General features: G+C 38.5%; 7 protein-coding genes and 5 long non-coding RNA genes across 25 annotated transcripts; 5 read left to right on the top strand and 7 right to left on the bottom strand.

Moving 5' to 3' along the window:
* Positions 1-1553: 1553 nt before the first annotated feature.
* LOC108074244 (uncharacterized) lies at positions 1554-6718 on the bottom strand. Of its 6 annotated transcripts, none has more exons than XR_011445604.1 (15): positions 6612-6718; positions 6397-6550; positions 5659-6329; positions 5444-5597; positions 4470-5375; positions 4256-4409; positions 3295-4188; positions 3214-3228; positions 3073-3087; positions 2967-2978; positions 2755-2899; positions 2164-2695; positions 1936-2080; positions 1787-1872; positions 1554-1715 (listed from the first exon to the last, which is right to left on the bottom strand). XR_011445604.1 is itself a non-coding variant. In XM_017166193.2 (9 exons), exons 1-6 carry the CDS (start codon positions 3352-3354, stop codon positions 2625-2627), a joined length of 318 nt encoding a protein of 105 aa, XP_017021682.1. In that variant the 5' UTR covers positions 3355-3375; the 3' UTR covers positions 1554-1719; positions 1787-1872; positions 1936-2080; positions 2164-2624. The 6 variants fall into 6 exon arrangements, 1 of the variants encoding a protein (XP_017021682.1); XR_011445606.1 differs by having other exon boundaries at positions 1554-1704; XR_011445601.1 differs by having other exon boundaries at positions 1554-1719; positions 3295-4172.
* A 9036-nt stretch (positions 6719-15754) lies between these two features.
* On the bottom strand, positions 15755-16556 carry COX6CL (Cytochrome c oxidase subunit 6C-like). The gene is made up of 2 exons (XM_017166263.3): positions 16397-16556; positions 15755-16336 (listed from the first exon to the last, which is right to left on the bottom strand). The coding sequence occupies exons 1-2, from the start codon at positions 16406-16408 to the stop codon at positions 16067-16069; spliced, it is 282 nt and encodes a 93-aa protein (XP_017021752.1). The 5' UTR covers positions 16409-16556; the 3' UTR covers positions 15755-16066.
* A 9689-nt stretch (positions 16557-26245) lies between these two features.
* TrissinR (Trissin receptor) lies at positions 26246-59053 on the top strand. 5 transcript variants are annotated; one of them, XM_017166088.3, is made up of 11 exons: positions 26246-26382; positions 27463-27718; positions 45001-45753; positions 49003-49147; positions 51665-51824; positions 52367-52567; positions 52733-53140; positions 54443-54457; positions 54548-54813; positions 58390-58609; positions 58681-59053. In XM_017166088.3, the coding sequence occupies exons 3-11, from the start codon at positions 45021-45023 to the stop codon at positions 58729-58731; spliced, it is 2199 nt and encodes a 732-aa protein (XP_017021577.2). In that variant the 5' UTR covers positions 26246-26382; positions 27463-27718; positions 45001-45020; the 3' UTR covers positions 58732-59053. The 5 variants fall into 5 exon arrangements, with proteins under 5 accessions (XP_017021577.2, XP_070139348.1, XP_070139351.1 ...); XM_070283247.1 differs by having other exon boundaries at positions 27239-27718; XM_070283250.1 differs by having other exon boundaries at positions 27239-27718; positions 58660-59053.
* Positions 59054-63702: 4649 nt separating this feature from the next.
* On the bottom strand, positions 63703-83252 carry rau (RA domain-containing protein rau). Of its 2 annotated transcripts, none has more exons than XM_017166633.3 (4): positions 82707-83252; positions 65294-65476; positions 65122-65231; positions 63703-65059 (listed from the first exon to the last, which is right to left on the bottom strand). In XM_017166633.3, the coding sequence occupies exons 2-4, from the start codon at positions 65474-65476 to the stop codon at positions 64027-64029; spliced, it is 1326 nt and encodes a 441-aa protein (XP_017022122.1). In that variant the 5' UTR covers positions 82707-83252; the 3' UTR covers positions 63703-64026. The 2 variants fall into 2 exon arrangements, with proteins under 2 accessions (XP_017022122.1, XP_017022131.1); XM_017166642.3 differs by lacking the exon at positions 82707-83252 and adding an exon at positions 65595-66179.
* LOC138927947 (uncharacterized) lies at positions 66922-68723 on the top strand. The gene is made up of 4 exons (XR_011444395.1): positions 66922-67078; positions 67192-67305; positions 67466-67824; positions 67927-68723. It is a non-coding gene; the product is annotated as an uncharacterized lncRNA (long non-coding RNA).
* Positions 83253-85826: 2574 nt separating the features above from the next.
* LOC108074360 (uncharacterized) lies at positions 85827-88360 on the bottom strand. Its single transcript, XR_011444394.1, has 4 exons — positions 88223-88360; positions 86830-86967; positions 86379-86755; positions 85827-86215 (listed from the first exon to the last, which is right to left on the bottom strand). It is a non-coding gene; the product is annotated as an uncharacterized lncRNA (long non-coding RNA).
* A 53-nt stretch (positions 88361-88413) lies between these two features.
* On the top strand, positions 88414-88979 carry LOC138927946 (uncharacterized). Its single transcript, XR_011444393.1, has 2 exons — positions 88414-88564; positions 88619-88979. It is a non-coding gene; the product is annotated as an uncharacterized lncRNA (long non-coding RNA).
* Positions 88980-89799: 820 nt separating this feature from the next.
* Positions 89800-91694, top strand: LOC108074368 (uncharacterized). 2 transcript variants are annotated; one of them, XR_011444392.1, is made up of 4 exons: positions 89800-89936; positions 89992-90087; positions 90155-91442; positions 91519-91694. It is a non-coding gene; the product is annotated as an uncharacterized lncRNA (long non-coding RNA). The 2 variants fall into 2 exon arrangements; XR_011444391.1 differs by having other exon boundaries at positions 91498-91694.
* A 1327-nt stretch (positions 91695-93021) lies between these two features.
* LOC108074341 (uncharacterized) lies at positions 93022-93658 on the top strand. Its single transcript, XM_017166367.3, has 2 exons — positions 93022-93166; positions 93232-93658. Exons 1-2 carry the CDS (start codon positions 93133-93135, stop codon positions 93501-93503), a joined length of 306 nt encoding a protein of 101 aa, XP_017021856.1. The 5' UTR covers positions 93022-93132; the 3' UTR covers positions 93504-93658.
* Positions 93659-94783: 1125 nt separating this feature from the next.
* On the bottom strand, positions 94784-95158 carry LOC108074418 (uncharacterized). The gene is made up of 2 exons (XR_001770695.3): positions 94997-95158; positions 94784-94938 (listed from the first exon to the last, which is right to left on the bottom strand). It is a non-coding gene; the product is annotated as an uncharacterized lncRNA (long non-coding RNA).
* A 4651-nt stretch (positions 95159-99809) lies between these two features.
* Positions 99810-100369, bottom strand: Acp26Ab (Accessory gland protein 26Ab). The gene is made up of 2 exons (XM_017166378.2): positions 100215-100369; positions 99810-100147 (listed from the first exon to the last, which is right to left on the bottom strand). Exons 1-2 carry the CDS (start codon positions 100243-100245, stop codon positions 99921-99923), a joined length of 258 nt encoding a protein of 85 aa, XP_017021867.1. The 5' UTR covers positions 100246-100369; the 3' UTR covers positions 99810-99920.
* A 183-nt stretch (positions 100370-100552) lies between these two features.
* LOC108074328 (uncharacterized) lies at positions 100553-104109 on the bottom strand. 3 transcript variants are annotated; one of them, XR_011444461.1, is made up of 5 exons: positions 103973-104109; positions 103043-103910; positions 102094-102980; positions 101210-102032; positions 100553-101147 (listed from the first exon to the last, which is right to left on the bottom strand). XR_011444461.1 is itself a non-coding variant. In XM_017166340.2 (2 exons), exons 1-2 carry the CDS (start codon positions 101241-101243, stop codon positions 100639-100641), a joined length of 543 nt encoding a protein of 180 aa, XP_017021829.1. In that variant the 5' UTR covers positions 101244-101367; the 3' UTR covers positions 100553-100638. The 3 variants fall into 3 exon arrangements, 1 of the variants encoding a protein (XP_017021829.1); XR_011444457.1 differs by lacking the exon at positions 103973-104109 and having other exon boundaries at positions 103043-103185; XM_017166340.2 differs by lacking the exons at positions 102094-102980; positions 103043-103910; positions 103973-104109 and having other exon boundaries at positions 101210-101367.
* Between the last annotated feature and the right edge of the window lie 5917 nt (positions 104110-110026).

Below are 110026 nucleotides of genomic sequence, written 5' to 3'. Positions count from 1 at the left end.
GTCACAAATTTCAATTATCAACTGAATCAATGAATGGACTTTTCCGCGAAAATGCCAGAAGCCACTAAATTTGGGTTTTTGAAAATCAATTAGATATTTTTGTGTAAAGTTTAATTGCATTTTCCCAGGACTCCGATAAACCAAATTGTAATGGACAAGCACAGAGGGAGAGGGTGAGAAGGGAAGATTGTTTTCGACATGTTATTTGAACTTGGCAAATTAAAATTTATGACTTTGGTTTCAACGAGAAAGAGCATTATTCATGCGAGTCCAAAGAATGGGAAGCGAGGCGAGCAATTAGCCCTCGTTCCACAACTTGTGTGTGTGTGTGCTCCACGTCTCCTTTGCGCCTTTAAGTAGGCAACAATTAGGCCATAATTAAGGCAAATTGTGCAAAGCCAAAAGAGCATGGCACCGAGAGCTATTTTCAAATAAATGTCAAAGACTTGGTGAACTTGTTCATTAGTCACAGGGCTCTGCAGATCCAAAGTTAATCAGTTTTTGCAGAAAAATTTGAAAGAAATATCTAATTTGTGGGGTTACCAAGAGCTTTAATAGATTTTAATAATTTAATAATATTAAAATCGATATTGATGTGCTATGTAAAATGCAGGAAAAGAGAAAAAGAAAAGATTTTGTCTTAAATAATATAAAATACTAAGAAAGCAGTAGCTTTTAATCCCTACCATTCAATAAATATAAAGAAATAAATAATAAATATATTACGTTAAAATTTAATTACAAAATATAATCATATCTATTAAGTAATTCTCATTTAAACCTCACTTAAAATAAAGTTCATCTAAGAGTCGACTACTTTATATATTTGTTACCACAAACTATGCCGCATTTGGCAAATTAAATTAATGAAAATGCGACTCAGAGACGCGTTGGCCGCAAAAATGGCGAGCGGAAGGCGAACATTTTCGCGCCTCTAACGTCACCCTGAGTGTGTGTAGCTGATGTGTGTGTGTGTCTGTGTGCCTTGTGTGTATGCTGTGCGAGTGTCAGTTTATTTTAGAGGCGGCTCGACATTTTGCTCAACTTTGCGGCCTCCCGGGTGCCTTTTGTTTGGCAGCGTCAAGGCGGAAACGCTGCCGCTGAGATGGGGAAAGGTTGGAGAGGGGCTAAAACTATGCTGTAATTTTATTGTGTGGAAAATACTTCAGCATGTCGCATTCAGGCCGCACACATATGAATGTCTCGAGTGCACAAAAAAAACTTGTTGACCTTTATGACTTTTCCAAACAAAGTTTTTGCTTTCTATATATGTATATTTTCAGGGTTGAGTTCTTTGAATTAAATTTAATTACTGTAAGTGCGATGGGTTTGAGACCATTTTTTCTAAATATATTTCAAGACGATTTATACTTTAATGAATAAAATGTGGTCAAGATTTTTCATTACCTAAAAACATTTTCTTGCCAGCTTTTAGACACCTTTTTGTATAGATATTTAATCCCAAGAAGCTAATTAAACAACCAAAATTATTGTTTTTATCAACATTTTCAATTATATTAAAATTATTTACCCAAACGAGCTTACACTTTGCATTCAGGATATTTCAAATTTTGCTTTTTTTATTCAATTTAACAATCATGGGAAAGTAAAAGTTTTCTTGTGCCTTTGTGACTTCCGTTTCCGGTGTTAGAAAAAGCTCTGTAACTCAGCTTTGTGGTCAGGGGGAACTTTTGCGATGTCCACCTATAAATATCCTGGCTAAATAATATTAAATTGTTTTTATCCTTGGATAAAATGCTAAAATGATTTAAGTACAATCAAATACCTCTTGTAGACAGTCCTATTCCATTTGAACACCAATACATTTGTTTCTATTGCCAAGGCATGGTCCTTTGTTATTTAATTTGAATTCTTAAAAAAAGAAAATTAATTATTCAAAATTTCGATTAAAAATTGGAAATTACTCTTAATTACCTGGCCTACCGTGCTCAGTGGAAAAGCAATTAGCATTTTTCATATAGCACACATTTTTGAATTCAAATCTGCACGTTCCATTATTTCCACAAACAGGCTTATGGTTTAGTGCACAGTAGCTCAGACAGGTTTCAGTGCTGCTTACCTATAATTTTATTTAAATTTTATATTGCAAATATTTTAATTTGAATATTGCAGTTTAAAAATAAACGTATTTGTTAAAATTACCTCTTCAGATGACACACCAAAAATATACAAGCTAAGAAGCAGAAAAGCCAGGAGTTTCATTTTTATTGCTAAATTTACTTCAGACTAAGTTAGGTATTGATTTGCTTCGATATATATAGGTAGCTGATTATACCGGAAAATTGTTTTAGCCAGGGTTGAAGGCCCATTAACGCGAAAAATTTTATAATTATCTACACTTTACATTCAAGATAATCTACAATTTGCGTTGAATATCCAATTTAACAATCAAAGGAAACTAAAAGTCTTGTTGTGCCTTTGTGACTTCCGTTTCCGGTGTCAGAAAAAGCTCTGTAACTCAGCTTTGTGGTCAGTAGAAACTTTTGCGATTTTTATTTATAAACATCCTGTTTACATAAAATTCTGTGGCTTTTGAATTGCTTTTATCCTTGGTTAAATATGAAACCGATTCAAGTGCATTCAAATACCTATGGTAGACATTCCTATTTCAATTGATCATCAGTACATCTGTTTATCTTGTCCCAGCATTGTCCTTTGTTAATCAATTGGAATTCTTAAAAAAAAGTAATTATTAATAATTTCTAATAAAATTTTGAAATTACTCTTAATTACCTGGCCTATTGCGCCTACTGAAATAGCAATTTTTGTTTCTCATCCTGCACATATTGTGGAATTCATATGTGCAGATTCCATTATTTGCACAAACAGGGGTAAGGTATATTGAACAGAATCGATAACAGGTTTCAAGGAGGGTAAACTGTAAATTAATTTTTATGTTATATATATTTGAAATTATTTTAATTAGAATATTGCAGGTTAAATACCATTGGATCTCTCTGAAAAAAAGCAAAAAAATTGGTGAATTAATTATTTATATTAACGCATAGTTAAAATAAAATAAAAGAATTTCAAATATAGCAGTTTAAATACCGTTGTTGTCTTCATCTGTAAAAAAAAAATAAAAAATGTGGGAAATTAATTAATTATATTAAATTAACACAGATCATAATTTTTAAACTAACGCATAGTTAAAATTAAAAAAAAGAATTGTAAATATAGCAGTTTAACTACCGTTGTTGACTTTTTCTGTAAAGAATAAATATATTGAATTAATTAATCAACTTTTTTAAATAAACGTATAGTTCAAATTACCTCTTCAGTTGACACACCAAAAATGTACAAGCTAAGAAGCAGAAAAGCCAAGATTTTCATTTTTATAGCTAAATTCACATAAGACTAAGCTAAGTATTGATATGCTTCGATATTTATAGGTAGCTGATTATACCGGAAAATTGTTTTAATCAGGGTTGAAGGCCCATTAACGCGAAAAATATTATAATTATCTACACTTTACATTCAGGATATTCTACAATTTGAGTTGAATATCCAATTTGACCATCAAAGGAAAGTAAAAGTCTTGTTGTGACCTTGTGACTTCCTTTTCCGGTGTCAGAATAAGCTCTCCAACTCAGCTCTCTGGTCAATGGAAACTTTTGCGATTTCTACTTATAAATATCCTGTTTTCATAAAATCCTTTGCCAACATCCTTCCTTATCCGAACGCAGCTCGCTTTAAGACATTAACGGTTAAAGTGTCAATCAAAATGTGCCCCAGTTTCAGGCGGGCTAATAAAGGTTTATGGGGCGATATGAAGTGAGTCGAGGCGTTGAAGCTTTAAACCATATGGGGTTTTGGCCCAATAAAAGTTGGCTGACTGCGCACAGTGATTAGGGGCGGCCGCAGGAAGTTGTCCTTGGAACTCTAATTTGGCGGAAAGTTATCACTGTCTCATCCTAGTCTGCCTGTCTGTCTCAATTACCGTCTTGAAATGCGGGTCTCCCCACATAGGCTCGTCGGTTTCCTAAGATTGTATGTAAACATTTATGTCTGTGGCTGTTGAATTGCTTTTATTTTTGGTTAAAAAAGGAAACAGTTTTAAGTACAATCAGCCTCTGGAAGATGCGGGTGGTGGTGGCGTGACCGGGGGATTTAAACATCTTCTCAATGTCGGGTTAACGCATGGTCCTTTGCTAATAAATTTGAATACTTGAATAAAATTAAGAATTAATTATTTAAAATTTCTACTAAAAAATTCGAAATTACTCCAAATTACCTGGCAATTTGTGCTCTATGCAATGGCAATTTTTGTTACTCAGTACGCACATATTATAGAAATGAGAATAGCATATTCCATTATTTGCACAAACAGTGTTATTTGTTTTGTAACAGACTCTAAGACAGTAGTCAGTGTCTGGCTCAGGTTTATCCTGTAATGGATTAAATATATGATTAATTATATTAAAATTATATTAAATATGTATACCTACACACGCTTCACTCTTCACATAAAAGATATACAAGCTAAGAAGCAGAAAAGCCAGGAGCTTCATTTTTATTGCTAAATTTACTTCAGACTAAGATAGGTATTGATTTGCTTCGATATATATAGGGGGCTGATTATACCAGAAAATTGTTTTAGCCAGGGTTGAAGGCCCATTAACGCGAAAAATATTATAATTATCTACACTTTACATTCAGGATATTCTAAATTTTGCGTGGAATATCCAACTTGACAATCAAAGGAAAGTAAAAGTCTTGTTGTGACTTCCTTTTCCGGTGTCAGAATAAGCTCTCCAACTCAGCTCTCTGGTCAATGGAAACTTTGGCGATTTCTACTTATAAATATCCTGTTTTCATAAAATCCTTTGCCAACATCCTTTCTTATCCGAGTGCAGCTCGCTTTAAGACATTAACGGTTAAAGTGTCAATCAAAATGTGCCCCAGTTTCAGGCGGGCTAATAAAAGTTTATGGGGCGATATGAAGTGAGCCGAGGCGTTGAAGCTTTAAACCATATGGGGTTTGGCCCAATAAAAGTTGGCTGACTGCCCACAGTGATTAGGGGCGGCCGCAGGAAGTTGTCCTTGGAACTCTAATTTGGCGGAAAGTTATCACTGTCTCATACCAGTCTGCCTGTCTGTCTCAATTACCGTCTGGAAATGAGGGTCTCCCCACATAGGCTCGTCTGTTTCCTAAGATTGTATGTAAACATTTATGTCTGTGGCTGTTGAATTGCTTTAATTTTTGGTTAAAAAAAGAAACAGATTTAAGTACAATCACCCTCTGGAAGATTAGGGTGCCGGTGCCGTTTCCGGTGCTGGTGCCGGGGCCGGGGAATTTAAACATCTTCTCAATGTCGGGTTAACGCATGGTCCTTTGCTAATAAATTTGAATACTTGAATAAAATTAAGATTTAAATATTTAAAATTTCTACTAAGAAAATTCGAAATTACTCCAAATTACCTGGCCATTTTCTGGCTATGCTATAGCAATTTCTGTTATTCATCGTGCACCCATTTTTGAAATTAAAGTAGCATTTTCCATTATTTGCACAAATAGTGTCAGTGCGATTGAAACAGATTCTAAGACAGGGGTGACTGTCTGGGACATATTTATCCTGTAATGGATTAAATATATTGATTAAATAATTATGTTAAAATTATATTAAATATGGATACCTTTAGACACTCTTCACTCTTTACATAAAAGATATACAAGCTAAAAAGCAGAAATGCCAAGAGTTTCATTTTTATTGCTAAATTTACTTCAGACTAAGTTAGGTATTGATTTGCTGCGATATATATAGGGGGCTGATTATACCGGAAAATTGTTTAAGTCAGGGTTGAAGGCCCATTAACGCGAAAAATATTATAATTATCTACACTTTACATTCAAGATAATCTAAATTTTGCGTTTGAATATCAAATTTAACAATCAAAGGAAAGAGAAAGTAAAGTTGTGCCCTTGTGACTTGTGACTAAGCTCTGTAACGCAGCTCTCTGGTCAATGGAATTTTTTGCGATTTCTACTTATAAATATTCTGTTTTCAGGAAATACTTTTCCCACATCCTTCCTTATCCGAGTGCCCAGTTTCAGGAGGTGACATGAAGTGAGCCGAGGCGTTAGGCCCAATAAAAAAGTTGACTGACTGCGGTTTCCTAAGATTTTATGTAAACATTTATGTCTGTGGCTGTTGAATTGCTTTTATTTTTGGTAAAAAGAAGAAACAGATTTAAGTACAATCAGCCTCTGGAAGATGCGGCTGCCGGTGCCGTTTCCGGTGCCGGGGATTTAGTACATTTTTTCAATGTCGGGTTAACGCATAGTCCATTGCTAATAAATTTGAATACTTGAATAAAATAAAGAATTAATTATTTAAAATATCTACTAAAAAATTCGAAATTACTCTTAATTACCTGGCTTATTGTTCTCTACGCAATAGCAATTTCTGTTAGTCATCGTGCACCTATTTTTGAAATGGTAATAGCAAAGTCCATTATTTGCACAAACACGGTTAGTGTTATTGAAACAGTATCTCCGACAGTAGTCAGTGTCAGGGTCAGATTTATCCTGTAAAGAAATAAATATATTGATTAATTAATTATATTAAAATTATATTAAATTTGTCTACCTGTACACACTCTTCACTCTTTACATAAAAATAATACAAGCCAAGAAGCAGAAAAGCCAAGAGTTTCATTTTGTTAGCTACAGAAGACTAAGCTAAGTATTGATAGGCTCCGATATTGTATATATAGGGGTGATTATACCGGAAAATTATTTTAGTCAGGGTTGAAGGCTGAATAACGCGGAACCAACTAAACTTTAGCTTAATGTCCATGGGAACCATCAGAAAATTAACAGATAAATAATATAAAAATTGATATGACTAGTTTATTTTTAGGCAATAAAGTAAGGTATCTCATTTTAATCATATTAAGTGATTTTTTTATCACCAAAATATATATAAATAAATAAATTTCAGGTATAGATTCTTGTTTTGATTAGTATTGCCAAAATTCAATTCAAAGGTGCGACTTGTATTTATTTATTGTTACCTTAAAGTGTTCTTTATATTTATTTTAAAGATTTAATGTCTTACGTTTTCGTATTCGATTTATGTCACTTTTATTCACATTCTGTCATTCACATTTCACTTGAATTGGCTGAGGAGTCCAGGAAACTGAAAATACACACCATTTCTCCTTCACACTCACACTCCGAGGCTTGTCAAACTTTTGGCCAAGGCTGTCAGTTTTGGTCCATCGGGTCCTGTGGTCCTGCGGCGAATTTGCTGTCCTGTCTTGACCTGTATATGATTTTTGTGTTGGCCCTTTTCATTCGCTCTATATTTTTAGGTACTGCAGAGTAATCATTTTTATTGACATGTCGCCAGAAGTTCTAAGGTCTAGCGGGAATTAAAGTTTATCTTTATTTTTATATATACAAAATTTGAAACCTGAAATCCAGGATACTTGTGAAACTGCTGTACTATATTCCAATTATTTATTTCACTGGCTCTTTTCGTGTTATTTATTTATGCGCAGTCTGTTTGCTTTCAGCAAAAATTATGTTGCAGCTATATGAATATTGAATGGGGGGAATAACTTCTAGAAACAGTAAAAGTATACGAGTTAAAGTTAAAGTCAGCGATTCTTCTGGAATCCATCGGGGATTTCAAACAAAAGTTGGCAGCCAACAAGCAAAAGTATTTTTAACAATCGCCTCAATGAAAGTTTTTGCGGCAACAAATGCCTTGCAGGTAGGTCATTGTAACTGATTAATTCCCCAAAGGCTCTCGAAACTAACTTACTTTTGCAATTTCTTGGCCAAAAACTTAACAGAGCGCATAAATCTAGAAGACAACTTTAATGGTTGAGTTGTTTTACGCTTGAAATGGTTTGATTTTTGGTTAAGAATGACTATATAGTACCTATACTTTTTTATATTTTAAAAATATTTAAGCCAAGAAATCATAAGTTCCAGTTTCATTTATAAGAATTTTTGGGACAATCTGATCTCTGTTTCAGTTCAGTTTAAATCAAAAGAAAGTTCGTGGAGCTTAAGTAACCGATTTACTTTAAGTTAACTTAAGACTTTCAATTTATAATTTATATTTTACTAGTACAAATTAAGCGAAGTACTGAAGTGCAACCAAAATCGTTGCCAAAGCACCGTCAAAGTGGGCAATATAGCCAACTGAGGACGCATACACAACGAGGGGTGGCAGAGGAGAGCCCGATTTCCGTTGACCTCACATGGCTTTCGTCCTGTGTCAACAGTGGCATGCGGCATGCACCGTCGTCGTCGTCCTGCATTGCCAGGACTTTATGAGCCGCATGGCCTGTGGCCTGTGGCTTATTTCGGCCGCCTGCCTGCCTCATTTCTCCAGCATTTTGTCATATAGCTTGCTATTTTCCGCACGAAATTCAATAAAGAACTTAAAATTCCTGCTGCACTTCTGACCAAACATAACATTTTTCCGTTATTGGTCAGCTTCTTGCGCCAACGAAACGAAATGAAGTTTTTGCATCTAACGAAAAGTTTTTGTTGGCCAAAAGTTCCTCTGTTTGTCAACGGAAATTTATGATGTTTTAATTAAATGCTCCTCGCCAGCTTGCGGTGTGGACTCCCCCATGGTGTGTGGGCTTGGAAACATGGGCAATTATAATAATTGACTCCTTTCATGGTTTTTCGTTTTTTTATTTACCAGAACTCAACTCTGCTTGCTTTACAAACCGAACTTAAATTTCTGACCTCTACATGGGTTTTTCTATTTGTTTTCCAATCTTTTTCTTTCAGAACGTGTCTAAACTTCCAACTCTCATACGTAGGGTGAAAAATTTAGAATTCCATTATTTTGTAAAAGTTTTTCAGTCAAAAATTCAGGCACGTGCACTGTTTCGCCCAACGTCAAACAAGAACTTAAGTAATTAAATAATGCAGGCCAGAAATAGATAGCAGTGAAATAAAAACTTCAAAAAATAGGAGGAAAATGGTTGGGGAAAAGGTAGAGGAAAATAGAAAAAATAAGAAAATAGAAACAAAATAGAAAAATGTAATGTGACCACGAACGCGAACGCGTGAGCGTTGTTAACATAATTTATGAGCCACAAGCGCTGACTTTAAGTTTCTGCCAAAGCGAAAAATGTGCCGGAAAAATACTTGCTCGCAGAGAGAGAAAGAAAAACTGGGGGAAAGCCGTCCTCGTAATCAACAAAACAAGCTGAATATGTCGACACGCTGGGGGAATTTCAAATGGCAGGCGGCGGCAGAGCCTCGAAAAGAGCATGCCAAGTACAGAAATGCGACATAAATCTACTTTGCATATGAAGATGAATATGCTCGGCGATTTGAGTTATGTGCCGCACGTTACGCATACGCCATGTTGTCGGACAGATTGCTACAAAGTGGAAAAGTCCTTAGACCATACTCTCTCCCAATCGCTAACCCTTTAAAGGGGATATACACTAGAAAAGGCTCTGGCTTTAAGCCTGGCTTGCACTTGCGGTCTCACATGGCGTATACGTTATTTATTTGACCCACAAGCACCACGCACGCCGCACACATCAAAGCTTGGGAAGAGTTATAGAAATTTTCTACAAAAATAGCATTACCCAGGAAAAATAAATAATTTTCATTGATTTGAGTTCACGACTCTCCTCCGTTTTTACATAAATATTTATTTCTTTACGTGCATAAAAGGAAAATGAAATTGCGGGTAGAAGGGTTCATAAAAAAAAAACATCTTCAAAGTATCTTTTCGTGCCGCTTTCTCCCTGGGGGGTTTGCCTATGTGAAAAGGGTTTTTCTTTGGCCAATTTTTTGTTGAAAGCACAAAGGTATGGCATGGGTTTACATGTATACATACATAAGTATTAAATTATGAATTGACATTAAAGATGAAATTTTAATACTTTGTTAGGATATGTGAATGTGTTGGTTGTGTTGCTTACAGTTTTAGAGAATTTATTGTTTACTAAAAGAGTTTACTATTCATATCATATGACTCAATATAACTTTATTCTCTGGCCTTGGCTTCCTTCCTTCCTTTTTTGACCCTTTTGTCTTAACTTAAAGTAACTACTGCTAGGTTTATTTTTTGATTTAGCAAATATTTGTTTGGATTTTCAGTATTGTCGAATTGTTTATTAATTTATCTTAAAGGTTCTTCTTTAGAAAATGTAGCTGTTTAAATTTCTTTTACTCTTTTGTTCATTTTAAAGACAAGCATCTTATAATTTCTGCAACTTTTCCTTGTAATTTTGTAAATTGTATAACTTTTTTCTTTGTTTTCTTTGTTAAAGTCTTCATATGCAATTCTCCCCCTGCCTAAGGGGAAAACACGAAACAAATATGTTAAAAAAAAAACCTGTAAAATAGAGCTCCAGCTGCATTTCGCCACAAATCCCATAAATCCCTTTTGTTTCACTTTTGTTTTGCTTTTTTTCAGTCCTCAATGGGAAAAGCATTTTTTGGGTTTGGTTTTGGTTATTTTATTTTTTCATTTTTCGTTTATCGACTTGTTTTTCAATCTGTTAAATCGCATAAACACGGCTGAGAGAGCGTTTCGCTGGAATGTAAGGGGTGTATACGAGGCTGAATTGGAGGGTTCTGGGCATGGGATGGAATATGTTGCCATTGTTTTAAACTCTTGGAATAGGCACACTGAGAGGTTAAATTTTTATTAATATGTATTTTATACATTCTTTTGTTTATATAGATATAATCTTACTCCCTTATGTCTTCCCTTAGTAATAAGAATTCAATGTTTAAAACATAAAGAAAGCAAAGCGTCTTGACTTTTGCTTGTAGAAGATGAAAAGGTTTAAGAAAAACTTATTCCTAGTTATTTAACATTTTTAAAATGTAATTCCCTATTTTTAAATATATTTTTTTCTAACATTACATTTTTATTCCTTGTGCATGACCAACCTGTCCCATCAGCTATGCATCGCTGCAGTTGTTCACCTCGACGTGTGGCATTATTAACGCCCTCCCCTGAACAGCAACAATGGTTGACCAAAAGCAACAAAAATACAACAGTCATTTGTATTGCCACTACTGGACTGGGGTTAACCGAATTAAAGTCTCCCAGATTGTGCAGCAATTGCACGATAGTTGGTTTTTTTTTTTTAAATTAAGTTGTCACGGCTGCAATCACTTCCCAAAGGTCGACAGCAGCTGCGGCGACACTGAAAGGCAACTTGGCGCTACTGAAATTATCTGGCAGTTGCTCCTGATGTTGTTTTTGTCACTGCGGTGCTCCTGTCAGCGCGACCGTAATTAAAAAAAATAAAATAAAAACAAGAAAGGAAGCTAACTTCGGCACGCCGAAGTTTGTATACCCTTGCAGATATTATTTCATTACATTTCAACTATACTTATAATGTTTACAGTTTGACAGTTACAGTTTTACATTCACACCTTTACATTTTCTCTACATCTACCGATCGCTCCTATGGCCGCTATATGATATAGTTGTCCGATTTTCATGAAATTTATACCAAAATTCTACAATAATAAAATAAGCTTATATCTCAGAGTAGATGAAAATACGTTGAAAAACAACGAAGTTATAATTTGTTTCCTATTAATTTCCCGATCGTTTCTATGGCAGCTATAAGATATAGTCGTCCGATTTTCATAAAATTTTTACCAAAATTCAGAAATAATATAGAATGGCCATATCTAAAAAATGGTGCAAAAATGTTAAAAAACAGCAAAGTTATAATTTTTTTTCGAAAAATTTATCGAACATTTGTATGGCAGCTATATGATATAGTCGTCCGATCCGGCCCGTTCCGACATATATAGCAGTGAGAGTATATAGAAGACTATATGCAAAGTTTCATTCAGATAGCTTTAAAACTGAGGGACTAGTTTGCGTAGAAACAGACAGACGGACAGACGGACAGACGGACAGATGGACAGACGGACAGACGGACATGGCTATATCGACTCGGCTGTTGATGCTGATCAAGAATATATATACTTTATAGGGTCGGAAACGTCTCCTTCACTGCGTTGCAAACTTCTGACTGAAATTATAATACCCTGCAAGGGTATAATAAATATATAAAAAGGCATGAGGCTACATTGTATGGAATGTGTGGTCCTTTGGCCTACATTTAAACTGGTTTCTGTAAAGGCATTCGCAGATAGTATGAGGCTATTGTTCTCTTTTGAAATAAAACAGGAAAATTCCAAAGATTGGCAGACAGCTGCGATTTATGGTAGGGGGAAATCTACTGGCTTAAAGCCCAGATAATTGAGAGCTTAAAAATGCGGTTGAGATGTTACAAATGAGGTATTTTATCAAACATATTTTTTGTGATTTTAAAAAGTATTGTTTTCCCTTTTCTAGAACTTTTATTTAATTTACCTTTTCTGTAACCTCTCTGTATTTTCGATTTTAAAAATCCATCATAAGCACATTCAACTCTACTTCCTCCTAGAGGCTATAGAATTCTCCCTCCATAATGCAGCGACCGGGTCTGGTCCAATTTTCTGTGAATCCTTCAAGTGCAATTTCGCCTGCCTGCCTCTCAGCCCCTTTAGTAGCTCGTCAACCCACTTAAGACCTGACAAATGTGCCAGTAGTTGCATTGTGCAATATTCATCGTAATTCCACCTTTTTCCCCCATTGCAATGCTCAACTCAATCAGAAAGTTCAATTGTTCGATATCGAGGGGCTTCACTCATCAGCATTTTGCATGTTCATTTGTGAGCCTTGTTTGGGGGGGGCCAGTTTCTGCCTTAAAGGGACTTGCTCTAATAAACGATTTTCCGCAAATAAATCAATGCCTTCGGCATTTTGCCGCCTGCCTCATAAATATTTCCAGAGGATAATGCAAAATGTTGTCTGCTTTTTGGCGCCCAGCCTGGCTACGCTTTCGTGATGTGTAACTTGCGAGCTGCCAAACTGCAATTTGCCAAAACGACCCGAAAGGCCAACAGACCAACCTCCCACCGCAAGGCTCTGGTTCGATCCTTCGTGACGCCAACCGCCCATTAAATGCATCAAATCCAAGTCAGTGCACAAATCCTGTTTGCCAGCTTGATTTATCGAACCCTGCCGTCAGGGACTTGGTTGGTAGCTTGGGAGGCATCCAATTGGGGCCATCATTTGGTTGATTCCCGCCTTGCCTCCCGGCAATTTGTCAAACTTTGCATCCCGACCACAACAAGGGTTTAATGAGCTGTGTAAGTCGAAGACACGCTAAGTGCCAATTATGCAATTACTTCTGCCTCCAGGACCTCCAGGCTAAATGCAGGCTTTGGGATAGCTCCAGAGCAGAGCTCGTAAAAATGTATTTACTTTTACAAACACAACTATGTTTGGTCATAAAACATTCTCGGCCATGTTTTGGGGTTCAGCAAAAACACGTTTTCTATGCACAGAATGTAATTTTATGGACTGGCATAGATACCAGCGAAGCCTGGCAATCGGTTAAATCTAGAAGCCAGGAAAAAATGTATAAATTTTGGGCCAGAAAGATAAATAATAAAGATGCAATAGAGTCTTGGGGTAAATTTTAGCTTAAATTGTAAAACAGACTCTTTAATTTTTGTTACTTAAATAACAAAAAATAAATAAAAAATATCAGCTTTACATACATAAAACCCAACTTCTTTAGCCTCCAAAAAATAGGAAATATCTAAGCCAAACACGGCTCAAACTATGTGGCCTAGCCAAAGGGTCACCACTTAGAATGTCTTAAAAAAAAGATCTTGCCCAAGTTAAACACGTGTAAAAGGTGGAACCGAAAAAACGGTAGAATAATATAAAAGAAATGGCAAACAACACTTAACATGCCCATTTTTCTCCGACCCCGAGCAGCTATAAAAATATTGTCTTGCCTTTCCAAAAAGTAGGAGAAAAAAATCCCCGACAAGACGTGGCCCAAAAACATTTCTGTTTACGTGGGCAGGTGGCAGGAAAATGCAAAATAGCCGCAGCACTGGAACTGTGGGTCGATTGTGGCCACTAAAGCTCAGACAAATTTTTTTAAGTACTCCAAAAGCACCTTACAATTTCAAGGGTATTTTCGTTATCAAATAAATCTGGAATATTTTGAGGAGTACTTAATTTTATATACTTTGTTTGGGTAGATAATTCTGACTCAATTTTGGCTAGGTTGGGATTTTAAATTCTATTTTTGTTGCAAGAATAAAATTCTGAAAGATAATTCTGTAAATAAATCTCCCAAGGTTATCTTAGATAAGTTGAGAGGGTTTTGTTAAAAGCTTTTAATCTAATCTCTAAAGTAACATAATATATATAAATTTAAAGCGTACTCCTTTAGCGACTTTAAAATCTCTCCGCGTCCATTTGATGGCTGTTGTGGCTGCTGTCGAGAAACATTTTGCAGCACTTGCGGTCTGCTGTCTGAAGGTGTTCTATACGCCGGGCACGTCCTGGCATCCTGGGATCGAGTGGGCGAATCCTGTCCAGCAGGTCGGCAAGTGCAGCAGTAGCAGCAGCAGAAGCAGTCAAGAGGCCCAAGGAGCGAAGGACTTTTCAGCTCGGCTGATGTTTGCTAAAAAATTGCCGGCCAGCGAGGGTAAGCAGCTTAAGTTCAAAATGCTAAAAGTTCCCTCATGTTCTCTGAGAAGACAAGTTCGGATGAACAACATTTTCGGGGGGGGGCTTATTTTGAAAGTGGATAATTAGAGGCTTTGCTCAGTGCATAAATAGTCCGTGGCCTTGAGGAGCAGCTTGGTAAAGGCTCTTACCATTCTCCCAAAAAATACATTTCCTCTGTTTGCAGCCTGACAGTGTAAGATGTCGACACGGCCTGCAATAAATTTCTCCATTTCACTGACGCTGCATTTCCACCACAAGGATTCTCATACCAAGTTACTATGCAGAGGGAGAAATGGTTTTAAAAAGGATTTATTTATATTCATTTAATTTTAAAAATAAATAAGAACTTTGGTAGTTAGACTTAAAATGGTATTAAAGGAGTTCTGAGCATCTTATTATGTTTTAATAATATTTTATATAATATTATATCTCATAATTTCTTTCCGTGTCTTTAGAAACGCAACCGCGAAGCTCTTTTCGTTAACATGACAAAAGTTTATTGAAATTTTATGCATTTCTTGCATTATTTGAGACCCTTGTTGTTGTCTCCTGCCACGAAGAAAGTTTCATTTTCGATACTGTCTGCGAGTTTGTCGCAGCCTGTCAGCCACATCGGGTAACAGTGGCAGCCCTTCATCTGCCACCCAGGCTTGTGGCTTGATTTGAAAACTTTCAGCCAACATGTTTGGCGGTGTTTCCGCTTGCCATGTCCCCTTTCCATATACCATATGTATATCCTGTTGGGCTCTGGTTAACTGTGGCCAAATCGCCCAAAAAGTTCCTCGATGCGCTCGAGAGAGTATGCTACAAATTATTGACAAGTTTGCGAATTGCTGTGGATTAGAGAAAATTATAGGGAAGGAAATAATTCAGTTGAAAGATTTTTCATATGTTTTGTACAATCTAAGTTCTCTTACAATTGGTTTGTAATAAGTTTTATGTAAGGGTAATATATACTGAAGTCAGTCAGAAATCTTTAGGGTTTTTAATAAAGTTTAAAAGTATTTAATGAATTTTTTAGAAACCAAATTAAGTCTAAATTTTAACAATATTTAAGCCATTTTTAGGATTTTTAAAGACCCTTGTGATTTCTTAAACACTCCCGATAATTTATATGTTTGGCCTCTAATAATTTTAATTTTATATTTGTAAGTATCTACATATCTTATATAAAGATTATAATATAGTTTGCAATGCTCCAATTTATTTATATTTTTTGTTTATAGTTGTCACAGGGAAAGGTTTGTGCTTTTCGAATTTATATTCCTTATCGAAGTCCAAAAGTTCGAAAGTTGTGCAATTTAAAATGTTATTAAAGTGTGGGAAATGGATTCAGATAACTATATCTGCCCAGAATGTTTGCAATGCTCCAGGTAATCAATGTCGCTTGATTATTGTTTCGTATTGTCATTTCTTAGAACTCAAATTCGTGTTAGATCTCCTTCCCAGTCTTAATCGTATATGTGTTTTTGATTTTGGTTTTTAATTCCCCTTGTCTACTTCTTCTTTTTATCCTTCTTGTCCTTCTTAGCCTTGGGCCCACTGCCGGGTGGAAAAGAGTCTATATAGCCACCGTTCATCATCCGGTCAAAGGCATCGATGGGGTCATACGTCGAATAGAAGCTCCTGTACTTCCTTTGGTGCGGTGCATTGTACAATATGTACATAATAGTTGGAGCCAAAACGGAAAACAAGCAGGCATTTTTCACTATGCCCATGGTCTTGTTAAAGTGCACATTGTGCATAGGAAACTTGAATTGAGGTTTCTAAAATATTGAAAAGAAACAGAAAATATTTTCTTGAATATAAACAAACTTTATTCTTACCTTTTCGGACATTTTTGTGATTGTTGTTTGTAACTACAACTGGTTAGAAATGTTATGTAAAAGGTATTCTAATTGAAAATGGAGTTGAAAATAAACTAGAAGCCTACTATTTTACAAAAATAATATGTGTCAATAAAGTTTGACCAGAAAATTCCCTAAAAACTAACACAGCCTTGCAGAATTCTCCCCCAAACTGCTACAAAAAAAGATTTCCACAAAAGCCTCTTAGTTCATTCAAGGTCTTAATACAAGAAAATTCAATTAAGCGAAAAGAAATGAATTAATTTTATGGCTTTGCCATATGGCACAGTCAAGAGGCGTAGCCCAAAAGGGATTCTCTGCTATTTGTACCTTAAATAATTTACTGTTTTTAAAAGAAAATAAATCTCTTACTTATTAAGCTTTGTTTTCTGCATTTTTCGGTGGTTTTTGCAGTTTTTGTTGAACCCCCCAGAAAGAGGCGTCTCTGTGGCCTAAATCGTTGCCAATGTCCAGACAGCCAACAAACATTATTAAAGCCCACTCTGGCAAAGGTGGAAGAGAGGTGGCAGGAGGCAGTCAGGAGCCAGAAGCCAGGACGTGCCGGCGTTACGTCCTTGTAAGCTGTTTTTAAAGAGCTCTCGTCTGCCCGTTGCGATTTATTGACCACTATTCCGGCTCGAATATCAAAGACACTCTATCTCTCCTTTGGTAATTTTTTTATTTGTACGGTATACAAATGTTGAGAATTGATTTAGATTCGCTTTGATTGAAGGATTCTTGGGCTGATATGACTTCTTAAATGTGGTTAATAATGTGGCTTTATTATATTTCATTTTTAGAAATTTTCTGTGAACTTACATCTTAATCTCTCTTGTGGTTTCCCTCTTTTTTGACTTTAGCTTCATTTGCTTTTTCATGTTAATTTCTTTGCTTTCCAATTTCTTGGCCTGCCACAATGGTTATATCCATTTTTGTTCTGCCAATTTTTACCACATTGTTGTCATGTTTATTTCAGCTTTTTTATTTGGCTCAAAGATGTGCAGCCAAGTGCAAAACCCAAAAAGAGCCCTCAACTTGTTGCCAAGGCTAATCAGAACCGGCATCCGCCTCGAAACGAGTTTGCGTTTGTGGTTTCTTGTTTCCTCTTGTGTGGTTTTTAGGCGAAAAAGCCTTGGCCATATCGAGATTAGTTCATATGCGGGATATTGGGCTGCCCTTATAGGGGTGCTCGTAAAATCAATGCGGATAATTATGTGCAGTGCGACATGTGTAGGGGTCGTTATTGACAATCAGTTATTGACTGTGTCGCCCAAGCACCGCATGTTGTCCAATAATAATAATAATTACGAGAGCGAGACACGCTAATTGGCATAAAGTGACCAAGAAATGAGTGGGAAGTGTGTGAATTCGTGATGCCACAGTGGAAAACATATAATATATATGCTTAGAAGTAATGAAATATTGAATAAAAAAGGAAGTTTAAAGAATGAAAGAACTCTTCTAGGTATGTGGAGCTTATAAAAGGCAAACAGAAATCGGTTATTAATGAAGGCAGCAGTTGTTGCCCTAGAAAATAGCAGGATATTAGGGATATTAGGGTCGACAGCTAGTCTTATTTATCTATATCTTTAAAATGTATAGGAAAATATTATTCAAAATATAGAAAATTCTTTTAAATTGTAAGGCTCCCTTATTTATTCAAACACAATAAAAAAATAACTCATACGCCGTGTTGACCAAGAGTAATTTACTTATTAAAACTGCTTTAATGCTTTCACACTTCATTTAAAACTTAATATATTTTATATATTTAAACTACCTATCATTGATTTTTTCCCTTATATCAAAACTTATGTTTGAACTAAACAGATTGTTGATATATACCCATTTGTGTCAGGAAAATGTTCACAGAAAAAAAGGGACAGATTACATGAAGTTTTTCTGGAAATATTTCACACATTCCCAAGCCTTTCAAATAAAGAAACACTTCCCAGAATTCCTTAAAATACAATCACATACATCAGATGAACCTTTTTTTTTGGGGACGTGTCCCCTTTTCAAGTCACTAACGTGACAATAATTCGTTCGGTATGCAAATTGAAGGCATTTTTCTGGACTCTAGCCATCTTAAACGACCAAGATGGGGCCCTTGTTTAATTCGAGAGAGAACATGCCTTGCCGCCAGTCTGTCGCACCTGGAGCAGCGCCTAATTGGATGCTGTGAGTGCCACCTTGCCGTGTTTTTTATGATGGCGGGACTTAGGGGACTCGGACTCGAATTCGGATTCAGTTTTGGAATTTGCATTTGGCAATTAAATTACCAGCTAACCGCCTGGCAAAACATACACCACCCTGAGCATTGACTCTGAGCTGCTGCCGCTGACCATTCAACTTTGACCAGACCAAAAAACCAGACCAGTTTGGGTTTTAAAATCACGTTGCATAGGCGACATGGTGCATTGAACCGATGGGATGCTGATGCTGCTCCTGCCGCAGAGAGAGACAATTTCAATATGTTGTGCGCCCGATGGCGTTGAAGGCGATTATAAATATAAGCTGTGGCCCGTATCCTTCTCCACCTTCTAGGGCCTCCCTCTCCCCCTCTCTTTAAGCTTGACAAAAAGGACTTTTTGGGGGCGTCTTTTATATCCATATATCTCTCTCTTGGAATGCCGGCTTCGCAATCGCATGTCGGGAAACTCTGAAGTGGCTTTCGGGGCCAAGAAGAAGCTCTAATGAAATTTGAGTAGAATTTTGAACTTTTAATGCCTCTGCTTGGCCGTAGGAGTACACACTTGCCCAGCCCACCCACCATGCCTTTGGTTTCGATTTCCAAATGGTTAACGCGCATAAAAAACTTTTCGCTTCACTTGAATTTATTTTTATTGCCAACACAATTTTAACGAATGGTCAAAATGGCTAGCTAAACACCACACTTGAGTCGGTGAGGTGAGAGTAAGGGTTTTTGGATTCACTTAAGAGGTTTTGTGAGAACCTTTTTAGAGAGTTTTCAATTTTGGGAACTTTACTTAAAGGTACTTAAATTGTTTCAAGGTTTTATCTGGATTTAGATAACGATAAAAGAATGAAGAGTGCAGACTTTGGGTTTTATGAATTTGTATTTAAAAGAGAAGCAGAGGTTTCGGGAGATTTTAATATTTATTAAAAAATAATTATACACTGCTTTTAATTTCCAATTTCCCTTTTCATTTAGTTGACTTTATTCCATTTTATTTTTCCTTTTCCCTTCTTTTCACCAGCTTTTCCCTAAGCCCCTTGACCACTAGCTTTATGGCCACTTCAAGGAGCTTTAAGGAAAAGTAAAAAAAGTACGGCTTGCTATGAGTAATTAAACTAGAAAGGAAAGAAATTAATTAAAGTGATGCCCCCTGTAAAAATAAAACAAAAATAGTAGCAAAAGACCCATCAATGTGGCGTGTTTGCTAGAATATTTTTGTCTTCAATTTATTAAGTTTTTTGGCCAAGAATATTTTTAGCACTCCTTGATGAATATATACACGACGAGCATGGCATGCAGGGCTCAGTGAACCTGGCCATCCATCTCAAGGAGCAGGCGAACAGAAGGCCACTGAACCACAGTGCCATCAGCACTTGACGTTCTCCTGTCATTATTATCTATTAGTTATGGCCACGCCTCTTGGCTCCCACCCCAGCAATCAGCTACCAACTTTCACCTCCCCCCGGGGCTAATTGTAAGTTATTGACACGAAACGTGCCCTGGGCCAATGACAACGTTGATGATGATAATGGTGATGGGCGAAAGGGGTTTCCCCACCTGTAATTATAAACTTCCGCCGGCTATTGCCTATCCTAGAAGGATATCTTCCACTCACTGTTGTTAAAACATCAACATAATTGAATTATAAATGGTTTGCCAGAGTTAAATATTGGACGATTTCTGGGGGTGAAATTTCGAAAGAAATTCCTAGATCCTTAGGGCTACTTGGAATGCAAAGCTCATGTTTAAGTTGGCCGTTTCCTATGAAATTCAATTTTCTTTTTAGCTCATTAATTGGCAGTTTGTATGGAATAATAATTGTCTGGGGATTAGTGTCCTAGGACCCTTATCAAATGTGAGGGACAGAATCTGTTAAGCTTAAGCTACCACACAAGGCTGTACACTTTGTGGGTTTTTGTTGCTTAAATGATGTAAAAAATATACTTAAAAATTTAAGTAATGGGAGATGAAGAGCTTATTAATTCTTTATGGATTAGAAAATTTTGGAAAATTTATTTTTTCTATTTTTCAGCTGAATTTTAAAGGGAAGTTCTATATAAAACACAGAGCATGGTAAGGCTCTACAGTTTCTCCTTGGTTTCGCTAGTTTAATTGCTCCAACTTCAAATTTTCTTTAGAACAACATGGTATTCGCGCCTTTCTTTTTGAGCCAGTTGCCCTAGGCTTCGGTTCACGGTTTCATAAAGCTGAAATTTCATTTGCCAGGGCAGTTTTTTTTTTTTGCTCCCAACATCCGACACGATGGGGCAATTTACTCCTTGATGCCTGTGTAGGGGAACAAGCGCCACTTCCGTCACATGGATACAGTTTCAATTTCGCGATTTTTTTTCTGCACTTTCTCTTTACGTACATATACATTTATGCATGTGTGTAGATAGCCCAGGCCTTTGGGAAATTCTTAGAATTGACAAATTGCCCTTTTGGGAGAAAGTATTCCTTTCCTTTAAAGCAGGAATTTTGAATGATAATTTTCATATGAAAGAAATACAATTGCTGCAGTTTTCTAAGCATACTGGTATAGGTATTTGATACTTTGATATTTTAAAAAATAATATTTTTAATTTACAACTTATTTTTTTAAATATTTCAACCTATAAGGACTCTTTTGTATTTATTCCACTGTCTCTTTGTAAAACTGTTTTCTTAGAAACACATTAATGTGAGATATAGTACTAAACATATGCTAAACATTTATACTCTGCGAGTCCTCGAAAGACACGCCCAGCTCTGAGGATAATGTTGTTGTCAACCCGAGGATAAACAGTAAAACCATTTGAAAATTATACATAGTCCTTAAGTTGCTTTTGAGCCAGGTCCTTATGGTTGAAGAGTCAAGAAAACAGGCAATTGGTACTTAAAAAATATCTTAAAATATCTAAAGACTATTCTACACTCTGTACAAGAGAAAAGGTAGTAAATTAAATTTAAAAAGATTTAAATTTCAACAATATTCTTGTTTAGAAAATTATTAAACTTTTCTCAATCTTAAATTTAAATGGAAGAAATAAAGAAAATAAAAACTTTATTAATTTTACAACCAATAAACTACATAATAAACCCTTAAAGATTATAAGTTTACAGCTTTGTTTGTTAGTTTATCGCTAAGTACGATCATAAAAGACCTAATACCCAAGTTTCCGGGGAATTCGTTTTTCCAAGTGCAAAAGGGAAATCATTGAACCTTCCCCACACACACCCACGCATACCCACACACACCCGCCATGTGTTGTGCCGCCGAGATGGCCGGATGCAGATGCGAATATACATCTTGTGCGGAGACCTTGGACAAAGAAACTATTAAAAGCGTACATGGACGCTATCTATCTCAATGTGGGCTGTGTTCGCTTGTGCTTTATGTGCCTTTGCCTTAGCCAAAGGGTTCATTAGACTTTCCAGCCATACAACATCAAAGCCAATGAACGTATAAAATGCAGAGGGAAGAAGGTGGAAAGCGGAGCTGCAGCTGCGGAAAAATGGCACAAGAGCAAACAGTAAAGTGCCAAACAAAAGCTGGCCAGAATGGACGCAAACGTGACACACAGGACATTCGAACAAATTGCGTTGCGCCGTGCTCCGCAAAGTATGCAAAAGCAAAGCAGAGCCCAAGCCGGGTTCGGGCCAAGTCAATAGCCAGCCAAAAACAAAAAAAAAACCACCCACTGGCTCAAACTTTGGCGACCAGACCTGGAAAAAGTTTGGCCCAAAGAAAGAAATGGGCTCAAATCGCTTGTATAATTGTCGATGCCTGAGGATATTTCAGTGTTCTTTACTCTATCCGTGAACGAAACACTGTACAAAAATCGAGTGACTTTTGATAGCGAATATTTAAGAAATAATACTTAATACTTACTTAATACTACCTTTCTCATATGTACATTTCATATATATATTATTATATATATTTTTTAATTGAGAATTTTAGGGGTTTTAAGGTTAGCTAATTGACAACTTAAACAAATAAATTAAGTTAATTTGGGGAGCTCCAGAAAGCACTAGAGTTTTTAAATCCATTTAAAATGTAATGCATTTTTTGAAGTACCAATTTCACTGAAAATATATATTTGTTTATTTTTTACAATTTTTAAAGATTTTTAAAACTACAAATATGTATTGAGACAGAGAGTTAAGGTATCGTGAATCCCTTTAGTAAATTAAATGTATAATATTCCCTAGAATAATTTAAAAGAGAATTTATTTGTTTGACATCTTTAATTAATATAAATATGCTTTTAAATCTTCGACATTTTTATATACAAATATTTTTTATATATTTTTGTTTAATAGCTTTCATTATTTTTAATTTTTTTTTAATTAGGCTTAGATTTTCTCTCTGTGCACTTATCCAGCCTTCAAGGACGCGTTTGATTTGCACACGCATGCTAAGCGCAAAGTGCTGTCTGCCTTGCTGGTCCTTTCAGGACCTCTTACAATATGCCCCTCTGGGCCGTCATTATTCATTAGACGGCTCACCCGAGAAGGCGAGTGTGCCAAAACATTTGCCAACGTGCCAAAGTTTGACTTGGCAGGCCAACATTTGCTCATTCGCTGGCTGTTCTCGGCATGTCTTAATTAGTGGGGATATGGAAAGTTAGCGCCAGTTTCCTGCCTGCTGGTTTCTTGGCTGTTAAAGGAGGTTAAAATGGCTAAAACCATGAAACCAGTTGGTAATATTATTTAAAGGGTTATAACTGATATAATTAATAGTAATAATTTAATACAAACTAAAGCGAAAAAAGCTCTTTCTTTCTTGTAAAACTTAAAAAATTATATCAAGATTTTTACTACTTTAACCTCATAGAGTTTCTTGGCCTACACATGACAATGATGTGTTTATGAATAATGCGAGAAATTGTTTTCCGGAACAGAAACTATAAGCTTGATTTTTATAACGCCACGCCTAGTTGAGTCGTAAATGGTTAAGGCTCTTTCCTTTGACTTATTCTTAGGCCCAAAATCTCTTTCTTCCATCAGCTTTACGGCCTTGAGCTGCTTTACTTCCTTCAGTTTATAGATGAGGCATTTGATTAAATTTGTTCATATATCTTTTTGGTCATAAAATAAGTTATTTCGGGTTTCACAATGCCCAAGAAAGGGAAATGTTATATGTATATGTGCATTTTGGTATTTGAAGAAAACAAAAAGCTTACGAGAAATGCCATTCAAAAATAAATGATTATTAAAACGGGCTGGGGAATTTATGGCAGAAGATTTCAGAATGAATGCCTTGGTTTTGGTTGTAACCCCAATGTCAAGCATGCTATAAATTTAAGCTTTTTGTTTGATAATTCATCAAGCTGTCAATGGGAAGGTTGTTCATTTATGGCAATGCAATGTCAATTTATTTACCTTTTGTTGAAATTATATTCATAGGCAGAAAACTATTTAATAAAATGTATATATTTATACAACAAGGTAAACATATTTCCAACAGAAACTTAAGCTATCGACAACAATAATTGAGGTTGAAATTAATTGCCCTTGATGAGGAGGAGCTCCTTCTCTGGCTGCTTGGCTTGGCCAACCGCATTGACGTTTTATGTTTGCCCAACTGCTGGGTAAAATCAATTAAATTTCAATTGAATTGTGACTGAAAGGCAGTGGGGGGTGTAGTATTTGCCGGGCTCTTCAGCCGGAACTCCGGAGTTCGGGGACAATTGATTTAAATTCCATTGCATGCGCCATGCTGCGACTCAAAATTAAATTTGCATTCAAAGTCTTTGGAAACTTTATTTTTAATTCCGCCCATCCTGGGCATCTTCCCTAAGCCCAGAATACACGTACTTAAATTATTTACCAAAAGCTTGTCGGTCACAATTTAATGCCAAAGTACTGTGCGCATCCCGCGACTTGTGCTACTTTTCCACTTGAACTTGGCCATGAAACTAGGAGAAAGTCGAAGAAGTAAAACCTTTTACAATAAGAATTTTTTGTAGTAGTTGTTCCCTGGTTAGTTTTGCGGCTTATGCACCCGCAAACATTGGGAATCCCAACTTTAAACACATGCACTTGGCAGCTTTTGCCTAATGTCCTTACGAAGCGAGTGACATTGCGGCCAATCCGCTGGCACAGACGATTGATTTTTGTTTGTAAACTTTTATGCAAGCAAATCTTCTCAAACAGACGGCACACACACCCTCCTCAGCCAGCAGCACACACACGTTGCAAGTTTTCCCGCATTGTTCAATTTTTCAGTATCAAGTTCACGTTGCAACTGCCACTTGAGTCCGAGGATTGGTCGAACGCATCAAAACGACAGCCGGAAATCGATGGAAATAAATTTAAAAGTTGTTCGCAACAAGCTATTGTGTACTTTAAGGGATTCATCTTATAGACGTTGATATTTTTACATTTATTTTATTTAGATGAAAGGGAGGACCTTTAGTTATTCGGACAAAATTGAATAGGAGCTTAATAAAATGAATATTTATAGTTATATTATCATTTATTAATATCTTGTAATATTATCTATTATATTTTATTATTTATAGTAGTAGGTATGTATATATATTTAAGCTTTACTAAATTTTTTTCAATATATTTTTAAAAGGCTTTAATACGACTTCCTAAAAGATTACCTTTACCAATTGCTGTCTTTCCCCCTTGTGTTTCCACAGTTTGCCAATTTACTTACCTTTTATTTTATTTTTTTAAATATCATCACTTATAAAATTATATCTTGTTTCTCTAGAAATTTAAAAAACTTAATTTTCTTATTTATTTTGTAAGCCAAAAACTTTTAATTACATTTATTTATTATCATAACCAAAAAAGATGGATGTGTAAGAGAAACCCTAATGCATATGGTCAGTTGGAATTTAAAAAAAAAACATAAAAAACAATAATGAAATATGCATCGTTTACTTTCGGCTGCCACAGCTGCTCATCATCGTTGCAGCTGCTGCGCGAGATGCGAGTTGCGAGCACTTAGCTGACGGAACTTCCGCCGCACTGCCAACAACTTCCGCTGCAATAAAGTTGAACATTATGGCTGGTATCGTAGCTCAGCAAAACCCCTCATTCTATATTCCATTGGTAAAATTAAGTACTAAGTTGTCCCAGACGATAAACATTATTATCAGTTTAACGAGTGCAATGGATATTTGTATTTCCGCAGGGTTTTCTACTTAAAACCAGTCTATGTTGACGCCACCTTGGATACTTAGTCTGAATTGCCTGGTTTATAAAGTCCTAAGCATATTTTCTGTTCATTATTTTATGACTGTGCCAAAGAAAATCCAAAACTCAAATAAAAATATTTGGAAACATGGTCACCCCAATTAAGAGCGCCTGCGCAGTGTAAACTGGGCCGAGAGTGAGAATAAGCCAGGTCAGGAATAAACAGCCGGTAAAATGCGCGCCAATGTGGGAAAGGCAGCAACAACACATCAGCAGCAGCAGCAACAATTCGCCACTAGTTCAAGTTCAATGCAACAACAAAGGCCAGCAGCACGTGACGCAGATGTGGGGGAAGCCTGCCTGCCTGCCTGCCAGCCTGTTGGCCAACAGAGCTCTGTTATTAGACCCTGTTAGGTCCGTTAACTTGGCCAAAATCAGCGGACGATTGGCGTTGGTTCGGGCGGTCTTCGTCAGAATGTCGCGGCATCTCAAACGATTCGGACGCGAAATGCGAACTGTGAAAATAGAGCGTTCTCGGCCAAAGTGCAACCGAATGCTATTCGGATAATATTTCATCCGTTTTCGTACTGAAAAAAAAGAAGAAATATATATATACAACCATACGAATGTGAGTTCGCGAGTTCGATGTGAACGTGATTTCTGAAATATTTATGCAAATGTTTGTGCAAGTCAATAAATTCCGAAAAACTGCATGGAGATGTCAAAACATCGGAATAGAGCAATGTGATTTATGAACTGAACGTTTCAATGGATATTTACCACAATAGAGGAGGGTACAGAGGGACCTTCGAAATATATATATTTTGTAGAGATTTATTCAACAAAGTATCAATTACAGAAAGTTGAAAATATAAATCATGTGCAGTTTTGTTTTTGTTTTGAGGTTAAATATTGTTTTTCTTATATTTTTAAACGCTTTTGGGTACATTATTTCAATGTTTAATAATGGTTTTGAGTGAGATTTTTATGACAAACAAAATCTAGCACATTTATTTTGCTTTTTTGAGGAATATATAAAAATGGAAACTAATCCTCAAATATTTAATCAATTTAATTATAAATAAGGTAAAGTTGATTAACGAGACTAATTTTGAAATCTTTAAATGCTTAAGAGATTTCTAAAGTCTCATTTTAATTAAAATAAAAATACCATTGTCAAGAAGAGCCATTTTAAGTGCATAGGAAATGCAATGCGAGACTCCCTTTGATTTTCTATTGATGTTTATTTCTCGCATGATTGAACTGATTTCACATCATGAAATAGCAACCATCTCGCATTGCTTAGTTTAAAATGAATTGCATTTCCAGGAACAATTTCATAAAATTCTAAATGAGATATAGAACCATATTGAACAACCCGAAATATTAAATAGCAAGCAATTCTATTTATTCTTCGTATTACAATGTTGTTCAGAAATTATGTTTATTGTTTATTTAAGTATATATTTTTGTTATATTTATAGAAGATCCAGTAAATGAACGAAAAATACAAAGGCAAGGCGTACATAACGTATACGCAATATAACGTCTACGCCCCGTGTAAGCAAGTGAATTGTGCTGCAATTAGTGCAGAAAATGTGCTTCAAATAATACTCCCCACTTGCATAGTATAGAATTTTTTTTGTTCCTAATTCAACTTTAAACTAAAAGAAAATTTAACCTGATATGTACTCCAAAATGTCATCAGCTCTCACAGAAAGAAAAAATTGAGCATACATACATACATCAAGTGAAGCTCTTGTGAAATTGTGCTTTGCATGTTAAATCAAGTGAAAAACTAGAGTCTTCCCGGCCACTGGGAAAAGGACGACATTGAAATAATCTTGCCGAAAAGAAGCAATTGCCAAGACTCAGAGGAACAAAGCCAACATTATATCAAAAGCAGTAAACTGGAGGAGAAAAACAATAAAACAAATACAAATACTCACTATTTGCTCGGTCAGGTAAGAATGTTTTGTGGGGATTTTAAATATTTAATATAAATTTTGATCTAGGGCATAACTCAGCAGCAGCCTAGCTTCAATGAAGATTTCCAGATAATCATCGAGCACTTTGACTTTTTCGCACGTGTCACAAAAATACAAATAAAAGAAATTGTCAGCCTACACAGGACTTCCTTCCTTTTGCCAAATAGAACAAATAAACATGATGGCAACTTCTCGCAGGTGTGCCTTATTCCCTGCCATGCGGATTCCCTCTTTGTTTTTTGTATTACTTGTGATTTTGATTTGTGTGCGCGTGTCTCGATTAACAAATGAGAGATTCCTATTTACACTATTTGACCCACCTTTGCCACCACAATCCCACAGATGGCGGTTCATTAGGATACCTTTTGAAAAATGTGTGTTGACACGTGGCTATACGCATGTACACAAGTCCCAGATGGGCGAATTATCTAGAAACTGGAAGGAGTTGGTACTTCTAACGATTTCTAAAGTGATTTAATAATGAATTATTTATAAAGAATTATTTATTTCCCATATTAACCGATGTAATACTCTTTCCGAGGGCCTGAAGGTTCTAAGAATTTATTTAAAAACAAAATTTAGGAAGATAATAAAGTGTATCGGGATATAAATTTAGGATTTGGGTTCTATATAATTAATTAATTAGATAATACTTAATATATCTTCATTATAAAATCTTTAAAATTACCTCGCAAAGATTTTAAAACGTTCATTACACCTAGGAATACCTATCCCCTAAATATTACATTTTTTTCCAAATAAAACTCGTTGAAAACAAGTCTCTTGTGAATTCCAAATGACAATGTCTGTAACAACAGCTGTCATTTCTCAAGCTCATAAACACACACAACACACACTGTGCTCTTCATTATCGTTATCGGCTATAATAAATTATTATACGCTTCATGAGGCCTAGAGGCAAAAAATTCCTGGAAGCAGGGGAAACAAAAAGTTGTGCCAACTCCATTTTTTTGTGCCACTTACAAATCCGAAAAACGGGCTCCTGTCGTTTCCGGCAATTTCCGGCGACACCGAGTGGGGCGTGAAAATAAATACCCAGACTCGAGCTCCATTGCCAGATTAACCATCAAGGACTGATTTAGACGTCATCAGCCACAGCAGCCAGGCAACCGGCATTCAGAGGCGGCTTGTTCAATGGCCAAAACTAAATGAAGCGCAAATGACAAACACTGTCAACGGTGAAGGTGGTTTTTCCAATTTCCACGGCAGCAGCAAATTAATTTTAGCCATCGAATTTAAGGCTCTTAACTTGTTCAACATAATTGATTTAATTATTTCGTGAAATCCGGTTCAAGGAAATGGAGATAAGCTGAAGAAAACTCTTAAATCTTAGCTTAACTTCTGCTTTAGAAACTTTAATATAAATCTTAAGCAAACAGTTGGTAACCTTCTTAGAAAATGTTATTTAGCTCGGGGAAAGAAGCTATCCAACGTATCCTCTGGAAAGTGCAATCATCACAAAGTTTGCTGCTCTTCGTCTTGAAAAGCGTTGAGTGAGCTGGTTGGCCACATCCACAAAAAAACTCAGCACACATAATTTGATTTCCAAGCATGACAGGCACTTGTCGTGAGCCCCCCGACAGGATATTTGACTCAACAGCCCGAGACTGTTTCCCGGAAAGCCCATCAACGGCTGAAGAATTTTCAATATCACTTACTCATACCTCGCTGCATTATCTTTACCAGTTGAAAGTTTTGAGGGAAGAGAAAGAACTTCCTGAAGTGTTGTATATACATTTCAGATTATTTTATTATTTTTGGTGAGAAATATATTTTTAGAATACAATACAATTTTCAAATATTTATTTACGGTCTTTCGTAGGACTTTAGCTTGTGTGAATATGTTTTTCAAGTGTTTCCATTATTTTTTTTAAAACATAAATCACCAGCGATATCCTTATTTATATATTTTTCTCTGCAGATGAAATTAGTTCGGTGTAGTCCTGGATTTATGTTTTACTTTTTACGAGCTTCCTTCTCAGTTGTGAGTTTCCTTTACGACAAACAACACTCCAAATTCCGAGGTGATTTTCCTCCCCTTTTTTTCGTGTTACATTTTCGGGGAAATATGCAAAACTCCAAGACTCTATTAGTTTGATGCTGCTGTTTCTGCTGTTGCATATTTCAGTCGTAAAACACACCCCTGGGTCCCCCAAAACTCACTCCCCCTGCCTGGACACATATGCAAATGCAGGATAGGCGAAGGCAAAGCCCCTATAAATAGGCACTACAAAAGTTATTGCCAGGATTTGCATTGTTAATTCGGTGGAAAAAAGGGGTGGAAAGGCAACCAAGAGTGGGTACATTGCTCCCCAGCGCCGGTTCATTGTGATTTTTGCTCCCAAAGCTACCGACAAGCTCGAGAACCTGGCTAACCAACTTAAGGTATTATATGCATCATTTGGGGTTCAAAGACCAGCCATTTATCATATTTACTAGACCGGGGTCAATCTCCCCATACTCTGGTCGTGGTTGTAGTACTGGTCCTAGTCCTGGTCCTCGTCCTGCTCCTTGTCCATCCTGTCCTGTTTACATAATGACCCAAATAAACATGTTCGTTGTATGATATGTTCTCGGTGCCCCATGCCCTAAGCTCCTCCGCTCTCCTGCATATTAATGGGTGCCTCGTCTCACAGATATATGTGGGCCTACATACTCGGTATAAAGCTTAAACAAACAGGTGAGCCTGGACTTTAAATGCTTTCTCGTAGGTCAGATGGTTGATTAAGATTATTTTCGGTTTATTTACCCAGCAAGACTTAATTGTTATGCCTCGTCTGTCCCATATATATTCCGCTTGGACAACTTTTAGTTTAATTTCCGCTTGCTTGTTCTGAAACCATACAGTTTTTGATTGCCAACGAAATGGAATAATATTTGTGTTTACGTTTTTTACCTGATTTGATGTGGATAAAAAGGGATTGCTCAATCAAATCCAGCTTGTCCTATTCCCTGCAAAAAAGAAAATCGATTCAATCGAATTAATGTAGCGAATGGTACACGCTCATACAATCAATTTGTATTCACATGCATTCTCCATGTCAATTACATGCAAGCTATATGTAATTTTTAGTTGTTTTTGTTTCTTATTTTTTTAAATTGTTTATTTTTGTATTTAAGTGGAGGACTAGGTGGGTTTTTAATATGAAATAAAAGGAAAAAGGGTTGTGCTTAAGGGATTAACCGGTCCAGATTGCCACGTTTTTTTGCGATAATTAAAAAAAAAATAGAAGCAATGGAATCAAATGAATGAACTTTTTATATTTTTATAAGCATATATTAAGGAAACAGTAAAAATAGTTTAAGCTTAATAAAAAACAAGATAAACTACAGATACAGTTGTTAACTTGACCATATTTTGCCAGAAGAACTCCTAGCATTGCTGGAATAACCTGGTTATAAATCGCTTATTTTAAATAGCTATAGTTTCAAAAATATTTTTAAATGCGGACTAATTTAAGGCTTAAAAAATTCTTAGAAGTATACAAAATTTGTACAGATTACAAAAAATATATATAACACTTTCAATACATTAAACAATGACCTTAGCTGTCAAGCTAATACTTCCTCGTGACTGCCCTTTGAGCTCGTCCCACACGTCGGCTACGCAATAAAGTTCAAATATATCTGAAAATCGATTTGCAAAAGAATAATGCCCAAAGTGTAAATACACAAATAATTATTTAACCATTTATTATTTACAAAACAATCAACGGGCAGGGTCAAGTCGGTCGCAGTGACCTTCGGCCAAAGCCAAAGCCAAAGCGCAAAAATAAGCAATTCCGTGACACTCTGTGGAGCGTTTGAACTTTCAACTCGTCCAGGAGATACCGCCACCTCACCTCCCCCCCTTTGCCCTTCGATTGCTAGCCGACTTCTGAAGGCAGCGTCACGCAATCTTGTGGCTTCCACAGCGTAATTTGCGCAATGCATTCATTAAGCATTTTGCTCTTTCTCGGTCTTTTTTTTTCAGCTTTTCTTTATTTTGTATTTTTTGTGCACAATTTTAAACTCATTTGCATGGAAAGTTGACTCTTTGCCGGCTGCCGAGGATAATTAGGTTCAGGACTCTCTCGAATTTCGTGTGGTTCAGACAGCACAACACAACACAAATTTATGCTAACGAACTGAAATAACAGCTAAGCGACAGGACCGCAATCTCATTTAGAGTCGAGGGGAAAAAAAAACAAAAACTATGGTTACCATTAAAGGGTTGAGGTTCAGATCTGGGGCATAACTTCCTGTTGCTACTACCACCCGGGTGAGGACAGGGCTGAGATGGCGAATCAGTTGGGCTATAAACCACAACAAACGTCAAAACAATTTCCGGTCTCCCAAGTTGACGACATTGTGACGCAGTTTAGTCTGCTTTAATAATGCTGCCAGCCCGCCAAAGGGAAACGGCTGACCCAGAACCAGAATCAGTACCAGTACCATAACCATAACCAGAGCTCTGCAGAGGGAAAGTGGTAGCAAAGTTCCTCTATGCCAAAAGTTATTTTTGGTTAGCGGAAAGCACGGGACAGCGTCTCGAAAACTTTGCTCGCGAGGCCAAACTTTTGACGTTATAAATACCCGATTATGAGTTCCTAACAAAGCGTCACTTGCGGAATTACACGGAGGTGACTGGATTATCCTTTTTTTGTTGCTGGAAAACTATAGAGATTGATGAATGTAATTCAGGGGAATTTTGTCTGTTTTCCCTTTTTTTTTAATATTTGTTGTTCATGGAGAAAATAAAAACTAAAGGACAGGTTTACTTTATGAAACGAGCCTGTGAACTTTTCCAGAAAATTTTAGTTTTTAATAAGCAATGTAAAATAAGTAATTACAAGATGTGTGCCTAATTAAATGCTAAAATAATTATTTAATGTATTTGTTTACTGTATTTTAAATGTATAATTATTTAAGGTACAGGAATCCGTAAACATATGCATGTATATCAAAGCATTCAGGCATTAAGTAAAGGAAAACGCAGCTATTGGGACACGTTATTTCCTCCCCGCCCTATACTATATACAAATGCCAAATCGAAATAATTGTATCAGATCGTTCAGTCAACCGACGTACATTGTTTTGGGGGAATATCCATTCGATATGGTGACGTGCCGTCGAGCTGATACTCCCAATGGCCATGCAATTAATCAATTTACAACGCTCCGGCATTGCTGCTGGCAGCCCAATCGAGTTTATCTATTATTTCGCTCTTCATTTATGCCGACACAATAAAAGCAGGTTGAATGGAAGCCCTGGGAAAACCCGACTCCCACTCGTGTTCCCCCTTCTCAGGGTTGACAGCAAATCAAGCGGTTGGCAATTGGACAAAAAGCACAACAAGTAAAAGCCCATTTCAGAGGAGAGCACAGGAGCACTCTGTGATTTCCAATGTGTGGCCAGTGGGCGGAAAAAAACAAACAAAAAATTGGTTTACCTGAACGATGGTTAAAATGTTTTGGATTTTCTGTCAAAGTGCAATTGTTTCGATTACGGTGAGTCAGGGGGTAATTGAAGGGGCGGCATGGCAGAGAACTTAATTGAATATTTACACGTTCCGGATTTGTTTTTCAAAAAAGGAAGCAGCAAAAAAAGGGTTATCGATTTCGATATATATTATTGTGTTTAAATTTCCACATTTTCCAAAAGCCACCACAAGATGTAACCAAACATTGCTGAACAGGCGCTCGAGCTAAGGACTCTCCTTCGACTAAACAAACTTGGCCCGAAGCAGGCTCATGTCCCACCCTGTTTACTTGGCCATAAAAAGGCAATAAAAGTTCAGCACAATCACATCAAGAAAATCACACACAGCAGAGCAACCTCTTCGGTCTCATAAACCCACGGAAAAGTTTAAAATCTACCGCACACACAGGCGATTCAATTTTGTTATAAAAAGCTTCATTTGCGAAATTAAAAATGCATTCATTCAATGGGAGAAGCCAAGGGAAAAAGTGCCATAAAAATTAATTTCGCGAACGTCTTGCAAGATAAATAAAAATTAAAGAGCAGCCAAAGGAAAACCCAGACCCATGAAAAAGTGCCAAAAGATGTGTACACACGTGTTGGTGTGTGAGTTGCACTTAATGGCAGAGAACACACAGGATGGCAGCCGAAGTCCTGCTTGGAAAAGGAGACAGGGAGACAGAAAGGACAGGCTGGTAAATTTAAAAAGTACATTTTGGCAACAAAAGTGAGTTGTGGCAGGTGTGTGTGCTTGTGTGTCTCAAGACTTAAGAGACCCTGTAATGCGGTTAGGCTCCACTGAGATTGGCAACTTGAACAGTGGAAATAATTACAAAAGAAAATAGTTTAAATAAGTTTGTATTTATTTTCGAGTAATTACAAGGGAAAATATTTCGAATTTTCATAAGAATGTTTGGTTTTATTTTTGTTGTTATTAAAATAAATTATTTAATAAATATTTTTGATAGAAAATTACTTAAAATTACCTCTGGGAAAACTTTAGTTGTAAAAGAAACTCATTGAAATTATATTTTAATATTGTTGTATTTGTTAATAAATATTCCAATTATTATTAATATATATACTATAATTTTCATTAAAAAAAAGACATTTTAGTTATAATATTTCTAAATTTATATAAAAAGCAGAGCTAACATTTTGCCCCTGTTTTTTATCCTATAAAAGATTAATCCCAACAGGTCCGCTTTGAGATATTTCAGCTTCTAAAAATCTACTTCTTTTCCTTCTATTTTTTACTTTTTTTATCAACTTTACTCCCAAAAAGTCGTTCCACTTGACACCAGCAAAAAAGACAACAGATAAATAAACACCAAAAGCATTGGACCTTGGCAATTCCCAGTTGAACAATTTTCACACCGCAACAATCAAAAGAGCAGAAGCTCAGAAAGAAATTACTTGTGGACTCCGTGGCTTGGCTCAGTGGGGGACCCAGATCAAGATGATTTTTCCTAGTTGGTTTTCAGGTGGCAATTTAATTAAAATCATCGGTATCTGCAGAATTTAGTTAGGGAGCAACTTCTTTAAAGTGACAGAGTCCAAGGTCCCTGGTTGATTTTCCTCTTCCGCCTCCACCCCCTCCTAAGTGGCCATCTAATGCCTGGCTATCAATTTTGAGGCTCTTATGTAAGCTCATAAATTGCCGGCTGATGATGGGAGAAGCAAAAACCCAAAATACAGCGAGTAAACTCCGCGAGTAAATCACATTTTTTGGTTTGTGTGTTTGCATTTCGATGGCATAAATTAAATTTAACGTTCCAGCCAGCCAAAAATGCCAGAGGACAAAATCAATTTTCGCCTTTGCCTCGCCTTCGACTTGAACCTGCACTTTCAGCGAAATGCCATGAAAATGGCGCTTAACTGATAAACTTACGAGCAAACCCCTCGACCCAAGGGTGTACGTGCATGTAGCTGCTATCCGTGGGAGAGGTCCTGGTTAAAAGGCTCCTCAGCCACAAGGACAAATGATTATGAACGCCAGATAGCAGCGGCGGCAGAGGCATCTCAGAAAGATAAGGATGAGCTGCCTGGGGCGCTATCCACACCTCAGCCAGCCTTCAACCAGGTGCGTTCGCTGAGTGGGGCATATTTTGGCATCAACCCGCCGCCTGTCAGGTGGCAATATATATATTTTACAGATAAGCATCGACTTGTTAATACGCTGTTGAATGGGGTTTATAATAAAAACAATGAAGAAAGTAGTTTAAAAATAAAATAGAACAATGTATACAGAAAAGATGAGCTAGATTATGAATAAGAATATGGAAGGGGTAGAGGATTACCTTGATTTTGAACTTGAAATTGAAATTTTAAGCCGTTAAAACTTTGCTGAAGGGTTGTAAAAAGTGTAATACTTTTATAAACATTTTATTTAAATTATTTAAAATATAAGTTTATTTTATATTTAAAGTTTAGTGCTCTAATTTATATTATTTAATATTGCTTATTATTTTAACAAGCTTTTTATGTATATATAAACTGCTCTTTATCAGCTTACAAAATAAAAGAGGCTATTTTCTTTCCTAACTTTTTCAAATGTCATCAGAAACTAGCCTTATATACCCAGATTTCAGCAACATTCTACAAGATAGGAAGTATAATACCATTCTTGAATTTCAAATAAGCAAGCCACAAGTTGTGCAATTTTCCGGGAAAAGTTTTGCGTCTGCAGTCGGGGGTAATCCCCTATTAATTGAATCAAATGCCGAAAACTTAGCTTATCATCTCTAAACCCTGGCAGCAGCACAAAATGTCGTGTGAAAAACTTGTCAAATGCCGCAGACGTGATGTTGTTCGAGTGAGTGGGTGTGGGAGCGTGTGTGTGGGATTTCAGCAAGGGTTAAGGCAAGTTTCAGGGGCCAAATGTCACCTGATTTGGCATTTCAAAATCACAACGCATATTCCAGCAACGAGGCCCGACCAACTTTGCCCAACTCTAACAAACTTTACCATATTTATCTCGTTGTCTCGGCAATTGCGTGTGCAGCGTTCATTGTTCTTGGCCATTGATTGGCCAGGCGCCTGTTGTATTGGTAATTTGATTAGTGCCACATACACTGGAAGAATATATTGGTTGAGAGAATGGAAAAGAAGGGGAATTAAGCTTTTATTTATAAGATATTTATGTTTTATTATTATTTATTTATTTACTTATAAATATATTTTGCAAGGGTTTCTCTGTTTCCCGTTTTTTTGCCCTACATTTTCATTACTTTAATGAAAAATTTCTCTTAGTTTAATTTAATTTTCTGTATTTTTTATTCCTGTGCAAGCCAACGACTTTATTACACATTCCAATTCCCACAACTTTCATTGCATCGCATTGCCTCGTTGTTTGTATATATGTTTTGTCTTCGATTAGTTGGCCGGCAAAAGTTTCGGCTCAGCCAGCCAGACAGCATTCAAAATAATGAATGGCCAAGAGCTGTTTCTGTAGGACTCTTGTTTTTTTCAAGTGCTTGATTAATTTTCCAGCAAAAAGTTTTCCCCCCGCCCCACGTCTGGCCATCATAATTATAATGTAATATTTATGCGGCTGCCCGCCAACCGACACTTGAGTATGATGAATGGCCCCCAACATATTTTCAAGGTCCGCCCCCGGCCATTGTTTCAATTCGTATCTTTAGTTTGTGGTCCTGCCTAATTAATGAGGCCCAGGCTGTACGTACAGAGAGGAGAGCACTGTCTTGGGGAAAATCACAGGGCACTCGAGCGTGTCTATCCTATTTTCTGTGGCAACCAGTGCCTACAAGTGTCATAGCCTCGGGGAATTCAGGCGGATGAGCCTTCCTCCCAGGCTGTTGCCTCTGCCTGTCACATTAAGACTCGTTTAGAACCAAGTCAGGCGAATTTTGCGGAAATATTTCCCATAAAAAGGTGAGTGCCTATTACTCTTCAATATTAGATTGCGCAAGGTATTTCTTTCTTTTTTATGTTATTGAGTTTGCCTGGCAGACTCTTTTCCTGTTGCTTTTTACTGAGTAAATGTTGCTTAGCCAATAAATAATGCCATTAAAGTAATGGCATAACGCTTAGCATTACTTTCAAAGAAGTTTTCAAATTAACTCTATGGTTCATGAAGCTTGAATTGTGGCTTAAATATGTTTTGCTTAAAGAAAATTGTGTAATATGAACATTTAAGATACTTAGAATACAAATTTGTTGGGGAAAAGTATACTCAAATTATAAAAAGGAGAGTTTTTGTTTAAGATAAAATATAAAACTTATATAAAGGCAGATCTTTTCCCTAAAGAAAACGCTTTAAATTCTCTGAAAAGCCTAGTATCAGCTATTCTTAAAGAAAACTGAAAACTTAAAAGTGTTTTATTTCGTAGGCAGACCCTTTTGGCCACTATCCACTCAAATAAGGATTTATTGCCCCCTTAAAGGCTCAGTTCTGGTTTCCATTTCCGGTTAGCAGCGAGTCTATGGTGTATGGAAACGCATGTGCATGGAAATGCATTTCCAAATGAATTTGTAATTTATTTCTTTTGTGGTTCATTTGATAAGGAGGAGCAATGGAGGAGAAGCGTTAGAGAGGTGGTGGCCTGGGGTTGAGCCCTGTGACAGACCCGGGCACTCAACAGGCCAAGAAGGTGCAGCTTTGTTACCTCAAAATGGCCCAAAATGTACAATCTCCGCCTTACATAATCCCAGATAGCAGGCTGCATGGCCTTTTGCTTGGAAAATTGCAGTCTGTGGCCAATTTCTATTTTGCGGTTTTTTGTTGCCAACTTGCCATTTGCATTTTAATTTAATTGAAGCCTGGGACGGCTCCAAGTGTGTACCAATAGTCATTTGAGGCTGATTTTGGTTAGGAGATTAGGCCCAGTTTTTCGAGCACTTTTTGTATTGAAAGTTTTGTTCATAAAAATGCCACGTTATGGAAATATATTTTATGAATTTTAAAGTGACCTTTTGAGGGGCTAAGTCCCTCGTCCATATCGCTTTTATTTCTGTCCTTGGTTTTCCAATTTTCTCGCGCTTGTCACAATCTCTCCCATACCCACACATATGTATGTACTGGAAAGAAAAATTAGGGAAATAAAGGGTTTTTTATGTATCTTTTGGTTTTTTTTTTTAACAAATTTTGAAAATATTTTAAGCTCACCCTAATTTTCTTAAATTTCCTAATATTTTTTATTTTGTATAAATCCCCTCAAACCGAAAGTGACTCCAGTCAGGCGCGAAATTTCCAGTGGGCACTTTTCCGTGGGCAAAGTTGAAGCGAGTCCTGCGAATGCCGCGAACAGGCGCCGAAAACTTTGCATAATCTTCGACCAATCCCGCTGGCAGAGTTCTGACTCTATCCGTGCCATAAATTATTCGATGTCGATGCCGATGTCGGAAGCTCGAGGAACAAGTTAAATGCAAATTTAATGAAAATTGTCGCGCAAAGACGTTTTGCCTAAGCCATTTTGGCCGGCCACCCGAGCCACATAAATTGCCGCCCTGGCCCCCATAAATATGCAACCCGAGCTGCCTGGCTGCCTGGCTGCATTCGCATTGCTTATTTTTGGCAAACAATGCCGCGGCGAGTGAAGGAAGAAAGGGGGTGCAAAAGGTGGCCAAGGTCATGGGGCATGTATTCCGGCAGCCGGAGCGTGAAACCAAGTCGTGGGAACGCATTTTTTCAGCGCCACCTTGAGGAAGGTGTCGCCTTGCTTAGTGTATGGCTCTGCCCCAGAAACGGTGGCATGAATGTCCTTGCTTTTGTTTGTAACGAAAACCGGTATCAAAGGTGGAAAATGTAATTTAATCTGGCTTTAAAATTGGGGAAATTTATTTAGGTGACAGTTTAAAAAATTTGAACAAAAATCTCTTACGAAATAAACATTAATATTGTGAGACTTTAGTTGGATGAGATTTTTTATAACCTTGAACTATAATATCTATAATATCTATAAAGATGACTTTGTATTTCTTTAGAAGTTGTCTTTAGTAATTTAATTTTACTTAATTCAAATAATAATTGCAACTATAATAATTAATCCAACACTTAAAAGCCTTTCTTCTTAGTTTAGATTTTATTTAGTTGCCAAAAAAACATTTCAAAAGACAAGGTTTATAAGCGGTTTAAATTGGTAGTCCTATGCCAAATCCCTTTCTTTTACCGCACTATTATCTTAAAGATAATATATATATATAAAATAATACCCACATATTTTGACTTACAGATAGATTTTAAATGGTCCCTGCCAATCAGGTTGAAAGCAGCTTTGCCTGCCAAAAGCTGCATTCAATTTGGTAGCTTGGCTTGCCAAAAAAAAAATTGAAAAGTTCTGGAGGAAATAAATCATGGTTATCATGAGTGGCTCCTTCTCCACCCGTGCCAGTTCCCACTTCCAGCGCTTTTTTGGCCGCTGTTACTCACATGTCCTGCGATGTGGACAAGAGTGGGAAGGCATTTTTCACTTGGCTCTTGCCGGCACACTCAATTACCACTTAATGTCCTTACTTCAGCACAATTTACGCAAACATTGGGCCCCTTTGCCGGCAGATAGGATAGGAGATCCAGAGCTTGGTAGTACAAACTGCGAACCGAAATGCAACATGCATTTCACATTTTGCACAATTTTTGCCGCTGTTGCTTAACCAACAAAAAAGAGCAAAATATTATTCTTGTGCAATTTGTTCGCGTTCTGTGTGTGGGCCAAGTTGTAATGACTTTTTATTCTGGTTAGTTGGTAAAAAGGCCGCAAAAAGAAAATTACACAAGTTTTTTTTTTGGCAGTTGTATGTTAGCTTCTGTTTTTGTTTTCCAGCTGCAGCTGGCTGACTTTTCGCGTGATTTCTTCCCATTAAATTAAGCCCTGGGGCACTGAGCAGTAAGGCTTTAGTTTATTAAACTGAGCAAAAAGCCAAAACATTTGCATGAATAAATAGCATAGCAATAGAAATATGAGAAGTCTGGTCAGCCATAGCTTGGAAAATATTACTTTTTTGGGTGATATTTAACCATTGAAATGTTTTATATAGGTTTACTTAGGGTTTTTGGTTCAGTTATTCTGATAGATTTTAATAAAGACTGCCTTTTTCAGTATATTCATTAAATAAAACAATATTAAAGACAATTTAAATTGAAATCAAAGCCTTTCAAACTATTGTCACCAACTTATTTCCATTCAAGAAACCCTCGAGGGGAATCCAACACCAACCGAGGGGATGTCTTCATTGCACTTGCAGCCTGTTTTTAATTAAATCAGTATCTGGCAAATCAATTTAGACGCTTAAGCCCGGGCCCCAACGTCACTTTTCATTTGTCGCCGGCTCAGAGCTCCTTAGCTCCTTAGTGGCAGAGGCATCCACTGCCAGTCAACTTTGAGCCACTTGGCTCATTAAAGCGCCAAACAATTTCCGTTCCGGAAGTCGTCAACAGCGCGACAATCTGCTGCCTCTTCTCCGAGAATTTTCTCACTTCTTGGTGGGTACTTTAAAGGAAAGTGGGGTAGATTGGGGGGAGTTAAACGAATAGCCGAGCAGGTAAAGTGATTATATGTAAAGTGCCAGGGACTCTAACGTTGGGAATTTACGATGCAATTCCGTTGGCAGTTATTTAGCCCTCTCGCTGTCTTGGCTATTGTTCTCGAAGGAATTGCATTTGGAATTCGAGTAGCTATTTGGTAAAATAAATTTTAAAAGTTTTCATTTATTGGCTTAAATTCTATAGTTGAAGAGGATAAATAGAGTGAAATGTATGAATATTTGTGTATTTAGAAATAATTTAAATGCCGTAATTTAATGTTTTAAATTTGATCAAACTTGAGTTATAATTTTTACAAATTACAATTCCACTTAGATTTAAATCAAGGGTTAAACCCCACTTTAAAGGATAAAAAACATTAGCCAATTAGGTTTTTAAGTTTCAAAATGCTTTTTCGCTTGAGGAAGCCTAATAAAAATATTCATAAAAATAATAGTTAATATTTGCATGGTGGTTAGGGCAAACCATTAGACAAATATGCAATTCGCCATTCAAACTAATTGCAATGCACACACGGGGGAGATATAGAAATGCGCATATATGTATATATATCTATATAGTATGCAGACATCATGTAAATGCTAACCACACACAAGCGGGGAAGAATGCGAATGGCAAATGTCAACACTGCCAACAATCACGATGAAAAGCCAAACAAGAATATGAAAAGTGAACACTTGAAATTACGCGCAATAAAAAAGTAGTCAAGCGAATAAAAGAGAATATTAAATGTGCTATAAAAAACTAGAAAAAAATATCCATAAAGTTAAATATTCAGCTCTGATTTAAAAAAGTTACAATTAGATTTAAGTAGACACTTTGACACTCAATCGTTTTATGTCAGTTTCATTTATTAGCTATGAAAAATAAGGGGAACCCCTTTCACTTCCGTGATTGAAAGGCAATTTGAGGCGCAGTCTTGCTGAAAGAATCTATATGTATATCTGGCAAAAATATTTTTAAATTATTTTTCTGTGGCCATATGCAATTGACATGCAAAGAGACGAGTGTGTGTGAGTGTGTGTGTGCAGAGTGGGGTGTGGTGGGGCATAGATTTTGTTATTCGACGCGAAAATGTGGGTGGTTTCTGAATGCGTATCGTTAAATCCACTGGCATTTTGACCTTTGAATATTTTTCAAACACTTTTAAGGTTATAGTACTCAACTGAAATATTTCCTGACAAATTTTTTAGTTTTTAAGGTACGTTTAGTGCTTTGTCTTCAAGGAAATTTAATATTAAAGTGCCAGGAAATGGTTAAAAACTTTCATATTTCATATTCAATTTTCACGAAATTGTGAACAAACTTCTTTTAGGAAATTGAGCCAGCTTCTAAAAACTTTTTTAAAGTTTACTTATTAACCCTAGACGGTCATGCTTCGTCGATTCGACGACGCAAAATCACAAAAGTTCGAAAAATGAAAAAAAGGTCGTTTTTTATTCTTAGTTTTTAAGTATATTCTTAATATAAGAATTAATTATTATTTCTAATTTTGAACAGTTAAAATGATGAATTAAACGATGTTAAATTTTTTTTTACAATATTTGTTTGTTTTTTAACAATTATACTTATTTTAAAATTGGCGTCGTCGATTCGACGAAGCATAACCTTAACGTAGGAAAAATAAGCATGACCGTCTAGGGTTAAAAAAAAGCTTTTATTACTTTTAGAATATATTTTCCTAGCTAGATTTGGTCTTCTATAAATTTCATACAACTTGCAACAATATTTAAATGGCTTCTGCCTGCTCCCGACTGAAACCTTGAAGCAATTTCAAGAGGACTAAATTGATAACCAGGGTGGGTTCGAGCCTTGCTCTGCTTTCAATCGCTGGTACTGACACGGTCTCAAGGAGCATGTAATATCACTTAAACGCAAACTAATCCCGGTGTTGGGAGCCACCTCCGCATCAGCATTCTGCATCTGCATCTGAATCTGAATCCGCACATTTGCACATCCTGGTCCTGGGCCTGCAGAAAACGGTGGCAAACAAGATGGGACGACAAGCAATCGTTGGTGTCTCCTGGGGGCGGCAACAACAAATAGGTGTGTGTGTGTGTGTTAAGGTATGAGTTCAGGCGTAAATTCAGGTGTGTAAGTTCATGTGTTACCTGGCCTGGCTCAGACATCTGCATTTGACATCGGTGACAGTGGGTTGTTGTGGGCTTTGCACGATGACAAGGTTTGATTAAAGTAACTGCTGAGTTTAGGAGAAATGTCTATAAGGTTTAATATCTACCCAAGAGATAGTTTTCAAGAAAGGTTTAATGGTTAAAACACAGATAGATTTGTAATACAAGAATTTATAATTTATTTTTTTTAAGAGTTGCAATTTAATATCTCCTTTCTTCCTTCCCTTAATTGCTTGCAGTCCTGGGCTCAGTAAATCCTCTGTTTGTCAGGCTCATTAATAATAATTTACGGCTGCTAAGAGCTTCTGTAATAACGGCTCCTGCAGTTTGACCCACATTACAGAAACTTTTTCCTTGGCCATCCTGCCTTTGGCTTTGTGTTTTTGAAGGGTCGCACTTCGAGGTATTGTTCTGATTTCTGTTGAAATGTCGGCATTTCTCAAAGAGCAGTGTTTGTGTTGCTCAGATTATTGCCTTTAATAGAGCATTTCTCAATGAGAAACTTTGACTGACGATTATGAGCTTTTATTTGATTGCTCAAAGTGGGGGTCTTCTGAGTGTTGGTTCAGGGATTTCGGTTTGATAAATAAAAATGAAAATTTAGGTTTTATATTAGTGATTAGCTACTTTTTTTCTTTACTTTTTCATAGTTTTTTTAAAGACAATTATAGTATTATATTAAGTATTATGGCCCCAAGTGTATTCTTGGCAGATATTATCTTCCTGTAATCGTCAAAGTTATAAACTTCACAAGGCATTAAACTGAATTTATCTGTTTTCTCAACATTCCCAGTTGACAATTAAACTGTCAGACAAAGTTTTCCCATTGATGGCCGCCGGACATTTAAATGCCAACAACAGTTGTCATTCTCCGAAGAAGTCTTCCCCCCACTCATTACAGTGGGCACTGTTTATATTTGTATATAGTGTGCATGATACACATGTCTCATTGCGGCAAGTTTATAATATCTCTGGCCGATGCGATTCAGCCGTGTTAATTACTTGACAGACATTTTGTTGGCGTATGTTTTTGGCGCAGTGTGTGTGTGTTTGCATGCGAGTCTCTCTATTAATTAGAGCACGTACACAAGCACCGAGAGCAATAATCAAAGCGACTGCGACGGCGAATGCACTAGCGTAATTAGCAACAAAGCGTAGTGCATATTAAAACAAGAAAAGAAGGATATAGTAGAGGGTCTAGACACATATTCACTGCTTAAAAATAAATACAAAAAACATTTTATTATTTTAGAAATTTAAAATCAACAAATAAAAAGTCACCACAATTGTACCTAATGAAAATGAATTTTATTAAGTACTCCTTCTTCTCCCTTTTACCTCATTTTGTGTCTACCTAATATACCCTATTGCTGGGTACCATGCCTAGCTAGACAGGCTAGGAAGGCTGAGGAAACAGGGGAACCCCGCGCGTGGCAAATTGCAAATCATAATTTCTTTTTTTTGGGGCACACGATGCCAGCGTTCATGTTCGCATTGGCAGACAAATGTTTTAATTATGCTCATTATTAAAGGCATCTTAATTAAAAAGTCCACTTGAGGCTCGAGCAAACACAGGCAGGAGCCTGTGGAGTCGTGGACTTGGTCGGGAGCAGAATGTCACCAGGTCCAGGACAAGTTTAATTGCCAAGCCTTAAAGTGAGCACGTGGAACGTGACTTTGCAGTTAATGAATTGAAGCTGGGTCTCTGAGTAAAAGAGAGACATTATTGATAGGAAAAATCGTTAATTGCAGTATTATGTAGAGTGGAAAATAAAGAAAAGATAATATAATAGTAAGATGCATAACGGCCTTACACTTTTATCTGAGATTAAGAGAGAGAGAAAGAAAGAGAGCGAGAGAATAAGACTAAAATAGCTCTTAACTCTGCTGAAAAAATGCAAAATCCGTATGGTGATATACATCTTTTAAGTATAGTCTTTTTTCTTAGCGTTGTTGGTTTAAGATAGAGAGCAATTGATTAGTATAGTAAATGTGAAGACACTTTATGGCTTGTAAATATTAAAAAAAAACCCTTTAAGTGTATATCAAGTCGAATTTATTATGAATTGTCTTTTTCCTTAGCATCCTTATAACTCTTCCACCAAACTAATTCCCTTGGACTCTCTGCCTTGTACTTCTTGCAGCTGCACCCATTTTTAGTGGGATGAGGAGCCGAGGGCACACACCATCACCAACAACAACGACGCCGACGATGATGATGATGATGACAACATCGCTATCCTGGCCACAGGAAGCGGAAGCGGTGGAGCAGAGGCAGCAGCGGCACCGGCCAGAACAACATAAAAAACGAAAGCAGAATGACAGGCCAAACATATCAGCGGCTTACGACGATAACAACGATAACCACGTTAATGACGATGCCAACCACGGGGAAGCGCATAATCAAAACAACGCCAGCCGGAGCAGTCCTTCGAATTTTAGCACTTCCGCATTACGACAGCGGGTGGCCCCGCAGCCACGCCCACTTCCAGTACCACCTTCCGGAAAATGGGGAGCCACTATAGGACCTAACTCCTCCCCCTGGCTAGTTGTGGTTCTGTTGCTCCTGACTGCCGCACTGACGGCTTCTGCCACCGACTCAACCACCAGCAGCAGCAGCAGCAGCAGCAGCCCCACATCGAGTCCGTCCATCAATGGCAGTGGCACCGATTATGCATTACTCTACGGCGACTCCACCACCACCACCACGGCCCAGGTTCCAGCCCAGACCACAGGACTCTCGGGTATTGGCACCGATGCCAAAGCCAATGCCGGAATGGAGGTAGAAGTCGAGGATGAGGAGGATGCCGATGCTAGCGAATATATCTTTGATCGCCTTGAAGTGCGCATCGTGTTTATAACGCTCTATACCATAGTCTTTTGCTGCTGCTTCTTTGGTGAGTACAACTATTGATTTTCATTGTGAATTTTTAATTATATAAAAAACAGAAGAACTTTTTAAAAACATAGGGGAATTATTTGACATTTACTTATTTAATGTTATATTCGGTATTAATATATAGTCTTAAAACTTGGAGATATTATTGATCTTTTAAGCTATTAAAGAGCACGAAGACTAAACTCTGAAAAAGGTATAGACAATATTATTATTCCATTTAATATAAATTAACATCGAAAACTCAATTAAAATTTGTTGTAATAACCCAAAGTTAAGCCCACAAATAGTGTATTTAACCCAAGCTCTTTTTAAGCAACTTTCATTCTTCACTCACCAAGCTCTTTTGCCAGAGCCTTTTTCCGAGTCCTTTTACGCACTTTTCATATTCATTAATCAGAGCTGGGCCTTGGAATCGTGTTTGATTGTGCGGCTTGTAGTGAGAGTTTCGAAAGAGGAAGGAGTGGGCCACAAAGGCCAGGAGAAAAACACGCATGAGAGCTGGGTAAAGTGACTGCCACAGGCCGTTTGCGGTGTCCCATGGACACAGCATCCTGGCTCGACCCGGGCGCGTGCTAATGTCCGTCGAGTCTCCTTTATCAGGACCTCCACAGAATTTACTGCTGACTTGCCAATTACTCAATGCCCTGCTGTTTGGTTTATACTGTCTTTTTTTCTGTTGTTGTCCTGTCTGTGTGGAGCCATATTAAAGACCTAGAAAGGTTTTGCGGCTTCTTTGAGGGATTTTGTGGTGATTTTTGATAGCTTATAGTTGATTTAGTGTACAGTTTACGGTTTAAATATAATAAAATTAATATTTAAAATTAAATAATCTGTTATCAGTTAGTTTCTCATTAAAAATTGTTAACAAATCTCCCAGCAATTGCCCCGCAATGACCTTCACATCTCAGCATTGCTCATACGCCCTGTGTGTCTCGTACAAGCATTTAATTGATACCAATCATTTGGTAATTAACCACTTGTTTTAGCAAAGCTTAAGTGCAGACACATAAATATGGAATGTCCCCTCATCTTGTCAGAATCAATTATGTCCTTCGATCGAACACTTGGATGTTGCTGGAAAGGGAATGCCTTTTGTTTGGTAGTCGTCAGTTGTAGGCTTTATTAGCCGCACTCTACAGAGGACAGAGGAACATGTGTATTCGCCATACCAAATGGCGACAAATGGGCGCCCATTAGACACAGACACAGAGAGGGGGGCGTGGTCGCAGGGCGTTTTGCGCAGACAATTGCAAAATGTAAGCAAGTTATTTGCCAGGACAGTTAGGAAACTGTGGGCGGAATGGTAGATTTGTCCACATTCGCCAATAAAATTTGCATGTTGCAGTCACGTCCAGAACTTCTGTTTGCCATTAGGGAACAACAGACTGTATTGTTGTCCTTTTTGTAGACTGGCATTAACATTGGCATTAGCGCTTGTACCTAGGGTCCTTTTGCGATAATTGCGAGATAAATCTGCTGTTTCTTGCTTTAAAGTTATTTTTAAAGGGGGGAAAGTCTAGGAAAATGTATTTTTTATTTGAAAATTAGGTTACTTATAATATAAACTGAAATATAAAACTTTATACCAACACATGTACATCCGTATACTCTCTCAATATATATATATATAAATATATTTCTTTTTGTGTGTATTTTTTTAAAACAAGCGGACTTTTGGCCTTCCGCTCTCTATACTTTTGTATTTTGAAATCCTGCTGCAGTGCTCTCTCCCTCCTTAATATCCGATTTCAGAGCACGCCTTGAAGTTTCGCATGTTCTGGGTAGTTTTTGGCAGCTCTCGGCTCGGCTTTTGTTTCCCTTTCGCTGTTTTTTCTTACCATTTTCCCCCCGTTACTCTGCCTATCGGGTGTAATTAAAAAAGTTTTTCCCGACATTTGCTTGCCATGTGAGAGAGAATGTATATGCATTGCATTGTTAAAAACTTGAATTGCAATACAAATTACAGGACACTCGCTGCCTGCAAAATTATGGTGGTGCATATTGGAAATTGGATTTTATTATTTGCTGGGCAATTTACCAATGACAACGATTTACAATTCAATATGTAAAATTTGTTTTTTTTTTACATTTAAATTACAAATTCTGGTACTGTTATTTATTTAAATTCACAGCATAGCTGATTTATATTATAAAAAACTGCATAAGTTGTTAATATATATGCAGGATAATAACAAAAGCTATTTAAATAAATTACAAAATAAATGTTATTACATTTAATAATATTATTCATGGTGAGAAATAAGTTATCACTTGTGAAATTTAGTTAAAGCCTTTAAAATGTAAAATCCATTTAATGTAATTCCCTTTTTGTAAAGTTGTACATTATGTGAAATTATTCCATTTGTTGTGCTTAAATTTTCAAATTATTTAATTAATTTGGCTTAACTTTGTTAAATCCCAAAATTGTCAAGCCATGCACTTTCCTTTTATGCATGCAAATTATATTAGAGCTCTGAAGCCCAGCTATTTGAGCTTTAAAGTGCATCTTTGGCCGCAAAGGCCATTTATGGCTTTAGCCCACCAAAGGAGGCTTCCAATCAGGCCACAACCTTTGGTCAAGCGCGTTGGCAAATGTAATACATGTATTTGCTACCGATTGCAATTCATTGTGGTTTCTAAGTTCGGGGTAATCGAGGTTTGCTCTGAGCTTCTAGTTGCTGTGAAATTTAATTTGAAGCTGAATTAGTATAGCAATCGGTAAAGTCTTAAAGTATATCATTGACATATTAGATTAGGAATTAATTAAGAATCCAGAGGTTCTTCTTATAGAATAATAAAAAATATTATAAATAAATCATATCAAACCTAAGTAACTTTGTTATTTAAATAAAGGTTAATCATCTGCTATTCCAATCCATAAATACATACATTTTTAACTCCTTAAATATATAATTCTTTAAAAGCCAAATATTTTTAAAATTTTAAATATTTTATTGAAAGCTATAAACTCTACCTCAGTGTTCAGTTACAAGACAAATGAATACAATAAATGGTCGACAGAATGCCACAAAAGTTAGTAAAGTCTGTGAAAAGTTTAGGCCGCACAAGTACAAGCATGGAGAGCCTTCCCTTTCCCTCAGAATGTTTGCCAACTGCCAAGTCAGTGGTCCGAATATTTTGTTAACATTTTTAATATTTCCCAAAATAAAATGCCCATAATTTGGGCTACATCTCTTCCAGCATCTGTCATCTTTTGTAACTCTCTCCGCTCTGTTTTTATTTACAGGCAACCTACTTGTCATTTTGGTGGTCACCTTGTCCCGACGACTGCGCTCCATCACCAACTTTTTCCTGGCCAATCTAGCCTTCGCGGACTTTTGCGTTGGACTCTTCTGTGTGATGCAGAACCTGTCCATCTATCTCATAGATAGGTGAGTTGAGGAAGATGGAGACCTAGTTGTTGTTTTGCTTAATTAATGGTACATTATGCACGAGTGGAGGTGAACAATAAGATAAAAAGTAAATGGTAAAGAGTCTTTTGAGTTTTTTGTTAAGTTTCAATATAATCTTTAACAGTTAAAAATATCTTAAAATTAACTGCTAATGTGTAAGCTTTTGAAAGTGTTTTTTTTAATGAATTAAAATCCATAATTGACCCTTAAGAAATCAAATATAGATAAGACAAATTATTTAAAAATAAATTAAATATTAAAGGGCGGTCACACAACTTTTCTATTCTTTTTCTTAAATTCAAAATCTTGTATTCTTAGTTATTATCACCCCTTCACATAGGGTATTATCTTGTCCGACCCAAAGAAGATTAATTTTTCGGCTGTCATTTATTATTCAAAAGCTGACATTCTCGTGTCAGGCTCTCAGGGTGCAACCAAAAGAATGCAGCACAAAAGTTTCAACTTTCAACTCGGCAACATTAACGGTAGGACAGCCGCAGAAAGGAGGGGAATATGCTCTCTGCCCCACAGGCGACACTTTCACGTGTGCATTTTCCGCTTTTCCGCTCGCCCCGTCCTTACCTTCTCCCCCAGTTCACACCTGGCCGCCGTGTTTATTTGCATTGCCTTTTCTACCTTCCCTAGAAACACGTTGTGCGACGTGCACAAATAAAAAGCGCAATGAATGAACCTGAGGCAAACAGCAGCGGAAAAAGTTGAAGAGCAAAGCATGGAAATTCCGACAATGATATGTGCATGGGTTCTGTAAAAAGTTTTCCCCAAACAGGACGAGACCTCGGATAAGTAATCCTGAAAATGTGCAGCCTCATCGGCTCAAGGAAGAAGCTCTAGGGATAGAAATACTTATCGTAAATACCACTTTTTTGTGCATTATGAATTTAAAAGAAAATGGAATTTACATTAAGGGTTAGGAGGGTTTTTTTATGAAAGAGAATGCCCTATTAAGATCTGAATTTGCTGTAAAATAATGAAGAAAAGTATAAGCTTCCTTGTACAGAAAATATTAAGTAGCAAATTCTCACTCATTTGCTTGCCAAAAAATATATAAAATTATATATACGTATTGTATACAATTTAAATTAATTTTAAAGTCCATTTTAAAAAAGAAGAATAGTGAATTTGTAAAATATTCATTCTTCTGATTTTAATTACAAATTAAAACAATATTATTTTCTGAAGAAAAATATTTAAATTGTGTTTTGTATAATTTCTAGATCATCATATATCTAAAATTATATTTATTTTTGAAGAAATGCCTTATGTTTCACGGTCGTTTGCCTACAAGTAAATAAAGTTTACACACACAAAAATGAAGTCAAGCATAAACTAAATGTATTTTGGCAAATATTCATGCTTTAATAGTTTATTACTTATTACTCATCTAGAAATATTTTCATAATAAGCTGAGATATAAGTACACATATACAAGATTTAGAGCAAATGAAGAATTTATTACTAAAAGTTTGTGGAATTAAAAATAGATTTAAGCAATCAACATTCAAGCAATGCAATCAATTTGTTTATTTAAAAACGCAATCTTATTCCTATAATTTTTTTCTTGAATTGTGTTCATATTTGCCAATTTAATATTCTTATAAACGAAAGCCTATCATGGTCGAGAATCACCATATTAAAAGCCTAATATAGGACTGGCCAATATGTGCTTGGCATAATTTCATCAAAATTATGCGCACAAGTTCATGGCGGCCCCCCAAAAACATATGCAAAGTGAGAAAGATTTGGGGAAAATCTCCACAAATTATGCCCCAAATGAATTTTTGTCTGGCCTGGCAAGTTATTTATTTTTTAGAATAACCAAAACCATAGATTTAGACTAATCATATATATAAAGAGAGCTCTTCAAGTGGTTTATATAAAATTAAAATAATAATGTGACTTAAAGCACATAAACTTAAGTCTTTAAAGAGAGTAAATATTGAAGAAAAATGATTAAAGACCCCCACGAAAGCCACTTGTCTTGAAAACCCTTCTTAAAAGTTACAATTTCCTGCTGCTAAAGCCTTACCTGACTCTCTCACCTGGCAATAATTTTGAGGACCGTAAATTGGCTGAAATGGCAGCGGCAATCAAACCGCAAAACCATCACGATTTCCTCGTATTATCCTCATACTTTGTCCCCAAAAGGAAGCCGCGCACAAATAGAATTACGTGCTAATCCCAAAATACAATGATCCGCCGCCGTTGCCGCCTCCTTGACGCCAATACCATTTTCCAATGTAATTTTAGCCCGAAAATAATAAAAAAAAAGAGAGAAAGCTTTTCGCCACATAAAATACTAACGACACCTTAATGTCGCATTAGTTTCCTGGGCGTGTCATAAAATTTTATGTGGCGTCTGGCCCTAAATTCTGCTCCGACGCCTCGAGCCAACTAGAGAGGAGCAGTGACTCTTTAAAGAGCGAAACTTTTGCCCATAAATAATTATTAATACCTTCGGGTTGTCCCCCTTTCCAGCTGGGTCTTTGGCGAATTCCTGTGCCGCATGTACCAGTTTGTGCACTCCCTGAGCTACACGGCCTCGATTTTCATCCTGGTCGTCATCTGCATGGAGCGATACTTTGCCATCGTGCATCCCATTACCTGCAAGCAGATCCTGACAGCAGCTCGTCTGAGGGTGAGTATTAATTAGTGCTAAAGAAAATGTATAACAAATATATTTAAATTAGCCTGAAGACCTTAAGGAGTATCTATTTTTAGTACCCGAAAATGAGCCTTTTCTCTTTTCTTTTACCATTAAATTGGTGAGCCCATTTTCACAACTTTGATAACTCATTTTAGCCACAATTTGCAAGTTAATGAAACTTATTTAACCAAGCACGCACCCACAAAAAATATTATATATATAATAATGTTGCCCGAAAGGCTTAATAAGCCGTGGGCATGACTTTGTGGCTGCGAAAACTTTTTGGTAGAATACCCAACCGACACACTCTCCTTTCAGCCAGACAAATGAAACAATTTGGTAAACTAAAAATGCGTTTTGTTAATGCCAATGGCTCCTAATTAAACTACAAGAGACAAGAGAAAAGACAACGAAATGGGACGGACATCCATTAACATGCAAATTTTGTGTGTTCATTTGCCATTTAACAAATTGTTTGCGTGTTTTTGGCTTGAAGACAAAACAAACTTGACGAGAGTGCTTGTCTTTTGCAGATGGTCATTGTCACTGTGTGGATCACATCGGCGGTTTACTCCACGCCCAAGTTTGTCTTCAGCAAGACCATCAAGAATATTCACACCCAGGATGGGCAGGAGGAGGAAATTTGTGTGCTGGACCGCGAGATGTTCAACTCCAAGCTGCTGGACATGATAAACTTTGTGCTGCTCTACGTGATGCCCTTGCTGGTGATGACGGTGAGAGAATTCAATAATTAAATTAATGTTTAAAGAAACCTGAACTTTTCACTACAATTTAACCTTTTTCAAGAGCTATTTATATTCCATTTCAGTCCAAAAAGTGTCCCCACTCTGTCTTGAATTCGCTTTAATGACATCAACTCGATTGCTTTTGAATTGCAGGTCCTTTACAGCAAAATCGCCATCGCTTTGTGGCGCAGCTCGCGCGGCCTCACGCCGCATGTGGCCCAGCATCAGCACCACCAGCATCAGAATCAGCATCAGCAGGTGCAGTCGGGACAATCTGGGCAGGACAATGGTATGGGTCTGCACAACAGCATGTACCATCATCAGCATCACCATCACCATCACCACATGAACCCGCACCAGCACCACCAGCTGTCATCGGCGGCGACAGCATCGGCGGCGGCGGCATCCACAGCGGGGGCTGGAGCCGGAGCAGGCGTAGGAGGAGGTGGAGCAGTTGGTCCTGGCTCGTCACTCGCTTCCGCCGGCAGCAGCACTACGTCCTTGTCACGTAAACAGAGCAGTAAATATGAGAAGCGTGGCGTCAGCATCACAGAGAGTCAGGTGAGTTTCCGTGAAAACAATGCTCCTGAACGGGGGAAAAATAAAATAAAAGCGAAAGTCAAGCGGGTTGGAAAAATATTTAAAGGCTATGCACTTGGGAAAAGTAATAGTTTTATATTGAAATCTTAGTTAATAAGTGTATAGTGTATAGTGTATAGTCAAGTGTAGACTTTTAACGAGATGAATCGAAAAATAAGAAAGTATACCTATAATTTTAATTTAATTTATAAAGAACTTAAGTTCCCAGTGTACAACAGTTCGTGTAACCCCGTTAATATCCTCGTAAATATGCAGAAAGCGAAGCCAAAGCTTTGTTCACTAATTGCTTGAAACAAGGCCGAAGCAGTTTAAACTCAGTTTTTCGTGGGGTCGTGGCCCAGGCTCTAAATCACCAAAAGCCTGGCTGTAATGTTCCAGGAAGCTGTCATCGATTCAGCCATATTCCGCCGATAATTTATTAGATACAAAAGTAGCTCCAGTAGCGGTAATAGGTTTTGAGAAATCAGCTAGTCGTAAAAACTTTGTCCTGGCAACTTTGCGGGCCAAGTGGCCAGGTCAGCTCTACGGAGCAGGTGTCAATGCACATTAAGGCCAACGCTGAACTGGCCACAAAAGCGAGTGGCTAGTGGCCTGACAGCTGCTTGGTAAATGAAAAAATAAAAGAAAAAACTGCAAGTGAGAGGGCAAAAGTTATCGCAAAAAATATTTTGCCATTATTGGTGGCCGGACACCGTGGCGTATACGTTATTTTTCGCTTTTATTGAGCATCTGACAGGAGCTTTGCCGTGCAGCTGCAAGCTCGATTGCATTTTCTGTCAGGAACATAAAATAGAGTAAAAGATTACCCAATCGAACATTGGGCATCGATCACGCTTAGTTTTAGACATATTTTAGATGGAAATGCAGATATATTTTTGAGAGAAAATTTCTGAAAAACATTCGAGCTGTCGAGCTGTCAGTGCTTTGGCAGGAGTTTTTTAATGGAATATTGAATATTTAGAGTTTAGCCTTAAAATAAATATTTTAAATTATTTATAGGTACCCTTAAGTCTTATTAATATATTTGAGGTTCTCTTTAATACCTTTAAGCACAGCACAGTGAACACTTTTCGATAACCTCTATACGAAAACTAATTTACTCTTATTCCCCCCGATAACTATTTAACTATCTTTCTGTTGAACTTTTCTCTCTCTCTCTGTGCCTTTCGTTTGATCCATAATAAAACACCGTATTTGGTTCCCCCTTCTCTACCAACCAATCCACCAATTACCATCACAACACACAACACCACACCAAATTAGCTTGATAATTGCAAGGTAGGTATCACCGAGTACCTCTAATCAATAGCTCCATCCATCTGCGTTGCGCGTCGAAACTAATGCTATTTTCCATGTAACTCTGTGCAGGTGTCCCTGGAGGCCGATCGTCCCATTGTGAGCGCCTGCCGCAAGACGAGCTTTTACCACCACTCCCATGCCCATCATCAGCGGACAACGGGTAATGTCGCGGGTGGTGGCAGTGGGATGGGTGTGGCCGGAGCCACCCACATGTCCCACTCGTCCAGTAATGTCCTACGCGCCCGGCGCGGCGTCGTCCGCATGCTGATAATATTCGTGCTGACATTCGCCCTCTGCAATCTGCCGTATCATGCCCGCAAAATGTGGCAATACTGGTGAGTATTCCACAGGACATTGAGAGAAAAAGCGGTTTTGTATGAAGTGTGGAAAGAGAGAGACTTAACAGGGATTTTTTTTTAGAGATATGGGTTGTTTTGGGTTTTTTTAATATTTTTTAACTTGACTTTAACCTTTTTAAGACTCTGCTTTGCTTTTATATTTTCTAGTCATAAAAATGCAATTTTTGACTTAATAATATTGATTTTTATAGTTTAAGAACCCTTTTCAAATGATATATAAATTTTAAAGATTTTTTTCCAAGTGCTCTGTCACCTCAATCGCTGCATTCATCACTCCACTCTGACTCGGCACAAACAATATTTTATACCGTCAGCCCGGCAGGCATTTGCATATTCCGCCGATAGTCGGGGAAATTAACATCTGCGAGTGTGCTGATAAAGCCGAGATAGCTTCCTGCCGGAATCGAGGCTGGTAAACAATTAAGTCATCAATTGGGATTCCTCGCAATCTGCCGGCTTTACCCTCATTTGCCAATTTCCTTGGGCTAAATCGATTTTAAAGCACTCGGGCTATGTGCATACCTACCCCATCTCCATTCCCCTTTCCAAACCCAAACCAAATCCGATTGCGTAAGATTCCCATTCTTCGTGGCCTTTGAAAGGTGTGCCAACAAAGATCCAGCTGGACTTTCCCTTTTCGGCCAGCAGTTCCGCTTCCGGTGAGGCATTCAAAAGTGGGTGAAATTCTCTCCAAAATAGGAAGGAGGAGGAGCCTCTGTTGGCTTAATACGTGGGCGGTGTTTTCGAATTGCCTGGGCGGTGGCATAGCTGTTTGCCAACAAAAGGGAGATAATTGCTCCTTGGTTAAGCTTAATAGCTGATTACAGCCACAGCGTAAAAGGAACCTATTTCTAAGGAAGTTTAAGGGCAGGGGATAATATTAAAGACTGTAAATATATATTAGCTCTTTAAAGATCCTAGGTTTTATTTAAAAGAGATAAACGTGTTTCTAAATCATATTAAAAATATAGGAAAAGGTTCTATGGCTCTAAAAATAAAAACAATTAGGGAAAAGGGTCCCATTTCACATCAATTCCTTGAACTAAATGATTATAAAACATACATATCGGCTGTCCCATCAACTGGTCAGCTTTTTAACAAGGCTCCACACTCTTTCAAGATATTTTCCAGATAATCCCTTTGTATTCTTTTCTATGAATAAAGAGTTGCGACAAAAATAGATCAAAAGTTGGGTGCCAGATTAACCCAAAGGATAAAAAAGCAACCAACCGTTATGGACAGGAATTCAATGGACATACACACACTCTTCTTAATTACGGTTTTATTTCTGGGAATCTCTGATGCAGCAGCAAAATGTCAAGAAATTCCATTAGCCACAATTACGACACATAAAACGGCAGTTCGAAAGGGAAAAAGTCGGAATCAAATTGGTCAAACGCAACCGTATAGACACTTCACAGATTGGCAGTCTTTTTCGGAGTATATGACAAATGGCTTAATAAAAGATTCACAAGGCTTTAAAAAATTCTTTTAATTCAATGCGACAACGTAGAGTTTTTCTCCTACATTTTTCTCTTATTTTTATCTGTTGGCTTGTTTTCTTTGTGTTCCGGCTGAGTGGGACTAGTCCGGCTTAACGTGGCCATTATGTGGCAGATTATGGCCATGTGGGTGAGGAGAGGGACAATTTTTCACCCGCAGCTTGGGCATGGTCGATTCCTATGAATAAATAAAAATAAGAGAGCCGGAGAGCTGGTCAAGTAAACAACAAGTCGGAAATAAATCTCAATTATGGCACTGTCAGGAAAATACTTTGGCCAGAAATCAAATTGAAACATTTATCGTTTTTGTGCAAAAATAACCAGGAATTGCAGTTATTTTTCCCTCTAGACTGAGAACAAATTCCCCAAAGTGCAACGTGGCAAATCTGTGAAGAGCTGTTTAATTAAAGCACCTCCTAACAAAGATAAATGGCTGGTTCAGCAGGCATAGGCATCTCCAGTAATTAATCAACTTGCTGCTGGCTGAAAAATTGAGCAACTCTTAACCAGGCCAAGCTTAATTTTCTATGGGACACTCTTCAGTCCAGATGCTAAACATAGCAGCTCCCACAGAGGCATAATCATCAAATGATAACTGTCATTGCTACTCAAGGCGAACACGACCGAGTAATTGCCACGCGCTGACAATTGGATTACTTTCCCCTTGAATACTTGTACGCAGAGAGGCTACCATGGCACGTGTTCATTACTGGCTGGGTCGCCGGCTTGGGGTGATAACGATAACAACTGCCAGCAGTCGCCAACTGCGACTCATTAGACTGAGGCCGGAAGACGGTCACGATCCAGGGCCACCCCATGGAGTCCGGGTTGCCTTTAATGTGATGTCCCCGATTCGGTTTGCCATCTAAAACTGGGTCGGGAGGGGAGGAGAAGCGGAACTGTTGGCAAAAGGCCACTACAGGACTCAAGCATCGGCGAAAACAAAGCGAAGGCCACTCGAGTGGCCCAATCAGTTAGCCAACTCTTCTCCCAGGACTTTGCCACTTGCAAGTGCAAGCCGAATTCTCAACGAGCAACAACTCCAGGACATTTTGGCAGTTGGCTCAAAGTTTTTAGCATCTATCTAAAAGGAGGGAGAAGAAGGATTGGAGCCTCGACTATGGGATATCCGGTAGTTTTTATGTCAGGAAGGTTTTTGAAATAAGAAAATATATTGATAATTAATTTATTGAATTACTTTCTCTTGAAATTATATTTTAAGGAATTTTAAACTGAAGTTCATTTATTTATTTATCCAAAGCAATACTTTCGTTATAAATTAATTTATTTTAAAGACTTAATGATTGCCTTCACTTTGAACCTTAAAACCTGACAAAATTTGTTAACTTCTCCCAATAAGAACCCACCTAAATAATACCCTTGAACTCTCTGACTACTGAGCACCTAAAAAATAGGTGGAAAAATAATCCAGCAACATCTATTTTGCTGCTGCTTTAAATATTACTCGACAAGGCAAAGTTTTCGGTCAAAGTTTATGTTGCATACTTGCAGGCGGCGAAAAACTTTGCTCTTGGCCAAATTCCCCGCTCCATTAGGCAACTTTTTCGAGTGCCCTTTGCTCCTGTCCAGGCAAACAATACTGCCAACAGGCAGCTTAATCACCTGGACAGGTGGACAAAAAGTCTGAACCTCCGCGGAGACTGAGACTGGCAACAGCTGAACGAAAGCCGTAACGGAAGAGTTGCGCAGTCCGCGAAGGGAATTGAATTGAAGTGGATTTCTAATTAAATATATAGGACACTTTGTGACAGTACATTTCTTGCATAATTAATGGGGGCTCACTAGCGTAATTTCCTCCGGGGAATCCAGGGGAATGGCTCATGAATTTCATAGTGGAAACCGAGGGAGAGGAAAAGTTATTTTACAGCCGCATTAGAACCAGGACTGTAATATCTATTTGGGGACAGACCACAGAATGTGGAACTCGATTCCGATGTTTGGCCAACAGATGCTCATTTGCATAGCCAGAATATACACTACCAGATAGTTATTATGGTGCTTGTATATGTTCCTTTATATGCCTTTGCAGGTCACGTTCGTATCGCGGTGATTCCAATTTTAATGCGCTGCTAACGCCGCTCACCTTTCTGGTCACGTACTTCAATTCGGGCGTAAATCCCCTGCTCTACGCCTTCCTCAGTCGCAATTTTCGCAAGGGCATGAAGGAGCTGCTGCTGTGCTCCTGGAAGAAGGGCAAGGGCAAGTCCTCATCGAACTCCTCGATGCACCACAAGCGCAAGGCGCTGCAGGTGAGTGTGTAAAACCCGGAACGATGCTCCTAATGTATGAGTTAACCCAGACCACTGTCTCCTTTCCTTAGACCCATTCGCTGCCCACGGACACCACGCACATTGGCAACGAGCAGCTATGATGGCCGCGCGGCTGGAGGAGGCACCTCAGGCGCTTGGGCCGGCGCTCCTAAAGGCTGTCCCGTCCCCAAGAGGATGCCCGAACTGGCTAGCTATAATTTCATTGTGATTTTGGAGGAGCCTCTTGCCCGCTCACTTGGCCTGCGTTTAGAGTTGGCCAAATTTTAAGTAAAGAAAAAAAACCAAAAAGCAAATCGATTTGCACTGGAGAAGCCACTGCATGCTTTTCCGGGAGCATGGCTCTGCAAACTGTCAAGTTCTTAGTCTAAGTTTCTCATTTAAGTGTGATTAAATACGAACAAATAAAACGAAATGCAAAGATCATTACTGTGTGTAAATATACTTGGCACAACCCAGCCCTGCTGCATCATTGCAATTAACTTTTACAGCAGCTCGAGAGTCATAATACAAGCGGAGAAAAAGCGAGTTTAAATGGGAAATTGTTATTTAAAAAAAAAAAATTTAAGGAAATGCTCAAAGGTAATTTATATTTCTGATATATTACAAGTGTAAACTTTATTTTTATATTTTTTTAAGAGGTAATTTTTAACCAGGAATCAGTAATTTCTCTCTCTGTAAGCATCCACAAAGCAAAAATCAATCGGACTGAACTGAAAATATCCGCCACCCAAATCCTTGGCTTCAGTTTCGCGCGGTTGTCCAAATTGCAAGTTGCGTTCGCAATTTATATCCTGTTCTATCTATAGTCCTGACTGGCGATATCTGATGACAAGCGTTTTATGGTCAGCCGGAGAACACGCTTCGTTGTGGCTGCCAAAAAAAATAAAGCACAAAAAATATGACACACCGAGGAGGACAGAAGTCCTCTGTCCTCTGCGGACTGCATTAAAAATGCTCCAATTGTTGGTCCGAGTTTTGTGCTAAGCCAGCGTTTCGCATCGCCACTCTGGGGCTCGGGAAAACGCTGCAGTAAATTCTCGAGAGTCCAGGGTCCGTGGAAAACTCAATTACCAGGACGAACGCAAATTAAAAATCAAAAATCTACGTAAAAATCTCTTGAAAACCCGTTGTTTGTTTTGGCCATTTGTTTTTCTGTCTTTCTTCAGTTCATCCCGTGACCCTTTTTGGCCAAGTCTTTGTTATGCAAAGAATGATCCATAAACTGTGTCAAGTGGCGTCTGGAAAAAGGAGGAATCCCGAAACGGGTCTTCCAGTTGAGTGACTCATTCCAATGTGCGAGATTTTTCATAATTAAAGGCGACTTGAGGGACTGAGCGGAGGATTGACATAAATCATCGGGAAAGAGACGCAAAGTCGGAAAAGCGAGCCATCAAGAAGAGCAGGAACTTAAGATAAGGACTCGTGATTTATGGATTTCTTGTGTGTTTGTGGCTTTGTCTAAGCAATAAAATTAAGGGATTAAGGGGAAATCTATTAAACTGTATGGTTTTCTTAGTTATTTGTATTATTTAAATGATTTCTATATTTAATATGTTTATTTCTACTTAAATCAGAATACTGAATCCTTAGAAAAGCGTGTATATATCTGATTATTATTATAGTTTAAAATGTATAAGATTTTATATACAATAAATTTATACACAAACTTTATAAGATAATTTTCTAGCCACCACAAATGCTTTAAGTAATTTAACTAAATACCAAACATAGACAATGCTTGAAAAATTGCTGTATCTATGATTTGAATTAATAGACAATTTTAACAAAAATTCCTTAGTAATTAAAATACAACAGCTTTTGCAAACCATTTTTAAACATTTTTCGGACAAATAACATTGAGAAGAAAACTAGTTTTTGCAGATCTACTAAATATAGTTTAGGTGTTCAAGTTGCGTTTTTTTATAACAAACCATTTTGCTGCAATTTTGTTTGCTGTGAAGCACACTTTTGGGATGAGTGGGTCCATCTCTGCAGCATACTTTGAGTCTGTCTATTCTGTCCACACATTCTACCAACAGTTAAATGCTTGTAAAATCACACACAAATTTCACAAACTTATACATATGTACTTTTGCTAGGAATCACAGAACATCCCACACAACTCACCCACAATCTCCTTTGGAAAAACAGTTTATGGGGTTGCAGAGCTCCTGTTCAGCACTCCAAAGGCAAACACATCTTCAAACCAAAGATTTTTATTTGGCATTTTTCTATTTGAAATCATTGGCCAGGAACTCAGAAATGTAGGAAATGAACAATAAGGAATGATGTAGACGAGTGTCTAGATAACCAGATACCCTGTAGAAAAATATCAGTAAAAAATTTGCTACATGCTCTTTTGAAGTAAAGCGTTGGCTATAGACAGATTGCAATCATTTTATTTTTTTATATTTCTATTTTTATATATTTTTTCTTTTCCTCAAATATCCCCCTCAATGAGGAAGTATGTTATTCTTTAAAAAATGTGCAAAATTAAAAACTGCTTGTACCAAGCTCTCAGCCAAGTAAGCCGCATTGCAATGAAATCAAATTCCCTTCGAACAAATGTAAACTCTTTCAAATGTTGAAGGGGAAATTGAGAAATTGCCCAAAATAAAAATACAAGCACCAGGCTTTCAGCTTATAGAAGATGCAAACTGTCGAATGGGCTGAAAAGAAATAAAATGGAAAATCGTAGACCAAAATTCTTCATCATCATTCAAAGGGGAGTTTGATATTTGTATACATTTGAGGGGGAGTGAACGTAGGGAAAAGTGGCAATGCATTTGTGACCAGCAGGAGAACTATGGAAAGGAAAACTAGCAGAAAGAAGGTCAAAACATCAGGGAAAAAGAGAGTGAGGAAACTGAAAACGTTTGTATATATTCAAAAAAGTCTAGAGATATTTTAGGTGAGAGAAGAAAGGTCTTATAATATTAAACAATAATTATTTTTTATTTAAAAGTAATAATATAATACAAAACAATTTTTTAAAGCCTTTAAAAGCAATTGAATTATATTATTTCATTAGTTTAAAGCCTCTTCTTTAACCCCCATTAGCTATCAAGGACTCCCTAGTGAGCTGGGGACATAATTAACTCGGCGCCAATTTATGCAATAGCTTTTTAATTAAAATGCCAGTCGGCTTAACTCATTGAAACTAAACTTGCTATTTGAATATGTCATTAGTGGGAGGCATAGGGAGGTAGAGGCCACACTTCATAATTCCAGGACCGATACCGATGGAAATTAATTTCCATCGTTTGAGCCTGCAGCGAGTAAAGGGGATTACGAGTTGCTCAAGTGAAAAATTACGACACTCACCAAAGGCAATTGCAACAAAAGCAACGACGACAAGGACCAGAGTTGGGACAAGAGATGAGGGACATGTGCAAGGCGTGGACAAGGCGTGGGCTGGTGACCACCACCACACTAATCCGATTAGTTGTGTAAAAATAACAGTTAGAGCCACGGCGCTGGAGAGCGTGTACAAATTTACCTAACGGCTTATGGCAATTAGTCGAACGGGTTACACGGGATGCAACTTTGATTCGGCTTTGTGAGAGTCCGCGTCGCGTGGTGTTACGTTGCGTGGCGTTTAGACGGGATGGCGACCGTGACCAGGGCCAAGGCATTTCTATTTTTACACTAACCACTCTCTCTCTTAGTTCTGGCTTCAATCTTGTGCAAACACAAACTTTGTAAAATTTGCCTCCTCCTTTCAATTTCACAGGACGACAACTGCCAACAGGCTGAGCAGGACGAAAGTTGGCCCTTCCCTTTTGTGTGTGTGTGTGCTCTCGAAATTAATCTAAATGAAATATATTGAGTGTAATGCTAAAGACAAATAAAACTTGCTGAAAACTTTCCATTTTCCCTTACCAACCCTCTGGCTAAGAGCGATTGCATCTTGGCCCGAAAACAAGATAAATCTGCCTTACCTGTAGGAACGTCCTGCTGTGAATTGCTGTTTGCCTGGCTCTCTGATTTTTTCCTGGCCAATTTTTCTGCAATTTTTATTAAATTTGTGGGGAACAGTCTTTCTGGGGTTGAGTGAGGTGGGGTCAAGTGACCAGACAGGATGCTTGGCCAGCTGCAACTACCAGGAGTTCAGGCGAGCAGCAAGGCCACTTTTTGGTCCTGCATATATGCATGTCCACTCAAATGGTACACACCCACCTTACACTCACTTCCAGACTCGAATCCAGGCAATGACAGACAGTTATCTCGAGTGCAACAGCCGCTGAAGTTTTGCCCAAAATTTGAATGCCAACACTCACACAGACAGCAGGCAAGTTTTGCCTTTTGCTTGGAAAATTTTAAATTCGACTTATAAAGTGCTTAAGTTATTATGCTGGCCAGCAGAGCGAGCAGGCTGTTTAGCATTTCCGCTTCCGTTTGCACAGCTGCCGCACAAGGCTCCTCCTCCTCCCCCAAACTCAGTGGCAGTTTGCATTTTTCATGAGTCTCGGGCTCGGTGCAATTTTGGCTTTAAAAGTTGGTAAAATGAGCCGACAAAAAACAAAACAAACTCTCGGTCCTCCAATCCGGTAAGTGAGACCTTTTTCCCGAGTCCTAAACGGATATTTCCAGAGACCCCTGGCTGGAGTTATTATTTTAGGATGCAGCAAATTGGATTTGATTGGGTAAATTTGTTGATTTTTAATTTGACCCGAAAGCAACCCCATCTTCGAACTTAAATTAGTTAAAAAGGGACGAAGGAGACCCTGACCCGATAAGTGGGCGTTTGGTGAAAGCCTTTCCATGTTTAAATCCTTCGATCAAATAAATAAAATAAAAAATAAAAGCTTATGGCTCTGGAAATTACGCATACGCCGCATAAATCATTCGCCATAAGCCGGCAACTGGCCACCCGGAGCTGAGATGGAGAGCCTTAATTCCGCACCCGAACCTGGCCGGCGTCCGTTGAAATACAAATTGCGCGGCGGGCCGCATTAATTGCGGCCCCACGCTCACGTGTTTAACCTGATTTTAATGCAATTAAAACGAAGCGGAGGCGCACTTAATCCCTACCCCCCACGTCCTTAAATAAAAAACACATGGCACTGGTCTTTAGTTTTACATATTCGCTGCTTATTATTACAATATCTTTTGGTTTCTATACGAATGTTAGCCACAAGCTGTCCAGATTCTTACTCTTATCGAAACTCTAGTCAAGGGACTAGGGCACTAAGCTATAGACTCCTTTGATTTGGGATTGTTAGCAGATGGTTTCTTTGCCTTAAGCTAGGGGTTTCGTTAGGTCTTAGCCTACTCTTAGGTTACTCCTCGGTTAGTTCTACTTTCTATTTACATTCTTCCAAGGTTTAGGCTTAAACTACAAATGCATCTTTGGTCCAAACTACTTTTTGGGGCTTATTATCTTAGACTAACTGCTACAGATACACAAAGTGTCCCAGACCCTTGGCCGGATTGTTGTTGACCGCCTCCGCTGTGAGCTTGGCGCTGGGATTCCCATTAAGATCCAGGGTCTCTGACTCTGCCACGGGCATCAGCCTGCCATAGAGACCTCCCCCGGAGGTGTACCGCGCATTCATGTGTATGTCCAGCAGCTTTTTGTCCTTGCCCAGCGAGGAGAACGAGTGCGAGGCTGTGCGGATCTCGCGGATGTTGTACACGGGGCTGTAGGCTCGGGCAGGCGGCGACACAGTGACCGTCGTTGTTGGAGCAGGAACAGGAGCAGGAGGAGAAGGAGTTGGATAAAAGTCGCGTCGCAGGGCACACTCAGTGGAGTTATCCGAAGATCCAGAGCTGCTGGCGCATTCGTCCTCATCCTCGGCATCTTCGCTTCCGCTGCTCCGACTGCTGCAGCTATGCAGATCCTCGGAGAGCGACAGATCCGACTCGAGGGAGAGCTCCAGCAGACTGGTGGCATCCTCCGCTGCTGCTGCTGCCGCCGCCTCTGCTGCAGCCTGGCCAATGGCCTCGTTCAGGTTGGCCAACAGCTGCCGCCGGCGGGCATAATTGGGCGTCCGCCTTACCAAAAAGTGACAGCCCTCGCCGCGCTTCATCCGCTCTGCCTGGGTGCGCAGTGGTAGGTCATCTGGATGCAGCTTGCGCTGGCACTCCTGTCCTGGACACACTTCATACAGCGAGAAGCTTTCGACAGGCTCTGGAGAGCTATAGCAGCCCAGGAGCAGCTGGAGCAGCTCATCGCTGGTGGTCTCCTCGCTGATCACCAGCGACTTGTACTGGGAGCTGGCCTGCAGGGCGGAGGTGTGGACGCGGATAAGGCCGCCGGGTTTAAGCTGGAGACAAAAGCGGGATTCGCCTTTGGGGTGACAGGCCTGCATAATGGCTGGTCTAGTGTCGTCGTCCAGCACGAGGATGGTCTTGACACCAGCCCGGCGCACGGCCACCTCCATGGAGAGGTAAAAAAGACGCGGATCCCGATGGCGCATCTTGAGGCTGTAAGAGGAGATATAAAGATTAGAATATATATATTTAAAGAATATATATTTTCAACGTACCGTCTTAGTAGCATATTAATAACCTCCTTGCTGGTGGTGTCCCACTGAATGCCCAAAGTCTTGTACTCAATGTCAATCTTTAGGCGGTTGGTGTACACTTTGATTGTGGTCTGTGGAGGGAATCATTGTCTTAGAAGAAGCTTCTCTTTGGTTTTCTTAAAGAGGAACTCACCTGTGGCAACTGCTCATTGAGACTGGAGTAGCTGGAGGCCCGCGAGGGTGTCCTTTGCAGATCTGTGGGTGGCTCTGGGCTGCCGCACATGGAGCTGGCGCAGGAGGAGGCATGACTGGAGGAGCGCAAGGACACCGAGTCAGAGCGATTGCGCAGCGGCGAGATTTGTACGTGCTTCAGCATCTGAAAAGTAGAGAAGATAAAATGAGGGTTAGTTTTAAAGCCGCTTTTTCTAAACCTAAACCAGAAGGAAATGCAGCAAGAATAGTTTAATAAATTAAAAAGGAAATAGCTCATAAACCTTTTGCTAATGCCACCTAATTTTATGCTTAGTATCCAAGTAAATATGTGGGCTCTCTCCCAGAAAAACCTCTATAGAAGGAAGGTACTTCCCCCTTACAACCCCCCTCTGAATGCACGCATTTCCCTGATGAATGCAGCCACTTTCAGGCTGGCAGCCAGCACTCATTGAGCCATGCAAATGGAGGGGAAGACATTGAGGAGAAGTGTCCTCAGCCGAAGCAGCTCTCCAGACGATGCGGAGGATGGGGTGATGTATTGAAATTAATAAAGGGCTCGCTGTGTCGCAGCCTCGCATCGCTGCGCTGCGTTCATGGCACTGACAATGGGCCATGAAAACGAAATGGGGCGTTCATCGGGGAAATCGCCGCCCCTGACGTTTGATTGAAAGCCAAGCCGTGTGCTCTTTCCTGATCCCTGGGTACGTGGAGATCCCCCAAGCAGAGTCTCATTCGAGGCGTGCCGCTTTGTGAGCCGTTTGCAGGCGGAAGTTGGTGGGAGGGCCCGGCTCAACATCCGGTTATGCAATTCCTGACAGTCTCCAAACTGTGTAACTGTGTAAATATATTTTTCTTGGTTCTTTGCAGCATTTAATTAAAATGTAAAAAATTTCTGAATAAGGGGCAACTATGATTGCTCGACTTTCACACGATTAATTAGAAACAGAGTCCAAGTAGCAGTTGGAGTAGCAGTCGCATTCGCATTCGCAGTTCAGTGAAGCAAGTGAACCATGGCGAACCAGCATAAAATTTCAACAAGCACTGGAGCAATGCAAACGATACGAGGAGCTAGCTCTCTGCGTCCAACGACAAGCACTGTGCCAGATTGTGTGTGGTGTAGGGGGGCTGGAATTCAGCGAATCCAGTGGCTTCAGGAGGGGGGTAAAAAGAGCGACTGGAGGCGGGTGGACCCGCTTGAGTGCTGACTTCTGCTGCTCCCGCAATTAGCGGCTAATGTTGCAGAGTTTCACGCGATGATGGCACTCGGGTAACTGCAAAATTGAACTCTCTAGGAGACTCGGAGACTTTATCCTATATAGCAGACACTTTAAGATTTTTAAGAATGTTATTATATATTTTATTTCAAGAAGTTCTTTTGGAATTAAGGAATTCGTAATCAGTAAAAATAATTTTTTTAAAATAATTTATTTAAAAAAATCGTTCTATTTTTACATCAACAAATTCTTATAATTTTCAAGTGAGTTTTCCATCAAAACTCTCTTCCAGTGCACCTTAAATATTCCCCTTCACCACTCTCTCCCTCATTATTACGACTCCCAAAATGTTTTTGAAAAACACTTTGACAGTTGCCCCGTGAAAGCCTGAACTAAAATCTGCCAGTAATAACTCGAAACTCAATTGATGAAATAAATTAGGGGACACTGACAGACGCTTCTCGGTGGCTTCAAATTGCAAATCAACCAAAATTAATTCCAAACTCAAAAGAAACGAAAAAAAAGAACAACAAGCTGAAATCGAATAAAGTGTAAGTAAGCCACTTGAGATGAGCAAATGTGACAGCAGAGGGCAAGGGACGCAAGGAAATCCAGAAAATATCGTTAACGTGAAATTGAATTAGAAATTCGCATAAAATTTTAGGACCCTACACATGGCTGGTCATAAAAATTGAAAGAAACTGGAAGAAGAGCTCTGGGCAAGGAGAGGCAAGAAAAATGCTAATAGGAATCCAGTTTGAGGTGATGCCAGGGCTCGGTGAGTGGAAATAAGTTAAAGATTTATGGTTGTCATGGGTGGCACTTACCCGGATTGGTCAAGAACAACTCGCATTGAACTCTAATTGAGTTGCTTAGCCCTAGTTTGGACCACTGATAATAATACTATGTCCTTGTGAACTTTTCCAATTATGCCCCAGAATCGAAGCGCCAAAGGTCACGGCTGCTCGCCCCTTAAAGTGCCACAGAAGTCGCATAAATTCCAGAAGGCAATACAGCATGGCCCCAGCCGAGGGACACCGAAGGAGGCGACGGAGCAGTAAGTAACTCTGCCAAACAGACAGACAGATAGACATTACACAACTTACACAACTGCTGGCTACAAACAAAAGAGGCAATAAAAACCAGCTGAAGACGGGGCAGACGAAAGATGTTCAGAACTTGCCAGGAATGTTTTAATTTTAAGTTTCCTCGCAAGGAAGTCGTAAAAGCAGCCGTCGAATAAGAGATGACAGCATCACTCACGCTGGGGATCAGGTTTGCCAAGACTATTTCTTAGGTAAGAGCTTGAAAATATATCTTAACTCAAGTTGAGCTTAAAATTTAAGTTGTAAATATTTTTGTTTTATTTAACAACCTTTTTCCCCTTGCCATCTCTTAGCTTAGCTTCAGGAGTAATACAAATTTTAGCCCTGACATGTCCTTGAACTTGTTGCTGACAAGCACCGGATTTCCCAGTTACCGATACATTCTCAAAACTTTTATCAGAGGCGGAGGTCCTGCCTGCGGGGTCCTTTATCATTTTCACACATTCAAGAGCCAAGCGGCCGAAAGGATTATTGATTGAATTTAACCGCCCAGCGGAAAGGAGCTAGAGAATACTTTCATGGCCAGCAGACTAGAAAAGGGACCAGCACAGTGAATATTTTTTTGTGACGGAACAAGAAAAGATACTTTAAGCTTGCCCCCAAACCAATTTTATCCTGGATCCCCGGCTTCTTTTTTTTTTCTTTCTCTTTTCTGATAAGATTTGACTGTCATGTTACGCTGGCTTTATTAATCAAAGACTGAAGCTGGAGCCGGAGTGACAACAACCTCAGAGCATTTGCCAAATGTGGCCATCGTCGAGGAAAAATTCTGCCAGGAGATGAAAAATCGCAGACAAAACACACAGACACACACGCACGGCAAAGGGGAAAATGCAACAGGGCAGAAGAATCATGAAGACACAAAAGCCAAATGTCTGCCAGATAATTTGTACCCCAACGAGACGAGCAAATGAGTAACATTCTGGCAAGGATGTGCTCCAACATCGATCAGGACAAACTGACAGATTGTAAACGGTTCAAGGGAAATATTTTCACTTGTTACAATAGAATGAAGTCTCTTTTTTAAAGTACATTAATGCAAATGAAATCGGTTAAAAAAGGTAATAAAATATTTACTTGTAAAAGTCAATATTGAAGCTCTGCCATAGTTCCGTATCATCAGTTATTTTATTAGCATTTTTAATATTCCTGCTGCCATATGGCACAACATTCATTTGCTGTTTGTCAATAAATTCAATAATCGCATTTAAGTTTTTACTTGAATGCAATTTATGAAATTGACTTGCAAAAGTCAATTAAGTTAACCGTTTTTATGGGGAATGGCCAGCTATGAGTCTCACTTTTGTTCTAGCTTCTCTTTATTTTTTGCCTCAATATTCAGCCATGCATTGCCAGAGATTTTTTCCGTCTGGAGAGGGTTTTCTTTTCGCCGTTTTTCCCATTTTTTTTTTCATTTACTTTGCGTATTCTTAGTTGAGTGATTTTTGATGTTTCGCTTTACGGTTAATTTATGCGCAAAGCTTGGCTGTATTCTTTACAGACTTTGGTTCTATTTATGAAATTTTCAGTGGCTATGGGTTAATAGGTTTATGGAAAGTCCGCTAAGTAAAACGGATTCAATAACTGACCAAAAATAAATGTGGTGAACAAAAAACAATGTTTATTAGCTTAAAAAGGTATTTTTAAACACATTTAAAATTCTTACAAAATAATAAGAATGCCTTATATAAATATATACAAATTTAGCTGTGAAATAAAATACGTTATGCTTTACCACATCCCAAAAAAATATATGAAAACAACAAGGACAAACAAAAACAGAAAGCAAACTATTTTCGAAATGTGTTGCCAGTGCCACACATAAAACAAAAAGCCTCAAAACAGCCTCAAAAAAACCTCAAAAAAGCTACTAAAAAAGTTAGTTGTAAAAAGTGCTTCGTCTGTCTGGCTAACATTTATAATTTTAGCTTAAGCGGGGTATTTATTTATTTATCTTTGGCGGCATTAAGCCTCCTTTCTGACCATTTTTTATTGCCTTGTGCTGTCTGCTTTTATGTAAGCCGCTTAGCCAGCGCCATTTTTTCAGGCAATTAAAAAGTGTTGCCTAGTAAAAAGGATGCCAAGGCTTGTTAAAGAAAGAAAGAAAAAAAAACACTAAATTAAGTTGTAGTTTAAATCAACTTTTGGGTAGACTATAGCCTCCCTTAGAGCTTTGTGAGTGGATTGTTTGGGGTTCTTTTGTTTTAGTTTTGAAATTAGAAAGCATTACCAACGCGCGGGGCTCCTCATTAAAATGTTGGCCAAGGCGTGCACCCAGCATGCAGGTGGCTAAGTACTGGATACTGGAAACTGGCTACTGGCACCAAGGCACACCAAGGCTATTCCCGGCCCCAGAAATAGAATCAAAAGGGCAAAAAGGTGAGCAGCTCGTGCATGAAGCGGAATCAAGAGAAGCGCGTGCAACAAAGCGCAGTTGTGGCTGCAAGGGATCGCAGCAAACGCTGCGAATTAAACATCTTCCTGGGGTTCTTTCAAAGTTGATGCTAACAAAGCACACTGGGATTAGGTTAGTATTTACCAAAATAATTTATTTTAAATTATAAAAAAAAAGGTAAGCTTTAAAAGGGATTTTAATTGTGATTTTAAGTGGCTGAATAAATATGAATTAACTCCCCTAATATACACATTCGATTTTTAAGAAAGTAAATAAAATATATAATAAAAAGTATTTAATATAAAAAACAACAAAATTTCTTTTTCCTATTGAATATGTGAAAATGCCACTGCTTCCGGGAATTCATTTTCTGCTGATTTTGCATTTTTACTCCCTTAATATACACATAAAAATTTTACTAACTAAATAATAAATATGTTCTATAATTCATGCTAATTTTTCCTAGTGAACAGCTTTTTCAGGATCCCATTAAATAAGCCAAAAAGAAGCAGCTGCTTGCTCCCTGCTGCCTGGTGTTTCAATTGTTTCATAATTTTCCGACTATTTCCCAGCTTGGGGCACATTTTTTGGCATATTTAAGCGGCGCCCCTTGTGAAGAATGCTGGGCATACCCCTCTAAATTTTTCCTCCACCCCTCTGAATTTTTCCCTCTCCCCCAACTAACCCGCGCAGTTATTATGCAAAACAAGAGCGAGCGGATTAACATGCCATCAGTGAGTTGCCCCTCTGGCTGCCCAGAGAGAAGAGTGGGGAATTATGTTTCGGAAATTATGTAAGCATAAAGTGGCAGATAAACAGCGGAGGGGGTGGAAGATGCACCAGGATGCACCAGAATGGATAGGACTGCATAGATGTTGTCACCATGTAAAAACTACACACACATGACACCCCAAACCACCCAGTGGGTAGGACGACAGCCTCTCACATGTCATGATGCACTGACAGCAGAAATAATTTCCAATTATTTAGAGCATACTTTTGGGCATCGAATTTTCCATTAACCCGCCACCGAGACCCATTTTCCAACCCCACCTTACAGCCCTCTACAGCACATGTCGCACCACGCGAGAGTGTTTAAAATTTGCGGTCAAATGCTGTTGGTTTTGATGCCTCCCGCGGGTATTTGCTGCGTTTTTGTCACCTAATCATTTGCATGCTTTGCGGCATTTCAAATGCAATTTATAGCCAGATCGATGAGGCATATGTTGGGTATATATATATGAACTTATGAGTTGTAAAAGTTTCCCTAGTAAAGCCTCAAAATGAATCCATTGTCTAGCTCCCTTTGTTTGCTGGGCAAACTTCGTTAGAGATGGCTTTGTAAATCGTTACAGAATAAAACCTAAATTGTATGCAACTTCATAACATTTTAGCTGGAAAATTTCCATCATTTTTGCAGGGCTCCGGCCACGCCTCCTTGCAGTATCCTTGGTGTTCTCATAAATTGCACATTTTAAAAGTGTCGTAAATTTTGCGTAGGTGTGAGCCAGAATCAACTATGAAATTGAATCGAATGCAGTGGAGCACACACCGAGAGAGAGAGAGGAAGAGACACTCGCAGGACACGTTTTCACACACACACACACAGACACTTGGCAGGATAAGGAGGCACGCGCAATTTGCCATTGCATACTTTGCAGCGAAAGTTTTCGGGCTCTGCCATAAATTCAGTTCGCATATGTGAATGCTGCGAGTGCCAGAAGATTTAGAGCTCTGCTAATAATTGCAAATAAATTCGCGAGAACAAGTTATGATATTTTTGAAATAATTAATAAACAAAATATAAGCGGAAAACTCTGCATATGGCAGGTTAATTTCAAACTAAAGATACTTTAATGCAGGCTTTAAATAAATTATAAATAATTTGTGTGCCATTAAGTGATTAAGAAATTTAATAATACACTCATTTTCAGCTTAATAACTCAACTAGAAGACAGCCAAAACTAGTTAGGTGTCACCGGAAACCATAGATAGATACGCACTTAGCCATCAAGAGTCGCGTATCTATGAGATACTCTTCGCTAACGAGTTCAGCTCGCGAGGCCTGGAGGCATGAAAGCGACCTATTAGAGTGCATCCTTGACAGCGGCGGCAAACAGGAAGTCGAATTGGAAGAAATCACTTCCCGCTCATTAAGAGGAGGCAGGGAGCAAGACTTTTCCAGCCACTTCCGTTGAACAAACGCCGGCAACCTGTTGTTGGGTGGAAACATGTTCCAGGCCAAGGAATTTGCCTGCTGCATAAATTCTTTCGATATGATTTATGGCTGCAGCGATGCTTTTTTGCATCGTTCCATGTCACAAACTGGTTCGAAATGCCTTTGCCATCCGGTGGCAGCCAAGAGAAGGAAAAAAAATACAGAAAAATACCAACGTTATGCTAAATTATGCTGGATATGTCTAAGCATTTAAATTGTTGTCTTGTGGTCTATATTTACTCGGTTTTCAGGGGGGAGGGAAGGGAGTGTCTGCTCATTCGATTATCCGTTTGCGTCACAGAGCAATCAGAGTCGGGATAATTGCTCTGCTGTGGGAGAAACATCTCTTTGAAGCAGAGAAGGAGAAGAAGATTGAGTCTTCCGTGCGTGATTTTGGCAATTCCTCAAATTGACGTGTTTCACTGCACGTGCCACCGATTTCGACTTGGGAGCTTCTAGAGGATGGTGCCACATGTCGCCACTTTTGTGGCAGTCACTCCCACACAAAAACCTGCCACTTTTTTAAAACACTGAAGAAAATCTGCAGAAAGACTAGGAAGAAGGTATTATTTCTAAGTACATACAGTAAGGAATTTCTAGAAAATTTTTTAATTTGATTAGGGGAAAAACAGCTATGATAAATTCATGAGTTAAGATGTAAATTTTCAGAAAAATATTTAAGTAAAAGTAAGTCATACATAACGATTTTAATTTCCTAAATATATTCCACACAATACATACTATAAAGTAATTACAAATATTTGAGCATTAAAACCCTTGAATTCTACAGAAAACCCCTTTTCTAAGCTGGGTGCCCCAAGCGAAATTCATTAATAAGTTTGCCTAGCCTCACCTAGCCACACGTTCGAACGAAAAAACAACGACAAAATGAAGGTTCTTGTTTTGGGTTTGGGGAAATTGAAGCCGACATTTGTTTTCCCTGGCTTCCTACACAGAGTTTTCTATTTTTTTTTTTTTTGGGGAGATTCGTCTGTGCGTGTGGAAAACAGGAAATGTAAACATTAATAGCGCCATGTGGGGAAACGGAAATTCAATTAGATGGCAATGAGAATATATTTAACTGTAAGTTGCTGCACCAGAGAATGCGGAAACCACTGCAGCATAGGCTCTCCCGAAAAAGTTAAATGGAAAATTTACCAAAATGAAGCTCTGGTTGCAAGTAACGTTCCATTTATCTAATTAAAATTCAAGGTATTTAATTTGGGCTCAAGAGAGGGAGAAAAGGAAAAAGAAAACTTTAGAGGACAAATATTTTAAATATCCCTGTCCGCTTTCTGGGTTCCCTTTTGTCTCTGGCCATTGGCATCGGGCTCTATTTGCTGTCAAATTATTTGCTCAGGAATTTAAGACTATTAAAAGAAGGACAACGCTTTCAGGCGCCGTCGCAGCCGCCGCCGCCGCATTACGCAAAATATATATAAGTGCTTCCTTTTTTTTCGAAAATACATACAGATTCTCGGAGGTTTGCATACTCTCGTATATTTTTTGGGCCTGGGCCCGCGAACAAAACCAACAAAGGCCCCTAACATACAAGGGAAAAAACCTCGACTCAAAGGTAAACAAAGGCCGCCAAAGGAGCCGAGGCAAACCCAAGTTAGGGCGGCGTAATCTGGGGCAGAAATGAAAAAGAAAAAACAACAAAAAAGGGAAGCGGGGACCAAGAGGAGGAGCCTTCGCCATCTCGGCTATTAATTTTTATTTGCCCTGTCATTTCAGGCATTCCGGACAGCCGGCCTGTTGCTAAGCTAAGCGCAGCTCGAATTACCTTATAAATAGTTTTCTCGGCTAGTAAAAGTCGCTAAAGATGGTCATAGAAGCTGTAATCTAGTAGCTGCCAGCTGTGCTTACCTGTAACGAAAAGGAAAATGAGGAAAATTCGTGAGTTGAGTAGGGATAAGATGGGGTAAATATAAAATATCTTTGCACAAATATTGATTATATGGTAGAAAGCTTTAAAATATACTATTTCTAATATCTCTGTGTATGAATTTCCTGTACAAATTCCAACCATTTCCCATCACATAAATCAATCTAGCCTAAGGGTTCGCCCCATGCAAAGTGCATCTTGCAACCTGCAACTGTTTCCTCGCCGAGTTTCCCATGGCCACGCGACAGCTGCCACTGGGTAAGCATTATGAAAAACCATATGAGAAAATCTGCCAAAAACAAAAAAGACTCTTCTGAGCAGCAGCAGCAGCAATAGCAACAGCAGCACAACAGCAGCAACAACATCTACAACAGCAGCAATCTGGCCACGCACATATGATTTCGCCACGCCGACTCGCATCCATGGGATACACTTGATACGGCGAATGGAAGCTGAGCTGGCAGCTGACTTGCAGTCCTTCCCTGGATAGTTGCTGAGCAGCGATAGCGCAGAGATAGTGCACTGTGGGAATTCGCCATGAGAAACCTCGCCTTCGAGTCCCAGCAGCTGCCGAGGTAGCAGGTAGCAGCAGCAGCATCGGTTCTTTGGGATGCGCGTCTGCACAACATGTGGAAAATGCGGCAGGGAAATGGGGAAAATGTCGATGCTGATGTTTTTCCTGGCACTCTGAAAATCCGGTTCAGGTCGGCCACTTTGATTTTGTGGAGCCATTTAAATAAATGCGACCCAAAAATGATTCTGCTTTTAGTTTCGTTGGATGCAAATGCCGTTTCCTCTTCCGGAGCTGGAACATTGATGCTCTTCTCCGAGTTCAGGGGTCAGCTGCTAACAAGATTCATTTAGGCGGCATTGTGTGACCTTTGTCTAAGAATAACGCCCACATTTAGGAAAGAAAAAACAAGAGGTGTGAAAAGAGGTGTGCTGGCTGCGGCTTCCAGTGTCTTATCTTTCCAGGTAAGGGCTCCGGCTTGTCAAGGGGAAGATTGATGCTTAGGCAGAGATAAGAACGTCGGGTCTAAGAGGTCTCTAAGGTAAGCCTGTACAGGGAGTGTTGCATAATCTTAGTGGGTTTTGTGACTACTAATAATGTCATGTAATAATGCCTTAAAATCATCAAAAATCCCTTTAGCAAGCTTGCCTTCCCTTTCCGCATTCCTATAACCTGTTTGCCTTTATGTTCAATCAAGATAAAGAACCATTATGTCTCCTTTAGGTTATCATCAGGTTCTTTATAGGTCTCAACTCACTTTTTATGAGTAGCATATAAATTTAGAATCATGTTTAGCCTTAAACCCATTATATCTAGATTCAACAGTCATTACAAAAATTCCCTCAACTCCTCGGACTCTTTTTTTAATGTGGAATTATTTCTACTGATTTCTTAAGATTTCCTTTTTTTGTGTAGACTTCCTCATAACTTTTTTTGCCTCACGGCCAATCAGTTTCCCATTTTCACGGCATCTCCTCATTTATCAATTAGTCACTCTCACACTTTTGATTCCTTCAGGGGCCTACTTCCTGCCTTACAACTTCCAAATTCAATAGTTTTTGTTCTCTCTTTTTTAGTGGCAAATTGAGGGGAATTTATGGAGCGTTCAGAAAATGTTTGGTAAGCGATATTTTGTCAACTCGACAATTTGTCGGCATGAGTGGACAGAATCCTTTGTGTTCCGAGTCTGTATCGCAGACATAACCCAGTCTATATGCCATATTCTGGGTCGTGCTGGACAGGAAGCCGATTGTGTTGGCCCAAAAATATGTGTAACTATTCTATTCAGCTGGCCATAAATTACACAAGAAAAAAAGAGAAGCCCTCAGGCTTCAATTTTTCTAGTATTTTAATGAGATCCGGCCTTGGCCTGTCTTCTATCATCTTTCTTGTGGCCAAAATTTCTTGGGAACTGCAAATTAAACTAAACTAGTTTTCGGTTTTCCAAAGTACTAATGGAATTGCCCGTGAAATGTGTTCAGAATCCAAGTTTTTGGCCCAAAATTAAGTTCAACTGTGGCCCGTTCGCTGCTAATGGCTTCCCTCCGAACTGTGCTTCTGTGCAAACGAAATTAACATTTTTGTCTGTACTACAGTGTTCCTGTCTCCGTTTTATTTTCTGCCGATTATCTCTGACTTCTGGGGTATGGTTGTTGGGCAGAGAAGGCTTTGTGCCCAGGCAACAAGTTGGCCAGCCTATTCGCTAGAAATGTGGCCAAGTTAGAGGTGGCATTACTAAAGGGAAATGTGAACCCTTAAAGGGGGTTTTTGGGTAGTTAAATAATTTTTATAAAATTATTTTATTATAATAAAGTGTTTTTTTAATAAAGAAACAATTTATAGAATATTATTTACTAATAATCAACTTGCTTTTGAAAGAATTCACAGGTAAAACTCTATTTTAAGTACACTTCTTTCGAGTACTTAACTCACTCTACCATCTCTAGTTAAAGTGACTAACTAAACCAGCTAGAACATGTACTTAGACTGTGGAAAGAGCTGCTGCGTAAACAACATCACCATCTCGCGGCGATTTGTCACGCTTTGACGTAGCCGCCGCCGCTTTGACGTAGCACGCGTCGCCTCGCATCGCCTCGCCTCGCTGCCACTGTCACCGCTTAGTCAGCGATGTACACAGATGCACTTTTGCTGCAACTTTACTAGTGGCGGTCTTTGACTCGTCGTCGGCGCTTTTCCAAGTGCTTTTCCGGGACAGGTGGCTGATCGGCCAGAAGGTGATTGTCCCCAGGCAGCCTCCACTGTGAGTCGTTGGGCCGGCAAAAAAAAAAAAAAGTTGTAACTCTGGTATTTAGTGCAAATATGCTCACCGTCCGGCCGATGATGCATTAACTGTTAATGCCTGCCCCTGACATCTTCCTGGCCATGTCGGAAGCTAACACACACACAAACACACACATAAATAAGCAGAAAAAAAATATATAAAAACAATGGCCGATTGAGAGGAAAAACCACAATGGAAAAACGGAGCGGCACGGCGCGGGGAAATCTCGATATGACACTCAATTAAACTCAATTGTTGTTCAATTAATTAATCAATTATGCATTTTCATATTGCACATTATATTTAATTTATATTCACTGTAGAACAGAATTATTTGGCACTCGTATGAATATTGCAAAGAAATAAAAATGGCAATGAAATGTTTTTACTCAGCTTGTTTTTGGGGAATGTCATTTTATTGAGTGTCTGTGATAAGCTGTCGAAATAAATAAAGTACATTTTCAGAGGCTTCCTGTCTTAAAATATATAAATTTTACAAAATAGAGTATTCAACAGTCATTAATTTCTGTAACACTTAATTTGCATTATTAAATCTCTCAGCTGCATATTGTTGAAATTAATTAAATGCCGCTTTAAAATTATGTATGCCTGCCTGTGATTAACAGCAAGAACCATAGCTCTATATTAAATATGTATTCCATTTCATTTTTTTAGTTGCGAAATAAAATAAAATACTCCCCGATGGCTTCATAAATCTGTTAAAATCCTGTCATATTTCATTGAGGCTTGCCGCCTCATAAATTTAAAATATATTAAAATAAAAGCAAAACTTAAAGCGGTTGAGTCTAAAAAAAAAAATCACATAAAGCTTTCAGCTTGGGGCGGAAATTATAAATTCAGAGCAAAAGTTCTCGATTTATTTCATTTCGCTTTTGGCAACTGCTTTACACAATTGCAAAAAGCAAACACAAATTTCGATGGAAGCGCGGACCAGGTATTGTTTTACAGTTTTTGTGGTTGTCAATAAATTATTGCAACATCGGTTTAACAGCAAAATGCTTTTCCCCCATTTATTTGTAGATAATTTCACGATTTTCCGCTCCATTCAAATTCTAGACAATAAGTTACGAAAATTTCCCAGCCTCGCATTTGTGTCTCTCCAAGGCAAGGCCGCTTATTGTCTTCGACGAGCAACAGCGCATTTAGCTGAAATTCTCTCCATACAAATTGCACATTTGTTTCGGATAAATCAGCTAAAAATACACTACAAATTGCTGTTGTCCCAGCTTGTTCCCTCTAATGCCTTTGCCAGTCACAACAGCCTCGAACTAATCATAAAATACTATATGCATCAAGGCCGTAAAAAAAACAATGTGCAACTCCCCCACTTGGTGTTAAAACTTTCAAAAAATTCCGGGAAGAAGTCTGCCTCGCCCTAATGAAGTTATGAGCTGCTCTGCTCTTCATTCGAGGGATGGTTTATATTTATTTTTGATGCCTCTCTGCAGGCATATTCCATAAATATGCTGAAAAGCCGGCGAAGACTTCCACTTAAGCAGCCACAATTAATATTTTCCATATCTCTTTTTCGTTCCCCTTTTGTTTACTCGAGTGGCGATTAAGATGTTTTAATATTAAGCAGAGAAAAAGAGAGGTCTTGGAGATATATATATACGTTTTATCTGGCAGAGAAAGCCACTGGCAGATGCAACATTCGAGGGCCTTGTGCCCATTGAGAGACCGATAAGCTCTAGGAATACGATTCTGTGTGGGCAACTGATTCATTTCTACTTCTACTGGGTCTGTTATTTATAGTACTTTATCTTCTATAGGAACTAAAACTGAAAAGAAGCAAGAAAAACTGAACTCGTTTGCCTAAAAGCCCAAAAGAAAACTGCTAACAGCGGCTTCCAGTCTTGGCCAAAATATGGGAACAACATAAAAACAATGGCCAAGCCGATTCCCACACGAATTTGCAAAACGCACAATTAACTCGCCTGGGAGAGAGGTCCCTCTACCTCTTGGGCTTCCTGCTGTGTATATGATGTGCCAAAGAAGACATCAAGTTGTCACTTGGCAGACGTATCCCCATAGCCAAGTATCCCAGTGTACGAGCCTTCAGCTGCAACAGCTTTTAAGTTGGTTAATTTGTCAAGAGCTGGTCGAGTGGGGGAAAAAGGGTAAAGGCAACGTCCAAAATGGTAGGAAAAAAATGCAATTCAGTGAAGAGAGTCCTTCAGTCGGGGCCTGGATGTCTGCGCCAAGTGTTTGCATTTAGCCGGCATGGCACTGACTGATGTACAGAAATTAATCACGCTCAAATAGAGCTCGAAACGATTTGCTTTTTTCGTCAGCTTCTGTTCTTTTTTTTTTTTGTTAATCCTTTTTCAGCTGTAATCCGGACAGTTTCCGGCCTTTTAGCATAAAAGTGCCCCCAACCAACAGGGTGTTACACGCATATCGATTACCTCCTCAAAAACCGGGAGTTCCCAGCGATTTAAAGCCCAGAAAGAGAGTGAGAGTTGCAGTTGCAGTTGCAGTTAATGAATCCCGACTTGTCCACTTGCAAAAAGGCAAAAAGTGAGTCAATCAACTTTTAGCCCCAACATTCCGCATTCCCACAGTACATCCCGTGTAGCAGCGAATTCCTGTCCCAGGATAGAAGCTACAAGCTGGGAACCAGCAACCACTTGCGGTTGCATTTTGCGGTCTGGACGAGCGTTCTCACATACACAAGTTCCAGAAAATAAAAGCAAACCAAGCTGTGGAGGAGCGGCGTGAGAGTTTTGTGATTTGGCCAGGTGGGTGGAATGGAGGCACGTGTTGCATACGGAGAACGATTTCCCCCACTCGATAAGCCCAGCTCTGTGAGATTATAGTTGGCTCTACGAAAGTTTACGAGCCTCTGGGCACAAAATGAAAGGTTAACAGCAGCGGACGACTGACCCTAATGGATCTTCCGATCTGAAGAGAAAAGTGAGAAAAGCGAATGGGTAGACCCCTTCACACTTTGACAAAAGAAAGTTCAAGATAAACCTTGATTAACCATAAAACAAGCCATAAGCTAAAGAGAGTCTTGAATTTAAATAAGCCAAGAAAAGACTAGGGTCTCTGGTAAGTATAACCCCCGATCAAGACTAGAATAACCTTGCAAAAATATTTACAAGGTGCCAAGGCAACTTCGTTTAGCATAGACGAATTTTCTCAGTAATCATCAGATATTCAAATCTCCCACAAAAATGACTAACACCTGTTTCGCTAGAAGCCCCCTCAATAGCGAATCACTTAACACAAATTCCTCAATATCTAATCATTCGCATTCACACTTTTAGTTACTTCGAGAGAGAGAGAAAACCGGTGGCCAGAAAGCCACATAATTGTTTTACGGCCACTCCATTTCACAGTTGCGGAACGCAAACAAACAGTTAACAGACTTTGTGTACTCTTGGCTTTTTTTGTTAATTAATTGTTAACAAAACGAAGTGTCAACAAAAAATATCCAGCCACTAGTAAAAGCGCCAACTTCCCATTTTTTGCTGACACTGGGCCATAATTTATAATAATAACAACGAAGCCTTTTATTATTACTGTGCCTCTGTACTTGTGTGTATCGAATACACCTTTTAAAGTCGCTGACTAAGTATGATTTTCGCTGTAATTTAGCCAAGTTAGCACGAAACGCTAAACGAGGTTGCCATACATAACCGAGACGACGATGAAGAAAAAACCCCAATTCAAGCCTGTATTTCAATTCAATTGAATTTCGGTATATACTTTTGAATTTTTAGCTCTAACAAAATGTGTTGCCAACGCCTCATTGAATTGCAAATCATTTGAAATTTGCTTATGACACGAGTTGGGGGAGACACTGACATGTAAGCTAAAAGTCCGGGTGGCACAATTTTATGGCAATTTCTGTACAATTCTTTGTCAATTGTCAATAGCCTTTTGGCAGAGTGTGTGCGCGGGTGTGTCTTTTGATTCGATGGAGAGACAATAGACTGTAGTGAGCATAACTGTATATGGAAGCCAGACGACTGACTTCCTCAAGCCATAAACCGGTGCATATATTACCCCAAAAGATTTATACAAAAGCATTTCGGATGGAGCTTTTAAAATCGAATGATCATTGACAGTTTTTAGCAGAAAAACCTACTCCACACCCTGAGATTATATCTTGGATATCTCAATTTGCTTGTTAAGTACGAATTGAGTTGTAAGAATTCTTGACTAGATCTCTGGCTAAAGATAAATGACCCCTTGGGCCAGACCACACTCGACTTTCAGCCTTCATTAATCAATGGATCGCATTGAGCTACTTCCCTTTTAAAACGCCTCCAAGCAAGTACGTGGGTGCAATACATGAGAGTTAAATCAAGCAAATATCCTTTCACTGCGCACGTATCTATCCAGGATCCAGTCCAAATATCCGTAAAACCTGGCTTGGGTTGTCCTACCTGAGAACAGGCGCTAAACCTTAGGAAACCGCACTTGACAGTAGCACACGAGCAGGTAGGCCCAAAATCGGAACTCTCACGTAGCTTGTCCAGGATGGGATCGAAGGGGACCCCTGCTAGGGTGCATTGTTCGCGTGCATTTCCTGATTTTTAATTAGCCAAATAGAAGCGAACAAAAGACAACAAGTTGTACAAACGCTTATCCCGGGGACGAGGAGACGTGCTTGGCATTTGGCATTTACCCAAGACAAAATACTCTCACACTCCGGGAGGACAGGAAATTAATTCAATATCAATATCATAGTGAGTACGACGAACTCTGGAGGAAAAACATGGCCAGAAAGTGAAGTGAAAAGCCACCACAGGTTTGGAAATTTTATAATCGCACCAAAACCGCCGCGAATTTTCCCCCAGTCAGCACACATGGTCTCTGTGAGAGCCTTGGCATCTTCGGACATGGACTTGACTTTGCCTCAGTCTGTTGAAAAATAATAACTTTGTGTTGTTGCTTTTCCAATGAAAATTGTACGCAGAATTTGCGTTTATTAGCTGTGAAGCTCAAGGGAAATGAGAACTACAGAAGCTTCAAGCGAAACGAAATGATATATATGGTATTATAAGGGATTAAAAGCATTTCAAGGTATTTTCCTATGCATCTCAGATCTCAAATCTCAGCTCAGATTATGTGAACTCGTTACCATTTGTTAAAAATACAAAAGAGACAGCTTTTTCTCATAACAAACCTTTAAGATATCAATCCCAACCAATCCAACTTTGATTCATTTATAATCGTTTAGCCCAACGACTTCCACTAATTAGGGGAGACGTCGACTGGAAAATTTACATAAAATGTTTATGCATTTTTGTAAATAGTTGGGAAGGTCTTTTGTCCAAACTATGTGTGTGGCCCCCTTGAGGGTAGCCCAATGGTATTTGCATAAAAATGCTTACTAAATTACTCAGTTGCAAATTTACTTTGTGTGAGCCAAAGAACCGGACAATGACGTACAGAAAGTCCGTGTATTTGCATTATAATCGCCTAGATGATCTCGGGGAAGCGGAAATGAGTTGCCAACAACTCAGTTACCGTTGCTACCTAAAGGTCTTGAGGTTCAATCAACTCTTGGTCTGGCAAAAAATCTCCCAAGATCTTGTCGCGCAATTCGATAATTGGTCTTAAAACTAGACTGGAGTGAAAATTCTAGACTTTCGCCAAAAACGAAAAGAAAACCAATCGAACCAGACTATATCTCGTTTGCCCCATCAAAACTTTCTAGAGGAAGAGAGTAAATTATTGAGCCGCCTTCGAAAACTGGGTTAGATTCGTTTAGATCGCGGAGAACGTTTAATCTGGAGGCTTACCTTTAAGCTGATGAGGTGCTTTTTTATATATATCCAAATGCGTTATGTGTGTAATCCCAAGACTCTACTCCAGACCGACTTTGATGGATGGCGGAAAAAGAGCTCTCCAGCGAAGACAAGACAAGGTCGCACTATTTTATATTTTTTTCTGTGTTTTCTGTTTTGTTTTTCTTTCGTCTGTTTTATGGCTTTAACTTTTATCGAGCACTCCACTGTACTTTGCATATGAGCCGCATTTCTACGCGTATTTCCACATCCAAAAGGTGCGTACTCGAGGGGGCACAGCGGATGCACACGCACAGGAAACAGGTGCAGTGATTTCCACTGGGCAATGCACTTGTGTTTTCGTTCGATTCTAATTCTGTTCACTGTTATTTTCGGGGCTTGCAAAATATAGTAATTTCGGATTCGGTTGCACTTTTGGTTTCGTTTCAGCTTTGACAGTCCCCCGTTAGTCGGTTCACGAAAGATAATGCAAAATAATATGGATATATAGCGCAGCAGCGACTGCTCTCGGCGATGTTTACGGTCACAATGAAGCCGCTGAGCTAGCGTCTGCGAGGTCTAACCTGCCGGAGAAGTCGGAGAGTCTCAGTCGCTGAGAGAACTGGAAGCGAGAGAAAGACCTGCGAGGGTTAGTTGCTAGCAAGCAGCGTGTCAGCGAGCGACGGATCGAGCTAAGGGCCAGCCAGCAACATGCAGAGTGTGTTTGTTTACACTGACAAAAAATAGGAATTAAATGAAGATTTTATTTTTGAGAATTCAATCAAGATTTTTTGGCTTTATTGAAGTGTATTTTTCAGATGAAAACGTTTATTTTAAGAAGAGAGAAGCTAACTTCTGGGAGCTATTCAGTTTTCAATTGGTTTATTCAATTGAATTATATTTATTATTATAATTATAAAGTATCTTCATACTAAAATAGGCATTCATTTAAATTAGAATAACTATTTTGAATTGGTTTTTTAGGTTAACAAATCAGCCTAAAACAAAATAATACAAAATTCAAATTTAACAAAAATGTTGACAATTTTAATGACCCCTTATAGAGGAATATAGCCTCTGAAAAATCATTCCCTTTTTGAATAGATATTTGCTAATTCAAATAAATTAATAAATTAGACTTGCCTCCTTATTTCTTTTCAGATGTTCTTGCTTGTCCTTGGCGATCTGAATATATGGAAATATCTTAACTAAAAAAAAATTTATTTGTTGCAGTGTGCTATAGCAACATGTTCGAACGCTTGCTCTCTTTCTCTCTCTCTGAACACTCAGAAAAAAATGATTCAAAAATATTTTTGAATTCTTTAAAATACTCAAAATTTAAAAATAACAAAGTAAACTTTTGATAGAGTAAACTGAACCTATAAATATATAAAAAGTGACTGAGTAAGGTTTTAGTGACATCACTTTGTTTATTTTTTAAAGTTGTAAGAAGGGTTAATATTTTAAGATTGTAGTACTAGTTTTCGATGAAAAAGTCGAGTTTCTGTTCAAAGTTAGAGTTTCTAAAAACCAAAAATATAGTTTCTTAACTCAACATGTGTGGGTTGCCGCTCGAACTCCCTAGAGTCTGGTGCTGTGGGCGTGCGAGTGGCTCCAACGGCCGACCGTTCGCTCACTTTTTTGAGAGCGAGAAACTGGTTTCCAATCAGACTTGACCGGCATGTGGGTTTCCTCGTGGAAATCGGCGTTGGGGATGGGTAGCCAGCGAGAACGGCAGACGCAGTTGAGTGACGCCGGATGGGCTTGGATGGCAGAGGTAGAGGCGGGGCAGACAGTTCTCGAATAGGGCGTGGAAAATTTAGGAAAATATATTAACAAAAAAGATATAACAAATAGGAGATTGGAAGATTCAATAACTAAAAATAGAAGTAGTGAACTTGTAAATTTATTAAATATTTAGAAAGAGCTTTAAAAGTTTTTATACAATTATTTTAAAGTACTTTAAGTACCTGAAGTCACCTCTGAGCACTCCCACATATTCCGTGGCTCAACATTTGGTTATTATTCCTCCCTAGAACCCACTCGTTGATTTATTATAGGCACGTTTCCGTCCATTTATGGGTTAAACACTTTTATGGCAACTGCTAACTCGGACTTGCCATTAAACATGTAATAAAGCCCTGAACTTTGGCCACATGCAAAGCCAACCGAGCGAAAAGAAAGTCCAACTTCAAGCGCAATTTTCAATTCCCCTTAGCATTGTCAAAAATTTTTCGTTGGCTTGATTTATTTAGCCCCGAAACGTAACAGAAACAACAAAGGAAAACAAAAGTTAAAAAATTAATTATGACAAAGTCAAAAAGTCCAAAAATTATTAATGAAAGTGAAATTATCATCAACGAACCGAAAACAGAAATAGATAAAGACCAAGTTGTGTTATTTTTTTTGTCTGCTCGATAATTTGCGGAATAGCTAACAAAAAAATTCGTTAGATCTTGATAGATGAAGATGATGGGTGAATGTCGGTGCTGATGGCTCTGCAGAGTTGTGAAAAACTTGTGCGAAAAATGCGGAACCAATTTGATTTGTTTGCTTATTGAGATTGATTTAATTAGCCAAAGCACGGCAACTTATGCAACTAACCTAACCCGGGGTGGCAATTAAGAATTCATGAATCAGGCCCTAATTAGAGGTCAGCGCTTAACGAACTCTAAGATGCCGCAACGAAGCAGGTAGAAGATAGGTTCGAAGGTGTAAGATATGGAGGCTCATATTTTAATATCAAGAAGGAAGCCCCGGGGGCTAGGGTATAAGAAATGACAGCTTCTTGTTACACGGCATTCCTCTGTCGAACGGTTAAATATTTGAGAAGAACACAGCAGTGCAAATGGAAATGGTATCATAGCACGCTTTTCACACGACCGTGTGAAAAGTACACACAAAGCCAGTCATTCGGGGGAGTTGTTCTAGGGCCCTGGGTCTGTGCTCCTCCTAGGCAATGCGGGGAGTCAGTCACCACCTTCTCCTCCAGCCACCAAATGAAGATGCAGACGTGACGAAGGTATGCTCCAGTTACAGAACGCCGTTCGCGGTGTAAATACAGCGGGCTTTTCATACAGTAAGGCCTGGGAGTGGAAGAACTTACATTCGTAAGCTCATCAGTAAAATAGAGTTCCCTTAGCGCTTCTGTATTTATTTTAAATACATTTTTCTTTAGGAAATTTATTTTTAAAAAATATACCTTAAATTGTTTAAGTTTCTTCTTAGCCAATCCATCCAGTTCCTCATGTACTGACCGCCTGAAGATGTAATTGCAGACTCAGCTGCAAGTTAATGGCCAACGGTCAGCAGCTGCCGCAGCCAAAACAGACGTGCTCCAATTGTAAACAAAATCGCTGGGGCTAAAAAGTCGCTACAGCCGGCATCTGTATCCGAATCGGAATCTGCACTTGTGCGAGTTGTGGATGTATCTGCATCTGCGGCCCCGGATGGCAGCAGAGTCTGCGATGAAGACGACTTCCCCTGCTGCTTCTGGCTGGCTTTTTGGGTGCCCAGCACATTTCCTATAAATAGTAGCAGTAAATCATAAATAAAACAAGAACGATTGATGCAATCAATCAAGTTGCTGCCACTTCGAGATACAATTGTATCTGCATTCGATTGATAGGTGTAATTGGGCGGCCTGAGTGTACTTGGAATTTATTTGATCTAGGCAATCATACTTACGGTTTAAACATCACTTAACCTTATCCGAGATCACTGGGGATGTGGCAGTAAATCAACCTCCAGCTGGCAGCTGATATTGGCCTCAGGATCGATATCATAAACAAGAACTTCCGATTGCGGCGTCTGCTCAAGTGGCAAGTGCCACGAGCGGCCTTAAACGAAACCAAGTACCTTATTAAAGCCAAAATAAAAAAAAACTTAAAACTTTTAGCAGCTGAGCGGCAACAGCTTGGGGACCCTAAACAGGTGGCATCGGCAGTTGGATCAGAGACTGAAACAGGAGCACAGGGTCTGTCGACGTCTTGGCCATATCCGCTGTCAGCGTTGTCAGGTGGCCAAGCTCTGGGCCAGGTCAAGCGGAAAGGCGTCGAAGTGTCCTGCAACAGAGGAGGGATCACCGACATTTGGCCTTCATAACTCATTTCAGTATCCATTGTGTTGAGAAGCTTACTAGGAATTTTGAATTTGTGCTGAATTCTTTTGCTGTGGCTTTTGGGTATTAATTAAGTTTGTTTCCACAGAATTCAGGTATGCAAAATGTCATGTCCTTTGTGCTCGATTCCAAGACTTGGGATTTTTATACAAATTCCTAATCAATTAGGTATGAAGGTTGTAGTTTACCATACAAGCACACTAAAGATTCTAACATATTTAGAAATAAATCATTATTATTTAGAAAATTTATTTTTAAATTATACAAATCTCAATATTTATTGCTCTAAAAAAGTATACATCTCATTCTCTTTAACCCATGTTTACTTTGCTTATTTTTCGTCCATCGTCTGTCTGCATTTTGATAATTAAAATGATATATTAATGCTGGATGATTTATTGTGCGAAACGTTTTCGTTTTTCGCCAGTTAATTATTGTGCTCATCGTTTGGGCCAAGAACGTTTTTAATAAGGCCTTTAAAACACTTCAAAAAATACAACAAAAACATTGAGTTGCCTAGATACATTTTCACTTTCGACTAATGTCTGTTTGGATTACCAACTTTCGATTTCAATCGCATTCGCAGCGCACACACGAACCGCGAGCGAGAAATTGTATCTTATGGATTGCACACTATAAATCAACATTAAATGTCGCTTATTGGGGGCGGCACTGGCGAAGGCGCCTTGACAGCAAATGCTACTTGTTCGGGCCAAACTTAAGCAAGCCTTTATAATGCAAAAAGATGCTTTTTATTTCATGTTTTCAGTATGCTACAATTTGAAAAATGGTTAGAAAAATCACTGGGAAATTGCTTGTGTTAGCAACGTGGATTTAAGTCATTATTAAATGCCAATTATGTTAATTTTTATTGTGAAATATTCATGGGCAATAAGATCAAGACATTGTGACACTTTCGACCAGGTCTTATCGATTTTTGATTATAGATTTTTGGGTAGTAAGCTTCTCTGGATTTCTTCCATTCCCCGTCGAGTCTAAACAGTATCATTTACAAATTATTTACACTCCCCAACCCATAATGATATTTCCATTCCGAGCACACAATATCCACAAATCAAACGGGATATTAATGACACTCAAATGTCTATATTACAACGCATGAATCGTAAAGAACGCCGTCCGGGAATTCTATCCAGCAAAAGGGGGAAGTCTAGAGAAATTAGTGGAACGGGTTTTCGGTTAGAAACTTGCTGCAACTCCGCAAGGTTTATGGCAAGCACTAAAAACTTTTCAAATATTCCAAAAGTTATTTGTTTTGACGCAGCAGAGAGCTGCACGCGGAGCTGGCATACATCTGCTGCTAAACAAATTTCATAAATGTTTTATAATGTTCAGAGCTTAAGCTCCGGCGGGGGGTAACTATAACTTTTCAAATCATATTATTACTCACAAAACAATGAAAGATGATAATGGCTGTCTCTGCTTGGCACTCAACTAGGGGACGTGGTTAGTGTCCAATATCTTGGTTTTGTGGAAAAGTTGTTAAAGTAAATTTAAACTACTTGTAAATGCCAATGAGAGATGATGATTAAGTCATCGTATGGAAATTGCATTTAATATATAAGAGAGCTCTTTAGTAAAAATTAAATTCGTCATGCAGTAATTACTTTATGCCATAAATTAATAGATTTTGCAGGCTTCGAAACAAAAGGTTTTTTGTCACAGAAGCTTAAAGTATATTAAACCATCAAGATGCGAGTTTCTACAACATTTATTTTTATCGGGATCTTCAGTAAGTTAAACTTTTTCTTAAAAATCTTTTTTAAAATAATAAACTCTTTATTAGCCACAATCTCCACACATTTTCCACCAGAAAACGCAGGACACATAGCGAGAGTATTCTGCCTGAGCGTTTTAAGAAATGTAATGGAGCAAACCCAGCTTCCAGAACAACTAGTTCTAAGTTGCCCCGATCCCACAAAGAAAGAAGAAGAGCTGACTGAACAGGTGAAAAGGATACAGATGGCGTTGATAAATCTCAAGGCATCTAAATGCAAATCAAAAGTAAAAAATAGAAGAAATTAATATTAAGAGCCACATAAAATATAGTAATTCTATAAAAACAAGAAAGAAAGCTAACTTTGGCCAGCCAAAGTTTGTATACCCTTGCAGGTAACAATAAAAATATATCATAACTAAGCCAAAAATGCATTAATTTCGATTCGGAAAGCAGTTTTGTGTTAGTTTTTATTAATTCAAAAAAACTGCATACCAAATTTAAAATATTAAGAAATCAAAATTTTTGGCCATTTTTGCTAATTTTAATGATGTTACCCCTTATCAAATTTCGCAAAAATTGCCAAAAAATCGATTTCTTCCGGACATGTCTAGAAAGATTCCGCTATTGATGCTGATCAAGAATTTATATACTTTATAGGGTCTCCTTCACAAACTTCTGACTGAAATTATAATACCCTGCAAGGGTATGAAAATGTACATTTATATCTGAATTCTACATTCGAGTTACTTTTATTACCCCAGAAGGTTTCAATAATGACTTTGATCGTGAAAAAAAGGTATCTTTAAAGTTAACACAAATAGCGAGATATATTTCCACAATCTTCTATTATTTTATTTTTCAACTGGATATATATTTCAAATAAAGAAAAATCAGTAAATTCAAGACTTCCTAAATATCCTCAGAGACTTTGTAAGGCTTGTCGTGCGTCAACATCTTTTTTTTCATCTTATGTTTTATAATGTTCAGAGCTTAAGCTCCGGCGGGGGGTAACTATAACTTTTCAAATCATATTAAAACTCACAAACCAATGAAAGATGATAATGGCTGTCTCTGCTTGGCACTCAACTAGGGGACGTGGTTAGTGTCCAATATCTTGGTTTTGTGGAAAAGTTGTTAAAGTAAATTTAAACTACTTGTAAATGCCAATGAGAGATGATGATTAAGTCATCGTATGGAAATTGCATTTAATATATAAGAGAGCTCTTTAGTAAAAATTAAATTCGTCATGCAGTAATTACTTTATGCCATAAATTAGTAGATTTTGCAGGCTTCGAAACAAAGGGTTTTTTGTCACAGAAGCTTAAAGTATATTAAACCATCAAGATGCGAGTTTCTACAACATTTATTTTTATCGGGATCTTCGGTAAGTTAAACTTTTTCTTAAATAATCTTTTTTAAAATAATAAACTCTTTATTAGCCACAATCTCCACACATTTGGTCTTCGCAGAGAGCAATTCAAAAGAAAATTTCGAAGATCTATCTTCATTCTTAGTAATGGCCAGGACCTTAGATGGTATTTAAACTATATAAATGTATATAATTTTAATAAATAATTTCAACATTTAACCCATTCAAACCAGATAACGCAGGACACATAGCGAGAGCATTCTGCCTGAGCGTTTTAAAAAGTGTAGACCAGATGGAGAAAACCCGATTTCAAGAAGAAAATCGTTGCCCCGATCCCATGAAAGTAGAACAAAAGCTGACTGAACAGGTGAAAAGGTTAACGATGGAGTGGAAAAATCTCAAGGCATCTAAATGCAAATCAAAAAAAAAATAAAAGGAAATTAGTATAAAGAGCCACATAAAATATAGTAATTCTATAAAAACAAGAAAGAAAGCTCACTTTGGCCAGCCAAAGTTTGTATACCCTTGCAGGTAACAATAAAAATATATCATAACTAAGCCAAAAATGCATTAATTTCGATTCGGAAAGCAGTTTTGTGTTAGTTTTTATTAATTCAAAAAAACTGCATACCAAATTTAAAATTATAAGAAATCAAAATTTTTTGCCATTTTTGCTAATCTTAATGATGTAACCCCTTATCAAATTTCGCAAAAATGGCCAAAAAATCGATTTATTCCGGACATGTCTAGAAAGATTCCCCTGTTAATGCTGATCAAGAATATATATTGTTTATGGGGTCGGAAATGATTCCTTGACTTAGAAAAGTATTATTTTGTATTATACAATCTGATTTCTTATATTAAAAAACTTCTTGATTTTTTTTTTTTAATTAAAACTATCATAACTCGGCCAAAAGAGCATTAATTTTAAATCGGAAAACTGTTCTGTGCAAGATTTTCTACAGTTAATAAATCTGTATACTTCATTTAAAAAATTTGGAAAATTCAATTTTTTATCAAAATCCAAAATTTCAATGATGTAACCCCTTATAAAATTGTGCAAAAATGGCCAGATTTCTTCCTGACATATCTAGAAAGATTCCCCTGATCAAGAATATATATACTTTATGGGGTCGGAAACGTCTCCTTTACTGCGTTGCAAACTTCTGACTGAAATTATAATACCCTGCAAGGGTATACATTTTCTTCTTAATGGTCCTTCCCAATATCACCCGAAGAATACTATAATCGCTGCATCTACAAAAGTGACTATAGAATGCAGTTTGCACAGCAGCAACTTGACTCGCAGTCTGGCGAATGCTCTCCCCTCCAATCGTTATAATCGATAAAGTTTTTACGATCTTCGATGCTGTAATGTGTTGTAAATTGATTTGATAGCATCCATTGAGCACTTTGAGGCCATGAAAGTGAGTATAAACTGGCAGGCGAACACGTTGAGTGCATTAATGCACGGAAACTGCTCCATCGCAATGCCTCCCAGCCAACTTCTTACTGTTCTGAGTAAGTCCTCTACACTTTAATGCTTTAAAATAATGTCTAGTTTGACTTTTTGCAGTTGTGGTCATTTCTATTCTAGGTCTGGGACTTGGCTCTGATTTGGATAAAATAAATAAGATGAAAAAAAAGATGTTGACGCACGACAAGCCTTACAAAGTCTCTGAAGATATTTAGGAAGTCTTGAATTTACTGATTTTTCTTTATTTGAAATATATATCCAGTTGAAAAATAAAATAATAGAAGATTGTGGAAATATGTCTCGCTATTTGCGTTAACTTTAAAGATAACTTTCTTTCACGATCAAAGTCATTATTGAGAACCCAGAATAATAAAAGTAACTCGAATGTAAAATTCAGATATAAATGTACATTTTTATACCCTTGCAGGGTATCATAATTTCAGTCAGAAGTTTGCAACGCAGTGAAGGAGACCCTATAAAGTATATATATTCTTGATCAGCATCAACAGGGGAATCTTTCTAGATATGTCAGGAAGAAATCGATTTTTTGGCCATTTTTGCAAAATTTTATAAGGGGTTACATCATCAAAATTTTTAATTTTGATAAAAAATTGAATTTTCAAATTTTTTAAATGAAAATCTTGCACAGAACAGTTTTCCGATTTAAAATTAATGCTCTTTTGGCCGAGTTATGATATTTTTAATTAAAAAAACATTTTTTAATATAAAAAATCCGATTTTATAATACAAAATAATATTTTTCTAAGTCAAGGAATCATTTCCGACCCCATAAACCATATATATTCTTGATCAGCATCAACAGGGGAATCTTTCTAGACATGTCCGGAAGAAATAGATTTTTTGGCCATTTTTTGCGAAATTTTATAAGGGGTTACATCATTAAAATTAGCAAAAATGGCCAAAAATTTTGATTTCTTAAAATTTTAAATTTGGTATGCAGTTTTTTTAAATTAATAAAAACTAACACAAAACTGCTTTCCGAATCGAAATTAATGCATTTTTGGTATATGTATATGATATATTTTAATTGTTACCTGCAAACGTATACAAACTTTGGCTGGCCAAAGTTAACTTTCTTTCTTGTTTCTATTTCACAATCTAAGAACTTAATGCTTTTAAATCTAAGTTTTTTTCTTATAGCTTTAATTTTCTTAACTTATATAAAATTATGAATAAATATTCATTTAAAGAATTCCGGACTTTCTGAAGGGTCTTCTTATTTTAGTCAGTGAAGGATTCATTTCCGACTCTATAAATCGTATATATTCTTGATCATCATCAGATCACGCTAATCTTTCCGATTATGTCGGAAAAAATCGTTAAAGTTGAGCAAGATTTTGAATTCTTTAAGTGCCTGACAAAAAATATTTATAAATAAGATAGTAATATAATACTTCATATAAATATAGTATATATTTAATATACCAATAAAAACATAATCTAATTATGTTATACATGACATTACAATATTCTTTAATTTTTCTTGAACTTCAAGTGGCACTTAAAAAGATTCTTCTCCATATTTTTTCATGGATCGATCGAATAGAAATTGATTAATTTATATAGCAAATTTGCAATATCAGTGGACCTGCTCGACTACGAAGTTAATTGATTCTAACCGCTCTGAGTAGCCTCAACATGGCCCAAGGGTTTGGTTCCCTATAAAAGCTGACCCTTTCCCAGTCTTCGACACTTCAGTTCAGTTTGAGAATCATGAAATTCCTGACCATCTTTGCATTCGCCTGTGGTAAGTTCGCACCCTGAGCATTTCAACGTTTGAAAAACTAAAAATAGTTGGCATAATTCTGGTAGTGGCTTCGTTTGTGGTGCTCCACGGTGTCTACGGCTCACCGCTGCCGGTGCCTAATCCGGAACCAAGTCCTGTGCCCGAACCTGCACCCAAGGCAGAGCCCGTGGCCAACCCCAAACCCGTGGCTGCTCCAAATCCATTGCCGGTAGCCAATGCCCCCCAGTCCGCAGCCGCAGGTGATGGGAACTTTGTGGCTCTTTCCGCCAATGCCGAGCCCATGGTTCTGTCTCCAGAAGCTGCAAACCTAAAGAATGAAGAAACCCCGGTCATCTAACCAGGAGTTAAAGAGCAGCAGCAGCTAAATCCTACTGGAGCCTAGACACAAGCACACAAGGAAGACGCACACACGCATATATATATTTATATATTATTATTGTATATTATGTATTCCAACATCCAGCATGGGCATTAATAAAAATGTAGAAGGAATAGATTCGGTGTAAAGTTTTATAGAGTTTTTGATAAGATATATATCGATCAACTGTCCCTTTAGGCCTTCGGCTTTGCACCAAGCTTGCCGAGGGTGTAACTTCTCTTCAATTATATTTTGGCTTATTTATTTTATATTCCTATGTTTTTTATATATAATTACCAATCATTTGATTACGCATGACCAGGATTTTTTCAGTCTTTCAATTAAAATAAAAAACCTTACCCATAACCCATATTCAAAGAGTCACAAATGCCTGCCTAAATCCATTTCCCCCATCAACTTCCTGAATACAGATTACTGGGCCACGGCAGTCTCATGACATCGACACCGGCCGGCCGAGAGACCAAGCCACCGACCGACCGGATTTGCGTGAAAAAAGCACCGGCAAAAAATCACTTACAAAGAGGAAGCGGCCACTGCTCCAACTCCGACTCCAGCTCCAGTCCCAGCCAGTTTTATCAATGAAAAGACAGTGTGCGTGTAAGGCAGAGTTGATGACAAAAACCCACCGACGACCGCAGAGACAATGGCATTGGAGGGCATAAAACCACACGAAGGCCCATTGATCGGTGCGTCGAGTCTAAAGCTGGGTTCATCCGCATGGGGCTGTGTATATAAATCGGTTTATTTACATACACACACTATATAGTACTTCCCCTGGCCTCTTCCGTCGATCGTAAAACTTATCTCCAAGCTCAGCTCGTTCTCAATCGTTACAAGAGGGAACAATGTTGAGATATCAATTTACATGTTAACACATCGTGAGTCTCTGAATGAGTGGATGACTGACAAATTGGCAGACTATGAATGAACTCTGGGTGTATAAGAAGTTCAGCAGGTTTTTGTGTATAAGCCCCATGGGAAAGTAAAGCTTAGAATGTTTTGCAAATTTTTATAAAAAGAACCTTCAAACGGTAGCAAGTCAATGGGGGGGCCTTTCACATAAGTATTAGCAAAATTAGAATAATAATTGGGTTCCATTTGAGTGGGCTTAGAAAGCAAAACGTTTTTTCTTCTGGCAAATTCTGTGTGATTAAAAAACAGAACTACTGACTCATTAAAAATCCAGCTTAAGTCCCTTTACATTTCCCGCCAGTAATGCCTCAAACAAGTTTACGATCTTCTTTAAATATTCACAGCGAACTTCGCATAATGATGATTCTTTATTGATATGTTTAGGGTGTCAATCCCAAGATGGGATATGGCAGACCATTTTGCAGATTGGAAAACGTGGGACCTCGTCGGGCAGCCATCAAAAAGGCCAAGCCGACCAGAACTAGTAAGGAGAAAATTATAAATAACTAAATACCAAGAGTTTTTTACAGTACATATACCTATAGTACTTATAGCCCTCATGTTCGCTTTAGACTAAACGAGAATATTTTTTAAATTAGATGACTAATTGTAAACAAATTAGATCCGGTTAATCGCATTTACCAATTCGTTACTGTCAAAGGTGTGAACTTCACGTCAATAAATTCCCTGATCCACAAACCCCGATGTGTAAAACCACCAATTAGTGTTTTTAGCCTGCCTTTTGGATACATCTCATTAGAGGAGGCCGCAAATTCATAAATATAATCATTGGCAGAGCTAAAAAAGGGCGACTCATACAATTAAATCGATATAAATTATAAATCATTTTCAATAATTTTTGCTTATTTTTTATTTTGGCAACTGAAAATGTGCCAAATAAAAAACATCAAAAGCGGCATAATTATGGCAAATACAAAACCCACTTAATTATATTATCAACAGCAAAAAATATTGAAAAATTGAAAAACAATGCGTGGCATGAACCCAAAAAAATGTTTGTTGTTTTACTGGAGCAAGGGGGGAGCTCATAAAAAATGGAGGAGAGCGGAATGAAAGGCAGCTGGCAGCACATTAATTTATAATTATTTAGGCTACCATCAAAGGGTTAATCAGAACAAGTGCCACTTGGTTGGAGGCCCAGACGTGAAAGTTGTAGGGAGAATACATAGCGAATGGTGAATACACTTCTTTAAAATATTGAATTAAAAATTTATAAATATTTATAAAATTCTAAATAAATTAAAAAACATAAAAGAAAATAATACAAGTATTGATTTTGGGTTTGATATTAATTTTTGATTTTTCCAAACAAAATAAAATTTTAATAAATTAAAGACTTGCATTTTAAAACGATTTAATAATAATATATTTATTTATCCTTCTTATAGGAATTATATTAAATAAAAAAGCTAACATACCTCTATTCCAGTTAAGTGTATTCCCTAACTCATGTGGCGCAGCTCTGAGAAACAGCAACCGAAATACATTTTGTGGTCTGCTGGCTTTTTTGATTATTATTTTTCGGGGTGAGGCAAATTCGAAATTAATTTCCTCAACTGTGCGGGTGCCTCCAAATACGGCGGAAAAGTGGAAAAAATGGATCCACTCCAGATGAGAATTGCATAAAACAGACTCGGCATTACAGTCACAGCCACCCGTCGCCAGTTGCCCGCCTCATTAGAGCTAATCAAACTGAATGCTCTAATCAAAGTGGTTTGATTGCAAATCATTTTCACTCACACTTTCAGCTTTTCACTTTCAATCCAATTGATTGAGGGGCGGAGGGGGCGGCGGCGGGAAAATGGCGAAACAACGAGCAAGAAATCGAATGCGGAGAAATTAGCAAAACGTGAAACTGAAACCGCAAACAGCCATCAAATCGGCGGGCTGCAGGAGACAGTAGACAGGAGACAGGCGTGGGAGCCATGTCAGGGCATCCAGGAATTTACCAGGCGGCTGAGCAGAGTCGGATTCAATGGAAATAATCCAGGCTCCGAGTTCGTGTCTTATCGGGAATTTACGCTCGCGTGATTTGTGTGATTTTGCGATTGTTTAAACAATTAAAGTTTGCCCCGAACTTGGGGGCCAACTCCTGCGAAAGACCACGACCCAGGCCGGTATGGGGTTACGTGACCTGGAGCCTGGTTATAAGCAATTAATTGATTAGTCCTGGATAGCCATCGCTGATGACAAATAAACAGAGTCCCGGGAAAGTAAACGATGGGGATAATTAAATGTTAAGAACACTGTTAAGAAAGATTGTTTGAAAATTATAGAATATAATTTGTAATGGGAAAAGTTAGAGTATATTTTATTTTTAAGAAATATATATTGCAGTGCACTTAAATATGAGTGTGCTACTTAAAATACCTCACAATTAAATAAAACCATAATCGGCTTTACTTTCATTTAGCCAGCAAATTTGATTAAAATTAAATCGGCTTTAATTTGACCAGCAATTCATGACGTATTGGACTTTTATCAAATCAATACAAACAAATTAAACGATAAAAAGGCTAACCAAGTATAAATATTTATTTGGGAAACTTAAACAATATTATTATAAAATCAGACACATCCGCTTGGACTCTGCAAAAGACATTAGCAAATTAGATTTGATTTTTTGTTTATTGTTTGGCGGCTGATTAAAAGGCCTTTGTTTTCCGTGTGAGTTTTGTGGACGCTGCGTGGTCAACATAAACGAGCGGAAATCAATGATTGATAAGCATCGGCGAAATGACAAATTAATTGATTGAAAATGAACGAACAGAGAATGAATCATTTAATAAAGCTTTGTGCTATCTAACTCCCTTGGCTGCTGCGTGTGGTCGGTCGAAGGTCGAAGGTACAGTATCGATGATAAAGGATTGGCAAAGGACGTCCAATTAATTGATTGCCACGAAGGGCCGTGACTGGCTTAGGCCTCGGTTTGGGCCTAATAGAGCGTTTAAGGCTTAGGCGGGCTCTTTCAATTAATTAAAACCGAATCCCAGGAGGCTCTACCTCGGTCTCTACCTGGCACTCCCTTCGGAGTCAAGTGAACACCTGGCCGAGGCTGCAATTGCAACACTTCACCGCTGAGTGGGCACTACTTAGCCGGCACTCACACTGGGTTCCAAATGACTTTTGTATCGATTGGCTCAGGACAATGGACATTAAAGCGCATTCGTTGCGCCGCAGGACAGGAAACGGAAACGAAAAAACAATCGAACACATCGATTCGCATTCAGTTGGGGACATCCTGCGGTGTCTTTGTGCCGCCTCAAGTGAATCCTGCCTCATGAATGAACCAAAAAAAGAATACATTTCCACTTACAAACATTTTAGCTCAAGCTGGGAAATCTTTCATCTGCCAGCCGGCAGGTTCCCCTAAGTTTCAGTTTCACAAAATGTTGTCTTTCCCCAGTTTAATCTGCGTAAAGCAAACAAAAATAATGATGTACCTCCGGGTAGGGGAATCCCCTTGTAGTATTTAATATGCAAATATTACTTTTTCAAGTTTAATTGTCAGTTGACGAGGACTTGAGCAACAACAACAAAAAAATATTAACAAGGATTTGACAATGAATTTGAAAACACTTTATGCCAAATGAGTTTTTCTTTGTTTTTCAATATGAATATTTCTAGGAAGTACATCTTAACCCTTTTCTATTCCCATTTTGCTTTTCTTATCAGCGAGCAGCTTAAATATTTGCCAGTTGAGCAAACACAGTGTGTTTGCTTAGCTGCAAAAGCGACCGATTTAAATGGGGCCATGATAAGATTTGAGTCCTCAGTCACTTCAATATCCTCTTGTTCCCCCAGCAATCAAGATCCAATTACAAACAAATGCCTCAAATCATAAACAATATTAAACTGGCAACACAATGGTCATCATTTTGCGGCATTTGCATTTTGTATCACACCGATAAGATGCCATTTCCTGTGACAAACAAGCAGCTGCTCTGAGAATACATTGAATGTGTGTTTAAAAAGGAGCTTTCAATATTATTTTAAATTTATTAAAATGCATATTTGTATAGGAAATAAAACTATTCGCATTACTCAAGCTAAACTTTAGTCTCTAGGTTATAAATTATTATAAAATATTATTATTAAATTATTATAGTCTTAACCCAAAAAGGTTGTTGTGTTAATCTTCCTCATATCTCTTTAAGTTGACATTTTTCTGTGTAAGTAATCATCTCTGGCGAGTTAAACATGCCCAGAACTCACTCCTTCTGTCTATAAAAGCTGTCATCAACATGACAAAGCGGCTTTTGCCTTTTTTGGGACGAATGCCTTTGGTGGGCGGACTGAGTCTTGTGGACGAGAAACATAAATGAAATGAAAGATGGTTTGCCGTGGCTGATTATATGCCAAAGAAATGTGTGGAGATATATGTATAATATGCTTTTTTGTTTTTGTTTTTAGGCTCATAATGGATTGTCGTGTGCCTTAAATATAAATATCATTCTCGCATTTTAGTGTGTGTTTTTATGAAATTTATTTTTGTACATTTTCATGTTTGATTACGTGACAAATTTTCGAAATGCGGCTCGTAAAGCGAATCATCACGCGGGGTTGAACACACTCAAGGTTCTGCCAGCTTTAAGGGCTGATGCACTCTGGCAAGGATTAGGTAAACGGAATCACCAAACTTTCCACACTTTGTTCCCCCTTTAAAACCCTTTTATTTATCAAACAATAAACTGTTCTTCTCCATAAGCACATTCCATTCGCTGGCGGCATTTGCATAATGATTGCTGCGACGGAACCACATTCCAGACCCGCTCCGAGCCTGGCAATAAAACTAATAAAAAGTGTTGAGCTAACAAAATGCATATCATAAATTACAGACATTTTTCGGGAACCCAAGCTGAGAGCGGCGGACGATCCTCAAAAACCGAAAGTCTGCATAAATCTTTTCAAACGAAACGCTCTCAAGCGACGTTTGGTCCATTTAAAACTCATGAAAGGCGACACTTTTACCCTAAACTGAATTCCGGTTAAGGCAACCATCCCCAGCTAGAAAATTAGAGCAATCGAACGAGATCAGCCAGAGGGAAAGAGATACTACAGGTAGCCCGGTATCAGGTAGATTTCGGCTAAAACCAAAGGGACAAAGAGGACAAATTGCGTCAACACGGCGCCCTGGCATATATTTTATTACGGATTCCATAATTTAGAAAGTAGATCATGACGAGTCTCTATATGATTTACAATCGGGAAAACATTTTCTGTTTAGAGCTTTAGATTTTCCTTTATTTTGCAATGAAAACAATGTAAACAACACTTTCTCAACTGAACTATATCAGAATCAAATCCCCCAAAAATACATAAGACCCCCCCTTCAAGCCAGCTCAGTTGGCTGAATTTATTAATAATTTGGAATCTTCACAAAGTTTTATATACATTTTTTGCATCCTAGTTATATTTTTCCACTAATTACTGCTGAACATGTTATGTCCAAACCTCCTCCTTGTGGACCGGAGCTGCAAAGTCCGACTTGAAGTCAGTTTTGCGAGTGTGAACCAGCTTCCCAGAGATATCGTTGACATCATGCTGGCTAGTGAAGTCGTAGACAGTTTTCAACTGACCATCGATCGTCTGCCGAGAGCTGGAGCTGGACCTGGACTGAATGCTGATTTGGGGAGCAACGGTGCCGAAATGCCACAGGCAGAGGCAGGCTATGGGGTAAAGGGAATTTTAAATAAATTAATTTCCAAATATTCTCGGGTACTTCAAAACACTTGCAGAAAATGCCGATCAATCGGATGTAGTTCATAGTGCGAGATTTGTTTGAAGACTGTGGCGACACTTTACTAACTTGCCTCCCACTTGGACTATCCGTAACGCATGGAATTCGTTCCGCCAAATTAAGGAAATCAAATGCGCAATTTGAACGTATGGCTAACACCCTATAACTTTTCGAATTATATTTTAAGACAAGAGTGTCCGCATTTAGTCTACATCCTAAGCCCTTTCAGTGCTTTTAACTGTGACATCACTTGGTGGTAAATGTAGATGGGTTAAGACCCATTTTTATATAGGCGATTCGACCGTTACACAACACCGAATAAATAATCACTCACTTTAAGATATTACTAACTCCTTACGAATTTTATTGTTTTACTAGATGTGACTGTGACTGTGGCTTAGGCCTTTAAAAGCAGGTCTCTTATAGGCGCTTTATTGCCTTGTCGATCCTCCTGCGCAGCTCATTGAGCAAGTCTGCGTACTGATTTCTATAGGATTGCTTCAATTTTCTTTCCAGCTTTCTCATCTGCTTGCTGGTCTCCCTGTCAAGCAGCACAGCCATCTCCGTTTGGCTAGGCTTGCAATTATCCTTTTGCAACTGCTCCGCTTTCAGCTTGTCCTGCTCCTCCCGGAGCTCGTTTCTGGAATTGTTTAGTTTGACAGACAAGTGATCCCTCTCATCCGTGAGCAGGGCCAATTGGGTCATTGACGACTTAAACTGGGTGTCCAGTTTTACCTTCCATTCATCTAACAACTTGACCTCTGCCTGTGCTTGTGCAAGCTTCCTCCGGAGCTCGTTGAAGGGGGCTGTTTGTTCTACCTCGAAATTTAATATAGATTCGCCTTTGTTGGAAACAGTTGGTACAGTTGTTATCGGAGATTCAGATGTTGTAGATTCAGGTTCAGTTTTAGCCGGAGCGACTAAGAGGACTAGGAGGAAGAAATCAGTATACAAGGTTTGGTGTGGTGAAAATTCTCAAAAGAAAACTTACGCAAAGCTGCAGCAAAAAGAAGTAGGAACCTCATATTGAAGGGACGGGTCTTTCGAGAGTAAGCGAAGCAGAGATTAGACTCATTCTTAAATAGGTGATTCGATGGTTAAATAAGGCCGAAGATTTGTTCTGCGTGACCCTCAATTAGGGATCTTTCTGCTTGACTTTTAATGGTAAATTACGAGTATAACGAGGCGATTTATCACCACCCCCCTTTTAACACTCGGTTTTGGATGTAGTTCATATTGCGAGATTATATTCAAGAATGTGACGATGCCTTCCTAACCTCCCACCCACTTCGACCACTTCCTATGAAGCATGGAATTCGTTCCGCCAAAGTATTGAAACGCGCAATTTGAAGGTGTTGCCAACTCCCCATAACTATCCAAATTTTATTGGTATAGTTCGCATGAGTAAGGGTATGGGTATGGATTTTGTTATGGTTTCCTACTGGGTTTGAATAACTTTTTGAATGACCTATTTGTGATCGTCTTTTGAATCTCCTTCAGGACGAATTCGTATTTTCCTATCTTGCCTAGCGTCTCTTGGAGCTCCTTCTTGGTCCCTTCTAGGTCGCGGGCCGCTTCTTTCTTATTCTGCTTTAGTTTCGACGTTTGGGACTTTAACTTGGCCTCCAGCTTTTTCTTATCGTCTTCTAAGACATTGAGCCTTGCCTTTGCGTCTGCGAGCTCTGCCTGGAGCTTCTCTTCATCCTCGGAATTTATAGATTTGCCTTTGTCGGAATCAGTTGGTTCAGTTGTTATCGGCGAATCAGTTGTTGTAGATTCATCTGGTGCAGTTTTAGTCGGAGCGACTAAGAGGACTAGGAGGAAGAAATCAGTATACACGGTTTAGTGTGGTGAAAATTCTCAAAGAAAACTTACGAAAAGCTGCTGCACAAAGGAGTAGGAACCTCATATTGAAGGGTGGCTCTTTCCAGAGTAAGTGATGAAGAGATTAGACTCATTCTTATATAGGCGATTATTAGGTTAAATAAGGTGAGGTGTAAATGCCGAAGATTTGTTCTGCGTGATCGTTATGGTTCGACTTTTATTGGTTCATTACGACGAGTATAATGTGGTATCTTGTCACCAACCCATTGGAACCACTCAGTAAGTACCATCGGTTAAGAAGTGTTTTAAATTCTCGCTTTCGGATGTAGTTCATACTGCGAGATTTTATTCTAGAATGTGACGATGCCTTGCTAACCTGCCACCCACTTGGATCTTCCCGAAACGCATGGAATTCGTTCCGCCAAAGTATTGAAACGCGCAATTTGAAGGTGTTGCCAACTCCCCAAAATTATCCACATTTTATTGGTATTGATCGAATGAGTATGGGTATGGGTATGGATTTGGTTTCGGTTTCCTACGTTTCTCCTTCCGCGATATCTCCATGTCCAGCTTGTATTGCGTCTCCTGGAGCTGCTTTTTGGTCTCTTCTAGTTCGCGGGCCGCGGCTATATTTTTCTTATTTAGTTCTGACGTTTTGTCCTCGAGCGGTTTCTTATCGTCTTCTAAGATATTAAGCCTTGCCTTAGCGTTTGCGAGCTCTCCCTGGAGCTTTCTTTTTCCAATATTTTTCTTCCTTAGTTCTGACTTTTTAGGCTTTAACTTGTCCTCGAGCTGTTTCTTATCCTCGTGTGAGATTGGATCCTCTTCGAGCTGTTTCTGGTAAATAGTTGAAAAGGCGTTTTCAGAAGATGCAGTTGGTATCATAGGGTCCTCCGCCAATGCAGCTTGTATAGTAATGGCCGAAGTGGCCAACAGGACTAAAAAGAAAAAGGCAGGGTACAAACTTTGGTCTGATGAAAATCCTAAGAAGAAAACTTACGCAGAGCCGCAGAACACAGCAGTAGGAACTTCATTTTGAAGAGACGGGTCTTTCGAAAGTAAGTGAAAGTAAGTGAAGCAGGTTAGACACATTTATATAGGCGATACGACAGTTACATAAGTTGAGGCGCAACGGTCTAGATTAGAATTCCTTTCTGCTTGACCTTTAATGGCACATTACGGCGAGGCAACGTGATTATTTAATGCAACTTAATTCCCTGTTGAAGTTACCAGTAAATAACCATAGTTAAAGGATGGGTTGTAACTCTCGCATTTATTATTCAACTTTAGATCTGGGATGTCCAGCCTCACAGCTCTCTATTTATTCTACTCAATAGAAATGATCTAGCTTGTAAAACTTTTGGGTTAACTAAGAAAGTCAGAGGGCATGCCTTTTAGTCATAGAAATATGTTTTTTTTTTAATCCAGAATTTTTGGAACAAAATTTAAGACGCTTTGTTCCCGCAGCATGATTAACCTTTCTCGCCAGGCTGTCTTCTCTTTAGGCTCCCGCTCTCCTGCTATCATTTTGTCAGCCCGCTCTTTGGCGATTTGCTGGACATATTCGTTGACCTTCTCTGAGCTCGGACATTCCTCCTGCGGTGGCTGAGCATTGACCTTGCTGATCTTCAGATTTTCGCTTAACAGCTCATTCTGTAATTTTGCAATCTCTTTGTAGAGTGTAGACATTTTATCTAAAACAGTTTCGATCTCATTCTGTCTCAATACCATCCGGGACTTCTTAGCTTTTATAGCAATATTGACCGCATTCAACTGGGTGTTCATCTTTTCGAGCTCCTGAGTAATAATTTTATCTCGATTCGAGGGCAGAGGAAAAGGCAGGAGCTCTGCCATTGAGCCGCAGGCCACTAAAGCGAATTATTTTAGTTATTTTCTAATTCGAGTGAATTATTTTTTGACAAACACTTACGAGCCACAATCAACCATACAAGGTAGCCTTTCATATTGAACTATTTAAAGTTATCTGTTCCAGCAAGAAATATATAGAGAAACCAATTTGGAACGTACTTAAACGAAATATAGTTTGAATTATTACGGAAAAATTTGTTCTGTTCCGTGGAAAAACTAATCCGATATGGATTTTATAAAACTTCAAAGCCAAGACTTGGTTGATTCATTTTCTGAATTGTTTTAGAAGTTTTTGAAACTTTGTTACAATATTTCTATACTTATTTTAAAAAAGACCTAAAGAAAGATTAAATCATTAAGCTAGAAATTAGGCTGAATTTAATGTGAAATTAATTCAGTTTCATGACAAAAAATATATATAACAGACCTGCGCTTTTATATAAGTACTCCATTGTATCAATTCATATATGCAATTAATACGAGCTCATTAATTAAGCCACGACAGATTTATTAGCAGTCTAAGCCAAACTGAGACTTCCCATGCCAAATGAATGTGAGAAGGCAAGGAGCCAGCCAGAAAGTGGCATTGTCTTTACCGCCAAAAAGTGAAACTGCAGCTCGGCGATTTGAAAATTTCCAACATCCGTTGTCGGAGTGGAGGGGGAAATAATGAAACTGAAATTTCGCCCACATCTCCGGCTATGCAAATGAAGACTTGCGCCTGCGCACGCGTCAAATTGGAAGCGGAATTGGCTGTGGATGTGGGAGGCCCGAAACCGAGGCATGGCCATCTCGTGGGCGAGCGGTCACTCTGTGGCGTAGGTTCTCCTCGGGCTAATTGATGAAAATTCAGTCAAATTATGCGCAAGTTGCTCGCTTTTTGCGTGGTGTCTGCTGCCCCGGCTCCACATTTGGGCAAGAGTCGTTACTACCTTATAATCCACTCAAAACCATTCTGTAATTTTGATAGCTTATTGATTTTCACCTTACAAGGCACACAGAACACAACGAATGCCCATAAGACACATTTTGGTTTTCAATTTGGGGCAACGAGCAAAGATTATTGCTCGATTTTTATTATAAGATTTGTACAAAAATAGTATTTGCATCTTAAATTCCATCTAAGCTACCAAAAGACCTCAAGGGAAAATCACAACTAATATTTCTTAAAGTACTTAAACAATTAACATTAAACCAACCCGGTTAGCCACTAACCCAATAATGTCAGATCAAGATTATGGTTAAAATGATGTGAAAGTTAGTCATATTTTTACAGGAAGTTACAAGTTCCACAAAACTTTCCTACCCTCCGGCAAGTCTCTCCTATTTATTGAGCTTGTCATCGCAGCATCTCAATTAGCAGACTTTCAACGCCACTTCGATTTGGTTCTTGCATAAGTAGGAGACAATATCTTCAGCCGATTCCGTCTCCCGATTCCCACACAGAGACAATGGAGCATTTCTCATTTTGATTGCCGTATTATGATGATGATGATGATGATGATGATGATGGCTCTGTGTTTGTGACTTTCCACTGCTGCAGTTTTCGGTTTCAATTTCCCATGGCTGGAGTCGTATCCCACTCGCAGCCAGCATGTGTTTTATTATGATTTTCGCCGCTTTTCAGCTCGAGCTCACGCTTTCATTTGCGTTCGGAAAATGACCCACTTCCGGATTAGCATGCCATGTCCACTTTTACTGCGTGCTCCATGTGTATACTCCTCCATTTGGAAAAGGGCCTGGGCCCGGCATAGAACCATCGATGGGACAGGGGCTAATGATGTCGTAGGTATCCACTTGATAATAAACATCCGCCGCGTTCCGCAGTGAGTAAGTGTGTTGCATGTTTGTTGCATTTAATTGTAATTTATTTGCCGGGCCCATCGATGGGGGAACCCAGAACGGAAGCAAATATTTTCCGGTGGAAGCTGCCCCGGCCAAAAGGGAAGTCGCTGCCCAGTTCCACTCTGTTTTTTGTTATCCAACGTTCTATGATGCATTGATTGATTGTGGGGCAGGTCTAATGGGCTAATGGACTCTCAGTCAGTCTCTCGTGCTTGATAAGCAGCTTAAGACCAGAAGGACTTAACCCACTGAAAGCAACTAACTAAGAGGTGTTTTTCTATATTTAATATACAGATTTTTAAAATGTTCTTAAGGTCCCAAATGTTTTGTAACTATTTATATAATTTTAAAATATTTAATTTTTATTTTTTAACCCGTAAAACTTATTTTTAAAAGCATTTCCAATCCCCTTTACAGGGTCAAGGAGTTCGCCTGCCTGCGATGCCTTTGAATGACATCGATTTGCTGCCTTATGCGTACTTCTCCGGTCGCTGCGTTCTGTCGGCTTTTGCTTAAAGGGAAAAATTCCAATCGAAGCCGCATGCCAATTGGCGTTCGAGTGGAGCGATCGAACAGCATCCAGTCCCCAATCAATCAGACATAAAGGGAAGCCAGAGCGAATTGCTGGCTAATTTTACGCAATACACGCGAAGAATGCGGCGCACTGCGGCCGACAAAGGAAGCGGCCAGGTAACTTCTTCCGCTGCAGCAAAAGCACCTGAGCCCGGGGCATCCATCAGGCTAGCTTCACCCCATTTGGTGACCGGGGGAATGGGCGATTGGTGACCCCCATTCGCCACCAACAGCGGGCGACTCTTCACACCCGAGCCGGCATAATTGCCTCGGAACAGAACAGAAGCAGCCAGGTTAATTAGCTGCGGTTCGGGGGGAATATCCTCGCCCTCGTGTGGCCAGAAATCAAAGCGGAAATTGTTTATTAAACAAATCCACAGGCAGTTCTGTGTGTGGATAATGGACTTTTAATTGAGTTCTGGTGCGTGCTAGGGCCCCATATTATTGGTTCGAAATTGGGTATTGGATCACATAATCGCCGGGTTGTCACTGCTCCGGAAGCCTAACAAGGGATCCAAGATGGGGAAACTTATTTTTAGAGGAGTGGATTCTCAATAGAGACTTCAAGTTGGATTTCGTAAGTGTATCATTTGCATTTGTCAATGCGATTGGCACACTTTATAATGATCTCCAGTCAGCATTCCATTATAATCGATATCGTTACCATTCACTTTCATTCACCGAAATTATGTTGCTTGTTCAGAGTAAAATGGCTTTGTAATTGAGCCTACTGACATAAAGCTATCTCATGTCTTGGAAAAGATATTGAGAAACACGGTTTTTTAATAATTTTGCCGAGTGTTTATTAAAAGAAATAAACTGGGGCAAGGTATTGCTTAAAATATTTTTACTGGTCTACTTTTATCAGAGATTTTATATACTTTTATATTTTTCCATTAGCCTTGCAATTGATATACAAAATTAATGAAAAATAAAAGATTAATATCTTGTTTTAGCTTCTGAAGCCAAAATGAAACGTGGGTGATTTCAGCACATACAAAAATAATAGTGGTCGTCATGTGGGCTTGTGGCCACTGTCTTAGTAGGTGTCACTAGTCTCTAATTGCTGAAAATTATGCAAAATACTAAGCGCAATATACAAAGAGCTCTAAACTGTAGCCACAAATGGTTAAAAGTCATTTACTACCTTGTAATCCCTGCTCAGTTTGATGTTAAATCGACACCAGATATTGGATTTCACCGTACAAGGTAAGCAAAATTGGAAATCGCCCACCTTTAGGCATTTAATTTTCAATTTAGAGAACAGCTTTTGGGCTCAGCACTCGGGTAATGATGATTTCCATAGTTAACTTTCCTTTTCGGCTAATCAACAGCCGGGTATATCATCACCCACTATCATTACATCATAATAGATGCGCCATAGATCAGGGCATGAAATCGACTTCCGTCCGACACGCACTTAAAAATGATCGTGGCAATGCGGAGGGGAAAGTTATCAACATCTCATTACCATCGTAGAGAAGTATCGCCTCAATGAGAGTGAGTCTTGGCTTGGGCCTGGGTAATTCCAAACGCCAAAACAATGACACATAAATCGCTGAAAAAATCAAGCGTAACATCAACATTTTCCCATCCAATGCCGTACGCTGAATTCATCGGTTGAAGTGCCATATGGAAAGTTGCAAATTGGCCGGGCCATGTGGATGGAAAGCCAGGCAACAAGTCGCTTGCAGCTTGCTGGTAATGTGAGAAAAAAGCAAAGTGCAGCTGCCACAATTGTGACGACGACGACTGTCGCGCATCCATGAGATACTTGTGCACTCAGATACTCAGATACTAGGCAATTGTAGTTGCATGGCCACAATTGCCGCTGAAGTGGGAGGCGTGTTGTCACTCCCTACAACGACTCGATGCTGTTTTGAAATTCAATTCGTTTTGGCTGGCATATGCAGTCAGTTATATATAGACTACTGTCTATGGGTTAGAATTTTCTTTTATTTTCTATTATATTTGGTTTATATTTTTTATAAATTTTTTAAATATCTCCAAGGTTGTCTCATGTTCTATAGAACATAATTAGAGTCTGTATTTCAGTTGGCATCGCCCACTCAAGTCAACCGAGTAGCTTTAAAACTATTACACCCGGCATTGATGTAGGTCGTTGGTTTCCCAAGACAGCGTCATCGAATGGCTGCCATTTACGGCCCGAAGACTCTGCCAACATATGGCACAAGTATAAAAAGTCGAGGCGCATAAAAATCATCTTTTGTTTTTTATGAGCCGCGCCAGAGGCATCCGCCCGCACACGAGGCAGTGACATAAGCTGCCGTTTTTTCGCTCGCCTTACATAAGTGATGGATGGATCTATATAAATACACATATCCATATACATAAATATATATACATATATGTGGTTCTTGGCCAGGTTTTTGGCGGCCAATTAATGGGAAGCCCGACAGGTTGGCGCGTGGCAACTTTTTCTCTTTCGGCGCCTACACTCTTGTAACGCTTTGTTGCCGACTTGATTGCATATCTGTTGATGTGTTATTTTTTTATGGGTTCGCATTCGATATTGGGGCCTGCTGCTGCATTTTCTGCGTGGGCCACAAAAAACAAAAACGAGCGTTGGCTGAAAAACAACTCAAAGACTCGTTCGTATCCATGAAAACCAAATTCATTCACTAAACTCGACTCAAGCTTTTAGTTTTTCATTGATAAAAAAGGCCTAGTTTATGAATGGTGCTTGTGGCTGGTTTAATTGGGGCTACAGGTGTTCACCATTTGCATATCAATAATACGGGAAGAGACGGGCCAGAAAGTTCTAAAGAAGTGCCTCGTATTGAAGGGTTTTACCACTCTCAGGGATTAACATATTTTAAAGCCAGATAGATATTTGTTGCCTTAAAAATATCCAATTATTCAGTCGCTGTCTCTGTTTTTAAATTCTTCATATTTTTGGGGTCGACACAACAAAGTTTTTTCCCCCATCAGACTCATCAATCATCAAAAGGCAAAGCGGCGCATTACGCCCCAGTTGCGAGGTCTGGACCAGACCAACAAGCTCCCCAATATTGTCAACAGATCGAGTTTTGTAACCAAAAATTCATTAGCCTTTGGCGGAATTTCAAGTACTCAGGAAAAAAATCAACAAAATGAAATAAAACTGGGAATCAAGCGAACAAATTTGGTCTTGAATAGAGAAATTATAAAAATTTATTTGGTATCTATAGGATATAATTTAAATATCCATTTAATACTACAGATTACTACCTAATAAATCTAAGTATAAAATAATGTATCAAAATGAAACATACCCCTTAGGGATCCCTTTATTTTTGTCCCTGTGTATACCCCCTGAATTGGGGAATTCGCTTCGCTCTCGCGTCAACAAAGCATAAAACGCACTTAACCCACTGCCTGCCGGGTACTGAGTACTCAGTACTGAATACTCCGCAACAACCGGCTAACAATAACATCGGGAATCGCTACTGGGCACCCCGATCCGAGGAGCTAGCTGAACTGAAGCGAGCTGACCAAACAAATTGAACGCCCCCACCCTTTGGCCCGCTGCGCTCTTTGTGCCCAATTGAAAACTCAGCAAGTTTTCAAAACAATTTTTGTGTGTGCCACCGAAGAAGTCAGGGAGCTGGGGAGAGCAGGGAGGGAGTCCAGACCGAGTCCGAGTCCCACATGCTGAGGGCGCCTTCGTGGTCATATGTATGTACTGGAGCTGGCA

Source organism: Drosophila kikkawai, chromosome 2L, assembly GCF_030179895.1.
Source record: "Drosophila kikkawai strain 14028-0561.14 chromosome 2L, DkikHiC1v2, whole genome shotgun sequence".
Taxonomy (NCBI): Eukaryota; Metazoa; Arthropoda; class Insecta; order Diptera; family Drosophilidae; genus Drosophila; species Drosophila kikkawai.
Note: the sequence above shows the minus strand (reverse complement) of the source record. Positions and strands in the feature narration are given on the sequence as shown.

Coding starts and splice junctions, on each gene's coding strand:
- TrissinR (XM_017166088.3), top strand. CDS start 45,021: ATGAGGAGCCGAGGGCACACACCATCACCAACAACAACGACGCCGACG. Junction 49,148..51,664: donor TCCATCTATCTCATAGATAG/GTGAGTTGAGGA, acceptor CCCCCTTTCCAG/CTGGGTCTTTGGCGAATTCC. Junction 52,568..52,732: donor TGCCCTTGCTGGTGATGACG/GTGAGAGAATTC, acceptor TTTGAATTGCAG/GTCCTTTACAGCAAAATCGC.
- LOC108074341 (XM_017166367.3), top strand. CDS start 93,133: ATGAAATTCCTGACCATCTTTGCATTCGCCTGTG. Junction 93,167..93,231: donor CATCTTTGCATTCGCCTGTG/GTAAGTTCGCAC, acceptor TAATTCTGGTAG/TGGCTTCGTTTGTGGTGCTC.
- Acp26Ab (XM_017166378.2), bottom strand. CDS start 100,245: ATGAACTACATCCGATTGATCGGCATTTTCT. Junction 100,148..100,214: donor CCGATTGATCGGCATTTTCT/GCAAGTGTTTTG, acceptor TTTACCCCATAG/CCTGCCTCTGCCTGTGGCAT.
- LOC108074244 (XM_017166193.2), bottom strand. CDS start 3,354: ATGAAAATCTTGGCTTTTCTGCTTCTTAGCTTGTACATTTTTGGTGTG. Junction 2,696..2,754: donor CAGTAGGCGCAATAGGCCAG/GTAATTAAGAGT, acceptor CTTTTTTTTAAG/AATTCCAATTGATTAACAAA.
- LOC108074328 (XM_017166340.2), bottom strand. CDS start 101,243: ATGAGGTTCCTACTTCTTTTTGCTGCAGCTTTGC. Junction 101,148..101,209: donor TCTTTTTGCTGCAGCTTTGC/GTAAGTTTTCTT, acceptor TCTTCCTCCTAG/TCCTCTTAGTCGCTCCGGCT.
- rau (XM_017166633.3), bottom strand. CDS start 65,476: ATGCTGAAGCACGTACAAATCTCGCCGCTGCGCAATCGCTCTGACTCG. Junction 65,232..65,293: donor TCAATGAGCAGTTGCCACAG/GTGAGTTCCTCT, acceptor TTCCCTCCACAG/ACCACAATCAAAGTGTACAC. Junction 65,060..65,121: donor ATTAATATGCTACTAAGACG/GTACGTTGAAAA, acceptor CTCCTCTTACAG/CCTCAAGATGCGCCATCGGG.